Consider the following 118,447-nt stretch of genomic DNA (forward strand, 5'->3'; position numbering starts at 1 on the left):
ATCGTCACGATAAACCCATACATTTAACCATGTATCAACCGTCATAATAATAACACAACACCGTTTCATAATACCACACGCATCTCTCCTTTGCTTGCGCGATTGTTTTGCTGTGGAGCTTGGTTTTTCTTGCTTGGGTGCTTTCTTTCTCCTCTTTGCCGCAAGAAGGCGAAGAGCTCGACTAGATTTCCCACGCCTCCAGCAGCCCACCGGACAAAGTCCGGCCCGACCTGGGGACATCCTGGCTCGGGCGTTTTCCTTTGGAGGCGGCGCCTCCAAATGGGACTCGTGGGTAATTTGCAAGAGGGGGCTGCCGCGCTTGTGGAGGTACTCGGCGAGCGCCTCTACCAGGCCACCGTGGCGGCCTCCACAAATTCCTTAAATCCAAAGAAGCACACACCACCTTTCGCGAGGTGGTCACTTTTCTTAATTTCTACGAGTCTGAATTTGAAGAAAACGCTCTGCTCGTGAGTGAAACTTGACTTTTCGTTTTCTTCAAAGAGCGAAGAAAGGTAGTCCTGAAAGACGACAAAGTAAATTCCAAGCAACTCCATAACTCCAAGATGGAATTACAGTGTAAAGGAGAATGAAATCCATGCAAGGTTGTGCAGCATAGGCTTTCAAACCTGGTGCTGCGAAGCTTCAGACACAAGCGGCGGCCTCGGCGCCAACAAGTCCTCCCATCGCAGGTGAGCTCCCGATCTCTATTTCTCTCGCTCGATCGAGAATGCATGCGCGATTTCTTCTCACTCCATGTCTTGCAGCTCGCCTTGTCTGGTTCCAATGGCTGTCATCGCCAACGTTTGCGCGACTCCCATGAGGAGCGCTCTCATTCCCAGCCAGGAGATCCATCTCGCCAAGCCAATCAAGGTCTCTACTTCGGTGAGGAGCGGGAAGGTACCAGCGATTGCGATGACTGCTGCAGCTGAGTATCGATCGCTTTGTTTTCTTTTCTTCTTCCATGAAAGCTTGGATTCTTTTTCTCTCTTTGCATGCACAGGGAGACCGTCGCGAAGCAAGACAGCAGCAAGACTTCGCAGATCATGCACTCGCTCTCTCCCGAAAAGATCGAGATGTTTAAGTCGCTCGAGAGCTGGGCGGAGTAATCCATCCTTCCATTCCTCCGGCCGGTGGAAAATGTTGTGGTGTAAAAAGGGATCATTGTGTTCGACTCTTTTTACATGACTCAAGGGACATGACTCATGACCACGTGGACATGCCACGTCAGCTGATCGAGACTGACATCTCGACACTCCCACTCTGGCTGAGAGGATGGACTACCCCTCCCACTCAGCCGAAACAGATGGAGAGCAGACTCCCAGTGCAGCGCGATGGCGTTCAAAGGAGTCTCGAGCCAAAGCCTTCGTGAGTATATCAGCCACCATTGCCTCTGTGGGGCAATATTCCAGCAACAACTTTCCATTTTGGACTTGTTCCCACGTAGTGGAAACGAATCTCGATGTGTTTCGTCCGAGAATGGAAGCGTGGATTGGCGACCAGTGCAAGAGCACTTTGGTTGTCCGAGAACAGCACCATAGGGCCGGTGCAAGCAGGCATCTGGGGCAGGTCACGGCAGAACTGGGTCAACCAAATCGCTTCTTTGCTGGCAGCGGTTAGGGCAATGTACTCTGCCTCTGTCGAGGACAGAGCCACCAGCGGCTGGCGCTTACTGCTCCAGGACACAGCAGCCCCATGGAACAAGAACGTATACCCGGAGGTAGAGCGCCTTGAGTCCTGGTCGCCCGCCCAGTCCGCATCCAAGTACCCATGAAGTTCCTGTGACACAGCAGCGCCATAGTGAAGCTGCAAATGCAAGGTACCTCGAACGTAGCGGAAAATCCGCTTCACAGCTTGCCCGGGGTTCTCGAGGAACTGGGAGACCATCCCAACAGCATAGGTGACATCTGGTCGCATTCCCAGCATCAAATAAACAAGACTTCCCACAGCTTGACGATATGGCACTGTGGCCATGTACTCTTGTTCTTCCTCCGTGACAGGGGCCATGTCACGGCTGAGTTTGTGATTGACCTCAAGAGGTGTGGCCACGGAAGAGCAGTCCAGCATATTGAAGCGTTCCAAGATCTCCCTTGCATAATGAGCTTGTGTCAAACTCAAGGTGCGTGCTCCTCGATTGCATATAATTTGGATGCCAAGGAAATGGCAAAGCTCGCCCAGGTCAGACATCTCAAATTCTTCACTCAGCTTCTTTTTCATCTCGTCCAGCAGGTGGCGGGTTTTTGCACCGAGAATGCAATCGTCAACGTACACAGCAACCACCTGGATTCGTCAAACCTGGTGAGGAACATCTTGTTTGCAAGCTGAATCGCACCCTGTATGGGCTTAAACAATCCCCGTGGGTTTGGTTTGAACGCATTGATGCGTTCTTCAAGAGCCTGGGGTGTGTTCCTCTTGCAGTGGAAGGAAACGTGTACCTGTACAAGTGTGGTGACGATTTTCTCCTGGTTGCTGTGTACGTTGATGACTGCATTCTCGGTGCAAAAACCCGCCACCTGCTGGACGAGATGAAAAAGAAGCTGAGTGAAGAATTTGAGATGTCTGACCTGGGCGAGCTTTGCCATTTCCTTGGCATCCAAATTATACGCAATTGAGGAGCACGCACCTTGAGTTTGACACAAGCTCATTATGCAAGGGAGATCTTGGAACGCTTCAATATGCTGGACTAGGTCAATCACAAACTCAGCCGTGACATGGCCCCTGTCACAGAGGAAGAACGAGAGTACATGGCCACAGTGCCATATCATCAAGCTGTGAGAAGTCTTGTTTATTTGATGCTGGGAACGCGACCAGATCTCGCCTATGCTGTTGGGATGGTCTCCCAGTTCCTCGAGAACCCCGGATCTGCACATTGGCAAGCTCGAATGCACATTCGATACACATTCAGCCATTAGCCCTCGAATCCGTCCCACGTACACAGCAATGGTTTCACCCGTTTCCATGTGAAGCGCCAAGAATTGTTGATTCAGCAGCATGGAAGAATTTGCGGCTTGGGCCACGAAGATCGTGCGAAGCGACGTCCAGATTTCAGCAGCGGTCTTGGTGAGATCAATCAGCGGCAAGAATTCATCGCTCAATCCCAAGCCAATGACAGTGATGGCTTGCTGATTGCGAAAATCCCAATCTGATTGTAGCGTCTGCTCAGTGGGACGAGGCTCAGTCCCATCAACGATGTTCCACGCTCGTTTCGCAGAGAGGATTCTTGTCGCCCATGTGAAGAAATTCGTGGCACTGAATTTCTCCACCTTTTCTGTGGAAGCCACAAGAACTTGAGCAGCAACCGGCGGCGGCGGCAGCAGCGGCGGTGGTGGTGGGGGCGGCGGAGGTGGTGGTGGGGTTGAAGCGACCATGACAGCAACGTCAAATCAACCAACCAGGATCGTCCCGAAATCCGATACCATGTTGTGGTGTAAAAAGGGATGGACATAACACTCATGAGCTCGTTCATTGTGTTCGACTCGACTCAAGGGACATGACTCATACCACGTGGACATGCCACGTCAGCTGATCGAGACTGACATCTCGACAGAAAAATGCTGGCAGCCCCAGGACTATCTCCCGGAGCCATCCTCGGAGAGCTTCTATGACGAGGTCCGTGAGCTGAGGGAGCGAGCCGAGAGCTTGCGCTTCTGCCTCGTCGGGGACATGACCACCAAGGAAGCGCTGCCAACTTACTTGACGATGCTCAACACTCTCGATGGCACCCGCGACGAGACTGGTGCGAGCCCGAGTCCGTGGACAGTGTGGGGGCGTGCCTGGACTGCCGAGGAGAATCGCCATGGTGATTTGCTCAACAAGTATCTCTACCGCACTGGACGAGTTGACATGAAGCAAATCGAGAAGACGATCCAGTACTTGATCGGTTCTGGAATGGTAAAGAGCCAGAGTTTCTTCTTTCTCAGGAACTCCAAAGTTCGCGTTTCCATCCTTGCAGGATCCTCAGACCGAGAACAATCCATATCTCGGGTTCGTCTACACGTCCTTCCAGGAGCGAGCCACCACCATCTCTCACGGCAACACTGCTCGCCACGCCAAGGAGCACGGAGACCACAAGCTCGCGTGTTTGCGGCCTCATCGCAGCCGACGAGAAGTGGCACGAGAATGCTTATACCAGGATCGTGGAGAAGCTGTTTGAGATCGATCCCGAGGGCGCAATGCTGGGGCTGGAGGACATGATGAGGAAGATCTCCATGCCAGCTCATCTCATGTACGACGGCCAGGACAAGAACCTGTTCGAGCACTTCTCTTTGGTGGCACAGAGGACGGGGGTGTACACTACCAAAGATTACGCAGGAATTCTGGTCAAGAGATGGAACGTCGAGTCCATCACTGGATTGTCTGCTCGCGCGCTAAAGACCCAGGATTTCGTGTGTGGTCTCCCTCCTCGGATCTTGAGACTGGACGAGCGAGCTCAGAGCAGGGTGAAGAAGGGCCCCAAGACTAACTGGATTTTCAATAGGGAAAGTCGTTCTCTAGGCGTAAAAGGTAAAAGGTGTACATTATGAGTTAATGTTCCAATAATTTGCTTTAAGGCTTTGCAAGAATCATTTTTGAATCTTTTTTGCAAATTTGAATTTAGGGCATGTGCAATCATTTGCACTGCTGAGGAGCAAAGGCTAGGTGGCTCTTCTGCAAATCAAATCCAATCCGGAAGCTCTGCTGCTGGATGTTGCCGATGATCCCGAGCTCCATGGACGTGGGAGCAAACGCCAGGCAGAAACTCCCGGCGGTGTTGATCGGGATCAAGTAATTCGTAGGAGGGAGCTGGAGATCCGCCCCATTCTCGAAGTGGAGTACCAGCGCAGGCACATCCACGCTCGCCTTCCCGGAGAAATTGTAGCACGTATCGAAGAGCGAGTAGCGTGGAGCCGACGGGAGGTTGGTCGTGGCATTCCGGAACGCGTCGCGGATGGTGGCGTAGACCGAGGTGGGGAACCGAGTGACCGAGGTCCCAGAGTCGATGATCACGCCCCCGCTGCCACTCTGCGAGAGCTGGAGGGATTTGAGCGAGATGGGGAGCTGGGCGCCGCCAACGCTCACCCCGATCATGGCCGCGTAGTAGAAGGTGTCCAACTTTGGGTTCTTGAGCAGCGGCGAAAGCGCGGCGGTGGACGGGATCGCGGCGGCACCGAATATCAGGCTGCTGGACGAGCGCGTCATTGGGTTGCTGCGATCCACGAGGCAGTAGGAGAAGGAATTCGCGGTGGAGGAGTTCGTCGAGGACGCGAATATCTGAGATGGGAAGGAGAGCTTTCCAGCGCCAAGGCCGAGGAGGCCAGCGGCGCCAGCGAAGAGCCCCTCGTTGTCAAACCCGCAGCCAAACGCGACGCTCATCGCTTTGCTGCCCGTGCCGAGCGTGAAGAGATCGCTGGAGAAATCGCCCACCGAGAAGGATCCATCGCCATACGCGACTTGGTACGAGCAGCGGCTGGTGGCACCGCGGCTGCCACTGCAGCTGTGGATCTCGAGAGCCTTGCAGAGCGGCGAGAGGCAAGGGATCCGCTGGAAGGAGCTCGAGTTCCTTGGATCGAAGATGGGGTCGGCTTGCTTGTAGCAGCTCTTGCATGGCTGGCATTGGAGCCAGGGGAGATCGCTGCCGGTGTCCACCACCATGAAGAGCGATCGAGCCGGAGTTCCAACGCCGAGGCGAACGAAGTACTCGCCACTTCCATACAGCAGGCCGGAGGTGACGGGTCCATTGAGATCGGTCGAAGAAGCCTCGTCCTTCTTCTTCCCTGCGAGCTGGGCCTTGCTTTCGATCCATCTCACTCGCTGCTCGTCCCTCTGGAGCGTCTCGAGCAGCAGCTGCTCGTGAGTGTGGAGCTTCTCCTTTGCTTCCCGGAGGAGTGAGTTCCTGTGGATGAGTTCCAACGACAAGGTACCACCATCTCGCGGGGAAAGCTGTAGCTTGTTCTTGACGGGGTGGCGGAGCTCTCGCAAAAGAGTGGCGACATCGAGCGTGTTCCAGTGGCGGGGAGTCGGATCTGCGGAGACGAGCAGCGCAATTGTGAGCGAGGCCAACACAAATCCAAACGCGCGCATTGAAGAACACCACATTGACACCAGAGAACCAAAGCCACTGGATGGAAGAACGAACGAATCACGGGCCCAGGAAACAAAAGGCTGCCAATCCAATCCGGTCAAGCAATCATCAAAAGCTAGAGCTCTCACGCGACGAGAATTCCGGACACAGAGGAGAAAAAAGAGCTTCTTAAAAGCTCCACTCACCAGGGAACAAAGAAGGAGAAGAGCTCCTCTCCTCGCTTTCTCGCTTTCGTCCTCCTCCTTGTCAATGGCAGTCGCACAGAAACAAAATTTGCCGGAACAAGAGCCGGGGCTTTCCCCGTGACTGAACAGCGCCGCTCGTGACGAGCCTATCAGATCCTCATCCCTGCCGCTGAACGCCGCCCCCGCCTCGCCCCATTCCCGTGAGCTCCTGGGGGAAGAACCCTAGGACAGCGCTACAGAACAAAATGCCCAGGAACCCTAGAAGTACTTCCGACTTGGCAGCATTGCATTTTGCCACGTGCTTAAGCTTTCGTACTTCCACGTGGCATCATTTCATTTTGCCACGTGTACCAGACTCTAACCTTTTTACTTACGTGTGCGTTAAAGGCTTTTGGACAGTATATAGCGAAGCCCTTGTGATTATTTGCAAGCTATGGAGAAGAAAGCTAAGCAAACCCTTCCAGAAAAGGCGGTGGCATTTGATTCGAATGGAAATTACTACTACTATCCAACATGGGAGGACATCGCAAAGCGCACGCCTGGGGATTCGCTCCAGACCGTGAGAGCCAGGTTTGAGGATGGTTACTTTCGCATGGTGGTAAAACCCACGTTTACCATGAGAGATGCTCGGGCTGGCATCAGCCCAAGGATCGCTGGAGTGGTAAAATTCGCGAAGGCATTGCAGGATTTCCCCGGGGAGGATTTGCATGGATGGATCGATCCCGACGTGAATGCCGTGCTTTTCAAGGGAGTGAAGAGAGGGGTGCTAAACGAGGAGCGCGGGCGAGGGATTTGCAGGGATGTTCTTGGGCGAGAGGTTGTCAAGGATGCCAAAGGAGAAATCGTGTTAAGGAGAAATCCACGGCGCAAAAGGAAAGAACATATAAAAGCTTATTAAACGGAATTGCTGTTTTTAGGGTTCTTTGAAACGAATTAAAGGGGTGCTCTGGTTTTAGCGTTCTATGTTTTAGGGTTTATCAATCTAAAGAATCTTTCTCTACCACTGCAAGGGGACCTCAAAAAGATAAGGTACATAACCTAGTTCTTTAGGACCGCAATGTCTAAAAGACAGGTGCACCTTTAGCCAGCTTCGTGTATAAGTTCGCCGGAGCTGAAAACATTCCAACTATACGTACTTTAAGGTAGATTCCAGATTTTGTTCACGTGATATGGGGCCAGCCAATTAACGCTTTCCTCCGAGTCCGAAGAGATTCATTCACAATGCACCAGCACCAACTTGATCAACACGTCCCGTTTGGCTTGATGGCAACTGCAAATCAAAAGACTACCTTCATCTCTGCAAGGGACTGCCAAACAAACAAAATAACAAATTATTTTTTATAAAATACTGTTAAAATTGACTGACCAAAGAGCAACTCGAGGAACCTTTCCTGCTCATACGAAATGGTTGCGACCATTTGGCACAGGAGCTCGAAGACTTGACTTGTTGGATGGACACCTGAGACAAACAAGAAAACGAACCAGAGGCGATGAACCATTCTTGAGTTTCACGGGCTCCACTCTCCTTAGATTTCTACAGCCAAGCAATACATTCTAGTGATCGCTCTAAACGAATTTCCTGGAGACAGAGAAGAAGAAGTACCTTGATCCTATCGCTGCAAAACCACACAGGGATAGCCCTCTTGGAGAACTTTAGTTTCATCCTCGAGGACCTTGAGTCCAGCACAGCTCACAACTTCGGGAGTCCGCCGGAATAGAAGTTCATCGAAAAATAGAGAGAAACCTTAGTAACAATGTAAACAAAAGTTTGCTACCAGACACAAACGCTTTCAGCGTCAAGAAACGTCCAAAGCCTTTTAAGATCGACACAGGCAGCTTTCTTGCGCTTCTAGAAAGGAGCTTCTGAGGAGCAAGGCCGCATCGCCCCTGATAAAAAAACTCGTTAGTTCCAACTCTTCTTGCTTACCATTCACAATAAGGTCGGACGACTTTGGAAAGAGGCCAAAGCTTATCGATGTTATGCTGGAGCGCAACGATCCTCCAAACCCGATCAAAAGGCACAGTACTACTGCCAGATTGCATGCCAATCCAATTCCATGCCGGCTTGCTCTTGGAAGCAAATGGGATTCGTACCTCGATCGCGAGCCATGATCTTGACAGGCTTGCCAGATCCCATCGATCCCCCACACGGCGCTCATCACTAGCGGCAAGATTAGTGGCGACGAGCTGGACCCGGCTCTGCCGTGCTGGGGAAAGAGTGATCCGATTTTGGGCGCGCACTTGATCCGCCCGGCAAGGCGCCCACCCAGAAAGAAAACGAAAAAACAAGAGCTTTATTCTTTTGATTCCACAACGTCAACCAATCGCAGCTGTTTCCTCTAAAACCCTCTTCCTCTTCAGCATTGACAATGTCAGTAAGAGCTTTGAGCTTCAAGTCAGTATCTTGGGGCTTCCTTCTTTTGAAAAGAAGGCATTTGGCGCTCAATGATGGACGTAAGAAGTGTAGTCTTTTGCCTTTTATTGAAAATAATGGCTTTCCAGTAAATTTGTTCTTTTTGCCATGTTGAACTTTATGTGGCAAAATAGAATAAAAAAAGTGGCAAGCATTGCAAAAATTATAAGTGTAAAATTTTTGGCTCCTGTGGCTTGGTTAGTTTTAAGTCATGCTTGTTTCGTGTGACCTAGGGCCATTGCAAATAAAATTTTGTTTTGTTAATTTTTATTTGATGTCTAAAAATTAACTTCACCTCACTTCTTATTAATTTCAATATACTAGAATTCCAAGTAATTTAAATGATTTCAAAAGTTTACAATTATGATTATATGTATTTTCTCTAAAATTTTCATCCAAAAGGCTATAACTTTTAACCTTTTAAAATTATCATTTGAATCATTTAGTAAGTTTCACATAAAATTTTTTGCTTTAGGCTAAAATTTTATTTTTACTTTTTCATATGAACAGAAAATACCTTTAAAAAAAAGGAAACATGCCTTTCAAATTTAGGCCTTACTCATGCTAAACATACTAAAATGCTAAAAATTCTAACACTTTAGCATTAAAAATGATACTATTTAACCTCATGTTAAATTTTATCCTCTTTTGCCACATTGAAACTTTAGTGGTAAATAAGACAAAAAAATATGGCAAGTGGGAACAAATAATATAGCTAAGGGTTTATACGTGTTAGCCACACCCACAACTTTCAAATAAAAAACAAAAAATAAAAAATTTAAATATTATTTATTTAAGCAATACATCACTATATTTTCTATTTTTTATATTCAGTTATATATCAAATGGTTTATTTCAATCGACAACCTCACGTGCATTTTCATATAAAGACATTAATGTATCTAAAGTCTTTAAATGAAAGTTTATACATATCTTAAACTTTACATTATTTTATAACAAAAATTTATATTTGCAAGGGGTTGTATTTATTTGGATAACTACACAAAGTTGTTATTATCCATACAATTTTAATTTTGTTATTTCTTTTGATGAATTATTATAACTTATGTTCTTACCAAATGATCATTTGTTTGAGTATGAAAAACTAAAAAAATTTATTTACTTGGAAAGTTATAAAATCTTCTTTTATGAATATTTGATATTATAACTTCAAAACAATATTTGCATTTGATAACTAAATACCTTGGAAAACAAAAATTTCTTAAATGTACAAAAAAATAAAATTATATACCATCAAATGTTTTTTGAAAATCAACTTATAGATGGTGTAAAATTCATTTTAAATATCTCAAAGAGTTTGAAAAACTATTGTAAGAAAGTATATCTTTTTTTTTCTAGTAGCCTCAATACCAAAATATGTTTGAAGTTTAAGGCTATCATATTTTGTAAGCCTTTTCTTTTCATTTTAACAACAACAATAAAAATCTATTCACTAAAATATTATTTTACTAATAATATAATGGAAAAAAACAATTTACCTTTAGTCACTTTATTTATTTCCTTCCATTGTTGTTGCACCACTAAACATTTATAATATTTAAGAAATATCTTTTTATATATATATATATATATATATATATATATATATATATTCTATAAAATAATATATGAAATTATGTATTTTACTTTCTTTGTTGAAAAGTACTTTTCCAAAAATTAAATTTCATTTACAATGTAAATTCAAATTTTACTTTATTTTAAAATGTAAAATTATGATTTAAAATTAAATCCATTGGCAGATTTATGCTTTGCACTTATATTCTTTTATAAAAATGATTAAAATAGTGAAGTTATTGATTGGAATAGAGCATTTGATGTATGGATTAATATGAAAAATAAAAAAAATGGTGATGCATTACTTAACTAAATAATAAAAAAGCTTTTTTGTTTTTATATCTTTCATTCGAAAAAAAAAAATTATTTCCACATTTTCAATTAAAATGTTTTTTTTCAAAAAGAAACATACATTCCAAATTTATGCCTTGATTAGTAAAGTAAAACTATAAATATATTTAGTTATATATGTAAGTTTTTATTTTCATTTTGTTTAAAATCGTTAAAAAATGATGAAAAAATCATAAGGATTTATGTCAATCTGTACTTATCAATAAATATCAAAATTTAAATAGTAGGGGAAGGTCGAAGTATTTTTGCAATCTGTAATATTAATATAGGGACTTTAGTAATGTATAACATTATTTTTATCTTTTTTAAAAAGATGGATAAAAACATTCCCTTGCCTCTCCTTCAATATTTGGGTGATATTAATCAACTCCATGACGGTACAACTTGGGAATACACTACTTTTTTAGGTTTTTTAACTATGATAATGATAATGTTAAATATACTAAACACATGTGGTAGACTAATGTGTTTGTGAATATAAGTTTTTTCACTTTCAATTTTTCATTTTACACTTTAGCTTTAACAAATTTTTTTTTATCTCTAAAGTTATAAACTTATTTTTTGGGCGGTATACATTTTTTATTAATCATTTTTATAACATACATACTTACGTGATGTATTTAGTGAACTTCACTAATTTTTTTGTGAAGACAATGAAGACTATTTTGTTAAAAGAGAAATTTTTATGGTATATATTAACTTAGTTGTGCCTAGGTATAAATTTGCCAATGGATTTAATTTTAAACTATATTTTGCTTTCAAAAAAATTAAAATTTCAATTTACATTATAAATTAAATGTAATATTTAGAAAAATGCCTTTTCACAAAAGAATTAAATTTTTTATATGTCTTTCATATAAAATACAAAAGTAAAATACATAATTTTATATATTATATAATATTTCATATATTATTTTTTCCTTTGATTGGATACTACAACTTGTATTGCTATCAAATAATCTTTTTTTTTGAATATGAGAAATCAACAAATTCATTTAGTATATTATGGAATCTTCTTTTGTAAATGTATTTAACTTTTTAGCTTCTAAATAATTTTTGCATTTAATAATTAAGTATTTTAGAAGATAAAATTTTCTTAAATTTATAAAGAAATGAAATTACATATTATTATAATTTCTTTGAAAATCAATTTATCAATGTTGTGAAGTACATATGAATTTTAAATATCCTAAAAAGTTTAAAGAACTGTTGGAAGAAATTATATTTTCTTTTGGTTTAGTAGCTTTAACACTAAAAGAATGTAAATTTTTACTATCTTGTAAAATTTTTTCTTCTTTTTTTTTCTTTTCAAAAGCAACAGTAATAACTTTTTCTTTAAAACACCATTTTATTAATAGCATAATGGACAAAGAAAACTCACTTTTTTCCCTTTCCCCATTATAAACAATCTTACAACGTGAAGTGAGTGGGAAATTCAAAAGTAAAATCATCTCATAGCACAGGACCAGGATTGGCCCAACACCGTCGGATGCACTTGCCCAGCACCGTCCGATGCAGGTAATAACCATAGAAATCAGTCAACGAAAACCAGTCTGCCTGCCTGTTCTCAGCGTACGCATGTAACCATCGTCGTTGTCTGCACTCAAAAACCATCCGAGAGCTTCGTGAAGGTCCTGCGCAAAATTGGACTGAGCCATCCCTTCTCACTTTCGCAGCTAGTGTCCGATCGTTTAACTCTTTCATGCAAGACACAGCGGGAGAAATTCTGTAGAAAGCTAGCAAACAAGTGCAGCTCGAGAAAACGAACTTACTTCCAAGGACGCCTTTTTGGCAAGCTTCGCGTTGGTTGCTGTGGTCTCTTCGCCTGTTGCAACGGTGATGCAAACCTTTTGAAACAGTCACCTTACGTTCGAGCGTCAGCTTTCCATCTGTGAAAACAGAGACTACATCCAAATTTTGCAGCCTGTAAGAAACCCTTTCAGCATCTAGACTGCCAATCAAGCTGTTACCGGAGTCGAGGTTACGAAGTTGAGGCTTGAAAGCAACAACAAAGTTTGCTCAAAATTCCCACACGATCCAACCGGTTCATGCTCCACTTGTCTGACGATTGGCGATTTGTTTCTCCAGTGAGACAATGAGAAAAAGGCCTCGATGGTAACGAAGCATGGAGCTGCACGAAAATTAACGAGAAAAAAAAGAGGTTTTTTTTCTACCACGACTCCACGAAATCACACAAAAGCGCTTGCTCAAGAGAATCACTTTGATTCTTGTCGGGATGCCCCCACACGCCGGCGCAGCGGCCCTGCCACAAAAAAAATCGTGTTTTAGAAGCAATGAAACGAACCAGAGGATGAATTCAATGAAACGCATTTGCGGCTGAAGTATGTATGTGTTGCGGGGTGATGGGGAGGTGGACAGGCGGAGACAGTCGCAAATGCGACTGAGGGGCATGCTTGGAAGAGGAAGAGAGCCTCTCAAAGGGAACAACAACCTCTATCTCAGGCTAGCAAGGCAAGAAGAAGAAGATCACCCTCCGGAGGAAGAGAGTTGCCTGGTAGCACTCGATCCGGCGCTGTGGAAGGGCCTGCCGGCGCTGCTGCTGCTCAAGATCCTTGTCGACCATCTCCCCTTGGATCGCCTCTTCCGCCTTGCCGACGGCGACTGGGAGCTCACCGCCGCCATTCTCGCGCAGCCCTTGAAGCGCGACAAGTATGCGCTGCTGCTCCCGAATCAAAGCCTCGTCTTGCACAACTTTGGTGGAGTCGAGGAGAGCTCTGCTTCTACTCCTCGAGATCTGCCGCCCAGGTGGAAGAGGTTCCGAATCAGACTCGATGAGAGGGATGGTCAGAGCTCGTCGCAGAGGCGCCTCCTCGCCGTGTCTCCGCGCGGGCTGTTGGTTCTCTACTGCACCACAGGTGAAGGCGACGCGGGAAATCGTCACTCCCTGCTCTGCTACAGCCTAGATCCGGAGCAGCCGCAGCACCAAGCTTCCGTTTTGCTTCCAGCAGAGTATGATCATGACGGCGGTGGCGTCCAAGCTTGCCAAGTCGTGCATCCCGGCTGCAAGGATGATCAGTGGTGGTATCAGATCGTCATCTTGTATGCGGCAGGGAGCAAAGCTCTGGTTTTTGACTCGCGCTCCCTCTCCTGGAACACGGTGCGCACGGCGAGCGCCGCGGAAAGGGACGTCTTTATCACTAGCAGCTGCGAGGCCATCCATCTCCCCACCAAGTCAATCGCGCATGTTGTGCTGCCTCTGGGGCTCCATTGCCAGCTCCCTGAGGCGATCCAGACCCAAGACTCCACCTATTTGTTTCTTGTTGCAGCAATCGGCAAAGCCACAGGTAAAAAACACTTTTTTTTCTTTTCTGTTCTGATGAAGCTGCCAAATCTCTGCAGCCGACTATCGCTGGGCGAGAACCCCAGCTTTGGATGCTGCAAATGGTGTGAGCTACTCTCTAGTTTTCATATCTTCTTTCTCACAATGTGTATGAGCAGGCATCCATGAGAATTCCCCAGTGGTGCTCGGTGGCTTGAGGATGGATGGGGAGACTGGAGACTGGGAACTCCTCCCAGGTCCTAGGGACGAAGTGTGCCGAGCTTTGGTGCTGCCGGAGCTGTGGTGCCTGGGAGTCGCGGGTTGCGTGGGCGTTTTTGTCGACTCCAAGAAGCGCTTGCTCTCGTGCTTGGTCGATCCGTGGAGCTGGTATATCAGCAGCTCCGTCAAGAGCTGGAACCTGGATGGCAAAATCATCCAGATAGTCTCTCCATGATCTTTTCTATTGTAAAGTGGACCAAGAGCCACAACAGGAATTTTACTCACAGATATAAGTATTTTGTTCCTTCTAGAAACGATTTGAATTCAAGTACTCCACTTCTTGGTGCTGTGTGCTACACGAAATCTCAAAAGAATTGGTTGTATAATGTGGCCTCGGCCACGAAAACAAAAACATACCTTGGAAGAAAGTTGGACGAGGCGGCCGTTTCATCGAAAGAGAAGCAGCAAAGGAAAACTCACAGGAAATTCTTCGTGTGTAGAATCTTCCCCAGAGCCCATGAGGCCTGCCGCCGATCCTCTCGGTCGAGTTTTCCAAGTACTCGTTGCTACAGGTAGTAAATCGTCTTGAAGCTGGCCTCGAATTGGTCAGCTCCAAGCAAGATAAGCTCCAGCAGCCGGACGCTGCTGGCAATTAGCTACGTCGTTGGTGACTTCGTGTATTAAAGGCTTTTGGACAGTTTATAGCGAAGCCCTTGTAATTCTTTCCAAGCTATGAGGAAAACCCTTCCAGAAAAGGTGATGGCCTTTGATTCCAAGAAATCTATTACTACTACTATCCAACGTGGGGTGACATAGAAAAGCGCACGCCCAGGGATTCGCTCCGGACGGACCGTGAGTCGCTGGAGTGGTAAAATTCGCGAAGGAGTTGCAGGGCAAGATTTGCATGGATGGATCGATCCCGACGTGAATGCCGAGGAGCGGGATTTGTAGGAATGTTCTTGGGCTCAAGGATGTCAAAGGAGAAATCGTGTGAAGGAGAAATCCATGGCGCAAAAGGAAAGAACAGATAAAACCTTATTAAAAGGAATTAATAAAAGGAACTGCTAGTTTTAGGGCTTTTCGAAACGAATTAAGGGGGGAAGATAAAAGTGCTCTGTTTTTAGGGTTCTTTGTTTTAAGGTTATCAATCTAAAGAAGAAATGGGGGTTCTTTCTCTGCCTTGCATTGCGTGTGTCGCGTCTAGGTCACAAGGCACGGCCCTTGCGCCTCACAATCGCGTGGCGGGATGCAGGAAAGAGAGGCGTGGCGCGCTCACTGTCGTCGCTTCGTCTCCGGGAAGTGATGGACACTCGGCTCGTCGCGAAATTTCAGCTCGGGAGGGATATTTCAGGCTTTTCTCCAATGTCAACGAAGCTACGTTGAAGCACGAGCCAGGTTTGTGGACGATTTCTCTGAGAATTTCGTGTTTTCTACATAGCTGCTGTAGGGAGCCTAGTGAGTGCCATTTTTCTCGTTGCGGGGACAACAGTAAGAAATATTGTCACAGCCTATTCAAGGCTGATTTTTTTTTCTTTTCTGTGATTGCTGTCAAAGATTGGAGCTGGAGTTTTGGCTATTCCTGCCGTAACAGAGGAGTCTGGGTTCGCAGCATCATCTCTAACTTGCAGCATTTGCTGGCTATACATGGTATGGAAGATTTCCATTATTATTCGACTGGTTGAGTGGAAGATTAGTTCTCAGGTTGCTACGGGATTGCTAGTAGCAGAAGTTAACGTGAGCACTATGTGTGAACTTGGCTCCGGTGGCGTATCGATTGTAAGCTGTTTTCCAGTTCTAGGACATGTCTGCTGATTGCCGATTGCTTTCAACAGGTTTCCATGGCTGAGAGAACTTTAGGAGCGATTGGAGTTCGGTTTGCCAGGTTTCTATCCTTTAATACGCACCATTCTTTGAGCTCACCTTGTGTTACTGGCAGCTTGGCATACCTTTTCATTCACTATGCTTTGCTGGTGGCTTATGTGGCTCGATCTGCTGATATCATATCAAACGCCAGTGGTGCTCCTCTGTGTGTCACTGTCCGTAACTCTTCTTTTTTCTTGTCTTTGACTCTTGTGCTTGACTGCTACTTTCTTTCAGATGGGCTAGTGCGCTACTCTTCACTGGAATATTTGGCGGGCTATGCTACAGTGGGAGGTGAAAGAAGCTCGTCATTATAACATTGCTCCAACCCGGTCCCTAATTGCAGCCAGCGTATAATCGGGGCGTTTAATGGAGCTTTGGTACTTGGAATAATTGCAAGTTTTATCTCCCTTGTGGTAAGGTCTCATATATGGTATGGTTTACTAACGCTTATACAAAGACAATTGTGGCATAGGCTGTTTCAACAGGATATATAGAGCCTGAATTACTCCTGCGAGCCAATTTTGCTGCAGTGCCTAGAAGCGTTCCTGTGATTGCATTGGCATTTGTCTACCAGGTACTGTTTTGTCTTAAACTTGGTTGCTATCATATTTTTACGTGACAGAATGTAGTTCCTGTTATTTGTACCAATCTTGAAGGGGACCTCAAAAAGATAAGGTACACGGGGCTTTACTTTCTTATGCATTATAGAACTTAGTTCCTAAGTCTTTAGGACCGCCATTGTGGCCGGGACTGCCATTCCCTTGGCAATGTTTATTGTATGGGATGCCGTTATTCTTGGCAGCGTATACCCGGGAGCCGGAAACTCATCTCTTTCAGATCCATTGATGCAATTGCGATCACAAAGCGGCATCATAAGCGTACGTTTGTGCTGTTTCTCAATCGTTGTAAATAATTTCGTTTTTGTAACAGCCTCTGGTGGAAGTATTCTCGCTGCTGGCCATCACGACGTCTTATATCGGTTTTGTGCTTGGTCTGTCGGACTTTGTCGCCGATTGTAAGTGCTGATTGATTTCCCGAAAGCTTATGGTAGCTTCTTGTTAGTGCTCAAGCTCCCGGGTGGCGGATCCAGAAAACCTTTACCATATGCCGTGACTCTGCTTCCTCCAGCAGCACTCGCGTTACTATCTCCGGACATATTTTTCAAAGCTTTGGATTTTGCTGGTGCCTACGGCGGTAAGCTGTTGGACAAAAACAAGATGCTTCGCCTTATCACTTTTTTGTTTCTCTTTTTCACTGCAGTGCTAGTCTTGTTTGGTATTTTGCCGGCATCTATGGCCTGGTCACAAAGATACTCGACATCTTCTTTACCTGCTGTTCCTCCTATGGTTCCTGGAGGTCGTTTGGCACTGGGTGTGATGATAACAGGAGCTGGCTTCATCATTACTACACAGTTTTTGAGCACATTCTCGTGAGCAAAATGCTTTATGATCGATCAAAGTATCAGCTTTCCAAGCTCTATCAGATTACTTTACGATAAGTCTATCTTGAGAGTGAGTGTTTGAATTCGATGCAAATTGCTAGCTGAATAAACTATGACATAAAAACTTTCATTCGAAATTTAGGGTCTTCTTCCTTGCACTGCTGGGATGGAGCGCACTCGTTCATGTCCCGGAAGCGATGGAGGGGCTCTCCAAATCCTATCGTAATTTTTCAGTTCGCCAAGCTACATTCCCGGTTTGTGGACAATTTTGTAGAAAACTTTCGGATTTTCTGTATGGCTGTTGTTTAGTTTAGCCACAGGAATGGTGCGGAAGGTATTACTACTGTGGAGCTGGAAGTATGCGGACTGTCAGCTTGGCATACCTTTCACAGTCAGGGGGTATTTGATGGAACTTGGAAATAGCTAAAAGTTCTATCGCTCTTGTGGTGAGAAGTTCCGCTATGTATTATTTCACACTTATCGCATGGACTGTTTCAGCAGGATTTGTCACTCTTGCGAAGCCAATTGTGCTGCTGCGTCCCTGCGATTGCATTCTACCAGGTAATTTTCATTGTAAAACTCTCATATCCAGGTGCTGGTCATCATACAATGAGCTTCTTTTTTCAGTGCTCTCAAGCAAAAGCTTTCTCATATCCCGTGACACTCAAGAGCACTCTCTAGATTTATTTTTTTGGGAGCACTGCTGTAAGTTCTTGTCATGAAAAACCAGATGTTTGTCTCGTGATTCTACTCTTTACTACAGTGTTAGTAATTTTGCCTGGGGCCTCTTTGAATTGCTAAACAACGACCAAAATTTGTTGTGGGCTTGGAAGTATCAGATCTTCATCAAAGCCGAGTTCTCTCAAATCAAGAGCTTATTCAAAAATGTCTCAATGTCAGTAGGCTGGATTTTCCTATTGCTGTTATTCTGCATAAAAGGTAACGAGTCAGATTGCTTATGATCGGTAGTCACAATTGTTACTTACCCTTGGTTTTGCTACTAAAGCAGCTCGAAAGCTATTCTCTGTCACTGCCGAGTCTATAGACGTGACCGACAATCCTAAGCTCCACAGGTAGTTGAGCAGCTGAAGCATAACGTCCTGACGCTGTGGTCTTCTTCTATATATCCGGATGGCAAAAGTTCCTTCAACGTCGAGAGCATTCACAGACAACTCATCTCGATCGTCACTGGTTGTAAGTTCTGTCTTGATTGCCCCGATCTCTGCTCCTGGGCCGGCCGTTTCTTCTGTTGTTGCCTTGCTGTTCTCTAACTGTGCTACCCTTGTTTGTAGGTATTGCCTGTGATCTATTGCTCCTTGCAGCACAGATAACTTATCCTGCGAGCAAAGAATGTAAGAGCTTTCATCGATCTCGGATTGATCTTACTTACCTTCGTTTTGAATGGGATCAACGACCTCAACCTCGAAATGCTGTCCTTGTGCCTCCTCCTTCGGTTTCGCTCGGCGTCTATGTGTATAGTTCGGGTACGTGCATCTTCTCCTCCTGACATAGTTTGTGTTGGTCCTTGTGCTAAGCCACGTGCTCGTTTTCTTACTTCTTCTATTTGAGCTAGTGCTAGCAGCATCCTCTTGATCATTGCCTGCGAGGTAGTGGGAATTGCCATGCTCTTCTGCTGGAGCGGATCCCATTTTCTAAATGCCGTGGCTGAACTAGTGTCGAATTGCGTTCCTAGGCTTGAAGTTGCTTGATAGATTGTCGTCCAGTCTGACGTCGTGTAACTTTGATGATGCAGGCCAGGGATGTCCAGCGATGCCTCGGAAGGAGATTGTGAGAAAATGGATGACGTCGAGGTTGAGGGATGTTCCGTGGATACTGGCAATGCAACAGGAGCAGCATACAGGAATGTTCTTATAGTCTGGAGCAAGGAGTCGGTCTCAAGAATCTACAAGGTGAACAAGATTAGAAACGACTCTAAGCTTGGATTGTCTTACAGTTTCCGTGGAACCAATTTCCAGGACGCCATCCAGCAGCGGGATGCACAGGAGGCTCTGGATGATTGTGGCCTAAAATGCAGGTAAGGAAAGGAAACAAAGCTTGCTTCAGTTTTGTCAAAGTCAAGGACTTACTTGCAGGAAATCTCTTTGCTCGAGCACTGAGGTGTTCGTGACATTCACGCCTGTGACCCATACGTGCTCGCGTCTGATCGCTGCTATACCGGCATGCCTGAAAGGTGAAAAAAGCCTTTTTTTATTCAAACTTCGCGCTGAAAACTCTCAATACCCATGTCCGAATGGAAACTGGCAGGACTTGTAAGCTGTGTAGAACAGCGCTTGCTGGAAACTGCAAATCAAAGGAACGCCTTCATCTCCGCAAGCGACTGCCAAACAAACAGAATAGCGAATGATTTTTTATAAGATACTGTAGAAACTGACTAGCAACTCGAGGAACCTTTCCTGTTCATACGAAATGGTCGCGACCATTCGTCACAGGAGCTCGAAGACCTGACTTGTTGGATGGACACCTGAGACAAACAAGAAAACGAACCAGAGGCGATGAACCATTCTTGAGTTTCATCCCTTGTGCCTGCGGGCGCCACTCTCCTTAAATCTCTACAGCCAAGCAATACATTCTAGTGATCGCTCTAAACGAATTTCCAGGAGACAGAGAAGAAGAAGTACCTTCGTCCTATCGCTGCAAAACCACACAAGGATAGCCCTCTTGGAGAACTTTAGTTTCATCCTCGAGGACCTTGAGTCCAGCACAGCTCACAACTTCGGCAGTCGGCCGGAAAAGATGTTCATGGAAAAAATAGAGAGAAACCTTAGTAACAGTGTAAACAAAAGTTTGCTACCAGACACAAACGCTTTCGGCGTCAAGAAACGTCCAAGGCCTTTTAAGATCGACTCGGGCAACTTTCTTGCGCTTCTAAAAAGGAGCTTCGGAGGAGCAAGGCCGCATCACCCCTGATAAAAAAAACTCGTTAGTTCCAACACTTCTTACTTATCTCTGCTTACCATTCACAATAAGGTACTTTGGAAAGAGGCCAAAGCTATGCCGCAGCGCATCCAGGCTTCCAAACCCGATCAAAAGGCACAGTAGTGCTGCCAGATTACATGCCAATCCAATATTCGATGCCGGCTGTTCCACAGAATCGAAAACAAATGCGACATGAGGAAAGCAAACAAGTTGAGGAGCTACGCCCTCATTCGATCGATCAGATCAGATGGGCGGTCCCTCTTGAAAACAAATGGGATTCGAAAGAAAACCCAACGAAAGAACAAAGAACTTTATTTTTTTTATTCCACAAGCAACAGAGCAGCGTCAACCCTGTGATTCGCGCATGCGAGCTCGCACAATCGCGGCTGTTTCATCGCAAGGGCAAATCTTGTCCGCTACTTCGAGGTAGAACTCCCACAGGCCCAATTCTAGGGCCAAGATCCCGAGCATAGGATACACCACACCTCTAAGCCCTTCTTTTTCGGCGGCATTCACAATCGCAGTAAGCGCTTCGAACTTCCGATCGGTATCTTCGGGTGTTCTCTCCTCTTTCTTTTCAAAAGAAGAAGCGTGGGACTCCAAGAGATTAGTGATAGTTGTGGGAAGCGTGTCTTCCTCCTTGCATCGAGAACAGTAGCAGCTTTTGATTCCAAATGGTCGGAGCTCCTGGTGGCGCTGGAACGCTGGCGCGAGCACGTTGATATATGCAATTGAGATTTCGTCTCCAGCGGAAACAGGCTTCGTCGTCCTCACGCAAAGGACGGTGGAGTTCGCTAGGTAGGCCACGTAGGCGTTAGGGCTGCAGGAATGATTGATGAGAGATGTGTACCGCCCGAGGACATGGGTTTGTGACGCTGAAAAAAACGAGAAGTATGATAAGACTGTAAGAAGGGGAAAAAAAAAAAAAAAAAAACCTGCATTCACAAATACATTCGTGTCCCACACGCGTTTAGCATGTTCCGGATCGATATCCGCGATTGCAGCTGAGAAATCCGGAGGAGTAGAGTATGCACGGGTGGTACCGTCATGAAGTTGACTCACATCCCCCAAGCATTGAAGAACGTGGATAGGACTGTCTTTTCCTATTTCTTTTGCGGAGAGAAGAGCACTCTCGAGCAGTACTAGAGTCCCTGGATCTATATCGCAGATCGCACAGATACCGCGACCTTCCCCCACTGCTTGGATTTGGACATCTTCCGACAGGTACGGACTAAAAGAGATGCCTATCATTCTTTCCTCTCTTTCTAAAACCCTAGCAAAGTTTTCCATGACAGAATGAAAGCAAAGGAGCACGGATTCAACCAAATGTATTTATAAGTTTGCTCCGCAAATCAGAGCGCAAGACTAGGATGGCAATCTTAGCCGTTAAATTTCCCTCAAGCCAACGCCAATCACAGCGCAGGACGAGGATGGGCAATCTTAGCCGCTGAATTTCCCGCTCAACTTTAAGCCGACGCGACGTTGCGCCAATCACAGCGCAGGACCCGGATCAACTCTCAGCCAATCACAGCACAGGACCGGGATGGGCAATCTTAACCGTCGAATTTCCCGCTCCGACGTTGAGCCAATCACAGCGCAGGACCAAAGGCTTAACCATTGAATTTCCCGGACGCGAGGTTGCGCCAATCACAGCGCAGGACCGGGATCGGCCCCAGCTACCGTCCGATCGTTTAACTCTTTCGTGCAAGACACAGCGGGAGAAATTCTGTAAAAAAGCTAGCACACAAGTGCTGCTCGAGAAAACCAACTTACTTCCAAGGACGCCTTTTTGGCAAGCTTCGCGTTGGTTGCTGTGGTCTCTTCGCCTGTTACGAGGGTGATGCGAGCCTTTTGAAACAGCCACCTTACGTTGAGTGTCAGCTTTCCATCTGTGAGAACAAGCTGAGAGGCCGCCATTTTGAGCACTGAGACTACATCCAGATTTTGCAGCCTGTAAGAAACCCTTTCAGCATCTAGACTGCCAATCAAGCTGTTACCAGAGTCGAGGTTGCAAAGTTGAGCCTTGAAAGCAACAACAAAGTTTGCTCAAAATTCCCACACGATCCAACCGGTTCATGCTCCACTTGTCTGACGATTGGCGATTTGTTTCTCCAGTGAGACAATGAGAAAAAGGCCTCGATGGTAACGAAGCATGGAGCTGCACGAAAATTAACGAGAAAAAAAAGAGGTTTTTTTTCTACCACGACTCCACCACGAAATCACACAAAAGCGCTTGCTCAAGAGAATCACTTTGATTCTTGTCGGGATGCCCCCCACACGCCGGCGCAGCGGCCCTGCCACAAAAAAAATCGTGTTTTAGAAGCAATGAAACGAACCAGAGGATGAATTCAATGAAACGCATCAGGACCAGAGGATGGAAGATCGAAAAAGAAACCGACGGCAGGATTTGGGTGCTGCTCCCTGTTCTAGGGTTCTTCCATCTAAGGTTGTGAGGGCCTTGGCAATACTGAAGTATGTATGTGTTGCGGGGTGATGGGGAGGTGGACAGGCGGAGACAGTCGCAAATGCGACTGAGGGGCATGCTTGGAAGAGGAAGAGAGCCTCTCAAAGGGAACAACAACCTCTATCTCAGGCTAGCAAGGCAAGAAGAAGAAGATCACCCTCCGGAGGAAGAGAGTTGCCTGGTAGCACTCGATCCGGCGCTGTGGAAGGGCCTGCCGGCGCTGCTGCTGCTCAAGATCCTTGTCGACCATCTCCCCTTGGATCGCCTCTTCCGCCTTGCCGACGGCGACTGGGAGCTCACCGCCGCCATTCTCGCGCAGCCCTTGAAGCGCGACAAGTATGCGCTGCTGCTCCCGAATCAAAGCCTCGTCTTGCACAACTTTGGTGGAGTCGAGGAGAGCTCTGCTTCTACTCCTCGAGATCTGCCGCCCAGGTGGAAGAGGTTCCGAATCAGACTCGATGAGAGGGATGGTCAGAGCTCGTCGCAGAGGCGCCTCCTCGCCGTGTCTCCGCGCGGGCTGTTGGTTCTCTACTGCACCACAGGTGAAGGCGACGCGGGAAATCGTCACTCCCTGCTCTGCTACAGCCTAGATCCGGAGCAGCCGCAGCACCAAGCTTCCGTTTTGCTTCCAGCAGAGTATGATCATGACGGCGGTGGCGTCCAAGCTTGCCAAGTCGTGCATCCCGGCTGCAAGGATGATCAGTGGTGGTATCAGATCGTCATCTTGTATGCGGCAGGGAGCAAAGCTCTGGTTTTTGACTCGCGCTCCCTCTCCTGGAACACGGTGCGCAAGGCGAGCGCCGCGGAAAGGGACGTCTTTATCACTAGCAGCTGCGAGGCCATCCATCTCCCCACCAAGTCAATCTCGCATGTTGTGCTGCCTCTGGGGCTCCATTGCCAGCACCCTGAGGCGATCCAGACCCAAGACTCCACCTATTTGTTTCTTGTTGCAGCAATCGGCAAAGCCACAGGTAAAAAACACTTTTTTTTCTTTTCTGTTCTGATGAAGCTGCCAAATCTCTGCAGCCGACTATCGCTGGGCGAGAACCCCAGCTTTGGATGCTGCAAATGGTGTGAGCTACACTCTAGTTTTCATATCTTCTTTCTCACAATGTGTATGAGCAGGCATCCATGAGAATTCCCCAGTGGTGCTCGGTGGCTTGAGGATGGATGGGGAGACTGGAGACTGGGAACTCCTCCCAGGTCCTAGGGACGAAGTGTGCCGAGCTTTGGTGCTGCCGGAGCTGTGGTGCCTGGGAGTCGCGGGTTGCGTGGGCGTTTTTGTCGACTCCAAGAAGCGCTTGCTCTCGTGCTTGGTCGATCCGTGGAGCTGGTATATCAGCAGCTCCGTCAAGAGCTGGAACCTGGATGGCAAAATCATCCAGATAGTCTCTCCATGATCTTTTCTATTGTAAAGTGGACCAAGAGCCACAACAGGAATTTTACTCACAGATATAAGTATTTTGTTCCTTCTAGAAACGATTTGAATTCAAGTACTCCACTTCTTGGTGCTGTGTGCTACACGAAATCTCAAAAGAATTGGTTGTATAATGTGGCCTCGGCCACGAAAACAAAAACATACCTTGGAAGAAAGTTGGACGAGGCGGCCGTTTCATCGAAAGAGAAGCACCAAAGGAAAACTCACAGCAAATTCTTCGTGTGTAGAATCTTCCCCAGAGCCCATGAGGCCTGGCGCCGATCCTCTCGTTCGAGTTTTCCAAGTACTCGTTGCTACAGGTAGTAAATCGTCTTGAAGCTGACCTCGAATTGGTCAGCTCCAAGCAAGATAAGCTCCAGCAGCCCGAGCCCCGAAGCACAGGGACGCCGCTGGCAATTAGCTACGTCGTTGGTGACTTCGTGTATTAAAGGCTTTTGGACAGTTTATAGCGAAGCCCTTGTAATTCTTTCCAAGCTATGAGGAAAACCCTTCCAGAAAAGGTGATGGCCTTTGATTCCAAGAAATCTATTACTACTACTATCCGTGACATAGAAAAGCGCACGCCCAGGGATTCGCTCCGGACGGACCGTGAGTCGCTGGAGTGGTAAAATTCGCGAAGGAGTTGCAGGGCAAGATTTGCATGGATGGATCGATCCCGACGTGAATACCGAGGAGCGGGATTTGTAGGAATGTTCTTGGGCTCAAGGATGTCAAAGGAGAAATCGTGTGAAGGAGAAATCCATGGCGCAAAAGGAAAGAACAGATAAAACCTTATTAAAAGGAATTAATAAAAGGAACTGCTAGTTTTAGGGCTTTTCGAAACGAATTAAGGGGGGAAGATAAAAGTGCTCTGTTTTTAGGGTTCTTTGTTTTAAGGTTATCAATCTAAAGAAGAAATGGGGGTTCTTTCTCTGCCTTGCATTGCGTGTGTCGCGTCTAGGTCACAAGGCACGGCCCTTGCGCCTCACAATCGCGTGGCGGGATGCAGGAAAGAGAGGCGTGGCGCGCTCACTGTCGTCGCTTCGTCTCCGGGAAGTGATGGACGCTCGGCTCGTCGCGAAATTTCAGCTCGGGAGGGATATTTCAGGCTTTTCTCCAATGTCAACGAAGCTACGTTGAAGCACGAGCCAGGTTTGTGGACGATTTCTCTGAGAATTTCGTGTTTTCTACATAGCTGCTGTAGGGAGCCTAGTGAGTGCCATTTTTCTCGTCGCGGGGACAACAGTAAGAAATATTGTCACAGCCTATTCAAGGCTGATTTTTTTTTCTTTTCTGTGATTGGTGTCAAAGATTGGAGCTGGAGTTTTGGCTATTCCTGCCGTAACAGAGGAGTCTGGGTTCGCAGCATCATCTCTAACTTGCAGCATTTGCTGGCTATACATGGTATGGAAGATTTCCATTATTATTCGACTGGTTGAGTGGAAGATTAGTTCTCAGGTTGCTACGGGATTGCTAGTAGCAGAAGTTAACGTGAGCACTATGTGTGAACTTGGCTCCGGTGGCGTATCGATTGTAAGCTGTTTTCCAGTTCTAGGACATGTCTGCTGATTGCCGATTGCTTTCAACAGGTTTCCATGGCTGAGAGAACTTTAGGAGCGATTGGAGTTCGGTTTGCCAGGTTTCTATCCTTTAATACGCACCATTCTTTGAGCTCACCTTGTGTTACTGGCAGCTTGGCATACCTTTTCATTCACTATGCTTTGCTGGTGGCTTATGTGGCTCGATCTGCTGATATCATATCAAACGCCAGTGGTGCTCCTCTGTGTGTCACTGTCCGTAACTCTTCTTTTTTCTTGTCTTTGACTCTTGTGCTTGACTGCTACTTTCTTTCAGATGGGCTAGTGCGCTACTCTTCACTGGAATATTTGGCGGGCTATGCTACAGTGGAAGGTGAAAGAAGCTCGTCATTATAACATTGCTCCAACCCGGTCCCTAATTGCAGCCAGCGTATAATCGGGGCGTTTAATGGAGCTTTGGTACTTGGAATAATTGCAAGTTTTATCTCCCTTGTGGTAAGGTCTCATATATGGTATGGTTTACTAACGCTTATACAAAGACAATTGTGGCATAGGCTGTTTCAACAGGATATATAGAGCCTGAATTACTCCTGCGAGCCAATTTTGCTGCAGTGCCTAGAAGCGTTCCTGTGATTGCATTGGCATTTGTCTACCAGGTACTGTTTTGTCTTAAACTTGGTTGCTATCATATTTTTACGTGACAGAATGTAGTTCCTGTTATTTGTACCAATCTTGAAGGGGACCTCAAAAAGATAAGGTACACGGGGCTTTACTTTCTTATGCATTATAGAACTTAGTTCCTAAGTCTTTAGGACCGCCATTGTGGCCGGGACTGCCATTCCCTTGGCAATGTTTATTGTATGGGATGCCGTTATTCTTGGCAGCGTATACCCGGGAGCCGGAAACTCATCTCTTTCAGATCCATTGATGCAATTGCGATCACAAAGCGGCATCATAAGCGTACGTTTGTGCTGTTTCTCAATCGTTGTAAATAATTTCGTTTTTGTAACAGCCTCTGGTGGAAGTATTCTCGCTGCTGGCCATCACGACGTCTTATATCGGTTTTGTGCTTGGTCTGTCGGACTTTGTCGCCGATTGTAAGTGCTGATTGATTTCCTGAAAGCTTATGGTAGCTTCTTGTTAGTGCTCAAGCTCCCGGGTGGCGGATCCAGAAAACCTTTACCATATGCTGTGACTCTGCTTCCTCCAACAGCACTCGCGTTACTATCTCCAGACATATTTTTCAAAGCTTTGGATTTTGCTGGTGCCTACGGCGGTAAGCTGTTGGACAAAAACAAGATGCTTCGCCTTATCACTTTTTTTTCTCTCTTTTTCACCGCAGTGCTAGTCTTGTTTGGTATTTTGCCGGCATCTATGGCCTGGTCACAAAGATACTCGACATCTTCTTTACCCGCTGTTCCTCCTATGGTTCCTGGAGGTCGTTTGGCACTGGGTGTGATGATAACAGGAGCTGGCTTCATCATTACTACACAGTTTTTGAGCACACTCTCGTGAGCAAAATGCTTTATGATCGATCAAAGTATCAGGCTTTCCAAGCTCTATCAGATTACTTTACGATAAGTCTATCTTGAGAGTGAGTGTTTGAATTCGATGCAAATTGCTAGCTGAATAAACTATGACATAAAAACTTTCATTCGAAATTTAGAGTCTTCTTCCTTGCACTGCTGGGATGGAGCGCACTCGTTCATGTCCCGGAAGCGATGGAGGGGCTCTCCAAATCCTATCGTAATTTTTCAGTTCGCCAAGCTACATTCCCGGTTTGTGGACAATTTTGTAGAAAACTTTCAGATTTTCTTTATGGCTGTTGTTTAGTTTAGCCACAGCGGAAGGTATTACTACTGTGGAGCTTGCGGACTGTCAGCTTGGCATACCTTTCACAGTCAGGGGGTATTTGATGGAACTTGGAAATAGCTAAAAGTTCTATCGCTCTTGTGGTGAGAAGTTCCGCTATGTATTATTTCACACTTATCGCATGGACTGTTTGAGCAGGATTTGTCACTCCTGCGAAGCCAATTGTGCTGCTGCGTCCCTGCGATTGCATTCTACCAGGTAATTTTCATTGTAAGACTCTCATATCCAGGTGCTGGTCATCATACAATGAGCTTCTTTTTTCAGTGCTCTCAAGCAAAAGCTTTCTCATATCCCATGACACTCAAGAGCACTCTCTAAATTTATTTTTTTGGGAGCACTGCTGTAAGTTCTTGTCATGAAAAACCAGATGTTTGTCTCACGATTCTACTCTTTACTACAGTGTTAGTTATTTTGCCTGGGGCACAGTCGGGACCTCTTTGAATTGCTAAACAACGACCAAAATTTGTTGTGGGCTTGGAAGTATCAGATCTTCATCAAAGCCGAGTTCTCTCAAATCAAGAGCTTATTCAAAAATGTCTCAATGTCAGTAGGCTGGATTTTCCTATTGCTGTTATTCTGCATAAAAGGTAACGAGTCAGATTGCTTATGATCGGTAGTCACAATTGTTACTTACCCTTAGTTTTGCTACTAAAGCAGCTCGAAAGCTATTCTCTGTCACTGCCGAGTCTATAGACGTGACCGACAATCCTAAGCTCCACAGGTAGTTGAGCAGCTGAAGCATAACGTCCTGACGCTGTGGTCTTCTTCTATGTATCCGGATGGCAAAAGTTCCTTCATCGTCGAGAGCATTCACAGACAACTCATCTCGATCGTCACTGGTTGTAAGTTCTGTCTTGATTGCCCCGATCTCTGCTCCTGGGCCGGCCGTTTCTTCTGTTGTTGCCTTGCTGTTCTCTAACTGTGCTACCCTTCTTTGTAGGTATTGCATGTGATCTATTGCTCCTTGCAGCACAGATAACTTATCCTGCGAGCAAAGAATGTAAGAGCTTTCATCGATCTCGGATTGATCTTACTTACCTTCGTTTTGAATGGGATCAACGACCTCAACCTCGAAATGCTGTCCTTGTGCCTCCTTCTTCTGTTTCGCTCGGCGTCTATGTGTACAGTTCGGGTACGTGCATCTTCTCCTCCTGACATAGTTTGTGTTGGTCCTTGTGCTAAGCCACGAGCTCGTTTTCTTACTTCTTCTATTTGAGCTAGTGCTAGCAGCATCCTCTTGATCATTGCCTGCGAGGTAGTGGGAATTGCCATGCTCTTCTGCTGGAGCGGATCCCATTTTCTAAATGCCGTGGCTGAACTAGTGTCGAATTGCGTTCCTAGGCTTGAAGTTGCTTGATAGATTGTCGTCCAGTCTGACGTCGTGTAACTTTGATGATGCAGGCCAGGGATGTCCAGCGATGCCTCGGAAGGAGATTGTGAGAAAATGGATGACGTCGAGGTTGAGGGATGTTCCGTGGATACTGGCAATGCAACAGGAGCAGCATACAGGAATGTTCTTATAGTCTGGAGCAAGGAGTCGGTCTCAAGAATCTACAAGGTGAACAAGATTAGAAACGACTCTAAGCTTGGATTGTCTTACAGTTTCCGTGGAACCAATTTCCAGGACGCCATCCAGCAGCGGGATGCACAGGAGGCTCTGGATGATTGTGGCCTAAAATGCAGGTAAGGAAAGGAAACAAAGCTTGCTTCAGTTTTGTCAAAGTCAAGGACTTACTTGCAGGAAATCTCTTTGCTCGAGCACTGAGGTGTTCGTGACATTCACGCCTGTGACCCATACGTGCTCGCGTCTGATCGCTGCTATACCGGCATGCCTGAAAGGTGAAAAAAGCATTCAAACTTCGCGCTGAAAACTCTCAATACCCATGTCCGAATGGAAACTGGCAGGACTTGTAAGCTGTGTAGAACAGCGCTTGCTGGAAACTGGAGCCTGCTGGCCATAAGCCTTGTTGCCACACGAGATCACTGCAGTCGACGAAAAGCGAGGTATTTGGTTCGTGAATTACTTGATAGTATCAGAAGTGCAAGGCCTCATTTCATAATATACACAAAGAAGATCATCAACGTGCACTCCAGAAACGAGATAAAGAGATTGGAAATCTCAGCTCTCCCTTCTGGAGAGAAAGGGATAGAGAGAGGGAGGAAGAAAAGCTCAAACGAGATACGATTCTCCAAAACTCACCGTTGTGGCAGCGACCAGACGACGATGTAAGACCAGCCAATGTAATTCACGAGCGCTGCCAGTCGCTGCTCGGAGACGCTCAGCACGGAGAGAGGGAGGATCATCATCCTGCTCGCTTATCCATCGAAAGTCGAGCAAGTGAACACCCACCCTCTCTGGTGGTGTTCAAGTTTGATTGGAAACATAACACTTTCCAAATGGACAGGGCAAAAATAAAGGTAGATCTTAGTCAACACCACGGACATTCTCGAAAGACAGTTAGCTGTGCAGATCTAGAAAGACTGCTGCCGCGCGAAGAAGTTTTCAAACTTGGGAATATGCATGGGAATATGCCGCATGCTTTAAACATCAAAGAGTGAAGAGGACTTGGACAACATGCATGGGAATTCAACAGGTAGACATTTTGGAAACTTTTCTTGTGTCTTCAGGTACTTGAAGAGAGCCATTCTTCACCGAGTCACCCCAATCTAATGTCAGTGGTTACTTCTTTGAAGATACTGGAGATAGTTCTTGCGACCGCCCAACATTTTTGACTTCGCTGTTAATCTACCTTCGAACAAACAGAAAAATTCAAGCCCTGAGCTCCACATTTCAGCTGGGACAGGACCACGAGCTCAAACTCAGCAATAGTCAAACTCAACTATCATCTATCTTCGAACAAACAGAAAAATTCAAGCCCTGAGCTCCACATTTCAGCTGGGACAGGACCACGAGCTCAAACTCAGCAATAGTCAAACTCAACTATCATCTCTCTCTCTCTCTCTCTCTCTCTCTCTCTCTCTCTCTCTCTCTCTCTCTCTCTCCCTCTCTCCCTCCCCCCCCCACCCCATATTTCCGATCTCAAACATAAAATCTCAGCCATCAACTGCAGGATAAAAAAGAAAATAAAAATTATAAATCTAGAATCTAAACTGGACTTCCATTGACTATTGAGCTCAACTCAACTCATGAGTTGAGCTCAATTTCTTGGGACAAGCTAATCACACTTCTGATTCTAGCAACTTCAGTTTGATAAGGTGGACCCTGAGCTTTTGATTTAACCGTCACTCACTTCCATAGCTTTCTCAAAGATGTGTTCTTCTTGGTCTCCTTCTTCATCACTTTGGCCACTGCCATGTTGAAGTATTCCTGGGTGACGTGAACGCGCCTCTCTCGCAGAGCAAACATTCCAGCCTCCTTGCAGCACAGATAACTTATCCTGCGAGCAAAGAATGTAAGAGCTTTCATCGATCTCGGATTGATCTTACTTACCTTCGTTTTGAATGGGATCAACGACCTCAACCTCGAAATGCTGTCTCCGTCTTCGGTTTCGCTCGGCGTCTATGTGTATAGTTCAGGTACGTGCATCTTCTCCTCCTGACGTAGTTTGTGTTGGTCCTTGTGCTAAACCACGAGCTCGTTTTCTTACTTCTTCTATTTGAGCTAGTGCTCGCAGCACCCTCTTGATCATTGCCTGCAAGGTAGTGGGAATTGCCATGCTCTTCTGTTGGAGCGGATCCCATTTTCTAAATGCCGAGGCTGAACTAGAGTCGGATTGCTCTCCTGCTACAAGAGTTCCTAGGCTTGAAGTTGCTTGATAGATTGTCGTCCAGTCTGATGTCATGTAACTTTGATGATGCAGGCCAGGGATGTCCAGCGATGCCTCGGAAGGAGATTGTGAGAAAATGGATGACGTCGAGGTTGACGGATGTTCCGTTGGTACTGGCAATGAAACAGGAGCAGCATACAGGAATGTTCTTATAGTCTGGAGCAAGGAGTCGATCTCAAGAATCTACATGGAACAACTCTAAGCTTGGATTGTCTTACAGTGTCCGTGGAACCAATTTCCAGGACGCCATCCAGCAGCGGGATGCACAGGAGGCTCTGGATGATTGTAGCCTAAATGCAGGTAAGGAAACAAAGCTTGCTTCAGTTTTGTCAAAGTCAAGGACTTACTTGCAGGAAATCTCTTTGCTCAAACACTGAGGTGTTCGTGACATCCACGCCTGTGACCCATACGTGCTCGCGTCTGATCACTGCTATACCAGCATGCCTGAAAGGTGAAAAAAGCCTTCTTTTATTCAAACTTCGCGCTGAAAACTCTCAATACCCATGTCCGAATGGAAACTGGCAGGACTTGTAAGCTGTGTAGAACAGCGTTTGCTGGAAACTGGACCCTGCCGGCCATAGTTGCCACACGAGAGCACTGCAGTCGACGAAAAACCGGGGTATTTATTACTTGATAGTATCAAGAGCACCCATGCAAGGCCTCATTTCATAATATACACAAAGAAGATCATCATCGTGCTCTCCAGAAACGAGGATAAGAGATTGGAAATCTCAGCTCTCCCTTCTGGAGAGAAATAGATAGAGAGAGGGAGGAAACGAGATACAATTCTCCAAAACTCACCGTTGTGGCAGCGACCAGACGACGACGTAAGACCAGCCAATGTAATTCACGAGCGCTGCCAGTTGCTGCTCGGAGACGCTCAGCACGGAGAGAGAGAGGATCGTCATCCTGCTCGCTCGCTCGTTCACTGATCCATCAAAAATCGAGAGAGTGAATAGGCTCTCCGGTGATGTTCAAGTTCGAATGGAAATATAAAAATTTTCAGATGGAAAGGGCAGAAAGACCCAGATCTGAATCAACACCACGGACATTCTCGAGACAATTTGCTTTGCAGATCTAGAAATTCTGCTGCCGCGCGAAGAAGTTTTCAAACGTTAGAATATGCATGGGAATATGCCGCATGTTTTAAATATTAGGTCCTTTGAAGATACTGCCGACATTTTTTACTCCCAACTGTAATTAGAGCATCATTTGTGTCTTGTAATCTGTCTTTGACCAAACAAAACATTTTTACTAAAAGTCAATGGGAGGCAAAAAAAATCAATTACAAAGTCAATATAGTGAATGAAAGTCCTCGAAAACTGACTACCATCGACTTCAAGGATTGACTTTTGAGCTCAAGAGTTGAGCTCAGTTTTTTGGTCTATTAAACTAATCATTCCGTCCAAACGTATAAAGAGCTCCATTTTAGTAAGAGATTTTGATTTAACTCACTTCCATAGCTTTCTCAAAGACATGTTCTTCTCGGTCTCCTTCTTCATCACTTTGGCCACCGCCATGTCGAAATCTTCCTGGGTGACATGAACGCGCCTCTCTCGCAGAGCAAACATTCCAGCCTCCGTGCACACCGCCTGGAGAGCAAAAAAAAAAAAAAACACACTCCGTCGTCAAGGACCAACTAAAGCGCGAGCATCACAAACCTTTAGCTCCGCTCCCGAGGCACCGTTCATCTTCTCGGCGATCTTCTTCAGGTCGATCCCCCGCATTAGATTCATCTTGCGCGAATGGATCTTGAGGATATCCAGACGGGACTGGAAAAACGAGCGCGTGAGGAAAGAACAGAAAAAAGGACCAGGAAATACCTCTTCAGTTGGGTTTGGAAACTCGATCTTGCGGTCTATTCGTCCGGGCCGGAGGAGAGCGGGATCAAGGATGTCGATCCTGTTTGTAGCCATGAGAACTTTGATCTTGTTGGAGGCCTCGAAACCATCCAGTTGATTGAGCAGCTCCAGCATTGTTCTCTGCACTTCACTGTCCCCGTTGCCATTGCCAGACTCCATACGGGACGAGCCAATGCTGTCAATCTCGTCCATAAAGATAATGGATGGAGCATGCTCTCTAAGAAAACACAGAAAAACGTAACTATACTAGGATAGAATATGGATATTACGATACCTTGCCATGACGAAAAGCTCTCGCACCATTCTCGACCCTTCTCCGATGTATTTCTGGACTAGCTCGGACCCCGAAACTCTTATGAATGTACAGTCCGTATGGTGAGCCACGGCCCGAGCCAGCAAAGTTTTTCCAGTTCCAGGAGGACCATACAGTAGCACTCCCTGCGCAGCAGAAGACAAGAATAGATGCTGGTACCAAAAGCCAAACTTTTGTTAGCAAAATTTTACCTTCGGCTGTGCAATACCCAGGCTCTCAAAAAGCTCAGGATGCTTGATCGGAAGCTCAATAACCTGAGAAAGAAATGAAATAAGAAACTCAACTTCGAAGGGAAAAGCATAGCCAAAACTGACCTCTTTGATCTCTTTGATTTGCTGGTCAAGCCCACCGATCATATCGTACGTGGAGTCCGGGACCTTCTCAACCTTCATCAAATTCACGAGAGGATCCACTTTGCTGGGAAGGATCAAGTGCAGCACATAGCTATCGTTTCGAAGAGCAACTCGAGTGGTGGGAGTGATCTTGCTCATGTCGATGCTCTTGTCAACATCTACGACATACTTTCCTTCTGGGTGCACCTAAAGTTCCACCAAGAAGAAAAAAATACTCTAAAGTGCCAGAAAGGAGGAGAAAAAAAATTACATACCTTCACAAGAACTTTGCTCTTTCCCATCACTTTGACGACCTCACCAACATAAGATCCCGGCTCTTGCAATAGCTGTAGCTCCTCTCGAAGCATTCTAACTGGAAGAAGGAAATAAAAACCTATGGATCACGCTTCTCGCGAGATTTTCGATTCGGTACCTTTGGAGTTGAGATCGTTTCGCTGCGCTTCCAGGCGCGCGAGATTGTTGCCCTTGATGCGCAGCTGCTGCGAGGCATCGTGGATCCGAGATGTGTAGTAGTCATGGAATCCCTCGCCACACCGCCCCATTCCTTGAAAACCCTAGCCTCGAGAGAGCACAAATAAAATACTATAGTACCTCGATTTAGGGTTCTAGAGCTCTGCTGCGCGATGGGTGAGTGGAAGCGCCATTCTCATGAATGCCGCCAGATTACGAGCTCGATCTTTCTGCAGGTGAGAAGAATCGGCCCAGCAAGAAGCAAAAGCGCGGCAAGGTATGGCAAAGGCGCCATCGATATCGCGCGATGAAATTTTCGTTTCTTGCTCTCTAGGAACCGGAGTCCTCGGCTCCCCCCCAAATTCCTGCCGATGACGACATGGAAGAAGACATCGTCGAGGTCTATGAGGAAGAGGATGAAGGTTCGTCTCTCTACACTTCTTTTTTTCTTTCTAGTTCTTTCTAAGGATGGGATTTGTTGTGTATGTAGTCGACGAGCATGAAACCGCGGGGAAAATGGATTTTAGCAAGCTCGAGCTAAAGCCAGACCACGAGAAGAGACCACTCTGGGTTGGACCTGATGGCCATATCTTTCTCGAGACGTTTTCTCCGCTATACAAGCAAGCATACGACTTTCTCATTGCCATTGCCGAGCCTGTGTGTCGGTAAGCGTCAGGTCTCGCTGATATGAGAAGTTGTTACACTCAAGTATTTTTCTTTGAAACGTTGTTCCAGGCCAGAACATATGCACGAGTACAATCTCACGCCACATTCTTTGTACGCGGCTGTCTCCGTTGGTCTTGAGACTCAGACAGTCATTACGGTGCTGGAACGGCTGTCGAAAGCAAGGCTCCCGCAGGAGATTGTGAATTTCATCAAAGAGTCGACTCTCAACTATGGCAAAGTAAAACTAGTTCTGCAGAAGAATCGTTATTTTGTAGAATCTTCTTATCCGGAGGTATGGTGCAACTTTGATTGGTGAAACTTACTTTCTGTCGTGCAGATTCTGGAGAGGGTTTTAAAGGACGATGTCATCTCTCGAGCCAGAATTTTTTCGGAGGCATGTGAAAGTTTTTCTTTCAAATCCTGTCTAGCTTTCTCACGGCAAAATCTTCTAGGCAAGTGCGGAGCACGGTTTTACGGTCAACAAGTCGTTGTCCAATGCTACCACAGAACAAGACTTGCTTGCCGGGGATGAAGTTGCTGCTGGAGAAGAGAAGGATGTGATGTCTTTTGAAATTGATCCTGCTCAAGTAACTATTCTTGTATTGGTTAAGTCGGTTTGGCTCACACAGGAACTTGTCAGGTAGAACATGTGAAGCAGAGGTGCCTGCCAAGTGCTTTAAACTATCCGATGCTCGAGGAATACGACTTTAGAAACGATTCGGTAATGTCTTTTGTGCACAATATTTTTTTATCTGTTTTTCGTGTTTTCCTTATCATGCAGGTCAATCCTGACTTAAGCATTGAATTGAAACCTCAAGCTCAACCTCGACCTTATCAAGAAAAGAGCTTGAGCAAAATGTTTGGAAATGGTGTGTATAACAACCACGTTTTGCAAGTTTTTGAGTACTGACCTGTACTCCAGGACGTGCGAGGTCTGGAATTATCGTATTACCTTGTGGAGCTGGTAAATCCTTAGTGGGAGTTTCAGCCGCCTGCCGCATTCGCAAAAGCTGCCTTTGCTTAGCCACCAATGCAGTGTCGGTCGACCAGTGGGCCTTTCAGTTTAAACTCTGGTCTACTATCCGTGACGATCAGATTTCTCGTTTCACATCAGACAGTAAAGACAAGTTCAAATCAAACGTCGGTGTCGTTGTGACCACCTACAACATGGTTGCTTTCAAAGGCAAACGATCAGAAGAATCCGAAAAAGTCATTGAATTGATAAAAAGCCGCGAGTGGGGCTTACTTCTTATGGATGAGGTAATACGACTATCTTCAAAATAGTACTACTGACCGTCTTTTTTCCTTGTAGGTGCATGTTGTGCCTGCTCATATGTTTCGTAAAGTTATTAGTATCACCAAGTCTCACTGCAAACTTGGACTCACTGGTAAGCAGCTATTAAATATACGGCTGGGACTTACACACCCTGTGAGTTTCTTGCAGCCACACTTGTCAGAGAAGACGAACGTATTACCGATCTGAATTTTCTAATTGGTCCAAAGCTGTACGAGGCGAACTGGCTGGATCTTGTGAAAGGCGGCTACATTGCCAATGTTCAATGTGCTGAAGTCTGGTGCCCAATGACTAAAGAATTTTACGCCGAATACCTGAAGAAGGAGAACAGAAAGCAACAGGTAAATTCCTACTTATTCATTTCCGTAATATTTACCACCGCTTGACGTTCCTGTGCAGGCATTATACGTAATGAACCCCAATAAATTTCGGGCTTGTGAGTTTCTCATCCGTTTTCACGAACAACAGCGAGGAGACAAGATTATTGTCTTTTCTGATAATCTTTTCGCCCTGAGAGAGTATGCCACAAAATTGAAAAGGCCTTTCATTTACGGTCCGACCAGGTAAAAGAGACTTCTTAGACATTTGGCGTTGAAACTTTGTTTGTTGCAGCCACCATGAAAGAACAAAGATATTGTACGCTTTTAAACACAGTCCCGATGTCAACACAGTTTTCTTGTCAAAGGTATTTGTGTCAAAGGTACTTTTCTCATGTCTTATTCTTGTGCACCTGCTTCTCTCAGGTCGGTGACAATTCCATTGATATACCCGAGGCAAATGTTATCATCCAAATCTCTTCACATGCTGGTTCCCGGCGTCAAGAAGCACAACGACTCGGTCGAATATTGAGAGCAAAGGTTCTTAAGAGTTTCTATGGAGACCAAGAGAGACACTAATTAGAGATCCTCTGATTCCAGGGAAAACCCAAAGATCGTGTAAAAGGTGGCACCGAGGAATTCAATGCCTTCTTCTACTCGCTGGTCTCCACGGACACTCAGGTTCTTTGCTGGCCAAATAAGAGTATCACTTCACTTCATTTAAATCTTTCATTGTGTAGGAAATGTATTACTCTTCCAAGCGGCAGCAGTTTTTGATCGATCAGGGATACAGTTTCAAGGTTAGGAGCTGGAACGAGCTTCTTTTTCTTTTTCCGTTCTAAAAACTCTACTTCTCCAGGTTCTTACGAGCTTGCCGCCGGCTGACAGCGGCGCGGACCTGAGCTTTCACAGGCTGGAAGATCAACTGGACTTGCTGTCCAAGGTATTTCAATCTCTATTCTCGATTTCTGGAAGATTTAGATGGCGTCCAGGTTCTCAATGCCGGCGAGGACGCTGCTGGTGTCGAGCAGCTAGAACACGACGCTGATGATATCACAAACTTAAGAGCTCGCCGGATCGCTGGCTCGATGAGTGCTCTCTCGGGTGGCAAAGGGCGATCTTACATGGAATTTAGGTACTCTTTTCTTCTCTACGTTTTTTCCTGATCGATGATCTTTGTGAATTTCGATTCTTTAGTATTGGCGGACGAGGACGGGGCCAACAAGCGAAGCCACGCGATCCAAACAAGCGGCATAATCTATTCAAGAACAGATATAGATAGATAGAGGCCATTCATTTGAGACTATACAAAAATTTGTAAACAATGGATAGTAGAACTGATAGAGACCATTTGAGACTATACAAAGATTTGTAGACAATATGATAGCGCCACGTGTCTGTCGTGAGGGTTTACGGCACAAATGGGCAAGGACGCTGCCAAGGATGAGGCGCTCGAGCAGCGGTAGGCTATCGATCCAATCCCTGGAGCTCCAAATTCTCCGAGATTTCGATCGATTTCTTCCATGGCAGGCACAATATGTTGTCGCCGTTCACGGCGGGATGGCAGATGGTGAAGGTGGAGCCTCTCATCATCGAGAAATCGGAGGTATGCGCTTGGATTGAGCCGATCTAATGAGATTTCGGTTTGATTGTCTCGTGTTCTTCGAATTTCTTAGGGGATTTATGTGTATGATACGAATGGAAACAAGTACCTGGACGCCCTTGCTGGCCTCTGGAACAATGCGCTTGGTATGAGATCTTCTTCTTCTTTTTGTTTCATGCTTGCATGCATTAAATTGTTTTAGGAGGAAACGAACCTCGCCTTGTGGAGGCCGCGAAGAAGCAGCTCGATGTTCTCCCGTACTACCACTCTTTCTGGAACCGTACTACTCCAGTCACGCTGGTACTCTTTTGCTTTGGATATCTCATGAATCGCCGTTACGTATGTTTTGTTACTGGCAGGAACTTGCCAAAGAGCTTGTGGAGATGTTCACGCAGGTTAAAATGAGCCGCGTGTTGTTCACGAACAGTGGCTCCGAGTCGAACGATTCCCAAGTGCGTGTCTAGCTTTTTTCCTTCTTTTTTCTACATTTTTCTTGCGATGCAGGTGAGATTGGTTTGGTACTACTACAATGCCATCGGGAAGCCCCACAAAAAGAAGTTTATAGCACGAGAAAAAGCGTGAGAATCTTACTATGATTGTATCTTTTTGTATATTTTCTCACGCTGCTTCTAATGTAGCTACCACGGATCTACGTATGCTTCAGCCAGTCTCTCCGGGTACTTCTCTAATTCTCTTGCTCTTTCTATCGGAACTTAACAAGAGTTACACTTGTTGTCCAGTTTGCCGAACCTTCATAAAGGTTTTGACGCACCAGCATCTTTTGTTGTTCATACTGACTGTCCGCATTATTGGCGAAATCACTTGCCTGGTAAGCTGTATAGTTTTTCTTCTGCTCCTAATTTTTTTTTAAAAAATAAGGTGAGAGTGAGGAGGATTTTGCCACGAGATTGGCTGATAATCTGGAAAAGCTCATCCTAAAGGAAGGACCCGAAAATGTAAGCAACCAGGTTCAGAATTTTTTTCGCAAGTAAGCCTGTTTATTGAAGATTGCTGCCTTCATTGGAGAGCCTCTCATGGCTGCTGGCGGTGTCATGCCTCCTCCAGCTACATACTGGGACAAGGTATAGGAGCCAAACGCTTGTTTTCCTGTTTCTAACTTCTAAGTTGCAGATTCAACCCATTCTTAAAAAATACGACATCCTCCTTATTGCTGATGAGGTTCAGGAATTTGTTTTTAAATCTGAAAGTTGTTTCTGATTCAATTTTGTTTCAATCAAGGTTGTTTGTGCATTTGGAAGGCTTGGAACAATGTTCGGTTGCGACTATTACAATATAAAGCCCGATCTTGTTAGCATGGCAAAGGTATGTATTTCGAGACTAGTTAGAAGGAAGCGCTGATCCTGTAATTTTCTTCTCTTTTTAAGGCCTTATCTTCCGCTTATATGCCCATTGGAGCTGTTCTTGTAAGTGAAAAAATATCAGATGCTATCTTGAAGTTCAGTGACCAGCATGGTGAGAAGTTTCCACTTTGTATTTCATTTGCTTTATAAAGGTGGTTTTATGTGTTCTAGGCTCTCTTGGCCATGGATTTACATATTCTGGACATCCCGTTCCTTGTGCGGTTGCCTTGGAAGCATTGCACATTTACAAGTAAGCAAGCTCAATGCAACTCTGTCATCCACTTTTCCATTTCGACGTTTGATTTTTTCAAGGGAGAGAGACATTCCCGGACATGTTGCAAAAGTATCTCCCCACTTTCAGAAAGGACTGCATAAACTATCCAGCAGTCCAGTCATCGGAGAGGTTTGTTGTGATTTGCGCGGCTTGCGGGCTTTCTAACTCTGCAATCAGATTCGTGGGACTGGTTTGATCATTGGAGTCGAATTCAAAGACGGGAAGCGTCCGGAAAACACCTTTCCAGCAGACTGGGGTAATGACAGATCCGAGTTTCTTATCCCGAATGCTAGACATAACTTTCACTTTGTTCATCCAGGAGTGTCATCATATTTCGCAGATAAGTGCAAAGAGGAAGGAATGCTGGTGCGCATCTCGGGAGACGCCATCTTCATGTCTCCAACGTTGACAATCACAATCGAAGAGATTGACGAGGTAAGCTTCCTCTTTCAAGTCGCACTTAGGCAGAGACAAAAACTTTTGGAAACTTCTTTTACTACAGCTCATCACCATGTTCGAGAAGGCACTCAAAGCCACCGAGAAATACGTCGAGTCCAAGAAAAAAAGTGGATAAACATCAGCGGCCTCTGGAATAAAATGGCGTTTGTTTCATTCTTTTCTTCTTTCGGTAAAGTGCTTTTTCTTTCTTTTTTTCTTCTTCTTTGAAGTATCAATATATATATATATATATATATATATATATATATATATATTACATTAGAGCTTTTATACACGTAGTGTTTGAAGGCTGCTCGCTCTTATACAAGACCAAGTTCCTATCATCTTGGAGCCGCGAGAATTGTGGAAACGAACTGGTGACAAAGGTGTTGGTCGCCCCATCAAAATCTTAGAATTTCTACAATTTGGAGAGGGCGAGTCCTCAATTTCCAGGGCTAGCTACCGATTCTCAGCCATGATTTTCAAACGCGTCGTTTAACGCTCCAGAGAATAGCGATCAAACAAGATCAAACCTGTTTTTGATCTGATGAAAGATCTTGTGCATGCAAGAACAAAGCTTCATACAAACGCAAAGCTTCTCACCTGGAAATTTGTAGATTTTTCATCATCTAACAGCAGTGTTTGAAGCCCACGCGGGGACCTGCTCGTCGCTCTTATACAAAACCAAGTTCCTATCATCTTGGAGCGCCAGAATCGTGGAAACAAAACGATCACCGGGGACAAAGGTGTTGGTCGCCCACACACAAACCTCATGATTGACAACCACCAGGTTCCCATCCTGCTGGACCAGCAAGAAGCAGCCGTCCGCCCTGTCCCTGGTCGGGGTGGCCCAAACCCGGTCGCCATCGTACAGTACAGCCTCGCAATGCCGCTCCATGGCCAGCTTGTACCGCTGGTTGGGCGACCAGATCGCCTGATTGGGCAGGAGCCGCGAGTAGACGCGCGCCCTTGGGCCACTTTGGACCATATTGGCGTACGGAAAGCAATCATCCGACAACGAATATACGACCCTCCGGGTGGAATCTAGGGCTCTTAGCTGCGCGGGATTTACTTCCTCCGCCATGCTGTACATGCCCTCCTCCATGCTGTACTCCATGCCATATCGCCCGTCGATCACAGTGATGTAGCTGTAGCCCCAGCGGAATAGATCGGTGGCGAGGCGGTCGTGGAGCTCGCGGAAGGCGGCGACGAGGATGAATCCGGGCAAGGAGTCAGAGGGATCGGGCGTGGCGTGGCAGTCGTCGCTGAAGAACCAGAGGCGGATGAAGATGCGGCCGGTCCCGAGGAAGATCGTGTCGGAGATTGAGCGTGGCGAGTAGCGATCTGACACGGAGATTGTGTTCACTAGCGTCGCGAGAGCGGCGCTCACAAATCCGCGGGCTTCATTGCTTGCGAGTAAGAATGGGACGCCGCGATCTACGACCTGCTGGGCGCTTGCGATTGCGAGGAGCGCGAGGAGGAAGAGGAAGTAGTAGAGAGCTATGGCATTGCTGATCTCGATCTTCGCGGGCAATGCCATGGGAGATGGAATGAGTTTCAATCTCCATAGCTTTTAAAAGGGGACATCCAATAATTTTTGGCGGGTCAGCGCTTTGGATATCTCGCAAGGATATTCCTTACAAATTAATTACTTTAATTGGCATTATTATTAAGACAACTGTACGGCTTCTTCCAACTTGTACGGATTGCCTTAGGGTTTATCATGGCTGGGCAATTTCGAGCCCGACGCTACGAGCTCGAGGGAGCCGCGGCGTCCCTGGATCGGCATCCGGCAGCTGCGCATCCGCTGCTGGATCATGAATGCGGCGCTGCGGCCGCCTCAATTCACTGCGCGGTTCTTCGGGTCAGTGGTGATGAATGCGTGGATTTTCTCTCTGACAGGGTTTCAGGACGAGAAGGAGCCGCTCTTGGCGGAGGTCGTCTTTGATGATCCGCTGAGGTCGGGTGGTTTTGCTGAGAAGGATTTGGCTTCTCCTCCGGCAATGTGGCACAAGTCCAAGACTTCCAGACGGGTGGTTTCCAAGAGTGTCATGGACGAGCAAGTGGAAAATGCCGCGGCGGATTGGGATGCTTATAAGCTCACACTTTCTCAGAGATTTGGATCGTCTGGCACCATGACGATGTCCTCGGTGAGCTTCGGCCTTTTTCTAGTGCATGGTTGAGAATTATGATTTCTTTCGTGTTCTCATTGCAGGCTTTTGATGTTCTTGCGAAAGATCACAAAGGTAACGTACGCACGTAGAATGACTGTCCAACAGATCATATCGTGTTCTGTTCAGCCGCCGGAACGAGCACACATCTCCAGCAGCTGGAAGATCCCGAGAGAAAGGCCTTCGAGGATGTCAAGATTCTCACGCAGCAAGAATGTGTGACGAGACTGAAGGATCTTAACGAAGAGATTGCTGAAGCTTGGAGGAGCGAAGAACGCGTTTCTGCTTTGAGACTTACCATCAAGGTGTGAGACGGTACCTGCTCGTGGCTCACTTACAAGTTTTCTCTCTTTTCTTTTTCGCAGGTAGCCAGGCTTTTGATGGACACTTCCGTGGCACACTTCTATCCCGTGTTGTTCGTGCTCGTAACTGATGTCCTGGATAATGTCGGCGATTTAGTGTGGATGCGTATCAAGAAAAAGGCCGAGACCGATGAAAACGGGAATGCCATTGAACTGCCAGGTCTTTCTGCGTGCATGGATTTTTTTCTGTGGGATTCATTCTTGTGTTGCAGTGGATTTTTCATCTAGCGACATCTCTCAGGAGGCGAAGGATACATGTAACAACTGGTTTTTAAAAATTGGGTCCATCAAAGAGCTCTTGCCTCGGATGTAAGTCCTGACGTTTACTATAGCCTTGCGGTGCTAAATTGCATCTCCTTTCTAGATACCTCGAAATTGCTATCCTGCGGTGCTTGCAATTTCTAGAGCGAGATCCTATCTCGACCATTCAGAGGTTGTCTTCGATGGTCAGAGGGTTGGGAAGTCCTTTGACGTCTGCCTATGCTTACATATACTTATCGCGTAAAGGGCTTGCACTTTTGCCGATGGAAAGAGGTAATAAAAATGCTGGGACTACTGTTACACTGACTATTACATTCTCTCAGGTTATCTGGTTAGTGGTATCCATGATTTTACAATGCTGTTATACAGATTAATTGCTGGGGAGTTCAATCAGAATCTTTTAGAGCTGCACATTCAGAAACAAACGTATGTGAGACTGGTCGAACCAATGTTCGAGTGGGTGCTCCACTGCATATTCAAGCTTCTAAAGCAGGTATTGTTTTTTTTAATTTTCGACTAATCTTCTATGTGATCATTTTGGCAGGAGGAAACACAAGAAGTTGTGGTTGCTCTTTGTGGCAAACGAGAGAAAGATGGAATGAAGCCTTTGTCAATATTGGTGCATTACTTGCTCAAGCAGCTTCCTGCCACATTCGTGGCTAACCATGCCATTGAGATCTCCAGATTGGTGAAAAGCTCTACCGACATTTCAATGCCGCAGGTTTCGCTTATTGCATTTGCAAGATTGGCATTCACTCACTTCAGTTTGTCATTTCTAGAGTGCCAGTTTTGTCACACTCGGAAGAAAAATGTGCGACTGTCCACCTCCTCGTGAATTTCGACTTCAAGTTCTCAGTGATGTATGGAAGGTATGCCACTGACTTCTCAAGTTGTGGATATGACATTGTAAGTTTCAGGCGACTACAAAGTACACGTCTTTAATAGACTATGTAGCTGTCGCCAACGCGTTTGTCGAATACATTCTTCAGTGTTGCTCAGTAAGCTATTCGAGTTAATTGTCCATGAATTTATAAACAGTGCGCTTTTCTTTTCAGGAAACAGAGCTTATCGTAGTGCTTCGTGATTTAAAGCAGCACTTAAGCGACGGGGAGATTGATCATGAAGTTATGGAGTTCCTTGAGTTCATTGCTCTAAAGCTGATTGACCATTACGCAGACTTTAAACACCTACTTGGTCTGGTGAGTTTTCAACTTGTCTCCAGGGACAAAATTCGAGAGTTTTACACTTTTTAATTGTAATAAACAACATCAGGAGACATTCATGGACATTCTTGATATGTTTCATGGGGATTTCCGGCTTAATGTCTACAAGTGTATTTTGAATTCGGTCTCCAGGTAGTGTCTTTTTATTTCTTTATTTATGCACAACTGATTCTGAATGTCAGGAATAACATGCCTGTGCTTGATCCAGTCTGCAAAAACTTTTTGTTTGAATCAACTAAAGTGCTCCATGATTCCTTAGACAGTTTTAGTAGTGATGACGATCGAAGGCAAATAGCTCGTCTGGTGGTCAGATTTATTCAACTGGTGCGTGTAAATCTGCTTTTGCTATTGGTCAGCTGGCTATGTTTTGCAGGCTGATTACGGGAAGAATCTCGAGACCCAGCTAGATTTTCTTGTTGAGTGTCGTGCGGCTTTTCCGAGGATGGACGCTGTTAGAGTGAGTTGAGAGGTATTTGAAATGTTTTTGATCTCAAAGACTGCCCTTACTTTTTTTCTTGTATTCCAGGAGGAAGTTGTCCGTGCTAGCCATGGCATAGCTATGTCGACATTTAAACTCTGGAAAGGCTGTCATTCCGAAGCGAGCATGGATTTTGTGAAGTCGTGTATAGCATTCAACGAGATCACTATACCGTCAATCACCGATGTTACTGTGCGCGTTCAGCTTTATATCACGACTGGTGAGGTAAGTCCTGGAATTATTTCCATTGCCAAATGCATTTTCTTCTCAGGTTGCTCTGATGAACGGCCTGCTATCTTATGTTCTGAATCTCTTGAAATCCGGAATACTTTGCTTACAAGAACTTCGTTCCGAAGGTAGCAGCCATGCATACGCTATCTTGTAACGGTTTCACAGTTTTCTGTTCAGATTCCAATAACGAAGATGAGCTACGACCTTTACTACTGAAGCTTTGTTCGTTTCTGGTAGTGGTGCCAGGTAATGGAAACTCTGGATCAATTAAAAAGATTTGAGGTTCTCTTGGTTTTTTCAGGGGATCCGGAACTCGGTGTGTTGTATTTTCCAAGAGGCCTTGTGAACTTGCTCGATGCCAAACCCTGGTAGGAACAAGCAGAGTATGGATAAATTTACTCTCTGAATTCTATTACAGGTTACTGAAAGGAAGGAAGAGACTGCAAGTCCTCCTCGGTATTCTCTCTACAGTCTCGACATTGTCTCAAGACGATCTTCCATACCATGTAGCAAATGAACAGGTCTTTTTCTTAAAAGTCACTCCGTGCCTTGCTGAAAAGTGGATGCAGGTAGATAGCAACGATACGTTGTACTTTGGAGAGTCGGGATATCAAGAAGAACTGCAGAGCTTTGGTGCTATGGTTCTGGAAAAAATTGTCGCTGTCGTCAAGCAAGAAAAGAATGCGGTGAGTGCAGATTTGTTCTTTCGGAAGGTTAAGCTCCTCTCTCTTTGTAGTTGCAACGCGGGTACATGCTACTGGATACTTGTAACACTCTTTTAATGGCGTTCGAGGTCAGTGATTTTTTTTTTTTCTTATTCTCAGCTGGCTGCTTTTGTAGAACGCTGATGAAATGGGAGCTCAAATGCTTGAAAGAGCGCGATCGCTGTTGCCAAAAGAACTAGGCTATTTGGAAGCAACAAAGCAGCGAGTTCTGAGAAGTAACGAGCTAAAACTTTATAGATTGTCTCTCTCGGCTAACTCCCTTCTATCAATCCAGGCTTTGGAGCATGAATCCAGTACGCTCGTCCATGTCACGGCATTTGGCTGGAGAGGCATTCCTCTCACGACCGCCAAACCTTCATCCAACCGGTGGAGCCTTCCAAACAGGTCCACAACACAGTTATAGTGCTCAATACCAGGAACGATTCCATACTCTTGCACCATTTTCTTGAAAATTCGTGACGCTTTATCGGTTGATCCAGCACGGGTGCAAGTAGCTAGAAGTGATACAAAGGTGATCCCATCGGCTGCTACAAATTCGGCCTCCATTGCTTGAAAGAGATGGAAGACGAGCTTTGTGTTTCCTTGGTGACTGTATCCTGCTATCAGGGCATTCCATGCAAGAATGGTGGTAGTTCCAGATGATAAGGAATCGAAAATAAGTTGGCTACTTCTCATACTTCCATTTCTTCCATAGAAATCCTGCAAAGAAACGACTATAGGCTCGAGAACTTCAATCCCACGCCGGCAAATCTCCTTGTGGATTTCTCTCCCGGTTTCCAAGTCCGCGAGATTGCTACAAGCTTTCAATGCGGCAACAAAGGTCCAAGAGTTGGGCTCGCCACCTTTTCGTTTGAAGCAAAAGAAGATTCTCAGTGCTGACTCGTTATACCCATTCTCGGCATATCCCAAGATCAGTGAGTTCCAAGTCACGCTATCACGAAACTCCATTCGAGTGAAAACTCTTTGAGCGTCAACCACGCTTCCACACTTGAGAAACATATCTATGAGTGAATTTGACACGAAAGTGCTGGAATGGGAGGATTTTTCTATGGCTCGAGCATAGATCGCCATTCCCTTCTCGAGGGATTCCATGGGAACGAGATTTTCATTGAAGTCCTGGCAAGATTCTTGTGTGGCGAGGATGGCGCAAGCTTTCGCGGCTGCTACGAAGGCCCAGGGATCGCCAGCCATGGCGTGACGATCGTGTTCGAGCTGGAGGAGCTCGAACAGATTGAGAGCCTCCCGCGCGAGTCCATTGTCGGCGTACCCATGCATGAGCGAGCTCCACGCCACGGCATTGCTCTGGATCATCGAGGAGAAAACTCGCTCGGCCTCGCGCAAGCAGCCACACTTGCAGTACATAAAAACCAAGCTGCTGGCCACGAAATCGTTGGAGTCGCAGCCCTCTCTCGCGGCCAAGCGATGAACAGCCATGCCCTTCTCCAGCGCCTTGATCTTGACAAATCGCCCATGATCGACCTCTCTCTCGGCAATGCAAGCGCAAGCTTTGATCGCCGCAAGGATTGTTCGCTCGTTGAGGGATTGGATTCCAGAGAACAACTCCAGAGCAAGCTCGGGCTCTCCATTCTCGGCATACCCGAGGATCAAAGCGTTCCATAGCGCGAGATCGCGGTGGTGGAGAGAATCAAACACTCTCCGAGCTTCCACCATAGAGCCACGCTTGGCATGCTTTCTCACGAGCTTGCTCGCTGCATAGAGATCTAAAGTGCTCGTCCCTGCCAACCAAGAACTTGTTTGCTCGATCATACTTCTTGTTTTCTCGATCATATTCCAAAGACCAAATACAAATGCTAGAAGTGTTATGGAGGAGTCTCGAACTTAACTCCATAGCTAACAGCTATGGGACTTCTAACCGTGTGCCTGTGATCCTTCCAAGTCATGGAGCCAAAGATGAACCCATGGACATGGAGGTCCGGGGTTCTAACTTTCCTCTCGAGCTCAAACCTCACCTCAAACGATTTCGTCTGTCGCTTGCGGGTGAACTCCAGCACCGACGGGGTGACGGTCACAGCAATTCCCGGAGGAGCTTCCACGCTCACTCGGTAGATCGATCGGTGGTCACCGACATTGGTCACGGTCCTCTTCACGGTGTAGCTTTCAAAGAGCTCCGGCACCGAAATGGACGGATAGTTGAGCTCGCTGACCGCTGAAAACGTGTCGCAATAACCAACAATGCCACAGATACGAAAGCGCTCGACGTACTCCTTCGGATCCAAATCGTAGACGAGACCCGGATGGGCTGCAGCATACGGGTTAAGGTGGCCGGCTCCATAGTCGAAAGGTGTGGCATTCACAAATCCGGGGCTCATGTAAGCTGAAAGATGGGGAAGCAAGGGTTAAAGACAAGTTGGCGAGAAGTTCTTACCTGTTGTTACCAACGCCGAATGGATTGCAGCGGGACTCCAGTCGGGGTGGTATGATTTCAGGAGAGCAACCACACCAGTAACGTGAGGGCAAGCCATTGAAGTTCCTGAAACTATATTGTAACTTCTGGAACCACCTATCCATGCTGCTATAATTTTAACTCCAGGTGCTGTGATATCAGGCTGCCAACCATCATAGTGTTATAACATGGTTTTAAGAACTTTTGTATGATGCGTACCTTGATCACTGAAGGGAACACCATGCTTGGACCTCGAGATGAAAATGCTGCAACCGCTGGTGGTCTACCCGTAATATATTCAGTTCTTCCTGGATAGATATACGCCATTGGACAGCTGAGAAGAGGATCAAAATAAAACAAACGTTAGGATCTTGAGATCAGGACAAAATCTGTGCAACCTCGACGAGATTATGTAGGAGAGGATCGAGAGGCCATCACTGGATGAAACGTGCACGGCAGGCACGACATGCGGATCTTCCTCCAGCTCCATTTCTTGTGATGGGTCTTCGTACAAAATCATCCCGCTTCCACCCGCTGCTAACACTTCTGCACTCTTGTTGACCCGGGGGATGCCGCCGCCGCGCATACAGAGCACGATCTTCCCCTTGGTTTTCATGGGATCCAAAGTTCCTTCTTTGCAAAGCAAGCTGATCATAGTATAGTATTAGTATGGCTAAACAACAATAATCTATCAGTGTTCACCTGTCAGCACTGGTTGAGTTCTCTGCCTTCACTTGTGCACCGGAAACAATTGGGCAGAACTTGCGAGTTCCATGAGCAGTCAATGTCCTTCCCTGTAATACAAACAGTTTGATGAATGCAAAGATGTAAGCCTATATAACACCTTAAAAGTCTTGCCACTCGCCAGAGAAACTCGCCCAGTGTTATCTCTGTCTATACTGCTGGCTCCCACCGTGATAAACCACGGCGCGGTGTTGTGTATGGATGTAAAGTCGGTGTTTCCGGCTGCTGCCACCACAACAACACCCTTGGCAATGGCGTAGAGTGCTGCCTGGGCTGTCTCGTCATAAAACTCCTCGTCGCCACCCCCCAAAGACATTGATAGAATATCCACTCCATCAGCCACGGCATCATCTATACCCGCAACAATATCAGCACCGGAGCACTGGTTCTCGTTGCCCCAACACACTTTGTAGACTGCAAGCCTCGCCTTTGGAGCTCCTCCGGCAGCGGTTCCACGCGCCAATCCATTGATGGATACATCTTTTACGTAGCGGCCGACTGCGGTTGATGCGGTGTGCGTTCCATGCCCTGTTTCGTCCCTTGCTGACAATGTTAAAAATTGTGTAGAATTATCTATGGTATCCAGGTATCCTTTATAGTAGTACCGCGCTCCAATCAACTTCCTTGAGTACATACAACATTAGTTGTTAGTTGTTACTAATTCTTATTAGTACCTGTTGCAATTGGAAGTGTTGAACAATTGCCCCGGCTGACATGTTCCCTTCCATCGTTTGGGAGCTTTGTTCATGCCGTGGTCTCGAAAGCTCTCAGATTCCGGCCAGATTCCAGAATCTATCAGCCCAACGATGACATCTTTGCCGTGCTTGCCCTGTTCCCATAAGGAGTGATTCGAGGGTATGAATGGATGCTTTGATTTGTCTCCGCTCACTCCCATGTAGTCCCAGCTTCTGGTCGTGAGGAGTTTGTATGTTCTGCTAGGATTGATCCTTACAACACCGGGATAATCTGCTCAAAGAAACGAAAAGACGAGGAAAAGTTATAAGGTAAGAGAGGACTTTGGAAACTTACTGGATATCTTTTCGGCTTGTTCGACGGTGAGTTTGGCAGCAAAGCCATTCAACGCGTGCTTGTAGCTATAGACAATATGATCCTTGGTTTCATGCCTTGACCTGAGTTGCAAAGATTCAGCTACAAACCTCCAAGATTTAGAATTAGTGGTTATACTTTCCCAAGGCTTCTCCAAGGATTGAATGGTGTGTCTCAGTCACCACATCGGGGTGTAGAGATTCGTCCCGAGCTTCCAGATGCACAATGTAAAGCTTGGATTCATTCTGCTATAGATCAAAGTGCGCTAGATCGTCGAAAAAAGATTAATTGATACTACTTACTGCAAAAGCTATAGAACAAGAGAGCAGCAAAACTAGAAGAACAAAATGCTCCATGGTCGTCGTCCTAATTTGAAAACTTTTATACTATAGACATCAAAATTCTAATATGGTTTGAAGGAATATATGGTTAATATTTAATAATAACAAATCAAATAAATAAATTAAGTATCTAAAGCGGGGCATTCCGAGAATCGAACTCGGGACCTCTCGCACCCGAAGCGAGAATCATACCACTAGACCAAATGCCCTATTTGTGATAGGTGACAGCCTCTTAACCCTTTACACCGGTAGTACTGTTCCAGCGTGGAACTCCACGTCCGCGCCACGTGGCAAACGGCGGCAGCCGCCAGCGGCGAATATTCTTTCAAGTGGTGGGCATGCCTCCGAGCATAGGGTTTTAAACCTGGTCCTAGCTCCAGGACACAAGCATCGGCCTCGGCGGCGACGAATCCTCCCTCTCCTCGCAGGTGAGCTCTCGATCTCGCTGCTCGATCTATCGGCATTTCTCTCGCTCGATCGAGAATGCATGCCCTTGCATGCGCGATTTCTTCTCAATCTCACTCCATTTCTTGCAGCTCGCCTTGTCTGGTTCCAATGGCTGCCATCGCCAACGTTTGCGGGACTCCCATGAGGAGCGCTCTCATTCCCAGCCATGAGATCCATCTCGCCAAGCCAATCAAGGTCTCTACTTCGGTGAGGAGCGGCAAGCTACCAGCGATTGCGATGACTGCCGCAGCTACAGCAACGTGAGTATCGATCGCTTTGTTTTCTTTTCTTCTTTCATGAAAGCTTGGATTTTTCTTTCTCTCTTTGCATGCACAGGGAGAGCGTCGCGAAGCAAGACAGCAGCAAGTCTTCGCAGATCATGCACTCGCTCTCTCCTGAGAAGATCGAGATGTTTAAGTCGCTCGAGAGTTGGGCGGAGGAATCCATCCTCCCATTCCTCCGGCCGGTGGAGAAATGCTGGCAGCCCCAGGACTATCTCCCGGAGCCATCCTCGGAGAGCTTCTACGATGAGGTCCGCGAGCTGAGGAAGCGAGCCGAGTGCTTGCCCGACGACTACTTCGTCTGCCTCGTCGGGGACATGATCACCGAGGAAGCGCTGCCAACTTACTTGACGATGCTCAACACTCTCGACGGCACTCGCGACGAGACCGGTGCGAGCCCGAGTCCGTGGGCAGTGTGGGGGCGTGCCTGGACCGCCGAGGAGAATCGCCATGGTGATTTACTCAACAAGTATCTCTACCTCACTGGACGAGTCGACATGAAGCAAATCGAGAAGACGATCCAGTACTTGATCGGTTCTGGAATGGTAAGAGCCCAGAGTTTCTTCTTTCTCGGGAACTCAAAAGTTCGGTTTTTCCATTCTTCCAGGATCCCCAGACCGAGAACAATCCATATCTCGGGTTCATCTACACGTCCTTCCAGGAGCGAGCCACCGCCATCTCTCATGGCAACACTGCTCGCCACGCCAAGGAGCACGGAGACCACAAGCTCGCGACTGTTTGCGGTCTCATCGCAGCCGACGAGAAGCGGCACGAGAATGCTTACACCAGGATCGTGGAGAAGCTGTTTGAGATCGATCCGGAAGGCGCGATGCTGGGGCTGGAGGACATGATGAGGAAGAAGATCTCCATGCCGGCTCATCTCATGTACGATGGCCAGGACAAGAACCTGTTTGAGCACTTCTCTTTGGTGGCACAAAGGACGGGGGTGTACACTGCCAAGGATTACGCAGGAATTCTGGAGCACTTGGTCAAGAGATGGAACGTCGAGTCCATCACTGGATTGTCTGCTCGCGCGCAAAAGGCCCAGGATTTCGTGTGTGGTCTCCCTCCTCGGATCTTGAGACTAGAGGAGCGAGCTCAGAGCAGGGTGAAGAAGGGCCCCAAGACTGGAGCGTTTAGCTGGATTTTCAACAGGGAAGTTGCACTCTAGATGAACAAGGCTTTGGAAGCTACCCGAGATAAAAGGTGTACATTACGAGTTTAGTGTTCTAGTGATTTTCAAATAAGTACGGGGTTTTTATTTTTTTTATTAATTTGTTTTGTGCTTCAAGTCCACACAAGTTTCTAGAGCTCTCTACAAACAGGTTGGAGCACAAAAAGGATTTATGGATGTTCGAATCAACATGATCAACACTAGCAAGACAATATTCATATTAGGATACGATATTAATATCAATATTCATATTATTTATTTTGTTAAACTATATCGAAGTCTAGAAAAATGCAAAAGCTTTGTCCTATTTTTTCTTTTTGGCTTTGGGCTTGCCAGGATTTTTCCCAGTATATTGCTCTTGTGCTTCTTCCTTTGGCTGGCCATTCCACAGGAACTGCGTGACATCGTCCACTTGAGAAAGCATGAGCAAAAGTGGTGTCAATCTCTCAAGCTCTGCATCATCTGCTTCTCCTCTGAATGGTTTGATCTCGATGCCATTGTGCGGGCACAGCCTGAAGTGGAACCTCTCATTGTCCACCCACACTAGCCTCTTCAACTCGTGCCTGACCTTTACCTTGCGCACATCCTTGATGAAACCGGTCCTCGTCCTGGTGCAATCCTCAATGCCATAAACGTCGGTTATAAGCTTTGCACTCGCCCCAAACCCTGCCACCGATTGATCCAGGTGCCTGGAATCCGAGACACTGAAGATGACAAGGGAGTAGGCCATTGCCATCCTGCTCAAGAACGCCTCCAGCCCAGGTCTGTTCACAATTGTGCTCGCGTCCTTCTTCCATACCAGCGTCTCGTTTAGGTCTAGCACCAAAACGGGTTTGCCTTCTTCCGCCATCTTTTTTAGGGCACACAAGTTGTGAACAAATTAGAAAGTAAGGTGTGGTGTTCTCATTTCCCTTTCTTCTTGGGCTTGGCCTTGCCAAGATTCTTAGTAGACTGCTCTTGTGCTTCCAACACCTTTGGCTGGCCATTCCACAGGAACTGCGTCACATCCTCCACCTTGGACAGCTTGAGCAAAAGAGGTGTCAATTTCTCAAGCTCCCTATCATCTGCTTCTCCTTTGAATGGCCTGATCTCGATGCCATTGTGCGGGCACAGCCTGAAATTGAGGCGAACATCATCCACCCAGACTAGCCTCTTCATGCTGCACGTAGCAAACTGTGACACATCCTTGACAAATCCCTGTCGGCACCTGGTGCAATCCTTGATGCTGTATACCTCACTGATCAGATGCGCAAATGCCCCAAACCCAGCCACACACTGCTTTGAGTCTGACGCACTGAAGATTATGAGCTTGTATACCTGCACCATCTTGCTGAGGAACTCTTCTAGGCCGGGCCTCTTGACGATAGTCGAGTTCTTTCTGCAAATCAGCGTGTCGTCTAGATCCAGCACCAGCACCCCTCTGTCCATTTCTTCCCGCAGCCCTAATCAGGATTAGCATCAAGTCTTTTTCAAACCGTTTATGACAATCATTATTAAATTACTTAATAAACTTCCATTTTCTCAAATCGCCAGTGCATGTGAAAGTTCTCACCATACTTGCATCCGAACATTCGAACGCAACCGGATTAGAACGGGTATCGAACGTTTAATACCCGTTTAGCTTTTTTTCGAACGGGTATAATGGTTTTCAGTTTTTCTCGAACCCTAATTTTACAGTTTTTTTGAACCCTGATTTTACATGAACCCTAATCCTAAGTAAAAGAAAGCATATTCTTTAGGGTTTTTAAAAATATTCTTGGTGTTTAAACGCCGTTTTAAACGCCGTATTATACGCGCGTTTTAAACGGCGTTTTTTATTAATCGTACCCGTTCGAATGCAAGTATGGTTCTCACAAAGCCTCTGTGCGGGCGCTCCAGATCACCACTATCAAAGAATTTATGGACCAGTATCAAACACAGCCTTGGAGTTCTACAAGACGAAGAGGTTTGGTCCAAGAGACCGCTGTTTGCCCGATCCAAGCAATCCAGGACTTAGAGAAGAGAGACCTTGTAAGAACAACAAAAGAGCATGCTTCTTTAGATTTTAGGACATTTGTGGAGGCCGCCACGGTAGCCTGGTAGAGGCGCTCGCCGAGTACCTCCACCAGCGCGGCAGCCTCCTCTTGCAAATTACCCACGAGTCCCATTTGGAGGTGCCGCCTCCAAAGGAAAACGCCCGAGCCAGGATGTCCCCAGGTCGGGCAGGACTTTGTCCGGTGGGCTGCTGGAGGCGTGGGAAATCTAGTCGAGCTCTTCGCCTTCTTGCGGCAAAGAGGAGAAAGAAAGCACCCAAGAAAAACCAAGCTCCACAGCAAAACAATCAAGCAAGCAAAGGAGAGATGCGATCACTCACCATGAGCGCCATCCAGATCCAGCTCCATCTACGCCACAAGCGAGAGAAATCGTTAGAAGGAAGAAGCGGGCACACAGGCAAGCAATCCTCCCGAGCTCAACCGCCAGAGGCCCCCAAAGAAAAGCCCTAGCGCCGCAGGTCTTGCATTTATATACTCCACGGACTGCGAATATTCTATTCGGCCCGGATTAGAATATACCAGTTAAAAACCATAGAATAATCTGCATTGCTTATTTGGATAATTTGTAATATACCTCTTAGTTTATCAGATTTTTTATGATTAAATAATTACAATAAGCGAATATTCTAATCGGCCGGATAATGTTTAGGGCAGTTTTAGCAAAACACGTTGACCACGGTCAAAAAAATCGACCGACGGAAATAAAAAGTTCGTTGACCAAGGCCAACGACCACTTTTCTTTTCCCCTCCTCAACTTATGATACACTCGCGCGGACTTCCGAGGCTATCGTCCGAGCTGTCCTCGTCCGAGTTCTCCGTGGATATGAGATTGTAGTAGCCTTCTTCTTCGTTGTGCTCCTGCGCGTCGTCTTGGTTCTGCGCCTCCGGGTCGACGAATCGGGCGCTCTGGAGATGGAGAACTCGCATGATGATCTCGGGCGTGAACGGGACGTTCGACAGATCCTCGCGGCTTCGCTTGTTCCTCTCCATGATCTGCACGAAGTTAAAGACAATGGTGGAGAGAAGACTCACTCGAAAACAGGAGAACTTACCTTGTCAGCATTTGGAGGAAATGGTTCTCGATCCACGCTGGTTGGAGCCCAGAGCTTGATCGTCTTGTCCATTCCGCTTGTCGCCAGGAACGCAGTGTGAGGATGAGGCTCGAGGCAATTCACGACCCGCCTGTCTCCCTTGAGCATCGTCACAAGAGCTCCTCCACGCTTCTTCCAGATGAAAATGTGACCACAGTCGGAGCCGCTCATCACGTACTCGCTGTTCGGCCCGTAGAAGTTGACGCCCTTCACCGTTTGTGCGTTCCTGTGGCCCCTGTAAACTTGCGGAGATCTTCCATCGTCGGCGGCGCTCGACTTCTCCTTGTCGTCGTCCATGTCGCCACTTTGATCTTCGTCTTCCGCGTCGTCGTCTCCATCCTTCTTCCTGATGCTTGTGTCGATCTCGTCGTCGCAGTCGGGGGTGTCGGAGTTTACTTCTTCGTCCGACGCCGAGTCGTCGTCGGGCCTCGTCTGATCCTGGACTTCCATGTCCCTCTGGAAGAGGTAGATGTGCTCGTCGCTATATGAGACGAGGAGCTCCTCTTGGTGAGAGTAAGCGACGCAGGTGATGTGTATGTGCGGGAAGCCGATGAGGTGTTTTGGAGTGTAGAGGCTGACTGGTGTGTCGTCACCGATCTTTCTCAGGTCGTAAACTCGGGCGTAGACGTCGTCGCCACCGACAGCGAGATAGTTTGGATTCCGGGGATTGATGACGATTGAATTCAGGCGGACAAGCGGGCCCCTGGATTTGAAGCGGTTCTGACAGCTTACAAGCTTTGTCCGCCTGTTGTCTCGCAGATCAAACTAGAAAACAAACACTACGTATCAAAACCAGGGAAAGACTCTAAGGATTCGCTTACATGTAGGACAATACCATCTTCTCCACAGCTGAAGAACGTTCGAGGACTTCCTGGCTCGACTGCAAGCTTGTGAGCAGGACCTCTGTGCTTGGCTAGTTTCTTAGTCTCAACTCTTCCATCCTCGGAGATCAAAGCATGACGCACCTACAAAAAGTTGGAAAGATTAGATTTTTTGTTCTAGGTGGTAGTTTGGTTGACGAAACACGATCAGGGAGAGAACTTAACGAAAATGGATGGAATGAACGACTTACTTGTCCATCAGCAGCACAGCTGACAACACTGCGATCATCCGAGAAAGGCATAATTCTCGCTTGGAAAACATTCTGCTCGTGACCCGAGTGATAGATGAGCTTCTTTCGTCCGGCCATCCAGTCCCAGAAGATGATCTGCTTGTCATCCGAGCCGGACACCAGTCGATCGCCGGAGGGATTGAAGTGAACAGTGTTAACGCATCCTCGATGCCCAGAAAGTCTGCGAAACTCCTTAAGTCGTTGTACCATGTCCTGGGAAAAGGAGAAGTGAAAAACGAAAAGTCAAGTTCCGACCAAAAAAATTTGATCATTCCCCAAGAGCGCAAAAAAGAATGAAGAAAAGAAATCCTGGAAAGATGAAGAAGAGGAAGAAATTTAAATCCAAGGAACTCCATATCTCCAAAAACGAAGAGCATTGTAAGAAAGCAGGAAAAAGAGAATGGGAATCCATGCAAGGAGGAAGCGACCAGACCTAAGAAGATGAAAACCCAGGCGATCGCTACACGCACCTCACAGCCGCCGATTCGATGCGCGTAGAGCGAAGGCCGCAAGCTGCCGATCTCGCGCTTGTAGAGCTCGAAGTGCCTACATTTATAGAGCTCCAGAGCTGGAGTGGAGCTCCGCGAAGACGAAGCGCCCTCGCAGTCCATCGCAGCGCGCTCGCTCGCAGCTCTCGTCTCCCGGCTAGGGATTTTCACGGGACGTCTCCCATGATACCGCGATTCTACTTAGGTCACAAAAGATTCACTGGGTTTCAAATCCCACGAGGAAGAGGAAGAGTAAATTAGGGCTTATAGGGATGGATGGGGGCGATGGCGACGACGATTTCCCGCTACTCTCTGGATCCGACGAGGACGAGCCCGTGAGGAATCCAGACGAAGACGCCGAGGCGCAGGGAGAGGCGGAGGATGGAGAGGCGGAGGGCGAGGCGGCGGCGGAGGTGGAGGCCGAGGAGGATGAAGATCAGCAGCAGCAGATCGAAGTCGAGAAGCAGCCGCGGCAGCAGCCGATCGTGGACACGGATAGAATCCAGTGAGTAGATCGAAATATCTCTCCTCCAGTTCTAAATTCTTCTCTTTTGTGTGTCCTAGGGAAGCTATGGGAAGATTTACTGCAGATCAGCTAGATCGGTATGAGCACTACCGGCGGTCGGGCTTTCCCAAGACGCAAATGCGTAGAGTGAGTGGTTCCTTTGCTTCTCTTCGTGATTTCGCTGAATTTTTCTTTCTTTTGATCTTTCTCAGCTTGTCCAAAACGTAGCAGGGTGTTCTATATCAGTGCCAATGTCGATCGTTATGTCTGGTCTCGCGAAGATGTTCGTGGGTGATGTTATCGAAACGGGTAAAAGTCCAAGAGCGCGTTCTTTTTTTTTCTAACTTCGTGGTCTCGCAGCTCGAATCATAATGTCCGAGCAACAGGAGGAGGGACCGATCCGCCCCCGTCATCTCCGCCAAGCGTACCGGCGACTGAAGCTAGAGGGGAAGCTTCCTGTTCGATCCAGACCAAGCCTTTTTCGGTAGAACAAGAAATCTCGAGGTGTCAGCTGCAAAGGCTCTACGAAACTTGGTATGTCTAAGTCGCTTTCGATTTCTCTCTAGGTACTTTTTCGCCGTAGAGGTTTGACAAAAGAACGTGTGATGTTGAATTCTCAGGGTCTCCATCGTACAAATGCGAAGCCGCCACTTTCGCTCGCTGGAAATCTCGATGAGTTTTACACCCCGCGAGAAGAGCTCCCCAGGTGATCTCGTCAGGGACAAAGGGCATTTGGTTTATGAGCTCCTCGGCCCTGTCAAGCTGCCCAGCTCTCGCGAGAAGATCCACCATGCAAGAGAAGTGTTCTATCCCGGGTCTAAGCAAGGGATCCTCGCTCATCAGCAAGAAGTAAGACCATCCTTGTTCCAATCGGCCTCCATGGCAACAGGCTATCAAAACTCCGAGGTATGAGATCTCGTTTGGTTTGCAGGAGTCCAGGAACATCAGCCCAAAACACTCGATCGCTTCTTTGTCATGTCCAGATTGAGCGTTTGCTACGATCAAAGTCGTGAAAGTTATAGTGTTTCTCTCAGGAGATTGATAGAACATCTTTCTTGCTTTGGCTGTAAGACCTTTGTGAGCATATGCTCCAATGATAATGTTGTAAGAGACAACGTTCCTCTTGGGCATATTCTCGAACGTAAGCCTCGCATCTAGAAGATGCCCGTTCTGGGTATATGCCGTTAGTAGGCTTGTCCACGTTACAATGTCGTGAAGAGGCATCTTATCAAACGTTGCTTTAACCTCGTTTAGCTGGGCGTGTTCACCAAGGATAAGAATCACTGCGGTACACGTGACAACATTATACTCGGGCATCTTTCCAAAGATGCTCATTACAGCCTCTAGATTCCCATCCTCGGCATATGCCTGTAGAAGCGTATTCCACGCGACCAAAGTCTTCTCACGCATTCTATCAAATACCTCTTTCGCACCGCGTAGATTCCTGTTCACAGCGTAAGCTTGCAGCATCGCAGTCCAAGCTACCGTATTATGCTCCGGCATATTCGCAAACATTCTTCTTGCTACCACAAGATCCCCTTCTTGGGCATATGCCGAGAGCATAGCTGTCATAGATACCACGTCGTGCTCTGGAATCTTTTCTCGTAAATACTCAACCCCGGAGAACTCACCACTCTCGGAATATGCCTGCAGCATCGTAGAGTACGTGACCACATTACGCTCGAGCATCTCGTCAAACATTCTCTTGACCACGTCCAGATACCCTTCCCGGGCATATGCCATAAGCAGGGTATTCCACGTCACGAGATTCCACTCGGGCATCCGGTCAAACACCGACTTGGCACCGGCGAGATTCCGATGCTGGGCATATGCCTGCACCATCGCCGTCCACGTCACGATATTCCGGTCGGGCATCCGGTCAAAGATTCCTTTCGCCTCGTCTAGATTCCCGCGGCGGCCGTACGCCGTGAGCATCAGCGTCCACAGCACGACATCCGGGCCGTCCATTCTGTCAAAGAGCTCCCGCGCTTGATCCAGATGCCCGTTCTGGGCAAATGCTGTCACCATGATGTTCCACGAGAAATAGTTTGGATCTTTGAGGTTATCAAAGATTTGCTTGGCGTGGAACACTTGCCCGCACCTTCCGTACATCTCGATCAAGAGATTCAAGAGCAGCGTGTTCTGGCCGTGCTGCCCTTTACGAATCGCTTCGTGTAGCTCGCGGCCCCGGGCGAGATTTCTAGATTCGCCACTGGATCGGACGAGCGAAGCTAGAGATTTCACGTCCATTCCATCAAGATGTTTAGAGAAAACCAAAAAATAGTTCGACTATTAAGGAGAACACTCCACGCATTTGTACTGCCCTGTACAAAAAGCCCAAGCTTGATCTTCATTGGAATCCCCCGGCGCCGCCGCGGAGCGCGAGAACGAGATGGAGCACGGATCCGCCCTCGATGTTGTAATCGCGCGCGGTCTTGTCGTCGTTCATCTGCTTCCCGGCAAAGATCAGCCTGCAAGAACAAAGAGTCATTCCATCTCTCCCAGAAGACACAAGAGATTTCTTTCGCTTGCCTCTGCTGGACGGGAGGAATCCCTTCCTTCTCCTCGACGCGCTCCTTGATGCGCTCGATCGTGTCATTGGGCTCGATGTCGATCTCGATTTCCTTGCCTGTGAGTGTCTTCACCTTGATCATGGTGCCGCCCAGCAGCCGGAAGAAGCCATGCTTGCCCATCGGAGCTCCCCCCAGTCCAGGAGCCCTAACCCTAGGCCTTTAAAACTGTACGGAATTTTTTTAGGACTGCATGGGACACGTGGCATCCAACGGCTCAGATTGGTCAGATTAGGGTTTAGGGTTACGGAAGGTTACTTGTTCTTCTCTCTCTCTCTGTGTCTCTCTCGTTATCTGGCTGTTTGATCGATCGATCGATCGATTCGAGCGATTTGTGAGGACGCAGCGCTCAATCCATGGTACATTTTATCACTGATCCAGCAGGGGAGGAAGAGGATAGCAAGAATTCAAACATGCAGGAAAGATCTAGTTTAAAAATGTATGGATCGGAGGAGGAGGAGGACGATCCAGTGGCATCCCAGGCAGGGCCGCTGCTCGGCGAGGAGGGATACCACGATCACAGCGTTTCTTCGTCCAAGCTCGGGTCTGGATCGCCGGTTTTCTCATCGCGGGTGGGGAGATTGCTCCGCGAGAGGCAGCTCCGGAGGGGCGAGAGCGGCGCCGGCGATATCGATGGGATTGGGGGCTCGGAGGGGATCATCAAGGACGAGCAGAGGCAAAGGCTGCTCGTCGTGGCGAATCGCTTGCCAGTGTCGGCTATCCGGCGTGGTGAGAATGCTTGGGCCTTGGAGCTCAGTGCTGGTGGGCTTGTTAGTGCGCTACTTGGTACGTGTTTTTTCCTCTTCGTTTTTCTTTTCTTCCCGGAGCTCTAGCTTGTTTTCTTTGATCTTGCATCTTTGATCCTCGCAGGAGTGAAGCAATTCGAAACGACGTGGATCGGCTGGGCTGGTGTCAATGTCCAGGACGACGTAGGAAAAGAATCTCTTTCGAGAGCTCTCGGGGAGGAGGTAAAAGCGTGATTTGTTCGAGTGCTCCTTTTGTTCTTGAGCTCATCGTTTGTGAATTTTTTGCCTTTTTCTTCCAGGGGTTTGTGCCGGTCTTTCTCGACGAACAGACTGTTGATCTCTACTACAATGGCTACTGTAACAACGTTCTCTGGCCGCTTTTCCATTACATTGGACTCACTCAGGACGATAGGCTGGCTGCGACTCGTGGTCTCGAGGCCCAGTTTAATGCGTACAAGCGCGCAAACTCGATTTTTGCGCAGGTTGTTCTCTCGCATTATCAGAAAGGGGACGTCGTCTGGTGTCACGACTACCATCTAATGTTTCTGCCGAGGTTTCTCAAAGAAGCCAAGAGTGAGATGAAAGTTGGATGGTTCTTGCATACGCCGTTTCCGTCGTCGGAGATTTACAGGACTTTGCCGCAGCGGTCGGAGCTGTTGCAAGCCGTGTTGAAAGCCGATTTGATCGGGTATGTGTTTATGTTATCCAGGACTAGGGGTAGCTGATGGTTCTAGTTTTTTCGCAGGTTTCATACATATGACTATGCGAGACACTTTGTCAGTGCATGCACACGTATTTTGGGCTTGGAAGGGACGCCAGATGGTGTTGAAGATCAAGGAAAGCTCACTAGAGTCGCAGCTGTACGTATGAAGTTCGGCTTTTGGTCTTTGGTGTGTATTGAGCTGTAGTTTTGAGCAGTTTCCAATCGGGATTGATGCGGAGCGCTTTGTGAGGGCCTTGCATACGTCTACTGTTAGAAATCATATTCAGGAGCTCTCTAGGCGATTCTCGGGACGAAAGGTACGAGGCTTTGAATGGATTGGCTTTGTGTTTCACACGTATTGTTTTGTCAGGTTATGCTGGGCGTTGATAGATTGGATATGATCAAAGGAATTCCGCAGAAGCTACTAGCGTTTGAAAAGTTTCTCGAGGACAATCCGATTTGGCACGACAAAGTCGTCATGGTTCAGATCGCGGTGCCTACTCGAACAGATGTTCATGAATGTAGAGCGGCTTTATCTCTCTTGTGCATTTTAACTTCGAAACTTTTGTAGATCAGAAGCTATCGAGCCAAGTTCACGAGATTGTTGGACGAATTAATGGTCGATTTGGAACCTTGACAACAGTTCCCATCCATCACCTGGTAGACGAAGTAATTTTATTCTTATTTGGCTTTGTCAAGTTTCAAAATAGGACCGATCACTGGAGTTTTATGAGCTATGTGCTCTGTATGCGATTACTGGTAAGCTTTAAAACTTCGTAAGTTTCTGGTTATACTTATGTCACTATTAGACGTGTTGCTGGTAACATCTCTGCGGGACGGCATGAATCTTGTGAGCTACGAGTATGTCGCATGCCAGGACCAGAAGAAGGGTGTTCTTGTCTTGAGCGAGGTGCTGAATTAAATTTCTTCAGATTGGAGCTTTTAAGTGATTCATGCTTGTAGTTTGCAGGTGCAGCACAATCGCTGGGTGCTGGAGCGATACTTATCAATCCTTGGAACATTGTCGAGGCGGCTTGTGCCATAGCAGATGCGTTGAACATGAGCGAGACTGAACGGCAAGAAAGACACCGTCACAACTTCATCCATGTTACATCCCATACGGCTCAGCTCTGGGCAGACACATTTGTAAGGTAGACTCGTACTAGGTTCTTCGTATCTCAAACGCTCTCATTGCTTTCGTTCCAGTGAACTAAACGATACGGTTGTGGAGGCAGAGTTGCGCATTCTGCGTGTACCCCCACCACTGCCGGTCGAGAAAGCAATTAGCAGTTATGCTACGTCGAAGAACTGCTTGCTGATTCTAGTAAACTTGTTATGGTTTTCCATCCTGTAATTGTGACTTACTTCCATGTTTTACTCTACTTCAGGGATTTAATGCGGCTCTCACTGCACAAGCAGACGCTCCTCGCCTTGATCGTGTTAGAGAAACTTTGCATCCTGCTTTGCATGAAACTCTTCGACATTTATGTGCGGATCCAAAGGCAACGGTTGTGATACTCAGTGGTAGCGAGCGCTCTCTTCTTGACGAGGTTACTTCTGATTGTTTCTCGAGAATTTCTGATTTCTGTCGGTAGAGTTTCAGGCTTTTGGCGATTTTAAGTTATGGCTTGCTGCGGAAAATGGCATGTTTCTCAGACACACGTCTGGTGACTGGATGACAACAATGCCCGAGCACCTCAATTTGGACTGGGTTGAGAGCGTGCAGGTACCATCAGAAGCTGGTTTTTTTTGTAGTACCGCAATGGTTTTAACAAGCGCTCCAACAGCTGGTGTTCGATTATTTCAGCGAGCGCACACCGAGATCATATGTCGAAGCTCGTCAAACTTCTCTAGTGTGGAACTTCAAGTATGCAGGTTGGTACCTTTTGTGTGTCTCTTAGCTGCTTATATTTTACTTTTCTTCTGCGCAGATCTTGAGTTTGGAAGGGTTCAAGCGTGGGATATGTTGCAGCACTTGTGGACAGGACCAATCTCAAATGCCGCCGTGGATGTCGTCCAAGGGAGCAAATCGGTGGAAGTTCGTCCTGTTGGAGTTTCGAAGGTAAGAAAACCATCGATATCCTTTTCTTTTTCCTCTCGTAACAGAGAAAATCCTACAGGGTGCCGCAATCGACCGCATTCTTGGAGAAGTTGTCCACAGCAAGAATATGAGCGTGCCAATAGACTACGTGATGTGCATTGGACATTTCCTCAGCAAGGTTTGCTACAATCAGCAAAGATACGATAAAAGTTTTGAGCGTCGTCTTTCCAGGACGAAGACATCTACACGTTTTTCGAGCCGGACTTGCCTTACCAGAGAGTGAATATAGAACCCAAAGCAGCGTCTCCCCCGAGATCCAAAGCAGCACCATCAACAACAAAAACAGCGCGCTCGCGGGATCATCCGATTGCTCCCCAGGAATCGTCAATGATCCAAGGTGCGTCGGTTCTGGATCTCAACGGGGAGAACTATTTCTCGTGCACTGTTGGAAGGCAGCGATCTCTCGCGAGATACTCTCTTACAGGCAGCGAAGAAGTTGTAGCGTTTCTTAGCTCTTTGGCGAAGCCAAGCAACTGATAAACCTTGAATCTACGCCGTCGGAGTGGCTAACATCCGACGGCTGTGAACAAGCTTACTTGGATAGTAAATGTGACATATTCTAATTTCTAGCTCTAGGGTTTTTGCGCTCCATGGCCGCGTCTACCTGGCTCACCAAGTTCCAGAGCTTCAAGATCTCCTCCGAGAGCTTGATCATCGCAAGTAAGTCGCATTTTCCATCCCTCAGATCTGATAATACGCTCCCGCCAGTCGATGATGTGAGCGATTTGTGGCCGCTCGTCAAGGATTCCTTCGAGGCTCGTACTCCGCTCAAGAAGACGCTGCTCAACAACAAGGCTCGCAATCCCGTCGTCGTGGAGAAGCTGCCGGTGGAATTTGTGCTCACTACAGATCCGCGCCTTCGGTCTCGATTTCCGTTGGAGCAATCGCCCTTTCTCTTCCGGCTCCCCTACGCGACCATTGTTTTGGTGACATGCGAGGTACTGTAGCTCCATTTCTTTCTAGAGTTTTTCTCCTTTTGTGTTGTTTCCTTTCTAGTTGCTACAAAGCAATGTGGGTGGCTTGCGCAGGACATTGACGATTACAAGGCCATTTTGAAGCCGCGAATCAAAAGCATGGTACAAAACGATGAGCGAGAATGGTTTATCGTTTTTGTATCCAAGGCCAATCCCAATGATCCGACCGGGAAGCAGGCGAAGCGCATCTATAGCAAGCTGGAAGTTGATTTCAGCAGCAAGAGACGCGAAAGGTTTTTCTTTTTTATTTTTCTTTTGCTCGTGTTATTTCTATGAGCTGTGAGAACTTATGCCAGACGAGTTTTTGTAGATGTTGCAAGCTGGATTTAAGTGCCTCGGACGCAGCCTCGTGGGAGGAAATTGATGCTCGCACTAGCGAATGCATCCGCAATACGCTAGAGCGTCGGGTACAGTCTTATGATGAGGTCAAGCGGCTAAACGAAAATCGTTCGATGCCGGGATGGAGCTTCTCCAACCTTTTCACCGTTATGGTATGCTTTCCTTTCGGATTTATGGCTCTTGCCAACGTTCAAATCTATTCCAATGCAGGAGGGTCTGGCCTTTATGTTTGAGCTTGCATATCTCTTTGAGGACGCTCTTCGAGAATATGATGATATTGAGCAAATATATCTGGAAATAGGTGAGGTAGTGTTTCAAGCTGCATTTTGTATGTCCATATGCTAGACCATGGCCTGCTAAAGCAATTCATTTCTGATTTGCAGTAACTGGTCATGGCAGTTAATATTCCTTCCTCGAAGATGAGGGACTTTGGCGGAATGGACCCTGGGGACGACCGTGCAGCACTTCTCGAAGTGTCACGGAAGCAAGTCACACAGTTTACTGTCGACGATTATTTCCGTGAATTTGACTTCCGCCAGTACCTTTTTGCACGTCAGGCTTCGGTAGTTTTTCTAACCATTACTGTTGTTCCTTGCTAAAGATTAGTCTCTGCAGTTGCTGTTCAAGTTAAACCGTACAATTGATGTTGCTGGAAGAGGATTGTATTTCATTTACTCGTTCTCAAAAATTTTATCTATGCACGAGGTAATCTTTCTCCTTCTCTCTTGGAAATGATGGGATGTTTAATACAGCTTGTATTAAACAGAAAAACCTGCCATTTTGTATGCGGGAAATATGGGTAGTTTCAGCCTGCCTGTCACTAATAAAAGCGACAGTGGAATGTTTTACTCCTCGATCAGTGACGCCAGACGCTGAAAAGGAATTCTATCGCCTTCAAGCAGACTTGAACTCGCTTGCTAGAACAAAGGTAACATTTAAATGGTTTTGCGATGGCTTTTTTGGTAACCTTGAAGTTTAGTTGATGAGGCTATCCGAGATTCTTGGATACGGACCACTACATTCAACTTCGCCGCGCAGAAGTTTGTATTCAAGTGGTAGCCCCGCAAGCCCATCGGCAGCCGCTGCTGAGAAGCCAAAGAAACTAGATGACGCACATACTGATGCAGTGGCTGAAATACTAAAAATTGTCACCCACGAAGGCCTCAAAAAAGCATTATCATCACCTGAGGGATATGAGGTATGAATAATGTTTCCTTACCTGTACTCTGTTTTAAAGTGACACGCAGGCAATGTATCTTGAACTTACACGAGCAGCAGCTGACAACTACCATCGCTCTCGCAAAAGGCATGGTGTTGTCCTGGATGGTGAAGTAGCGGCATTACACCTTCGGACAGGGAATTTTGATTCTGCGGCGAAACTATACGAGAAAGTTTGTGCTCTCTATTCCGGTGAGAGATGGCATGCTTTGGTAGCTGAGGTCCTCCCACGTCTTGCCGAATGCCAGAAACAACTGGGCGACCTTGGGGGATATCTTTCTTCCTGCATAAAGCTCCTGTCACTGGATCGCGGATTGGTACCTGTTGAGCAAAGGAAGGCCCTTCAGTCCGAAGTTGTGAGACTCGCACACAGTGGACTGAAAGTTCCTCTTCCCGTGGACGTGTCAGCTTTGATCACGTTCTGCGGACAACCTGGACCACCATTGGAGCTCTTTGAAGGGGATCCAGGGACGCTGCCGGTTACAGTATGGAGTGGATTCACCGACGAGATTTCACTCCAATCCCTGAGCATGACGCTGTCTGCAACTTTCAGTCTTGATGAAAGTTCCAAGGTTTGAAATGCGTCATTCATGTGGTATTCTGATATGTGTTTCTGCAGACCATCAAGAGTGCAGATGGCCCTGTTCTGTCACCAGGAAAGAATACTATTGTGATGGTGGTGCAACCTCAAAAACCAGGATCATATGTTCTTGGAGCATTAACTGGACAACTTGGTCAAGTGGCGATACGTTCACATTCATGTTGCACCATCAGCGCCATTGGCTCGCTTGAAAATGATGACTATTTGAGCTCGGAGAGGCCCGTAAGACCCGTACTCCAGGTATGGCTTTTAAAAACATGTACAGGATCAAATTAAATTCCTGTGTGTCCTTGACAGGTTTCGGTTCCTCGACCCCTTGTCGAAATGAAGCCAGAAACGTCACGTACAGAACCAGAATTGTCAGGTCTTACGGAGCCGTTTCGTCTCAGCACTCGGGTCGTCGCAAACGAAAATGCGGGAGTCTTTCTGCTGCAGGTATTCCTCCATATCCCGCGTTTCATTCACTTGACAAGTTCTGCAGGTTACTTTGCTATCCCAAGTTAACGTCGGAGTTACAATCTTAGATGCCGCACTTAGCTTGCAAGGTGGCTTTCATCATGCCACTAGTAGCTCCGATCCGTTGTGGATGCTTCCGATCGCGATTTCTGGATATGCCGAATGCGCTCTCGTCTTCCTAATCAAATTAGACGACCACGAAAACGGCGGTGAGTAAAATCAATACTACTGCCATGCTCAAAACTTTTCTCTCAGATCTTCCCAATGGTGGTGGCTACGAAGAGGAACCAAGAGAAAGAAGCGCTCTGTCCGTTAGCTACAAGATATCTGGAAGCCAAGCATCCTCAACCTCAGGGGAAGGCAAGATCGACGAGCAAGACGTCCTGACTTTCAAAGGCTTCTTCCAGCTACAAGTGCCGGTCTCGGACCATCAAGTAGCAGTCGGGATGCTGCCACTACCAGGCCCGTGTCCACGAGTCGGCCAGCAAGTTATCCTCCAGTGGAGAATCGAGAGACTCAAGAAAGCGCAGTCGAGCGAGGTAAAGCTCAGCCATTTACCTTCTCTTTTCATTCATGGTTCTTTTGTAGATCGAGCAGCTTGCGTACGAAGTCAAGGCGAGCCCGGAGTCCTGGATGGTCGCGGGGAGGCGGAAAGGTTTTGTGTCACTGGCGATCCAATCCGGTACGAAGCTAGTCGTGTCGATTGCTTGCCTGCCTTTGGTTGCCGGGCATGTCCGCCCCCCATTGCTGGAACTTTGCGGGATTGATCACTCGCAAGTCAGCCATTGTCAGCCAGCTTCTCATCTCGTGTACATTCTGCCGCCTTCACCCTGTTATGCGTTTTGCCTCGAGGAGAAGCCACAGTCTTGAATGAAAAGCTTGCAACGATTTCATCGTTGTGCTTGTTTAGTTTCATTGCAACTCTAGAAATACAAATGTAAACAGATGCTCTGTGAGGTACTCTTTCGTGAAGCTTGTCAAATCCCATCCTTTGTTTGCGGGACAGGGGATTTGGGCAAATTCACGTAGGTACACAGAGGTTATGTTAACTAATGAGTGGTCAGTAGAACCCTAAAAGTTGAAGAAGCCGTTGACTTCCTCCTCGCTGTTGACGTAGTCAATGGGAGCCTTTTGACTAGGGCATGACGACTGCTCTTGACTGATTTCCTCGAGGAAATTCTCCAAGTCCGGCAGGGAGTCGTCTATCACCGATATGTCAAACCCGGAAAAGTCAAAGCCCTCGTCATCATCTGCAGTGCCGTCATCGTCATGCTCGCCACCCTCTTGCTCTTCCTCGTCACCCTCTTGCCCTTCCTCGCCACCTTCTTGCTCGTTGTCGCAGCTACCATAGCCATAGTCGCAGGTACCGTCAAACACGTAGACGTAGACGGCGCCCAAGAACGTAGCCCGTATTCTCACCCGCGTGCGCGTGAGGACATTGAGCTCGTATGACTTCTTCAGCAAATTGTCCATTTTCTTTTTGAAGGCGTGCCGCCGCTTGGAGAGATTGATGATAAACGCCAGCTTGAGCTTCTGTCTCCCCATTTAATCTCTCCCAAAGTATGGGAGCCTCTGGACCAAAGTTTTATATGCAATCTTTTTGGATAGGATTTCCTTTAACCTTAACAGCCACGTGGACGCTTATCTAATTTTAGACGTTTTAGGGTTTTCTAATTCAACTTAAATAACAATTAGCTATGGTTAATGTATTTTACAGTGCTCTGTTTTTAGGGTTCCTCCAATTTTAGGGTTTGTGTGCTCCCATGGGCGGGGAGCATGGCGCTGGGTCTTGGTACCTCTGCTACTTCTTGCACAGGCTGCTCGACTACCGCATTCCAGAGGTTGAGTCGCTAGCCAAGCTCTTTGGGTGCTCCGGGAAGCTGCAATGGAGGCAAGCGCCGAACCATCATCCCGACTCGCCATTCTACTTCGTGCGCCTCCCGTCGGAGGATATGGCGCGCAGCATCGCCAAGCGAAGTGCGTATCTTCTCTTGCTTTGGGCTTGCATTGCATCTCCCGATGGATTGAAACCGGTTGTTTTGCGCTAGGCGTGCTCGTGAAGGCCATTTTCGAGATTTGGGGCGAGGGGAGCACGTACGAGGAGCTCCGTGCGGCCGTGGAGGCGTTCCCCGAGGAGAAGAAGCGCCCCTACTTGGGAACCGAGGTGACTTTCAAGATCATTGTCGACACTTTCGGGAAGGTCATCAGCTCCGAGGAACAGATCAAGCTCATCAACAGCTTCGATTTCATTCCTTTCCAGGTACATTCTTTCCTCCAGTTTCATTCCATCGAACTTGTATCCATCGAACTTCTTCCAGGGTCGCGTCCAGCTGAGAGATCCTAAAGAGAAGTTCTGGTTCATGGAAACGGATGGCCGAGTTATCAACAATGGGATGCCAGCGCCGCTGGAGCCATCGGTGGATGGCACAAGGCTCTTCTTTGGACGTGAGATTGGGGGAGCTGACAGGAGCCTCGTTACCAAGTACGCATTGAGCACTCGAAAGTATCTTGGTCCTACAGCTATGGATGCTGAGATTGCGTGTCTCATGTCTAACCAGGCTCTAGTAGACACGGGCAAGTTTGTGTATGATCCCTTCGTCGGGACGGGCAGCATCCTCGTCGCGGCTGCTCACTATGGTGCCTTGACAATGGTAAAAAAGCCTATTTTTTCTCCTTCTCTTCTTCTTTTTCGCTTCTCATACTTTGATCTCTCGCAGGGTGCCGATATTGATCTACGAGTTATTCGCGATGGTCGTGGCCCGGATTGCAACGTTTGGAGTAACTTTAAACAGGTAAACACTGCGAGAGCTCAAGGACTTGCGTTCTTGTTTTGATCCTCGTTGCTTTCTTCAGTATGATTTGCCTCCGCCAGTGGGCTTGGTTCGAGCAGACAACAACGCAAGGCCATGGCGACCAAACTTGAGAGAGGTTTGTACACACTTCCTTCCTATCCCTCAAACTTCACTCAAACTCTCTTGTGATCTTTCCGCTCTTCCAGGTTTTCGACGCTATCATCTGCGACCCCCCGTATGGAATCCGAGCCGGGGGAAGAAAATCCGGAGGGAGGAAGCTCCTCAAAGGCATCATAGATCCATACATCATCCCGGACGACAAGCGCAAGGAGCACATCCCCTCCACCGCAGCCTACATCTTGGAGGAGTGCGTCCACGACTTACTCGATATGGCGGCGCAGCTCCTCGTCACCGGCGGCCGCTTGGTCTTCTTCTATCCCCTCTCGCGGGAGGAGGGCGCGGACAACAAGCTCCCGGATCATCCATGCTTCCAGCTCCTTTCTTCCAGCGAGCAAATCCTCAGCACGAAGTATAGCCGCTGCCTTCTCACAATGGAGAAGACGAGCGAGTACACGGACGATCTGGCTGCCCGGGCGCAGGAAACACACCTCGAGTTCAAGAAGAACCACGCAAAGCTGCTCGACGCCAAAGACAAGCTTCGTTCTTTGGTATTCACACCCAGCGGCGAAGTTTTGCAGAGAGTTATTCCCAAATACAGGGGAAAGTACGTATGATAGAAAGGTGGCAAGAGTTTAATGTATGATAGGCAATAGAAAGGTGATAGCAGAGTATATGCAAGCGAATCTACGCGGACGTTGTTTGCATTCGTAGCGATGTAACCGAGGAGAAGGTGCTTAAAGAGAGAGCGATCCAAGCGAGCGTGGATGCGATGGATACCTCTTGGTTTGACGGTAAGCTCCTCATGGGCAGCTCCCAGCTCCAGAAGATGGACACTCCACACTCTCGATCGTCTCCCTATAGATCCAATAACTTGTAAAGCTTTGTATCCAAACTGGAGATGAAGTGCTCGTACCTCTCATCGTCGTCGACTCCGTGCTGGATGGACAAAGGTAGCAACGCCTGGATGATGGTGGCAGCCATTCTCGCGGGACTGGCAACCATGCCCGGGCTCCTACTTCTCTACAGCGGCATCGCGAGGAAGAAGTGGGCCGTCAACACCGCCTTCCTGACCCTCTACGCCTTCACTGCCTCTCTCATCTGCTGGGTGACGATCTGCCACAACTTAGCCTTTGGATCACACCTCCTTCCCTTCTGGGGGACCCCTGGACCTGTTCTCTACACCAAGTTCCTTCTCAGCCGTAGCCACCACCCGGCTACTCACCAGGACCTCGACTTCCCTTCGGCAACCATGGTGGCCTTCCAGTTTGGCTTCGCGGCTAACTCCGTGGCCATTGTATCCTCTGCGGTCTCGGCTAGAATCACCTTTCAGGCCTGGGCGGTCTTTGTCCCACTGTGGCTCATTTTCTCCTACACTGTTGGAGCGTCCAGCATCTGGAGCGGTGGTTTTCTCTCGCGGTGGGGAGTCTTGGACTTTGCAGGAGGCTACGTTGTCCATCTCTCGGCAGGCGTAAGCGGCGCTGTTCTTGCTCACTGGGTATGTCAAACAGTACGTGGTTTAGTCGAAGACTCGAGAGAACTTGTACCTGCAGGTTGGTCCTCGGCATCCAGTCGATCGAGCACGGTATCCGCCAAATAATGTGATGCTCGTGCTCGGTGGAGCTGGCCTGGTCTGGATGGGATGGATCGGATTCGCTGGTGGAAGTGCCTTCCTTTCTCCACAACAGGCTTCGTTGGCTGTTGTAAATACCAATATCGCCGCTGCTACAAGCCTCTTAGTGTGGACTTCTCTCGACGTTCTCTACCACGGCCAGCCTTCGGTTCTTGGCGCTGTTCAAGGACTCATGACTGGTCTCGTTGCAATCTCTCCAGCGGCTGGTAAGCCAAAGATTTTCCACCTTTTAGTTTGCAACTGTTCTTTTTCTTTCTCTCGAAGGACTTGTCGAAGCATGGGCGTCGATGTGCATAGGATTGTGCTCTGGAAGTCTGCCTTGGCTGACTCGGCTGTGCCACCAGAAAACTACCGCCAAGTTTTGCGAAGAAGTGGATGATACTGCCGGTGCTGTTCATACTCACGGAATAGCAGCTCTGATAGGAGGCCTCCTTACCGGATTTTTTGCTCATCCCCGTCTAACAGCTTTGGTTTCCTCGGTATCCGGCTCGAAAGGCGTCATCTTTGGAAATTTCCAGCTAGTACTCAAGCAGCTTGCTGCAGCTTTGCTAGTAATTCTGTGGAACGTTGCTGTGACCACCCTCATCTGCGTCGTTGTGAAAAGACTGATGAAGCTAAGAATGTCTGATGACCAACTGCGCATTGGCGACGATGCTGTTCACGGAGAAGAGGCTTACGCTGTTTGGGAGGACGGTGAGAAAACAACACTTTGAACATAAGACTGTAAATAAATAATATTTGCACAAGAATCAGAAAGTTCTTACCTGGACTGGACACACACCCTAGCCGGCTGCTTTCTCATTCAAGCTGCAGCTTGCTTCGATATAAGCACAGTGGGGGCTCTCACTGCCATTTGCATGTCCTCAAACGAAAGGGCCAGCACGGGTTTGCTCGATAATATCTCAAGCATGTCAGCATCCAAATGGTCACTGCCAGGGATGTGCTCTGGAGCACTTATTGATGCTGGCTTTGAAGCAGCCACCCTGGAGGAATGATATTCTGTCTTCATCAAACAAACAAAAGCAAAGCACAAAACGAACCTGCAACTCAACTCGCAAGAGTATTTTAGAATATTTGGCTGCTGCCTGGTGTTGCCACTGAGAAACACTGTGAGAACTCACTGAAAAACTTACGTACAACACACCTGAAGCTGGGAAGGCAAAAGTTCAATGGCGGACCTTTCCTGGTCGCTTCATTCATTACTGAACAGAAAAGAAGAAAAGCATGTAAGGCCAAACAAAATAAATTGCAATGCTTCTTACAGCTGTGAGCCATAGATATATGACACCATGGATTAAAGCTTCCACGTGAAACAGCAAGCCCGTATGCTTCTTCCTCCTTGATGTCAGAATTAAAAAAGTTGAAACGATTCTGATGAGTTCCACCTTTGTTCCTCACAGAAATCACAGGCTGGGAAGAAGAAAATGAACAAACAAAAACCGGCACGAGAAAACGAAGAACGCTTACATGTGAAAAGCTTGCAAGCTGGCTGGGGAGTCCCACTTCCTACAAAGAATTCTGTAAGGAATCATGGCAACAAGCGCCCCAAATTCACTCACCATTCTTCCGTGCCTGCAGGCTCCCTTGTCGTTCACTAAAACTCTCGCTGCCCAGCTAAAAGCCATGACACAGTTTAAAACCCAAAGAGAAAGCATATGGTACTTACGCACAAGAAGTTGGCGGGTTCCAGACAATTCCAGCAATCACAACGAGCTGCAAGCGTTCCAAACGATCAGCGTCTTTCCAACACCCAAAGTTTTCTTCGCAGGAGAACTATATTTCTAATACCTGCTCAATCTCTGGATCGTCGACATTCCACTACCAGATTATATAGAAACGAAAACGATGGTTCACACAATGAGCACAGGAGTCAAGAATATCACCTCATCGAAAGGCCCGACTGGACTATCGTTGTAGTGCGCAAGGAAGAATCCACCCAGCGTGTATCTTCACAAAGACCAGATAAACAGATTTGGCGAAAAAAACAAAGAATTCGCACCCAAAAGCTTCCACAAGCTTCAATTCTCCGGGAATGTGCCTCCGCGCGGTCTCGGCCTTGACTAAATGCATCTGATACAGCGCCCTACGCACACAAACACACACAAATCCGTGAAAAGAAAGAAACACACCAGAATTCCTTCACCTTCCTGCGAAGCGCCATGGAGATCCGGCAGCGTAGCCGAGAATCGTCTTCTTCTCCTCAGCCGCCATTGCGAGGGAGGAGCGCCAGGCTCGCTGACGGCAAAATATAAACCCCACACACTATCCCAAAATCCAAAACAAACAGTATATTCTCTTAGCCGGTATATTCTGTCTCAATTTGAAAAGAAGCACATTCTGCTAGGATTTAGCGTATTCCGTTAATATAAGGGATATTCGCCTTCTTCTTCTTCTCGTCGTTTACTTCTCAAGCGAGGAGCCTCTTGAGATTGTAGGGCTCCGCGGCGCGGAGATCGCCAAACCAGAAGTAGCGAAAGAGGAAGAGATTTGCGGCCTCGGTGAGATGCACCGAGTCCCAGAAGAGATGTGTCGATGGAACCGGGCAAACGAACGATGAATTGTTGCAACCGCCAGCATGGAACAGTCCATCGCCACAGCAAGCCTCCCTCGAGTTCGTGAATCCTTGAAAATCATTCTCGTGAGCTCGCGACCATGAAGCGAAGATCAAAATCGAAACTTACCATTCTCTAGAGGGGAACGTACCGCATCCATGAGGAGGCCGTAAGGTTTGAGGAAAACCATGGCCAGCTCCGGGAGCTGGAAGAGCATCTTGTTCACAAGGTTGCGCAAGCTTTTGTTGAAGAACGCCGCCATCTCGTTGAGCGCTTGCAAGCAGCCAATCTTCTGGCGACGGGTGATCAATCCCACCTTGGCAACGTAGTAGCGAGCCGCCGGTGTACAGCCGATCGGTCCCACTCCAACCAGCACGATCTTCCTCGCTCCCTGGTTGTACAAAGTCTAGCAAGCGCAAAACCAAGAGCGAGGACAGATCAAAGCAATGCGAAAGCTTCTCTCGAAGAACTTTGGAGAAGAGAGTTTTTAGAGTGGGCTTACTTTGACAGTGGCCTCGTACTCTTCCATCATCATGCCCACGTAGTAGCGCCACGAGGATCCGATCCGGCGAAAGCTCGAGTTCGTGGGGAAGTAGAGGGCCTCCAGGTCGTTGCTCCCAATCGCCACTATAAACACCGAATCGCGCAGGATTGTCTTGGCTCGATCGTCTCCATATCGCTCCCGGAGAAGACCCACGCGCTCCGTGAACTGATCGATCTGCGTCTTGAAGCTCACGGCTCCCTGGAGAAGCACATATAAGCTCGATCCAAAGAGAGAGTTCTATACTACGACATCCAGCGATGGAAAACGAGATTCTGGAAGAACGTATACCGCGTACTCGCCGATCAAACGGCTCCCCGCGGACGCAAAGTTTGCTCCAATCTCAAGAACAGCGTCGGGATCCATGTAAGACCGGGTGAAAGGGAGGTTGATCCACTGCGCGAGGAAATCCGCGAGCGTCCTTCCATCCGAGAATCGCCCCGTGGAGACCTTGAAGTAAGTCTCTCCATACGGCGGGGAGAGCGCCGCGACCGAGGAATTGGGGGGGAGAAACTTTGCGCTACCAGCGTCGAGGATGGAGTCTCCAAACACGAACATGGCGGACGCCGGCTTCGTGGGCAACATGGGGGCGCCGGAGGCGATGCGAGCGTGGGACGCGAAGACGAGGAGCTCGAGCAAGATGGGCAGCACTGGCACGAAGCTATGCATCGTGGCTGAGATTTGGAGTCGAGGAGCCGGCGAATGCTCTCTATAAATTTGAGAGTTCTTGAGCATCGTCCCCATGCAGTCGTGATGACGAGTTTTTTTGCGAGGCTTTTTTGGTCCAGAGTCACGCTTCCGGTTTTTTATGTAAGATCGAAACACTCGCTTCATGCCAATCTTCTAGAAACATTCCATTCTATTGCAACTTCAAAAGGTGGTAAAAGCAATGGAAAGCTAAGTAAATAGGTGTATTGTTGAGAAGTTCTAGCAAAGTCCACTCCATGTTTCTTCCTATTGCCAGTGCCCATTATAGATATTATTATAAGACAGAATTGCTTACCATTTTTTGAGTTGGGTTTTAAATAACATAAAAATAATAAAAAGGATAATAAGTCATGACAAATAACCAATAAAAAAGAAATCATGGTGTATATATCTCAAGAAATGGTGAAGACAGAGCTCTATCTATCCCAAAAAGTTTTATTTCTTGCTGGATTTGTTAAAAAAATTAGTAAAATGTTAACATCTTAGCCATGGATTATTAGGATTATTAAAACCATTAAAGAATAATATTTAAAAATATTATTAAACACATAACATAAAAAATATTTTCAGTTATATTTTTAAAGGTACACATTAAATCATATAAATTAATCTTCAAATTTGAGAAATGGAACTGATGGCTATACTTCCCTTCTATTGCCAAAGGAATAAACAAGAAATAACTCTAATAAAGTGAGGAATGAGCATTGTTAGGTAATAAAAGGATAATATCTAAAGCAACATGTAATTTTGATACCTATTCACATATATTTTTATAAATGTGTCTCTTTACTAGCAAAATCTTTGCTTTATATTATTCTATTGAAAATAATCTACTTCGATTTTTTATAATGAGTATCAAAGTAAATAAAATATAAAATATCAAAATCTTTTTGTAAATTTTACAAACCATCTAAATAAAAATTAAAATAAAATAAAAATCACAAAACTAAAAATACTAATATAAAAGTATTTAATTTAGCCTATTAGGACATCAAAATATTGAATCCAGAATAAATCTATTCAATATAAAGTTATTATATAAAACTGAGTTTATAAATTTATATGAAAAGTATTGAAGTTTTTTCTTCTTTTTATACAATATAATACCCTACTAACTATGATAAACTTAACTATGAATTTACTAGTAATCTAGAAACAATATATGTTGAAAATACTTGTGCAATCCAACTACCACTCTCCGCGTCCAAATACACGAAACCAACAATGAGGCTTTTAAGGTCAATGTTTTCGCCAATCCTTCCGTCAAGCATGCCAATCACCTGCAAAATCAAAATCGTCAGCTTAAATATTCACATCCTTTTCTCTGAGATGAGGGACATATCCATTCTTGCAATGCTATATTTGTTAAAGCTAGCATAATAAGCTGCATCTTCGTACGAGGGTGGTTGCTCAAAGCTCAAGGGAAGACTCTTCCAAGTTGCCAAAGTTTGGAGGGTGGCACACGTTGAACGATTTGAGCCTTGTCACATTGCCTGGTGAAACGGTTAAGAGGTACAAGTGATCGTCCTGGAGCAGCATGCAGTTATTGGAATCGTTTATGGCCAATCTCGTCGCCCGCCTGGACTGGCACAGGAAAGTCCACACAAGAGATCCACGCCCCAGCCCAGGTGAACCAGCAAGCTGATCTTTAGGGTCACGACTACAACAAACCATGATCCAGAGGGCGCCGACTGAATAGCAGCAAAGACCATTTCGTGAATCGTGATCACCCTTCACCACTGGACAGCCCAGTTCTCGCCTGATCTGTAGCAGTGGATTCAGCACCACAAAGTACATAGAAAACGAGTTGTAGCTCAGAACCAAGCCTGCCGAGCAAATGCTCATACTGGCTTCCTTTGGAAGGGGGAGAGTGAACTCCTTCCAGGAGATGGCGTTGGGTGAGATGAGAAACTTGCCGATGTACCACTGCTGCGGCGGGCGCTGCTGCTGGATCGCTACATGCCAATCCCTGGAAATGGAGCGGAAGCGGCAGAGCGTGTCTTGTCTATCAAACCATCCCACAACAAATCTTGTTATGAACCTTATACTTATACGCAAAAGGTGGTTAAGAAGTTTATAAAGCAGCCTTTCAGCTGAAGTGCCAGCTGGCAAAGTGCAAGGTGCAAGCAACCAATGGGATAATATTGACGTATGGTTAATTCCCAGATCGAGGAGCTTGCAACTTCAAGACAGCACGCAATAAAATTTCCAACTTCTAGTATGTTTCACAGCAGAACTAGCTCTCTCATGTTTTTCTTCTTGACAACCTTGAAAACTCTGCCTCAATCCAATCCGGAAGCCGAGTTTTGTCCACTCACCCATTTCTTGTTCTTGGCATTGGGCTTGCGAGGATTCTTCCCAGAGAAATGCTCTTGTGCTTCCGACACCTTTGGCTGGCCATTCCACAGGAACTGCGTAACATCCTCCACCTTGGACAGCTTGAGCAACAGGGGTGTCAATCTCTCAAGCTCCTTGTCATCTGCTTCTCCTCTGAATGGCTTGATCTCGATGCCATTGTGCGGGCACAGCCTGAAGTGGAACCTCTCATTGTCCACCCACACTAGCCTCTTCAACTCATGCCTGACCTTTATCTTGCGCACATCCTTGATGAAACCCGCCCTCGTCCTGGTGCAATCCTCAATGCCGTAAACGTCGGTTATAAGCTTTGCACTCGTCCCAAACCCTGCCACCGATTGATCCAGGTGCCTGGAATCCGAGACGCTGAAGATGACAACGCAGTAGGCCATTGCCATCCTGCTCAAGAACGCCTCCAGCCCAGGCCTGTTCACAATAGTGCTCGCGTTCTTCCATACCAGCGTCTCGTTTAGGTCCAGCACCAAAACGGGTTTGCGCGCTTCCGCCATGCCCTGAAAGCCCTGTTTTTTAGGGCGTCGTTAAAAAAAAAAGCCCTCTTCCAAGAGAAATGGCATGAAGATTGTCCGCTACCGCTTTTTTTTTGCCCTTGGCCTTGACAAGATTCTTGGCAGACTGCACCTGTGCTTCCGCCACCTTTGGCTGGCCATTCCACAGGAACTGCGTCACGTCCTCCACCTTGGACAGCTCGAGCAAAAGAGGTGTCAATTTCTCAAGCTCCCTATCATCTGCTTCTCCTTTGAATGGCCTGATCTCGATGCCATTGTGCGGGCACAGCCTGAAGTTGAGGCGAATATCATCCACCCAGACTAGCCTCTTCATGTTGCACCTAGCAAGCTTGGACACATCCTTGACAAATCCCTGTCGGCACCTGGTGCAATCCTTGATGCTGTATACCTCGCTGATGAGATGCGCAAATGCCCCAAACCCAGCCACACACTCGTTAACATGCTTTGAGTCTGACGCGCTGAAGATTATGAGCTTGTATACCTGCGCCATCTTGCTGAGGAACGCTTCTAGGCCAGGCCTCTTGACGATCGTTGAGTTCTTCCTGCAAATCAGCGTGTCGTCTAGATCCAGCACCAGCACCCCCCTCTCCATTCCTTCCCGCAGCCCTAATCAGGAATCCTTCGGATCGCCACCGTCCGTGGCTTTACGCTTTAACTAAAACAATCCTATTGTCTTGCTGACGTGTTTTATATGTGCCACATCCTCAACCCGCCCATCTTGCGCTCTCTTTCTTGCGCCCAGGGCTTGTGCCACACGCGCCTAGGGCTTGTTCCAGGTCTCCAAGCTTTCCAGCCGATCGTCCTTCATTGCGATCAAAGCTCCGCAATGGCGCGGCGATGCAGCTCCTAGAGGACAAGATTTACCATCTCCATCTGTTTGGCGATTGTCCGTGTCAAGTTCTTCCTTCTCGCACCTAAGAAAAACTTTGGTACGTACTGTTGAATGCCGAACGATCGCAATGCAGGACGACAGGCAATACAAAACAAAGTAGTTGTTGCAAGATCAATAAATACCAACTCAATCATGGTTTCTGTTTCAGTCACAAAATTACTTGCTTAACACAGGCTTAATTTTATATAATTCAAAAGTTTAAAACACAATTAAAACTAGGTGATATTTAGAATATAACTAAATAATTTAACTAACATATGATGAAATCTTGTGTATCACAATAACCACATTAACTAATTTGCTAAGTTAAATGCTCATTTAGATTATATCCTCAACTCTCAAAGAAAAATTTTGAGTTTCTGATGTTTAAATTTCCTAAGCGGCCAGAGTTTCAATAAGAGGAGCGATTGTGAAAAGTTCGTAAACTGGTATTGCATACGAACTGAGATTGCAATCCTCATGTAGATTCCGCGGCTCGCCGCGCACTGGATCGATCGAGACCTCAAATCAATTCATGATAGTTTTTCATGTTACAAAATAACGCTCAGTTAAGTTTTCTAGGTTTCCAGATCAATGCAGCCAGTAAAGATTGTTTCCGCGCAGCTCGTTCGGCCATCACACCCATCACGCGTCACCACCAAAAGGTTTGAGCTCACAGGTTTCGACCGAATCATGCAATACGTCCCCTACCAGAAGCGAATACTCTTCTACAAATCTTTCGAGGAGGAGCAAGAAGATCTCGCTGTGGCGCTCCAGCAAAGCCTGGCCGAGGTATTGCTACCATTCTACCCATTAGCGGGACGATTGAGAAGCGGGAATGGAGTTTCAGAGCCGGCATTGGAGCTGGATTGCACAGATTTGGGCGTGAGATTCACCCAAGCCGTGACGAGCTCGCGTCTCAGCGAGCTGGGGGATTTCCAGCCTTGCGAATTTTGTGAATCCCTCTGTGCCGTGGAGTGTTCCCCAGAGTTTCCATGGACACCAGATACTCCACTTCTTTTTCTCCAGGCAAGGTTTTCTTTGGAGTTCTTTAGATTCTTTGCTGATATATATTTCTTCTTTCCACTCTACCTAGGTGACTAAGTTCGGATGTGGAGGCCTTAGCATTGGTATTTCTGGCAGCCACCAGATCATGGACGGTGTAAGTTTCTGGCATTTCTTAAACTCCTGGGCCGAGTTCTCAAGAACAGGGAAGATCGCGCACGCGCCCCAGGTGACTTTCGGCTACGAGGAGCGAGATCCAACTCAAGCCATCAAAGAAGTCCCGAGAAAGCCAAGCAAAAGCAGCGAGAGATCCCAGGAGCTGGGACTCAAGCACTACAAGATGGACAAGGATATGATCGAGAAGCTCAAGCGTGAAGCACCAGGCACTACAACTTTCGAGGTTGTGTGCGCTCACTTCTGGAAGAAAGTGGTGGTGGCCAAGGGGCTGGAAGGATCGAGCAGCTGCGACTTCATGGTTCTTGTGGATTGCCGCGGCCGGATCAAGTCACTCCCCTCCAAGTTCTACTTTGGAAACGCGATCTGGTCCTCGGTTGCGACTGCCACCGTCGACGATCTCGCAAGAAATCCCGTGTCGCATGCCGCGGCTCTTCTACACGATGCGATCACTAGATTCGACGCACACAAGGCAGAAGAGAAGTTCTATCAGCGTCGACGTCCACAAGCTCAGCAAGGATCGCAAGTGCTTGGATCCAAGCCTTGCTTCACTCTGGTGGCGGTGGAGTCGCCCAAGCAACCGGTTTTCGAGTGTGACTTTGGGTTTGGAAGGCCGGTGGGGATGAGCTTTGGAGCGAATGATCTTCATGACGGCAAGATCTATCTCTTTCCTCTGGCGCCCGGGTCGGGCAGTGGTGTTTCAGTCACTGTTGTTCTTGACAAGGAGTCTCTTGGAAGAATGCTCTGATTCATACGAGTTCTCTGCGATCTTTCATGAACCCGGCAGCTACTGAGTTGAGCCTCCAGACGCATATCAATCAGCTCAAGAAATCCAGCGAAAGTTTGCAACCTGCGAGGTACGCTTCTCTTCTTCAAAAGTGTGCCGAGCAAAAGTCCGCTGCTGCTGGCAAACTCGTCCACCAGCACATCCTTTCCTCTGGGTGTGGAGTGAATAGATATCTTCAAAACCATCTCATATTCATGTATGCAAAGTGTGGCTGCCTGCAAGATGCCGTGGAGGTTTTTGAATTGCTTCCATGTCCAAATGTTTTCTCGTGGACAGCGCTGATCACCGCTTATGCCAAGGAAGGGCATTTGCGGGAGGTGCTTGGGTTTTTCAGGAAGATGCAGCTAGATGGTACTAAGCCAGATGCTTTTGTTTTCAGCACAGTTCTTACAGCATGCTCTAGTGCTGGAGCTCTAAACGAAGGAAAAGCCATTCACGACTGTGTTGTTTTGGCTGGGATGGAAACACAAGTTGTGGGAAATGCAATCGTCAACTTATACGGGAAATGCGGGAGAGTGCATGAAGCTAAGGCTGTGTTTGAAAGGTTGCCAGAAAGAAACCTTGTGTCCTGGAATGCTCTCATTGCAGCAAATGCACAAAACGGGCATTGCAAGGATGCGATGCAAGTTTTCCAGTTGATGGATCTGGATGGTTCTGTGAGACCAAACGATGCTACCTTTGTCAGTGTTGTGGATGCCTGCTCGAACCTTTTGGATCTTCCCCGAGGAAAGTCCACCCACGAACGGATAATTCGTACGGGCTTTGATTCCTATCTCTTTGTCGGGAATTCGCTTGTGAACATGTACGGGAAGTGTGGGAGTGTTGACCATGCTAGGCTAGTATTTGAAAAGATGAGGTTGCGGGATGTTTTATCGTGGACTTCGTTGATCGCTGCGTATGCCTTAAACGGGCATCGCAGTGCTGCACTGGAATGGAACCAGAAGATGGACTTGGAGGGTATTCCTCCCAACGACATCACATTTGTAAGCATTTTATTTGCTTGCGGCCACTCGGGACTCGTCTATCAGGGGCGAGATTTTTTCGTGTCGATGGTGGAAGACCATTCCATTTTGCCAACAATGGAACACTATGGTTGCATGATCGATCTTCTTGCTCGTGCTGGGTGGCTGGAAGAGGCCACGCAGCTTATTAATTTGAGCCCATTTGGTCACAAATCGTTTGAGTGGCTAACACTTTTAGGAGCTTGCAAGATGCATGGAAACCAAGGCTTGGCTTCCCAAGTTGCAAAACGAGTGTTTGTGAAAGATCCCATGTCTGCATCGCCATATATGTTGCTCCTTCGAACTAAAACTTGCTGAATGGAAAAATAACTACCATTTTTATTATTAAGATCTAAACAAAGAGTGATGTTTCTTAAAGCAAATATTTGTAACTAGCTATACCTCAGAAACAAATCCCCTCGATTCATATAAAATGGTGGGTCATAATAATTTGTACACTTAACCAAAACTATACCAAGTAAACCAATGAGGTATAAGCAAGCTTAAGCTTAAGCCTGCTAAATAAAATCAGAAAATCGAGTAGCAAGAACATAATAATTAACAAAATCTTTTGGTCACCAATTCCACTATAAAATTTCAACATAGGAAAAATTGGACCATATTATTCTTTCTGCTAGCAAATGAGAGTAACAAGAGTATCAATACTATTAAATTATAAGAATTTCAACAAAAATCAGATCATATTCTTGATATATTTCCCTTAATGCTTCTAAAGCATTTTACTTTAGATTTGATTATATGAAGTTTATGAGAGTGAGGAGGCTGTGTACTTCATGTGACGTTGCAACCCACATTCGAAAGTGCGGAAGGCTGCGTGACTTTGAAGGAGGCAAGCACATCCACGACAATCTCATAGCTTCTTCAAGGCCAATTGATAGCTATCTCTCAAATCTTCTGATAGAAATGTATAGTAGATGTGGCAGTGTTACACAGGCATGGCTAGTCTTCAAACAAATCCATGACAAGAGCGTCTACTCCTGGACTGTTATCATCGCAGCATTTGCCCACAATGGGCATTTGCTTGAGGCATTTGTTCTCTTCTACAAAATGGACTTGGAGGGCGTTTTGCCGAACAAAGTCACCTTCGTCACAGTCCTGCGAGCATGCACCACCCTCGCACAGTGCGAGAAAATCTTCGCCCGGGTGAAACATCTCGGCTTGGAGCTAGACACCACCCTTGGAACCGCCTTTGTGAGCACATTCGCAAAGCTCGGGGACTTGGCCGCGGCTAGAGACGTTTTCGAGAATCTCGGCAGCTCCAGGAATGTGGTGTCGTGGACCGTGATGATCTGGGCTTACGCGCAGCAGGGTTTCATTCGAGCGGCCTTCGATCTCTACAAGAGAATGGACTGCGAGCCAAACGCTGTAACTTTCATGGCCGTGATGGATTCCTGTTTGCGTCCAGAGGACTTACCGCGAGCGGAGCAAATCCACGCACACATGGTTGCCTCCGGTTTTGAATCCGATGTTGTCTTGCAAGTTTGTCTCGTCACCATGTATGGGAAGTGTGGGAGCGTCGACAGCGCTTGGAGCATCTTCGAAAACTTGAAGGAGAGAAGCGTGGTTGCATGGAACTCCATGCTATCTGCGTTCGCCAGCAACGGGTGTTACGAGAGGAGCTTGAAACTCTACGAAAGAATGCTGCTAGAGGGGACAAAACCCGACAAGATCACTTACTTGGCTGTGCTTGATGCCTGCCAGAGCGTTTCCGAGGCCCGGAGGTACGCCGCTACCTTCGAGCTGGAGCTAGATATTGCTGCAAGAAATGCCGCGGTCAGTGCGTACGCGAGGTGTGGAAGCTTGAAAGAAGCCAAGGCTGCGTTTGATGCAATCCAATGGAAGAACAACGCTGTGACATGGAACGCCATGATCTCCGGCCTTGCACAGCACGGAGAGAGCAAGCAAGCTCTCGAGTGCTTTTGGAAAATGGAACTGGAAGGAGTGAGAGCAAACTCGGTCACTTACCTCGCAAGTCTAGAGGCATGCTCGAGCTTGAAAGATTTGACGAGAGGGAGACAACTCCACGCCAGGATCCTCCTGGAAAACATACACGAGGCAAACCTCAGCAATGCCGTGATCAACATGTATGGCAAGTGTGGAAGTCTAGACGAAGCAATGGACGAGTTTGTGAAAATGCCCGAGAGAGATGTGATCTCCTGGAACACAATGATAGCAACATACGCTCAACACGGCAGTGGAAGACAAGCACTAGAGTTTTTCAAGCAAATGGACCTGGAAGGATGGACTCCGGACAGAGCAACGTACCTAGGAGCGATCGACGCGTGCGGCAGCGTTCCATCTCTAGCTCTCGGAAAAACCATCCACTCCATCGTCGCCACTGCTGCTCCATGCCTGGAACAAGATCCGGGAGTCGCCACAGCGCTCGTCACCATGTACGCTCGGTGTGGAAGCCTGCACGACGCAAAGTCAGTGTTCTGGAGATCTCACTCGCGGAACCTCGTTACCTGGTCGAACTTGATCGCTGCGTGTGCTCAGCACGGCCGAGAGAACGAGGCCCTGGATCTCTTCCGCGAGATGCAGCTCCAGGGAACCAAGCCCGACGCTCTAACTTTCAGCACGCTCGTCGCGGCTTGCAGCCGGCGAGGAGTCGTGAAAGATGGCGTCTTCTACTTTGTGTCCATGGTGGAGGACTACAACATCCCGGCGAGCGAGGACCACTTTGGAGGGATGGTCGATTTGCTGGGACGAGCAGGCTGGCTGGAAGAGGCCGAGCAAGTGATGCGAAAAAATCCTTGCGCTTTGGCTCACGCTGTTTTGCTGGGAGCTTGTCACGTCCACGGCGATGTCGAGCGAGGGATTCGCGTCGCACAGAGCGCTCTCGAGTTGGATTGGAAGAACTCGGCATCGTATGTCACCATGTCTCACATGTACGCTGGCGCTGGATCACGGCAAGAGTTTCACGAGTTAGAGACCAGCTTATCAGAAGAACTTGGACCACTCACCTCTTGAAGAATCTTGTGCGCTGATAGTCGAAGAGATCGCAAGAACTCGAGAAGAAATGAGGATGAATGATCAATCAGCCATTCAAGGAAAAGAGATTTTCTACATCAGAGGAGAGCGACCTGATCGAGTCGAGCGGTGAATTTCTACTAGCTAGCGGCTACGTTTCCTTGCCTTCGCTTACGCGATGTCGGTGTCGTCGAAATCATCCTCGAAGCTGTTGAAGAAGTCGAGATCGCAGGGCTTGTTGTCGACGATGGCGTCGCCCAGCATCTCGATGCCGTCGCCGTCGATGTCCATGTCCATCGCGACGCTGCCGCCCACGCCCTGATCCTCGACATCGCCCGCCACATACACTGGGAATGGCTTCATCGTCCCTCCTAACCCTAGAACAAGATGGGATATTCCCACCGATAAGACGAATATACCCTTAGGGCAACGACCACTGGGATATTCCTCGCATAACATTTTTTAGGGCAACAAAGTTTGACTTGACCATTGACTAGGACTGTACAGGGCTATTGTCAATGGCTTTCTTTTGGCCCCTGGGAGTACGCTCGTGTTTCTCGAGCAAGAGTTCTGGCAAGCCTCGAATGGCGGTGATTTTCCTGGAGAGAAAACCAAGTGAGAAACACCACGATCGAGAAGATCTCTTACTTGGTCGCGTAGACTTCTCGCGCCTCGGCCTTCCACACCTTCAATCGCGCGGCGTTCTCTCTCCACCGCTTCACTCGCAAAACTTCGCGGCGAGCAGTGCGAGCCCGGTAGAACTCGATAAACTTCTTTCGATCGGCCTGGAAGTGCGCGCGCAACGATCAAATTCACGGAAGAGAAATCTAGTGAGCTTACATTGACATATCTCGTCTTTTGCAATCCACGCCACTGCCTGTTGAGATTTCTACGCGGCCTTGGCGGCGGCCGGGGCTTGATCACCGGATCGTTGGCCTCGAGCTTGGTCACTCCAGTGTAGAGTGTTGGAACTCTAAAAGGATCTGCCAGTGAAAGTCTCCATAAGAATGCCCAAGAGATCACCAGCAAGACATACCCACGTATTTGTTTCTTCGCTTGTCGCGGAACAAATGCCGCACCCACAGGCACGAGAATCGCAATGCCGGTGGATCAGCGCAGCCGGATCTCCCCGTGATCGCGGATGATCGCTGGAGTAGCGGCTTGAGGGCGCCCACGCACGCCCTGGCCATCGGTGCCCAAGAACCCTAAACCCTAAGAAACAAATGCGCCTCTCCTCGCGATGGCGCCTCTTGTTTCGCAGCGGCGCGAGGCGATTGAGCACGCAGGCGAGGGCGCCGATCGTTTTCAAGGTGAGCGAACCCGTGCCCGTGATCTATCCATCGCTCAGGAACCGCTGGAAGCCGCTGGAAGTGGTGGCTCCATTCGAGCTTCCCGAAGAGGCGCAATTCTCTGGCGATGGAAGCGATGAAGAAGATGAAGATGAGGAAGAAGAGGAGGAGCAGCATAGATCTAGGCGAGGGAGACAGGCAAAGGATCAAAGGCAAATGCAGGGAAGGGTAAAGCATCACAAAAGAGAAGAAGAGTTTCACGAAGAGGAGGAAGAAGGCGATACGCAAGAGGAAGAAGAAGATCAAGGGATCGTAGAAATAGAAGAAGATCACGACGAAGAAGAACGTAGCGACGAAGACGACGATGATCTCGTCATGAATTCCGAGGAGGAAGCCGACTACCAAGAGCTCGCTCGAATGGTTGACGAGGAGGATCGAGAAGAGGCCGGGGCCGCGCAGGCAGCCAAAGCTAGAGCTCGCGATCGTCACCGCAGTCGAGAGGAACCACAGGATCAAGCTCTCGTTCTCCAAAAACCTCCCACGAGATCACCGGTGGTGGAAGATCAAGAACAGGAGCAGAAGAGAGAGCAAAGTTCCAGCAGGGAATCGAGTGACCACCATAGCGGTTCCAAGAGACTCGAGCAGATCATCCGGGAGCTCGAGCAACAGGACGTGAAGTTCGACTCGGCGGCGTATGGATCGCTCCTCCAGTGGTGCGGAAACTCCAAATCCCTCGATCTGGGATCCCGCGTCTTGGATCACATGATCAAGACGAAGCAAACGCTGGACAGATACCTCCTCAACATGCTCGTCGAGATGTACGGCAAATGCGGCGCCGTCGGACAGGCCCGACAGACATTCGACCGGATATCGCGGAAGAATGTCTTCTCGTGGACAATCATGATCACGGCCTATGCCCAGAACGGGCACAGCGCCGAGGCGATCAAGCTCCTGGCGGCCATGGATCTCGACGGCGAGCCTCCAAACGTGGTGACGTTCGTCAACGCGCTCGCCGCTTGCTCGAGCTCGCGATCGCTCCACGCCGGCCGGATCATCCACGAGAGCTTGGCGGCGAGAAATCTCGACTCCAATCTCATCGCCCAGACCGCGCTGCTCGACATGTATAGCAAGTGCTCGAGCTTGCAAGAGGCGATCCGGGTGTTCTCCGCGATCAAGAACAAGGACACGGTGTCGTACAACGCCATGATCTCCGCGCTCTCTCGCCAGGGGTACGGCAAGGAATCGCTGGAATTGTTCCAGAGAATGGAGCTCGAGGGGTTCCGGCCGGACGAGGTGACGTACGGCAGCGTCCTCAACGCTTGCGAGCGGCTTGGCGCGCTATCGTACGGAGGCTCCGTACACCGCCGGATTCGTGGGACCGCGCTGGAGTCGGACGTGGTGGTGGCCACCGCGCTGGTCGGGCTGTACGGCCGGTGTGGCCAGCTGGATTCTGCGCGGGGAATGTTCGAGGCGATGGGGCAGAAGGGGGTGGTGGCGTGGACGCTCATGATCTCTTCCCTGGCCCAGAATGGGCGAGGCGATGAGGCGCTGGATCTCTTCCGGAGGATGGAATGCGCCGGGGTGGCCCCCGACGAGGTGACGCTGGCGAGCGCCTTGCTGGCGTGTGGTGGCCGCCGCGTGGAGGAGGGGCGGCGGATATTCGACGCCCTGGGGAGGGTATATCCGGTGTCCGCCTCGGCGGAACACTACGGTTGCATGGTGGAGGTTCTAGGGCGGGCGGGGAAGCTCGAGGAGGCCGAGGGTTTGATCCAGGGAATGCCGCGCAAGGCCAGCGGCGCGATCTGGATGGCGCTGCTGGCGGCTTGCAATCGGCGCGGCGATCTGGAGCGGGGGATTCGTGCTGCGAATCGAGCACAGCAGCTCGATCCCGGGAGCTTTGCGGCGTCCATGGCGATGCTCGCGGAGCTGTATGGAGCGGCGGGGCGGTGGGAGGATGCTGCCAGGGTCAGGAAGGCTGTGGAATCGAGGAATGCGAGGAGGGAGCCCGGCGGGCGGAGCTGGATCGAGGTGAACAACAGGGTGCACGAGTTTGGGGAGGATGATGATCGTCTGCAAGGCCCTCGGCTGGACAAGATCCGGGGCGAGCTCCAGCGATTGAGCTCGCTAGCCGTCGAGGAAGGGGGGATTTGCAAGGACGAGAATGCCAGGGCTCACATTCTTGGCTGCTGCCACAGCGAGAAGGTGGCGATTGGGTTTGGGATTGTGTCCACGCCTGCTGGGCAATTGATAAGGATCGTCAAGAATCTAAGGGCTTGCCATGATTGCCATGCGTTTGCCAAGTTTGTGTCTAGAAGGATACAGAGGGAAATAAGTGTGCGGGATCCGTATGGCTTGCATTGCTTCCACACTAATGGCTCTTGCTCTTGTGAAATTTGATAGAAGAAGAAACGAGCAGTCTTGTGATCTCGTTTTGATGGAAAACTCACAATGCCTGGGCCAAAAACCTAATAACAAGCCCTACTATGCTAAAAAGGTGGACATTAATGGAATTACCACACATTACTCATGTATTTGGGCAATGTGTGAGACAGGCACACCGAATTATGTGATTGGAGATGACAGAGTTATCTCCCGAGCTCCTGGGCCAAGCTCTGCTGATTTGCTTGCTCCAAATGAAGTAGCAACACTACACGCTAGAGAAACAAGATAGGAATTGTGAAAAGTTTGTCCTGTGAATTTTTTAATTTGGAGTTCTAACATTGAACGTAATTTACAATCACTATGACATGAATCATGAATGTAAGACACAATGCATGAATTTTAAAATTGGGTTTCTGGGTGATTTGTACCATTGGATTAACTCAAATTTTAAGAATTGCATTGAACAATAAAAAACCGTTGGATTGAATTATTTATAACAATTATTATATATCTGCATGCTACTTGCTTGCTTTGTTGGCTGTGCTGTTACTCACTGCACCTGAGCTTTGAGTTTATAAATTGCCACTTTTGCTAGTGAGCTACAATCATTTTCAAAGTCCTATTCTACTCCTTGTAGCATCTTTGGCAAATTTGGCTTTGTTTGCCAGGCTCAACCATTGGATTGAATGATTTATAACAATCATAAATTGCCAGACATCAGTTTGCTGATGTTTGATTAAGTGTTTGGAGTAGTCCCTGAAATGCTCATTTAACAGGTTGCTCCATTTGCTTTTTAAAACTTTATTATGAACCAAAAACTGGGCAAAGTTAAAGATGAGCCTCACCTTCTTGGTTAAATTCCCCTAGCCTACTCTATTAAGCTTGTGAGAGTTTATTAAAAGATCAGAATTCATAAGCATCTAATTAAAGAGATAAAACAAAATGACAATTAAATTGAAAAATCCAGTCACAATATAGATGATTTTCTCAAGAGAAAACTCGTCTCTTGAAATAGCCATGCTCCAAGGCAGCTCTGGTAGTGATGAGATCAAAACAGCCAAAGAAATTATCTGAAGAAATACAAAACAAATAACACAAAAAGTGGAAAAGAAGAAAAAAAAAACCAAAGTCGTATGTATCACAGACGCTTAAGCATCACTTCTGATCAAATCCAGATAAACCATATTTGATGCTCACCTGACAAAAGGATGTTGGTGGCTGCCACAATCAATCCCTTTGAGAAAAAAATGCCTGGAAAGAGCACTAGGGCAGAGGACCACAATGCTTTGCAAGAAAGCAGAAGGCCTAAAAGGGTTAATTTAACATACTACTTTAGTGAATATATTAGCCATGAGAATGTAGCTTGTAGCTTTCTTCTCATCTACCCTCAGCAGAGATTCAAAAGCAAACCTCCCAATTTCCACATTCTGCCACTTGTGACATGCAGCCAAAAGAGAAGTCCACGTAACCACGGTTGGCTCCAATGGCATAGACTTCACCATTGCCACGGCAGCATCCAGCTCATTTGCCCTCCCCAGCATATCCACCATACAATGGTAGTGCTCTCTCCCAGCCTTGATCCCATACCTCGCCACCATTTCCTGGAAATATTTCCTTCCACTGGCCACCTCGCCCGCATGGCTACACGCTGTGAGAACCGAGAGCAACGTAACACCGTCTGGCTCCACTCCACTCTCACGCATCCTCTCCAAATTCTCCACAACACGACCTGTGAATCCCTGTGACGCATAGCCAGCGATCAAAGCGCTCCAAATCTTGACAGAGCTACTGCCGCCGCTGCTGCTAGTGACGATCGAATCGAAAACTTCCTGAGCAGCGGCCAAGTTCCCGGACTTCGCGTAGAAATCCACTAGCGAGTTTGCGAGGAACTTGTCACTCTCGAGGCCCTGCCTGCAAATCCGTGCGTGGATTTCTCTGCCGGTCTCGAGCGATGCTAGCTTCCCGCAAGCTACCAGCGCAGCTCCAAGTGTTCTTCCGGGGATTGGATTTAACTCTAGCAGCTCTTGGAGGGCTGCAAAGAGCTCCAGTGCGAGCTCGGCTTCTCCATTTCCTGCGTAGCCATGTAGCAGTGAGTTCCACGAGATCAAGCTATGGCTTACCATCTTGTCAAACACCGCTCGAGCATCAACCATGCTTCCACACTTTGCGTACATATCCATCAAAGCGCCGGCTACAAAACCATCACGCTCGAATCCACTGCTTGCAACGTGAGAGTGAATCTCCATACCTCTTTCCAGGCACTTGACTTTGACGATCTTTCCAAAAGCTTCAACGCCATCTTCGTCGGCAGCCAAGCTCGCGCAGGCCATCGATGCAGCGGCGTAAGTTCGAGCGTCTCGCGAGCACTTCATTCGCGAGTAGAGCTCCAAAGCGCGCTCGCTTTCGCCGTTCTCCGTGTAGCCGAGGATCATACTCGTCCAGGACACGGCGTCTTGCTGGTTCATGCTGTCAAACACTGCCTTAGCATCCACCAAGCTTCCACAAGTGGAGTACATACCGATCATAGCGTTTGATACGTAGATGTTTGAGTCGTGTAAGTTCTTGGCTGCCTCGCTGTGGAGCAATCTTCCTCGCTCGAGCCACTGGAGCTTTTTATCCGATTCTTCTCTCGCTGCTAAACTCGTAGCTGCCGTGATCGCCGCGACGAATGCTCTGGCATCAGGATCAAAGCCTCTGAGAGCTACCATTCTCGCGAACAGATCTAGCCCGAGCTCGGCCTCTTCATTTTCCACACAGCCAAGTATGAGCGACGTCCAGGAGACCACTGAGTGCTGCTTCATTCTGTCAAACACCGCCCTCGAGTCCCGTAAACTTCCACACCTGGCATAGAAGTCGACCAGGCTGTTCTCGACAAAGATGTCGTTGTCGTCGTCTTCATCGCAGTTGCTGCTTCTCAAGAACTTCGAGTGTATTTCCATCCCTTTTATCAGGCAACCGAGCTTGACAAACTTATCGTCGACTTCCAGGCCTTGCTCCTTGCTTGCCGAACTAGCCAAAGCCATGATCACCGCGAGAAAAGTCCGAGAATCTGGAACGCAGCCTTGCTGATCGAGCATACTGCCGAAGAGCTCCAAAACCATTTTTTCCTCTCCGTGAGTGGCATAGCCGAGTAGCAAAGCGTTCCAACAAGCTGTGCTACGAAGACAAGAACTCGTCCCCGTCCCTTCAAACACTTCTCGAGCGTCATCCAAACTCCCACACTTGGAGTACATACTGATCAAGCTGCTGGCAACGTAAGCGTTGGAGGCAAGCCCACTCTCGATCGCCTCCAAATGGAGCTCCTTACCAGTCACTACATCCCTGGAAGCGCTGCAAGATCTTAGCGAGGATAGCAACCTGGAAATGCGACGTTCTTCCTGTTCTTGAGAGCTAAAACTCGTCGTGATCGCGAAACTGTGCTGTGCCAGGGAGTTTTCGCCGAGCCTGGATTGAACCCATCGAGGGCAGTAGAGCGATCCAATCCACAAACTCTCCCCAGTCTCCACATTCTTGAAATCTGGAAGATTTTGCCACTAAAAACTAGGCATTGCGATGGAGCAAGAAGAACAGGTCTTACATCTTTCTTAGCTCTGTTGTCCCGCCACACTCCTGGATTCCGGAAGAGATCGAGCCACTTGCGCTCCTCTTGCAAGATGCGATCTCCATCGCCAGGAAAACAGCAATGGTTGCGCCAAGCGATCCTCCGGTAGAGCATCAAAGACAAGCCCGCCCTAATTTCCAAAATACCGGTATATTCTAAACAGAATATGCTTAGCGAATAGAGCGGTATATTCTAAATCTAGACGGAATATCCTTATTTACAAAAAAAGAAAGTTTCGTATATTCGATCTAAAAGCCTAGTAAAATTTCTTGACCCTTGGTTTCATATAGAAACTTGGTCTTGTAATGCACAGACATGTCGAGGCTCCACATCATGATCCCGGGCAATCTTCCACTCGTTTCATTGACGATCCTGTGAACTCCCGCAAAGAAATCATCCCCCTGGATGCCTCGATCGCGCACCTGGAGACTCACCAGCGTCTTGTCCACGCCGAAGATCTCCGCTTTCCGGTTGTAGTTGGCCACGAACTTGTCCACCGAGGGCGCATTCCTGGTCGTATAGAACTGATAGTTGACATAATCGATCGTGGAGTTGTAGCTCTGGAAGAGTTCGATGTACTGCGGATCGATGTTCTCGAATGGAGCGATGGTGGCGATGGTGATGATCTTGTCAGCTTTGAGCCTGGTGATAAGCTCGCCAATGCAATACGCGAAGGTGGTGTTCTCGCTGTGGAAGCTCTCATAATCGATGTCGATCCCATCAAGCGAGTAAGTGCGGACGATCTTGGCGATGGAGTTGTGGGCATTTTTTATCCAGGCTTCCGGATCTTTCGGATCATACCAGAAGAGGATTTTATCTTTCCCGGCCCGGGTATAGACACTCCAGCCCCCCAAACTCATGAGAACTTTGACGTTGCTTCGCGAGGATTTGATCTCCCGGACAGACTCTGGAGTGAGATCTTCGGACCACACCTGGCTGAAGATCCCGTTTCGCGGCTTGCCATCTTCGTCGGCATCGACGGCGAAGCTGAGGATGAAGTAGAAATCTACAGCCGCCTCGATTGGAACCTCGGCGAATGTCACAGAGTATCCCTCGGCTCCAAGGTACTCTGCGAAGATCTTTCTCTTGGCTTGCGGTGGAACCGTCGAATTATCTGCAAAGGTCGAACGTTTCTATCCACTTTCCATTTCTACGAATCGATTTCTTACCTTGAATTGAAGCTGAGGATCCAAGAACAAGCAAAAGCAAAGCGCCCACAACATAAGAAATCGTCATCGCCATGGCTACTGCTCAAACAAATCTGGGATTTTCTTCTTCTCCTCGGGGAATTTCGAGTTCTTCGTCACTGGTTCTAAGTACTCTGCCACGAAAGCGTGTGGCAATGTTTCTATGCGAGCCGACCAACGCTAAAACCAAAGCGCGGAACTATTTGGATGAACTTGCTCGATCCGGGCGAATCCCAGCCGTCAGCAAACTTTTAAACAGGGCCGTTGGATCTTACAAGTTTCAAATGGTTTCAGCCCTAACGAATATCTCCCAGCTGCACGTAGCATATTCCTAATCTACGGTCTCCTCACAACCCCAATTTTTATTGGCGATGGCTTCCTCCACAGATGGCGCTGCCGGGCGCGGCGATGGCGATGGAGACGATTCTAAGAGCAGCGCTGCCGTTCTTCCCGATCATTTCGTCCCGGAGAGCACGAATCTCCCAGCTTACTCTTGCGTGATCAAGGGGGTGGGCGATGCGATGTCGGGCGCCGTCATGGGCAGCGTCTTTGGTTTTGGTATGTTCTTGCGGTTTCTTTCCAGCTTGCTCGAGAATGTGAGCGATCGAGGATGTCTTGTGGCAGGCACTGGGCTGTTCCAGAAGAAGGGTTTCAAGGGAGCTCTCCACTCTGGTGCTTCATCCGCCAAGGTACCATAAACTCTTCTCTTTCCGGAAGACAATTCCAATGCTTCTCGCTTCTCCAGACCTTCGCGATTCTATCCGGCATACATGGATTTGTGACGACTCTCCTGATCCAAATCCGTGGAAAGAAAGATGGTATGCTGCTCTTTTCTCGGAATTTTTTTTCTAAACTTTCTTGCAGCGATCAATGCTGGAATCGCTGGTTGTGCCACCGGCATTGCTCTCAGCGCTCCAGGTTCGCATTTCTATCAAACATAGATCTTATAGAACTTAAAACTTCTTTGCTCCATCGCCAGGGAATCCAGCAGCGCTCTTGCAAGGCTGCGCAACGTTTGGGGTGTTCTCCTACTTTGTGGAAAGGATGAACACCACCCAGCCAGCGATCGCAGCGACGCTAACCGGCAAGAAAAAATCCAGGGACAAAAATCGCGGCAACGAGCTCCATGGATTCCCGGTGCTGCCGCCATTCACTCTCGCTCCAGCTTTCATGGACGGCTACGACGCTCTAAATCTCCCCAAATTGCAGCTACTGGGCTTCGGCAACGAGCGCAGCAGCGCAAAGTTTTTGTAAAACTCTCGAGTGTAAAGATGAGCTCTTTTAAGATTTTGCTTCAATCGCAGCCGTTGAATCTAAAACCAATCTCGGCCGCTGATCTAAGCCAATCGCAGTCGTTCGTTTGTTAGTATGATTTTAGGGCTCTTGACGGCTTCGCCATTTAGGGCTTGTCAGTAGGGTTTTTGAGGCGGAGGAGAAATCTCGGCGCCATGGGGCACACCGCTGTGTGGAACTCGCATCCGAAGAAGTATGGACCTGGATCTAGGCAGTGGTAAGGATTCTCTCGATCTTCTTCTTCTCTAGCGCGAAGGAATTTGATCGATGTTTTGCCCTGGATTTCCAGCCGGGTCTGTGGGAATGGCCACGGCCTCATTCGCAAATACGGGATAATGTGCTGCAGACAGTGCTTCAAGACTTACGCCAAGGACATTGGCTTCATCAAGGTGCGTGGCGAATTTCTCTCTCGTTTTGCTCTTGCCGGGACTAAAATCTTTGCGCCTTTCGTGTTCTTCCAGTACCGGTAGAGTGAAATCGAGCTCCAGGAAGTTCTCAATCTAGGAAAAATGGATCCGCGAGAGAGGCGATCGAAATTTTGACAAGAAAAAAAAAACCATGTAGCTTGAGTTCTTCCCGGAATGAAATTGTTCTCTGTTTTTCCTTGATCGAACCGAGTGTTTTAAAGTTTTTACTGCGTTGGGAAGGTCACATTCTACTGTCTCGTCACGAGATTTAATCTCTGTTACAGTTTAAACGCGTGGCAGAGCTGGCACCGTCGAGATGAGCTGTGATCGACGGTGAGTGGTAGATGGGGCTATGGCTGCTCGTGGATGAATAGCACTCCGCGAGATCGATCGATCGATTTAGCAACTTAGCTCCCGATCGAGGCGATCGCCGGGAAAAAGCGAAGAATGGAGGCATCCGCGACAGTAATGGTTCATACAAAGGCTCGGGAATTCAGATGCTAGGCGCCATCGCGACACAGGATTCCTCTTCCTCCTCCTCCTCCTCCTCCTCCTTGATTCTTCCTTCTAGATGTAGGACGCGATATTTCGATCCATCCATCCATGAAGAGCGCATTTATGGTGAGCCAGCACCGATTGATCACGCTGTGCGTCGCGATAATCTGCCTCCTCCTCACGGCGCTCTACGGCTCGCTCCCGATCCAGATCACGCTAGGCAGGATCGCCAAGAGCATACGCTCCGAGTCTAGGCTGGGGATCTCCAGGACGAGCGGCAAGAACGCCAAGCTCAAGGTTTTCATGTACGAGCTCCCCAGGAAGTACAATTTCGGGCTCTTCAACAGGGATGGCCCGGCGCAAGAGATCCCGTGGAAGAATCTCAGCAATCTCCCCGGGCCGCACACCCAGGGATTGAAGAAGCAGCACAGCGTCGAGTACTGGATGACGCTGGATTTGCTCGACGAGGGGGGGCGAGAATTCCGAGCCGCGCAGCGAGTGAGCGATCCCGGCGAGGCGGATGTGTTCTTCGTGCCATATTTCGCGTCGCTGAGCTTCAATGTGTTTGGGGTGAGCATGAGGGATCCAGAGACCGAGCACGACAAGAAGTTACAGGTAAGATCTCTCGCGCTTTGGATTTTTCTTCCCTTCCTTGTCTTGACCGATCTACCAAAAGCTTTAGAACTTCTTAGAGTTTTGGAACTTCTCAGTGGTTTTCTTCGCCCAAAGTTTCTCTAGAGCGATTGATCGAGCGATGGTTTGATTCACAGGTGGGGATGATCGAGTATCTGAGCAAATCACCGTGGTACCAGAGGTCGGGGGGCCGAGATCACGTACTCGTACTCCACCACCCAAACGCGTTCCGGTTCCTCAAGGACCGCCTCAACTTGTCGCTCTTGGTGGTGGCGGACTTTGGGCGATTTCCCAAGGGTGTCGCGGCGCTTCACAAGGACGTCGTGGCGCCTTACAGCCATATGGTCCCGACTTACAATGGCGATGATGGGACCGATCCATTCGAGGAGAGAACAACGCTGCTCTTCTTCCAAGGACGAGTCAAGCGCAAGGATGTGAGTGAATTCCTTTCTTTTTTCGCAGCGCCCGCTTAGAATATGATTCTTTCCTCCTTTTGGTCAGGATGGTGTCGTGAGGACTCAGCTGGCGGCCATTCTGGAGAACCAGCCGCGCGTCCACTTCGAGGAAGGAATCGCCACGAACTTCACTGTAGAACAAGTAAGAAGAAAAACTCGAGAGATTTCTTTCAATAAGCTGGAAGGAAGGAGGAACTCTTACTTTGCTTTGCTTTTGTTTGCGCAGGCCATGCAAGGCATGCGGAGCTCCAGGTTTTGTTTGCACCCAGCCGGCGACACGCCTTCCTCGTGCAGGCTCTTTGATGCGATTGTAAGTCACTGCGTCCCTGTGATCGTCAGCGACAAAATAGAGTTACCATTCGAGGACGAGCTCGACTACTCCGAGTTTAGCCTCTTCTTCTCGGTGGACGAGGCGGTCAGGCCGGGATTCCTCCTCGGGGCCCTGGAAAAGTTCTCGAAGAGAAGGTGGATGAAAATGTGGAGGCGGCTCAAGCAAGTCACCAGGCACTTTGAGTATCAACACCCCTCTCAAAGGGACGATGCTGTCAACATGCTGTGGAGCCAGATCCACAAGAAAGTTCCGGCGATGAAGCTAGCAATGCACAGAGCCAAACGACTTAAGATCCAAGACTGGTGGAAGTGTAAAAGGTTATAATACCAACCAGAGAAACTTACACAGAACGTCGTAAGGACAGGAACTACAGATTCTACAAGCTCATGGCTGAAAGCTTGGAAGTCACGTCCATGCTTCCTGGATCCGAGACAGGGCTCTCCCCGAGTGAAGGGGAACAAAGAACGAGGCCTGCAAAGGAAGAACTTGTATCAAACCGAGCGAGCTATAAGCGTACCTGAAGTTCGAAAGGGACTGAGTGGAGGAAGGGCGATTGGAGAGTGGATCTCTCGATCGCTGGAGCTTTCCGGGGGCCGCAGAAGCTTGCACGTCTTCGGAGGAGAGAGAGTTGTGGACGAAGACCTGGACGCATTGGAGAAGAGTCGGGGATACTTGTTGAGAATGTCCGCCGGCTGGGGCGTTGCGAGCTCCACCGACGATGGACTCTGGGCCGATCGAAGAAGAAACGATGGCGTCGATAGGCAGGACGAGGAGCTGCTCACACTTGGTCGACGAAGACGGACTGATCGGGGTGGCGAAGGCATGGCCGGAGTGATTGTCTCGGGGGTGTTCGCGAACGAGACTCGCTTGGTGCTGTTGGAAGTGGATGGCGTCGCTGCTTGAGATCCAAAACGGACCTTCTTCAAGTTGGAAGAGCTCGGGTTTCGCTTGCTCGCGGACGAGAGCTCGGGGGTGAAGTGCAAAACTTTCCTGGAATCATCTCGAGCTCCGGGAACCAGCGGCGAATCGCTCAGGCCGAGCATTTTCTCGACGGTGGGAACGATGGGAATGAGATCGTCGTTGGTCACGTCTTCTCGGCCGAGTCTACTCTCCACGGTTCTCTCTGGACGCTTTGCCACCTCCAAGAAAAATCGGTGCCAGTCCTACATTTAAAGAGAAACCTTGTGAAATTTTCTTCTTTTTCTTGGGGAATTTGCGTACCTGGAGCGTGTCCTCGACGCTAGACATCGCTCGCGTGAAATTATCGATCTCCTCCACGGACAGCTTCTCGGAGAGCTTCTTCTTGTGGATTCCAGTAACCAGCGAGTCGATCTGCCAGAAATTTCGAGCTCCAAGACTGAATGGAATGGGGGAATTCTTGCTTACCCTCTCGATCAGCCGAGCCACGGAGCTGTGGACGACATGGAGCCGCCTCAAAGGGCTGGACGATTTCTTGCCTCCCGCATCCGGCTGCTTGTTGGTGATGACATCGAGAGGATTGCGCTTCTTTGGATGTGGAGTCCCCTTGTACTGCGATCGCTTCATAGCTCGCCCCTTCGCCGCGAAATCTCTGCGCGTAGCGCCCAAGAGCCCTAGAAAAATGCTAGAGAGGTCGGACACGGACCGTCGATCTTAGCGGGCCATTGCAACGTCTACTTTCAGTGGTTTAAAAGTAGCGCCGTACGCTCCATCCGTACTGTGGTGCCGATCTAACGGACAAGGAAGCTCCGGCGGGAATCCCGTTGGGTTCGTTGAATCTAGGGTTTGGGCGATGGAGGGATTAGGGCTCGGGGATCGTGTCTCGCGCGATCCAGATCGGCCGCGCTGATGCCGCTGGAGGCGCGCTAAATGGAGCAGCGGCGCGGATCCGTGATCGATATGGCGCGCTCCGTCTCGGCGTCGTGGACGGGAATGCCGCCCCTGTTTCTGCTGCGATCGGAGGATATGTCGCTCGTCCGGATGGTGATTCCAGTAGAATCGGCGCACGACACTGTTGCCTACCTCGGGCAGCTCGGCATGCTCCAATTTCGCGATGTGAGTGAACAGATTTCGTTTTCCTCGATCTAGTATTCGATCTTTTCTTCTTCGCAGTTAAATCCTGGAAAAAGTCCCACTCAACGGATCTACGCAAACCAGGTACTATAGATTTTTTTCTGTGTGTAGAAAGGAGATATTTTTGGAGCTCATTGAAAGCTCTCCAGGTAAAACGATGCGGTGAAATGGGTCGGCAGCTCAGATATTTCAAGAGTCAAATAGAGAGCGCAGGCATTCTAATAGCGGCAAGGTCAACGATTGAGAAGGACGTCGATCTGGATGAATTGGAGGTAAGCTTTCCAGCTGCATTTTCTACGACTTTTATCATTCTTGCTGTTTTCATGCAGGTGAAACTTTCAGAGTATGAAACTGAGCTCAAGGAAATAGCATCAAACAGCGCGAGGCTATTTCGGAGTCATGCGGAGCTGACAGAGTTTCAACTGGTTTTGTTGAAGGTAGTAACTTTGCTGGCGCTTTGGAAACAGTTCGTTTCTTATGCTTGTTTCATTTCACAAGGCTGGTAGATTTTTTACCTCCGGACGTGCAGAGGCAGCATTTGCACAACGGGAGTACGACGATTTCGAGGGGTCTATGGATAGTCCCCTCCTCCTTATAGAGCAAGAGATGCAAACCGATCCGACGAAAGGGCAGCTTGGATACGTAACTGGATTGATACCCAAACTTAAGACTATACAGTTCGAACGCATTTTGTTCCGAGCAACCAGAGGCAACATGGTCTTCAAGTCGTCAGTCGTCGAAAGGCCTGTGACCGATCCTGCAACCGGTGAGAAGGTAACGGAAAACTTTTTTCTACTCGGTGTTAAAGATAGTATTCATCTACAGGTTGAAAAGTCTGTGTTCGTCGTGTTCTTTTCTGGAGAAAGAACACAGGCTAAGATCGTTAAAATCTGCGATGCATTTGGTGCTAGCCGCTATCCTTATCCCGAGGAGCCTAGTTTACAGAGACAAATGAGATCGGAGGTGTATCCTTTTCCAGTTTTTGGTGTTTGTGAATGTAATGAGGGAGTGTCTTACAGGTCGCAGGAAGATTGTCTGAGCTGAAGTCCACATTGGATGCGGGTACCAGTCATCGCGATACAGTTTTAGCAGGGATTAGCTACCAACTAGACTTTTGGATTTTGATGGTGAGGTTCGTCCATCTCAATTTGCTTCTCTAATTCGTTTTCTGTGGTAGGTTCAAAGAGAGAAGGCTGTGTATCATATCATGAATAAGTTTAACATGGACGTTACTAGAAAGTGTTTAGTAGCTGAAGCATGGTGTCCAACCGAGAATAAAACTCAGGTATGTTGAACTTGTGGGCTTTATAAGCTGACTTTATATGTGAAAAGCAGGTTCAAGAAGCATTAATGCGCGCAACAGTCGACAGCAACTCACAAGTCGGCACCATTTTTCAGGAGATTAGAACAAAGGATTTACCGCCAACATTCTTCAAGACTAACAAAATTACAGGGGCTTTCCAAGGAATCGTCGATGCTTATGGGTAACAGCAAGCTCTTTCTGGCTTTCACGTTTCGTTCTTACTGTGTTAACTGTCAGTGTAGGGTGGCGAGATACAAGGAAGCAAATCCTGCTGTGTATACAATAGTTACTTTTCCGTTTCTTTTCGCTGTGATGTTTGGGGATTGGGGGCACGGGATTGTTCTTCTCTTGGCAACGCTTTACCTCATTCTGAATGAAGGGAAACTTGGCAGCCAGGTACCTTGACGCTTTGTTTTCATTTACTAGTAAAGCTGGGAGAACTTTGAAAGTTTTCACTGCTAGTAAAATTTATCATTCGCATTGATCCCTTCCAGCATGGTGCATACAGAAATTGGGCGACATAATGGGAATGGCGTTTGGAGGCAGATATGTGATCTTGCTGATGTCGATCTTCTCGATATATACGGGGTTTATCTACAACGAGTTTTTCTCGGTGCCGTTTCGAATATTTGGAGAGTCTGCGTACGTTTGCAGGGATCCTTCGTGCAAGTAAGTCTCTATTTGCATTTGGTAAAGGTTTTGTGTTTTTGGATTAACTGAATTGTTGCGTAGGGACTCACGTACAGCGGGTTTGATAAAACGACCTGGCTATACATATCCGTTTGGATTCGATCCCGTATGGCATGGCTCTAGATCGGAACTACCATTTTTGAACTCCGTGAAGATGAAGATGTCCATTCTTCTCGGTGTTGTGCATATGAACTTGGGTCTGGCTTTGAGCTATTACAACGCCAGCTACTTTAACGAGCCACTTGATATCTGGTAAGTGTGCCATTCATTTCCATACTGCATTACCGAAACGATCAAGTAACTCAACCTTTCCAGGTATCAGTTTGTTCCGCAGATCCTGTTCCTTGGCTCCTTATTTGGATACCTGTCGCTGCTTATTATAATCAAGTGGTGCTCTGGTTCCCAAGCGGACTTGTACCACGTGATGATTTATATGTTCTTAAGCCCAACGGATGATCTTGGGCCAAACCAGCTTTTTTCTGGACAAACGGAGGTTCAGGTAAGGTTCTTTTTAATTATTTTTCGAGTTTAACATCTCTTTTTATTCAAGTGCTTTCTGCTATTAATTGCTGTCGTGGCGGTTCCAACAATGCTTTTGCCGAAGCCATTGGCTTTGAAAAAACGACATGAAGAGGTATTGCACTCTTTCTTGAGTGATGACTTTACAATATGGTTTTACAGAGAACGCACGGGCGTTCTTATGGCATATTGAATGCTGGCTCGGATGGTGAATCCGTTGACAACGAGCACGACCACCACCACGGCGAGGAAGAATTCGACTTTGGTGAGACCTTCGTCCACCAAATGATAGAAACCATTGAGTTCGTGCTAGGTGCTGTGTCGAACACAGCTTCCTATCTCCGGCTGTGGGCTCTCAGGTAAACCAACTTTGTTTTCGTTTGTTTCGTGCTCCTGACGTGTTTAGCTTTCCACAGCCTCGCTCATGCCCAACTCTCGGCCGTGTTTTACGATAAAGTCTTGATCCTGGCATGGAGGTATGTGGTCTTTCTCCACTTTTTTTGCTTTTATGAAGCGAACTCTTTTGAATTGATGCAGTTACCACAACACCATGATTCTCATCATCGGTGGCTTCGTCTTCATCTGTGCAACCGTGGGGGTGTTGCTAATCATGGAGACGCTCAGCGCATTCCTCCATGCGCTTCGTCTTCACTGGGTAGAGTTCCAAGGCAAGTTTTACGGGGGCGATGGCTACCAGTTTGAGCCATTTTCATTTGCAACACTCGAAGAAGACGATCAAGGTTGAAATCAAACATATCAAACGTTTTTGTAGCTACATTGTTAGATATAGATGGCTATATACATTGTGTAAATGCGAACTCTTTCTTCTAAGACTGGTTGAGGAACACTGCTGTGTCAAAATCGCTGTCCATTTGCATGTTGTTAGTATCGTTTTGTTGCGCAACAAAGCCTCCATTGCTATACAAACTTCCACCTCCATTTTCATCTCCATTGCTATACCCATTTCCATCTCCATGTACACGGTGGCTATACAAACCATGGAAGATTTGCTGGTGGTCATTCCTGGGAGGAAACATCGAATCTAGCTGACCATTCGGGTGATCGTCCAAGTGACCATGATCATTGTGGTGATTCCCTGCGTGACCATTTACATAATTGCCTAAGTGACCATTCGCGTGATCGCCCAGGTTTAAGAGCTGGAAGTGATCAGGAAGAACTTCAGCACTGGACGTGAAAAATCCACCACTACTTGCATCGTCCGTGAAGAACATCCCATCTTGATCTTGGCCTTCAGCTTCTGCAAACATCCTGTCAACTTCATCGTCACCAAAGCTATCCTCGCTGCTGCTGCTGTTCGAGGCAATCACTGACTCCACCGTGATCTTTGGTGGGAGTTTTTGTGGAGCGCTGGGATCGGACGAGTAGAAGAAGTGCTTCTTACCAGAGTCATAGATGACCGTGACTTCCACCTTAGCGCCACACAAGACCTGAAGCTCGATTGCCTTCTTGAACAAACCTTCGGTTCTCTTGCGGAATGTTTGTGTCCGCGGGTTGTTCTTCACAAGATACTTGATATCAATCTTTCTCCTGCCCATCCCTCTTCTCTGCATTTACCAACTTTTCTTTTCTTTTTAAAAACCTTATAAGAATAAGCCGGATATGTCTCTTTTGTTATGTATGGTCAATTATTTTATTTGATTTTATACTGCATTACAAAATCATTAGTTATATTTTTGCCATTCAATATAGCCTAGGATTTTCATAGCTTTTGGTCTTTGTTGATGGGATTTAGTTGTTTGGTTCCGCAACTACCATCTCTTTCTCCCATGCTAGACAACACTTTGCATTGCTTGGCAAACAAACTCTTGTTGTTCCACATATAACCAAGGGTCACAGAAGGCATTTATTCATTTCCCTCCTAACAATTTCAAACACTTTTTAACTCTTTTTTCAAAGTTTTTAAATTCATTGTTTTCTTGATAGCTTCGTCCACCATGGCCATCTCAGCTGTGACCAACGCAAAACTTAGTCGGGAAGTCGACCAATTAACATTATTATGATTTAAAGTAAATGTTAACCTTATTTCGGGTTGGTTAGGGTTCTTAGCTACAGCAATGGGGGATTACGAGGAAAAGGCCCAGGAATACGAGAAGAAGGCCGAGAAGAAGCTCAAGGGCTGGAATCTCTTGGGTGGCAAGTATGACGACGCTGCCGAGTATCTGGAGAAGGCCGCCAATAACTACAAGCTTGCCAAATCATGTAAGAAGTTTTTTTTGTTCTTCTTGTCACTGTGATTCCTCGATCAGGGGATAGAGGAGCCGAATGCTACCTCAGGCTTGCAGAAGTTAGCATGAAGGTAGAATAAAGTTTAAGTTCGTTCCAGGGAGCTGCGATAAAAGATAAGTTTTTTTTTGAACTAGATGGAGAGCAAGCCCGAAGCAGCACAATCTTATGTGGAAGCTGCGAAATGCTACATGAAGAAAAGACCAAAAGGTAACCTCAGAAAAAAAAAGAGGAAGAAGAGCATGTCGTTTTTTTTTCTTGAGAGCTTCTTGCGTTAACTTAGAGGCCGTGAAGATGCTCAATATGGCAACCAAGCTTTTCATGGAGCTTGGAAGATTGTCCGTGGCGGCCAAGCATTTCAAGGTTAATCGCTGACATTCTTCTCATGAGAACGTAAGGAAAGAGCTCGGGTTTGATCTTCTCTATTGACACTGGCCTTGTAAAAACTTTAAAAACCAGGACATTGCGGAGATATATGAGAAGCAAGAGGATTTGGAGTTTGCAGTCCAATTTTACGAGAGAGCAGCGGATTTATACCAGGGCGAGGAGGTGAACACCACAAGCAACCAATGCAAATTGAGAATTGCAGAGCTCTCAGCTCAACTGGAGCAGTAAGAACTTCACAAAATTTCTTTTATCGTTTCTTTGCTCCCTCTAACTATGTCTCTTTCAGATATCCAAGAGCTATCGAAATCTTTGAGGCCATTGCCAAAAGCTCCATGGATAACAATTTGACAAAGTACAGCGTCAAAGGCTACTTGCTCAATGCGGGGCTGTGTCAAATGTGTGGTGCTGACCCGATTGCCGTGAGCAATGCTCTCGAGAGATACCAGGTATGTATGTTCATTTAATCCTTCTCTCATTTCGCCATGGAACACAACGTTCCTTCGATATCCAGGACTTGGATCCAACGTTTCAAGACACACGGGAGTGCAAGTTCCTCAAGGTTTGTGAAGATTCAACGAATCCTCCATAGCTTTTTTTTTGTTGGATTATTTGCAGGAGCTGGCCGAGACGATCGAGCAAGAAGATGCGACCAAGTTCACGGACGCTGTCAAGGAGTATGACAGCATTAGCCGGCTGGTAAGAGCTCTCTCTCTCTCTCTCTCTCTCTCATATTTTGTGCCATATCATAGGATCCATGGAAAACAACGATGCTCTTACGTGCAAAGAAAGCGTTGAAAGCAAAAGAGGAAGAGGAAGAAGAGTTAACATAGAACTATTTTCCTTGTTAAACAGTTAGGACTTTTTAGCCCTAATACTTGCTCCAAAGCCAAGGCGCACATTCAGCAAGATATACCAACCTGCGCCTTCATCTTGCAGCTTCGCATTGTCAATAGTAGTAGAAGAAGTTCTTTTCTCCTGTGTTGATGTTAACAAGTCGCAATTTGAATACTGTACAATTGGTGGTCCATGACATTGATGATATGGACAACACAACAAATGTTTCATGGTCAACATCACAACTAGTGGAAGAACGGAATTGGACCTATTCCTCACCGTTTAAAGTGGCTGCCTTATAAGTACCCTGATGCTTGCGGGGTTCCACAAAGGTTGAATGCCTGGAGCTATGTACGTGCCGACAGGGAGTTTGAGATGCACGACAAGAACAAAGACAGCCTCATATCTCTTCTTTACCGAGGCTCTCAGTAAGTGCTTGCTGTCTTTGCGGACGATGCAAGTAGTGGTGACAGCATTTTCAGCATAGATCATTTTAGCAAATTGCTTCACCTAGGCTTTGAAAACTAGTCTCGTATGCCTCTAAAACTGGGTGGTGTAAAACTCGTGCAATCGGGGGGGGGGGGGCTGGCTCTGGCGAACTTGATGCACGTCAATTGGAGAGCTAGTGGGCAGAATGCGTTAGGTTTTACCATCCTCAAAACTTGGAAGGCAACAGAGAACTCTGGCGTTAGACCCTAAGCCCTAGGGCTCGGAAATCTGCACCGTTGGATTTTAATCACTTGAAATTCCGAGCTTCGGTGAGCTAGGGTTTTGGTCTGACGCAGATCTAAGGGGGTTTATAGGGTTTTAGCAGCGATGGAGTGGGTATCTGGAGGTCCAGGGAGCCGAGGGCGATGGAGCTCGGCCACAGTGTGGAGCATTTCATCACTCGCAGGCGCTCTTCGCGGCTGCGGTCGGGCAACACATCACTGGTGAGATTTCCGAGGTGAATTCTCCGAATTGACGCGAGGACTTCGCGTGATCCGGAAATTTCAGTAAGAATGTGAGAGGGTTGGCTGATGGTGGTGAATTTTCTTGCAGAGTTCGATGCTCTCACGGGCTGTAAGCTCTCAATATGAGCTTCAATATTGGAGCTTCCGTCGTGCGTATGGCATATAGTCCTGCTGGCGGGCATGTAATTGTCGCAGTTCTAGAGGTATGATACAGCTCTTGGCATAGATCTTTTGCATGAATTGGATTCTTTTTTTTTTCCTCCCAGGATTGGAGCATTGAGTTGTGGGTGGGATCTAGATACCGAGCACACGCATTTTCTTTATTCTCCAGCCAAGAAAACAGACAGGATCCCAGAAAAGATGGACATATACATTACTCTGGCACCACTTCGACCGTGGCTGTTCTTTGGAACGTATGTAGTCTTTGTCTTGTATCAAGATAAACTTTTGATGCGTCACGTTTGATTGTAGTTGTTTACCTGTTTGCTTCTGGATGCTAAATGTTCATTAAACTTGGCAGCACTCCAGAGGGATCAAATCCAGTATCAGCTCTTCCCTGGCATTCTATGTTGCGGTTACTTGTGACTCTTTCAAAGGATGCCGTGGTGCAGGTGTGGAGGATGCGTGCGAACTTCTTCAAGTCTGCAAGTAACATAATACTGGTTATTCAATATACGGGTAGGCGTTGAAAGTTTGGATGTTGCTAAGGTTCTGGCTCAATGTAGTGGTGACACTACATACCCTGTCCCGAGGATCACTGATTTTCCGAAGCTGAATAGCAACAATATTGTTTACGGTACGCTATATAATGGATTTCTTATGTGAAGCCGAATTTTCTTATAATAGAGCAACAGTAGGGAAGAGGAAGCGAAAAGAAGAGCATCAGCTCTGTCGGGAAGCAGTTATCTCTGTGCTACAGAGTGGGGCTCTCCAGGTTGGATTTAGCATTTGTAGGCATCCAGTAAAGCTCTTGACCTCCTCCTGGTCAGTTGCGAGAGAAGCGGATTTGCTCGAGTGCTCGACTTGCCAAGTATGCGTCCACTCCTAGCTTATCTTCCGGGGTGATTTGTTTCCCTCCTGGACATCGTTTTGGCTATCTCATTGCCTGCCAGGCGATGGCTTCTCCTTCTCTGTCTGGATCAGAAGCTAGAACCATCCCCTGTCCCTTGAGTGCTGTTTTGATCGGCTGGCGAGTACTTCCAACACCTCACATTTCTGGCCTTCAACCCTCCAGCTTGCAGCTCCTGTGTATGCATAATATGCGTCTTCGCAATTGACAACTTCCACCTGAGCGAGAGAAGAGAAGCGTTGTTTTTTCTCCCTGTGCGAATGGAAAACATCTAACGAGGAAGATCTTACCTGTGATGTCAGTAGCTTAGCAATGCCGTCATCCTTGGAGGCGGCCATTGCTTGGAGTGCAGTACGTCGTCCTCCCGTCAAAGGTTTCCTCCTATCAGCTTTGCCATCGTTGCTGACTGCAAGACTTTGTTAACTTCCACCTGGAGCTGTGCATGCAAACGAGTGACACAAGTGTTGATTCCCAAGCAGCGTTTCTCACCTCTAGAAGTGATCGCACCTTCGTGAAAACGCACAGAAATCATCTGCCATCACGGTGTCTAGTTTTGGCCACCACGCCTCAAACACGCTCTCGGCTTTGGAGCCCGTCTGGTAGAGCTGCGTCCTTTGCCAGGTGTGGAACAACGTCTGGCAGTTTCTTCTTTTAGAGCTATCATAGCCCCCCTGCAGGAAAACTGATCAGAAACGACGGAAGATCCAAACGAAACAAGCTTGCTCACCCCAGGTATAATCTGTCCTTTGAAATGTCCAGATAGAAGTTGGACAGATCAAGCACCGCATACCGTTGCACCAACTGCATTCAAGTGGAGACACACAGAGTTAATAACTTGAACGGAAAGCTTGTATAGCAACCTGGAAGAATTTTCCAAACTGGTACTCGTCTAGGCTGTCCTTGAGGGTATCCATTACGCTTGCGAGCTGGAAGAGAGCGTACTTATCTATCATCATACTCGACCTGTGCTAACTTGAGCTTGGTCTCGTATGTCACCATAGCTCACCACGTAGTTCTGTTCTAGGTACTTCTCTATTGTTTTGGCCTTGGCAGGAGACTCCACCACGGCCACCACCTTTCCCATGAGAGCAGCCTGTTTTCTTGTTCTATCTTCTCTTTGGAAGAATTGATGGCAGTTGCAGCATTACTTCAGCCTTTTTCTTGTGTCTCCAGGATTTTGCTCAGCCTCGGATGTCTGCTGGCTTTTGGTTTTGACATCCACTCCTTTCCTTCCAAACTGGTGCTTGATCAGCCGCTAGCATCTCAAACCAAAGCTGGATCTCAAGTGCATATCTGGAGGGCAGTCAGACGGAACAAGAAACGAGCAAAATATACTCGTTGATCGTTTGTGATCCATTGAAGGATAAATCTCTTGGAGTAAAGCTTGAGGATAATTGATCTCAAGGTATTGAAGGCCCTCCAAGTAGTATCACAATGTCATGGGAACGGAATGGAGTTCATCAAAGGAATCCCACCAAACATTTTCAAAACCGATATTACATTTAGAAGAACTTACTTGGTGGTGGAAATCTCCAGCAGCCTTTAAAAACTACGTCGCACGGAAGATGAGCTGCTTTGCATTATTGGAAACGTATGTTCATCGTCTTGCTTGAGCATGCCTGAGGAGAATCAGAGGAGAAAAACAGTCCAACATGTAAAGAAAAGAAAAATTGCAAAAGCACACACCTTCTGCAATCCTGCTGTGCCCAAAGGTAGAGCAAGTTGTGGAGCTCTTCCGTGAGTCACCTGTCCCTCACCAGTTTCCCTGCTTCGAAGTTCTCGGCACCGATGCAACCTTCAATGTGAGAACGTCCATCGCTCGTCATGTTTTGTAATCACCTGATTCATCTGTGATCTTTTGAGAACTCCCAAGTATATGAACACTAGGTCGATCCAGTTCTTGCATTCTGGAGCTGCAACTTTCGTTGCTTTCCATTTTCTTTCATTCCTGCTTTGCGGCATTGGTAGTGTCATCACAGTGCCTTCTGCTTGGATCTGGCATTTTTTTTATATTTCTCTGGTATAGGTCTCCCCCTAGAGATTCGTCACATTCTTAGCCTCATTTTCTACTCCTAGCAGAAGAATAAGCACGTTTTTGCCATCGCTCCTGGCCCGAAAATCCCACACAATATCCAACCTGAGCCAATGGAAGCCAGAAATGTTGCCAAGGACGAGCTTGAGAGCTCCCATTCTACTCGTTACTAGTCGATGATTTGGATTTGATGCGGAGTTTTACCAATTCACCCAAACTTGGAGGAATCACTCCTGTCAATTGGTTAGATGACAGATCAAGGAAGGCATTTGATGGATCTAAATATCAAAATTGTAGTTCTCTTCCTTTGACCATAAGCATTAATGGTGACCGAACCATAATTAATCTTTCCTGGTCATATCTTAATATTCCTGTCCATTGAAGAATATCATCATCATGTTTAAATGCATCTAATTGGTTTATAGACCCTGAAAGACATCCTTCAAACTTGTTGCGGGAAAGGTCAAGGATGCGAAGGTGGGTCATATTCCACAACCAATTAGGTATTGGTCCATGGAATCTGTTTCCACCAATGCTTAGCACTGTGATATCTTTGAAATGTGAAAGAAATGAAGGAATTTTCCCAGAAAAATTGTTATCACTGATGATGATGTACTTTATTTCTTGTGATAGACTTTTTGGTAGCTCACCTTCAAATTTGTTATGTGAGAGTGAAACAAATCGAAGACTTGTCATGTTTTTTAACACATCTGCTGCAAGCTTTCCACTCAAAGAGTTGAAAAAGAAATAGATTAGTGCAGTTCTTGAGCCAATTTGGTAGACCCCCAACTAATCTGTTACCGCTCACATCCAAGGCTTCCAAATTACATGAAGATCCAGGACTAATTCTTGGTATTTCCCCAGTGAGCATGTTTTTTGACAATTCTAGAATTTGCAGGTCCCTTGAAATGGGTGGCATATGTCCGTTGAATTTGTTCTGTGATAGATCTAAAATTTTAATTGAAGTTGTTGTCAAGAAATTTGTTAAGGTGCCATTTAAGCTGTTGTTATGCAAGTCAAGATGTTCCAGATTCGATAGATTCGATGTATAGCACCAGTCAAAAAGTTGTTACCCAAATAAAGGAAACGTAAATTTGATATATGCCCCAAGGTCGTTGGTATATTACCTGTGAACCTGTTATTGCGGCTCGTTAGTCCTCCCATTTGTCCTAAGCTGACTGGTATGCTGCCACAGAACCAGTTGCACTTGAGATTTAAACTCTGGAGATTACTTGAATATGATGGAATATCACCTGATAGAAAGTTGTTGGACAAATCCAGAACTCTAAATAGAACACCAAGTTGTGGTGGTAATGAGCCTGTCAAGGAGCAATGGCTTAGAGTAAGCTTCTCCAAATGAGTCAAGTTCCATATTTCTTTTGGGATAGTACCATTCAAACCACTCAAAGACAAAAATTTGAGAAGAGGTAGAAGCGTGAGTGACAATGGTATAAAACCTTTAATAATGTTATCAGTGTCAGTGTCGATGTATATCTCCTCCAAATTTCAACGTGACGTAGGGTTTTTAGCTGCCCAATTGACCTGGGTATTCCTCCAATAGCAATGTCAGCCAAAATAAATTCAAGCGATGAGAAATTGCCAATAAATTCTGGAATTTCGGTTGACAAATGCAATTCTTTCAGTTTCTTCAGCATTCCAAACTCTTTTGGTAGAGGGCCAATCAGCTTATTCATAGAGAGGTCAAGCACCTCCAGATTTTTCAACCTGGATACTTCCGGCTTGATTATTCCTTCCAGATTGAGATGGAGCAAATTGAGCATTATAACGTGACCAGTAACCTCACTGCAGGTCACTCCTTCACTGTGATTTGATAAACCTCCTTTAAACGCAAGCAAAGCCTGGAGCTCATACATTTCCCATGCCTGTATACAAGCTGAAATGCAGAGCATTACATAAGCACCAAGAACAAGAGCCCCTCCCATGCCTGCAATGAACTAAATCTCTTCTCTCTTCTTTTCCCCAAAGCTCTGCTCGAAATGCTTTCCATTTTATGTCGAGCAACCTTGGCGTGTCAAAAACGCATGGGCAGGAAAGTGCTCGTGCAGTCTTCGTCTAGCGGCAGTCTTCGTGGTCGAAAATCCATGCTCGTGAGGAACAAAGCCCACTTGGATATAGGGATAGGACTTTCAAACTATTGTGAAAAAACTGGCTTTGGAAACATTAGTGATTCGCAAAGCCATTTGTTTTACATCATGTGAGAGGAGGAAGAAAAAAATGACGTTCTCTCAGGTGACTTACTCACCTTGCGACGATCTTCCTTCATTTCACAAAAATGTGCAGCACTCCAACTTTTGATCCTTTGGGACATAAATCGAGTAGCCTTCTTCCAGATGTAACACCCAAACCTCCCAATCCCGATCACCACTGGCTTTCCTTCCGGATCCACTCCCCTTGGGATACTTCCATCAGCTGCATCGCGGTCTCCAATGTAATGGCGTCATAGTTTATGCTCTCGGGTACTCTCACTCGCTTTGGCTTGAGTTTCCCTTTGGCGTTCTCGCAGATTTGCAGTCTCCATACGGGCCATCCTTGTACAAGACTGAAGTCCCATGGTGGAATCGAAAACTTTGCTCCTGGATTTCACCACCGGCGAGCCGCACTCTTCCTCTTCCTCGTCATTGTTGTAGTGGCACGAAGGATAGCGATTGCAGCGTGAGCTTGAGGTAGCGAGGTTGTCTGAGAATAGGCTGTTGAGTCGGAACTTTGGCCGTGGACGTTACTTTGTCGTGGAAGTTTGGCCAGAACTGCTGCAACACTTCTTTCCACTTCATGCTCCCGGACGAAAAAGCGTCTAGTTGCCCCTCCTGCTTGACCGTGAAGCCGTAGTCCAAAAACTTGGTGAAGCCGCCACCATCCAGCCTCGAACGCGTGCGCTGCTTCTCAATTTGCATGTACTGCATCAGCTGGAGAGTTTTGAGGACGTGAGCGCACGTCAACGGCCTCCCAATCCCAAGCTCTTCCACCTTCTTTCTTCACAAGGCTTCCTTCGGTGTATCGAGCTGGCAGCTTGGTAAAGTGCTGCTTGTGCTTGATGTCCATGGCCGAGACGCAGCTGCCAGCTTTGAGCGATGGGAGGTTCTTGTTCATGCCTGATTCTTCGTCATCTTTGCCCCTTAGACGATCTCATAGCCTGGAAACTCCATGCTTGATGCTGTCGATCGCAGCCTCATAACGCCTTTTGGGTCCACAACGTCCAGAGAGACGTGATTAAACAGGCTTGCTCCAGCTGACACGCCATCGTTCTCCTCCAAATGAAAGCATACAGCCGCAACGCATCCTGCTCTACAACATTTGCCAGTTCTGATGGAAAACTCGATGCCTGTCGGTCTTATTGCCTCGTGAGCTTCCTGGGCGTTCTTCACTTTGGATGAAAACTTGCCGTATCTCTTGTCTGTCCGTCCTCATGTAGAATAGTGTTGTCCGAAGGAATGCTCCGGGGCCATACATCACGTCCTCTCTACAGCAAGACGCATCAAGCAAGCTTGGCTTCGGTGCTTCGAAAACGATGTTGCTGGCACAGAAGCTTTACGAAGGTGTTAAGCTTGTCGGTCTTATAACGTTCATGCCGTCGACTTTGAGGGAGCTCTTCGAAATGTAGTTGGCAGCAGCCTCAGCGTCGCCAGCAGTGAGCGAGAACTGGTCCAGTTTGACGCCGTCGTAGCTCACAGGCTGTGTGCTTGTCTTACAACTTGTCCCTTACTGTCTGCTGGAGAATTCTCTGCTCAGTACTCTCGAGGAGCTCTCAATCTCCTTCTCCAAGCCAGCAGCAGACTGGACTCTTCCAGCGTACTTAAGTCCCTTCTTCATGATGCCTTCCAGCTTAATCATCTCGAGAATGTGCCAGGCAATGGCTTCTACTACTTCAGCCTTCTTCTTGCTTCTTCAGGACTTACTTTGAATCTCCACGATCTTTTCCTCCCTTGGGAGGCGCTTCAGCTTTGTTGCTTTTGCGACAGCTTTCACCTTTCCTGCATCATCTTCTTTGGTAGCATTCGATTCGTTCTTCTTCTTCTTCGCGGCATTTGCAGTGTCGCTGGGATTTTGTTCCACACCCACCGGTTGCTGCTTGGATCTGGCATTTTTCTTTGACGAAGAAGCCTCCTGCAGGAAAATTACACTGACAGCAAAGCTGCAAGAAGAGAACCAGGATCCGCCAGCTTTCAGCAGTCGAGGCTTTCAAAGCCACTCCTTTCGTCCCTTTCCTTCGAAACCATCTTCTACTGCTAGCAGAAGAGCACGGATATGTAGCCTGACTGTTAGCAGAAGAGTACGGATTTTAGGCTTGACTGTGCAATCCAATCCCCCTGGCTGGAAAATCCCACCTGGGGCCATGGAAGGCAGCAATGCTGAGCGTACCAGACTGCCATGGTTGGTCCAGACCGTGTTTGGAATCCTGACTGCCGCCGAACGCTGTTGGCCGAATGCGGTTGGACAGCTCCATTCGGTGATTCCGTTCGGTGATAATAATGGCAATTGCGCTTGCAGGGGTTAAATTTCCGATGCTGCTGCGGTTATCGCCATCGCCACTGCATCTCCATCGCTTTGCTGTTCTCCTGCTGCTATGGACATCCATCCACGAATGCCCAGCCCAGCAAGCCTACATCGAATCCGACCAAGAGGGCTATAGCCTATAGGAGCTGTGTGCGTACCAAGCTTTACAGGGTGACACTCTCCAGTGGGTCAGCCTCCACTTTAAATTGAGCGTGGAGTAGCTCACTAAGGCCTCGCAAATTGCCCAGTCCGCAACATTTGAATTGTAATTTTTGCCCTAAAATGGAAATTAGGATTCCAGTGATTTCAGATATTTGATTCTAGCAATTCTAGTGATTCTGGCACAATTGAGCAATGGCGCTTAATTGGGCATGGTCCCATGTTACCAAGCTCACTCCTTATGCTTCTGGCAAAGGAGTTGGGTGTTAGAAATGTAATTATTGTGGAAAAATGTATGGCAATCTATCGAAATGAATTAAAGTGCATCTTGCTAAAATTTCTGGGCATGATATTGAAACATGATTTCAAACATTCTTCTTCTTGTTCAGAACCAAGCTTGCTAAATGTTTATGGAACAAATTGCAAATGCCCCTTTCTCTTTACCTTTTACAAAGAAAATGAGTAATAGTTGGTTTAATTTGGTCTAATGCTTTAGTTTGGTTTAATGCTTTAGTTTTTCTACTTTTATTAGTGTGGTTTTACTAAAAATGTTTTTTTTATCAAATTTTTTTTTGTGAACCATTTGTCCATTTAGCATTTTCACAGCTGGTCAATAACCACGGTCAGCTGGTTGACCAGTTCGCATTCAGTATTTGGAATGGTTGGGACCAACTTTGATACCAGCTGCGAGAACAGGGCACTAATGCATTAGGATGCAAGATTCGCTCGTCGAGGGAAAGATTCATTCCCCCTATGATAAACCCTGGGCTTGGTTCGATTTTGATCACTTAATTACTTTGGTTTAATTGCTTTATTTGCCTTTGTTTTTTTTTTTTCCTTTTCTTGTTCTCTTTCTTTAATTTATGAATTTCTTTTCAGAAATTCTCCATCTCTATATTTTGAGTAATGTGTTGTGGAAGAGCATTTAGCCTAAAATCTTCCTCTTTTGACTCAATTTTAGCTTTTTTTATAACATTTTTAGTAAGAGTTTCATCCTCTTGATTTGCTCACCTAGAGGTTTTAACATTATCAACACGGTTTTTATTTGCTATCTCACTAATTGCATGCATATCTTTATCAATAAACAAACATGCATAAAACATTCTTATTGAATGGTGCAATTTAGTTAATCTTATATAAGTCAATTTAGATCTTCTAGCAAAGTCTTTACATGTACAATTAGAATTAGAAATTCTGATAAAAGTTGGATAAGAATCACTAAGATAATTCCTTTGATACCAAATGTAATACATCTTAATTTGGAGTTGAACTCCAAACTTGTTTGCTATGAAATAAAAGTCTAATATACACTCAAATCCCCTATGAGCACCAACTCCTCATATCTAACTTTTACATGCAAAACAGTGTCTTGGCATGATTTTAGTATATCAGTGGTTTAATGCGAGGAGGTGGGTACCTCACCAATTAGAGCAATATGGAACTTAAACTTAAACCCAAGTTAAATGCAAAACAAAGTAACTTTCCATTCTTTTGACCACTATCTCTATTATATATTTAGAGTTTCCCATATATGTGTAGTGCATATGAATTTGGAGCTAAACTCCAAGCCCGTTGCACTACGAAATGAGGGTCCAATACAATCCCACGAGCACCAACTCCCCATATCCAGCACCTACAATGCAAAATGATGTCAGATAGAGTCTGGCACAATTTTGGCATACCAGTGGCCTAATGCAAGGAGAAGGGCACCCCATCAACTAGAGCAACGTGGAGCTTGGGCTTAGACCCAAGGCAGCCACAGAACAAGGAGCGACATAGCCAAACGAAAGCTAAACTAATGTTTCAGGTGGTCGAATATACATTCCAACCACTATCTCTACTATATATTTGGAACCCCCTATACCCCCCCCTCCTTGAGGAACACACGCTTTGGGCTTTCACTCTAAGCCACTCTTAGTACCAGGAGTTAGTCTCTAGGACAAACTCGAAACTTACTAAATATGGAATGTCCTTAGATTACAAATTTAGACACGGGATGAACACCATTGTGTTCAAGCCAATCTCTACATTTCGTAGATATGCCAAATGAGCAAATCTAGACACTTTCCATAAATAGTATTTGGGATTAAAATAAGACTAACACAAAGGGTATGATAGCGAGGGTATTTAGTAGACACAGTAAGCTATCATCTAGTGATATTGAGGGACTAGTCTCAATACGCGAGGGTTTTTGTCACTAACCAGTGTAAGACATAAGGAAACGGGAACTCCTTACTGGGCTAAGTATGCTTAGCTAATAGCACGTAAGAATTCCGTCCTTATGCTCGTCCGGTCTAAGTACACTAAAAATGCCCAATTAACTCCACTAGCTGTCACAAATGTGACTTCGGGTATCAAAAGTTACTTGTCAGCCAGTCCTTACGGACACTCTTTCCTTACTATCACGATGGCAGGAGGTCGGTATTGCTAGTTCCCTTTATTAGCCCCTCTTGTTCAAGTGTTAGTAAACTGAACTTTGCATCTGTACTTGCCCAGACGAGCATAAGGAAGGAATTCTTAACTGTCTATTTAGCCAAGCATGGCTTGTTAGTTCTTTTTTGCTCTGTTTTGCACTGGCTTGACAAGAACCCTCATGTATTAAGATTGGTCCCTCAATATCGTTGGATGATAGCTTACCGTGTCTACCAAACACCTTTGCTATCATGCCCTTTCTGTTAATCTCATTTCGGTCCCAAATACTATTTATGGAAAGTGTCTAGATTCGCTCATTTGGCACATCTACGGAATGTTGAACACAATGGTGTTTGTCCCATGTCCAAATTCACAATTTAGCATTTAGGGGGGGGGGGGGCTGTAGTGGGTAGGTTGGGCATGGCCGACCAACTTGAGGCAGAGGGTAACTCCCACTTATGTGCTTGTCCTTGTTCTGCGTCTGGCTTGGGTCTAAGCCCAAGTTCCATTTCATGCTAGCTGGTGGAGTACCCATATCCTCACGTTAGGCCACTAGTATGCTGAAATAGCGCCAAACTTCGTTTGGCTCTGTTTTGCATGCTAGTCCTAGCATTAGGATGTTGGATGCTCTAGGAATGTTCCAAGTCATTCCGTGCTTCTATTCCTTCGCTCCTTGGGCTATATGCTCGGGAGTTGTTTTGTGCCCCAATGCCATCGCCTCTTAGCTCCATGCTTGGGAGTTTGGCACTGTTTCTTTGTTCAGTGGCCTAAGGCCCTGAAACTCGGGTTCCACACCACGTTCCTTTGGACACATGGCATCTGTCACGTGGCACAAAGAGGGTTTAGGTTCCGCTTCGTGGTGTTATTCTATGGTAAATTACCATAGGATAAAGGGTAAAAACCACGTGTGCTACATTTGGTATCAGAGGGTGAGGCTTGGTGAGTACTATCCAATGAGATTGGGCAATTAGTCTCATTGCATACGCAGAGATGAAAACGATGATCCGAGTGGGTACACGTTTGGGTGCAAAGACTTCGCAATTGTTCCTTAGACTCATAGGATGGTTTGAGATGTTCTGTTTGCACAAGTTTGTGCTTGGGCTCATGAGTGAGGCGCATTAGCAACTCAAGGTTACACTTTGAGTTGGCAGGATTAATGTTAGCCTATTGGTGGTTCCATGAGTTGTTCCAGTGGATCTGTGAGTTGTTCCATGTACCATGGGTGAAAGTAAACCTTCCCTGGGTTTGCTATGAGTGGCAAATAGGCTGGTCCGTAGTTGTTTAGCATGGCACTAGTGGATCCTTCCTAGGCATGATTACAAGTGGATCAATCAAGACTATAGGGATGAGTCTATTGATTCAAGTAATCATTGCCGTGCTCTCTTATAAACTTTTCTTGGATTGAACTGAAGGCAGTGCGAACGCAAGCTTGAGGTTTAGTCAAAGATGAGACCAAAAAGAGAGTAATCGGGGACAAAGGATCAAACACGTAAATCATCTTTTCTTCATGGAGAAATGATTTGCAACGAGGTGTTGACTCATTGCTCGTGTTCACATTATGCAATCAAAAGTCCTTACCTTGATGCATGTTGAAAATGATAGTCTTACAAATGGTGAATCATGGGATGGATAGTAGTGAAATGCTATACCATTTTGTCTAGACTTGCTATTGGAAGACTGGAGTTGCAATGCTCAATTCTTTTCCGAGGAATCTTGTTATTGCTCCTTGAATAGCTTGGTGTTGGATTAATGTTGAGTTTAGTCGGAAAGAGAGTGGCATAAACTTGACCGTGTTGTGAACAAAAGTTAGTGGTGTTCGGTGTTGTAAGTCTCTATAGTTGGAGTGTGGCATTTATGTTGCATTTTGTCGAATCGAATTGACACTTGATACTCACATAAACTTTTGAAGTAATGACATTGGCATTGCTCGTGGTGTTGCTTAATTGATGATCAAGTCATTGTGATTTCTATATCATATCCATGTGATAATGAGCAAA

General features: G+C 47.2%; 41 protein-coding genes, 5 long non-coding RNA genes, 1 other non-coding gene and 1 pseudogene across 59 annotated transcripts; 25 read left to right on the forward strand and 23 right to left on the reverse strand.

The window, feature by feature from the left end:
- The first annotated feature begins 992 nt into the window (after window positions 1-992).
- LOC9646659 lies at window positions 993-4,592 on the forward strand (annotated as a pseudogene).
- Window positions 4,593-4,605: 13 nt separating this feature from the next.
- On the reverse strand, window positions 4,606-5,349 carry LOC9646660 (aspartyl protease family protein 2). Its single transcript, XM_002970458.2, has one exon. The coding sequence runs from the start codon at window positions 5,347-5,349 to the stop codon at window positions 4,606-4,608; it is 744 nt and encodes a 247-aa protein (XP_002970504.2).
- A 431-nt stretch (window positions 5,350-5,780) lies between these two features.
- On the reverse strand, window positions 5,781-6,533 carry LOC112346333. The gene is made up of 3 exons (XM_024675066.1): window positions 6,519-6,533; window positions 6,244-6,465; window positions 5,781-5,999 (listed from the first exon to the last, which is right to left on the reverse strand). Exons 1-3 carry the CDS (start codon window positions 6,531-6,533, stop codon window positions 5,781-5,783), a joined length of 456 nt encoding a protein of 151 aa, XP_024530834.1.
- Window positions 6,534-7,263: 730 nt separating this feature from the next.
- On the reverse strand, window positions 7,264-8,295 carry LOC112346368. Its single transcript, XR_002992393.1, has 3 exons — window positions 7,847-8,295; window positions 7,610-7,777; window positions 7,264-7,550 (listed from the first exon to the last, which is right to left on the reverse strand). It is a non-coding gene; the product is annotated as an uncharacterized LOC112346368 (long non-coding RNA).
- A 3,990-nt stretch (window positions 8,296-12,285) lies between these two features.
- LOC112346369 lies at window positions 12,286-12,913 on the reverse strand. 2 transcript variants are annotated; one of them, XR_002992395.1, is made up of 4 exons: window positions 12,888-12,913; window positions 12,553-12,845; window positions 12,355-12,506; window positions 12,286-12,308 (listed from the first exon to the last, which is right to left on the reverse strand). It is a non-coding gene; the product is annotated as an uncharacterized LOC112346369 (long non-coding RNA). The 2 variants fall into 2 exon arrangements; XR_002992394.1 differs by having other exon boundaries at window positions 12,553-12,906.
- Window position 12,914: 1 nt separating this feature from the next.
- On the forward strand, window positions 12,915-14,395 carry LOC9646661. Its single transcript, XM_002970234.2, has 3 exons — window positions 12,915-13,887; window positions 13,943-13,987; window positions 14,042-14,395. Exons 1-3 carry the CDS (start codon window positions 12,927-12,929, stop codon window positions 14,314-14,316), a joined length of 1,281 nt encoding a protein of 426 aa, XP_002970280.1. The 5' UTR covers window positions 12,915-12,926; the 3' UTR covers window positions 14,317-14,395.
- Window positions 14,305-14,543, reverse strand: LOC112346367. Its single transcript, XR_002992392.1, has 2 exons — window positions 14,499-14,543; window positions 14,305-14,434 (listed from the first exon to the last, which is right to left on the reverse strand). It is a non-coding gene; the product is annotated as an uncharacterized LOC112346367 (long non-coding RNA).
- Window positions 14,544-15,229: 686 nt separating this feature from the next.
- On the forward strand, window positions 15,230-19,930 carry LOC9646662 (tyrosine-specific transport protein). Of its 3 annotated transcripts, XR_002992390.1 has the most exons (26): window positions 15,230-15,476; window positions 15,529-15,569; window positions 15,636-15,728; window positions 15,783-15,857; window positions 15,914-15,963; window positions 16,018-16,107; window positions 16,179-16,235; window positions 16,288-16,357; window positions 16,417-16,518; window positions 16,567-16,619; window positions 16,675-16,822; window positions 16,875-16,959; window positions 17,007-17,138; window positions 17,205-17,455; window positions 17,528-17,639; window positions 17,695-17,831; window positions 17,887-17,946; window positions 18,013-18,090; window positions 18,149-18,324; window positions 18,395-18,579; window positions 18,678-18,737; window positions 18,865-18,869; window positions 19,139-19,295; window positions 19,340-19,420; window positions 19,479-19,576; window positions 19,651-19,930. XR_002992390.1 is itself a non-coding variant. In XM_024675168.1 (14 exons), the coding sequence occupies exons 1-14, from the start codon at window positions 15,242-15,244 to the stop codon at window positions 17,375-17,377; spliced, it is 1,404 nt and encodes a 467-aa protein (XP_024530936.1). In that variant the 5' UTR covers window positions 15,230-15,241; the 3' UTR covers window positions 17,378-17,526. The 3 variants fall into 3 exon arrangements, 1 of the variants encoding a protein (XP_024530936.1); XR_002992389.1 differs by having other exon boundaries at window positions 17,528-17,831; window positions 17,884-17,946; XM_024675168.1 differs by lacking the exons at window positions 17,528-17,639; window positions 17,695-17,831; window positions 17,887-17,946; ... (7 more) ...; window positions 19,479-19,576; window positions 19,651-19,930 and having other exon boundaries at window positions 17,205-17,526.
- Window positions 19,931-20,614: 684 nt separating this feature from the next.
- On the reverse strand, window positions 20,615-22,512 carry LOC9646663. Of its 2 annotated transcripts, none has more exons than XM_024675173.1 (4): window positions 22,320-22,512; window positions 22,096-22,273; window positions 21,258-22,019; window positions 20,615-21,197 (listed from the first exon to the last, which is right to left on the reverse strand). In XM_024675173.1, exons 3-4 carry the CDS (start codon window positions 21,610-21,612, stop codon window positions 20,668-20,670), a joined length of 885 nt encoding a protein of 294 aa, XP_024530941.1. In that variant the 5' UTR covers window positions 21,613-22,019; window positions 22,096-22,273; window positions 22,320-22,512; the 3' UTR covers window positions 20,615-20,667. The 2 variants fall into 2 exon arrangements, with proteins under 2 accessions (XP_024530941.1, XP_024530940.1); XM_024675172.1 differs by having other exon boundaries at window positions 21,258-22,048.
- Window positions 22,513-22,743: 231 nt separating this feature from the next.
- LOC9632208 lies at window positions 22,744-24,265 on the forward strand. The gene is made up of 3 exons (XM_002970236.2): window positions 22,744-23,757; window positions 23,813-23,857; window positions 23,912-24,265. Exons 1-3 carry the CDS (start codon window positions 22,797-22,799, stop codon window positions 24,184-24,186), a joined length of 1,281 nt encoding a protein of 426 aa, XP_002970282.1. The 5' UTR covers window positions 22,744-22,796; the 3' UTR covers window positions 24,187-24,265.
- Window positions 24,175-24,458, reverse strand: LOC112346366. Its single transcript, XR_002992391.1, has 2 exons — window positions 24,369-24,458; window positions 24,175-24,304 (listed from the first exon to the last, which is right to left on the reverse strand). It is a non-coding gene; the product is annotated as an uncharacterized LOC112346366 (long non-coding RNA).
- A 645-nt stretch (window positions 24,459-25,103) lies between these two features.
- On the forward strand, window positions 25,104-27,402 carry LOC9646664 (tyrosine-specific transport protein). The gene is made up of 14 exons (XM_024675169.1): window positions 25,104-25,355; window positions 25,408-25,448; window positions 25,515-25,607; window positions 25,662-25,736; window positions 25,793-25,842; window positions 25,897-25,986; window positions 26,058-26,114; window positions 26,167-26,236; window positions 26,296-26,397; window positions 26,446-26,498; window positions 26,554-26,701; window positions 26,754-26,838; window positions 26,886-27,017; window positions 27,084-27,402. The coding sequence occupies exons 1-14, from the start codon at window positions 25,121-25,123 to the stop codon at window positions 27,254-27,256; spliced, it is 1,404 nt and encodes a 467-aa protein (XP_024530937.1). The 5' UTR covers window positions 25,104-25,120; the 3' UTR covers window positions 27,257-27,402.
- Window positions 27,403-27,908: 506 nt separating this feature from the next.
- On the reverse strand, window positions 27,909-28,885 carry LOC9646665 (transcription factor TT8). The gene is made up of 3 exons (XM_024675067.1): window positions 28,652-28,885; window positions 28,248-28,598; window positions 27,909-28,189 (listed from the first exon to the last, which is right to left on the reverse strand). The coding sequence occupies exons 1-3, from the start codon at window positions 28,883-28,885 to the stop codon at window positions 28,124-28,126; spliced, it is 651 nt and encodes a 216-aa protein (XP_024530835.1). The 3' UTR covers window positions 27,909-28,123.
- Window positions 28,594-30,046, forward strand: LOC112346365. 2 transcript variants are annotated; one of them, XM_024675174.1, is made up of 5 exons: window positions 28,594-28,745; window positions 29,015-29,171; window positions 29,238-29,296; window positions 29,337-29,452; window positions 29,519-30,046. In XM_024675174.1, exons 1-5 carry the CDS (start codon window positions 28,663-28,665, stop codon window positions 29,572-29,574), a joined length of 471 nt encoding a protein of 156 aa, XP_024530942.1. In that variant the 5' UTR covers window positions 28,594-28,662; the 3' UTR covers window positions 29,575-30,046. The 2 variants fall into 2 exon arrangements, with proteins under 2 accessions (XP_024530942.1, XP_024530943.1); XM_024675175.1 differs by having other exon boundaries at window positions 29,355-29,452.
- A 2,700-nt stretch (window positions 30,047-32,746) lies between these two features.
- On the reverse strand, window positions 32,747-34,512 carry LOC9632210 (26S proteasome regulatory subunit 8 homolog A). The gene is made up of 8 exons (XM_002970462.2): window positions 34,342-34,512; window positions 34,184-34,281; window positions 33,891-34,115; window positions 33,768-33,830; window positions 33,538-33,701; window positions 33,225-33,480; window positions 33,063-33,173; window positions 32,747-32,993 (listed from the first exon to the last, which is right to left on the reverse strand). The coding sequence occupies exons 1-8, from the start codon at window positions 34,469-34,471 to the stop codon at window positions 32,853-32,855; spliced, it is 1,188 nt and encodes a 395-aa protein (XP_002970508.1). The 5' UTR covers window positions 34,472-34,512; the 3' UTR covers window positions 32,747-32,852.
- Window positions 34,513-34,566: 54 nt separating this feature from the next.
- On the forward strand, window positions 34,567-38,018 carry LOC9632211 (general transcription and DNA repair factor IIH helicase subunit XPB1). The gene is made up of 19 exons (XM_002970238.2): window positions 34,567-34,656; window positions 34,714-34,801; window positions 34,870-35,044; window positions 35,115-35,337; window positions 35,383-35,439; window positions 35,498-35,632; window positions 35,686-35,766; window positions 35,827-35,914; window positions 35,968-36,305; window positions 36,358-36,433; window positions 36,490-36,680; window positions 36,739-36,902; window positions 36,952-37,024; window positions 37,083-37,196; window positions 37,257-37,337; window positions 37,397-37,456; window positions 37,516-37,599; window positions 37,649-37,791; window positions 37,854-38,018. Exons 1-19 carry the CDS (start codon window positions 34,582-34,584, stop codon window positions 37,936-37,938), a joined length of 2,331 nt encoding a protein of 776 aa, XP_002970284.2. The 5' UTR covers window positions 34,567-34,581; the 3' UTR covers window positions 37,939-38,018.
- A 28-nt stretch (window positions 38,019-38,046) lies between these two features.
- LOC9646666 (gamma aminobutyrate transaminase 1, mitochondrial) lies at window positions 38,047-40,542 on the forward strand. The gene is made up of 18 exons (XM_002970239.2): window positions 38,047-38,118; window positions 38,187-38,262; window positions 38,333-38,405; window positions 38,462-38,559; window positions 38,619-38,711; window positions 38,764-38,837; window positions 38,898-38,936; window positions 39,000-39,088; window positions 39,139-39,215; window positions 39,267-39,341; window positions 39,391-39,438; window positions 39,499-39,582; window positions 39,645-39,732; window positions 39,792-39,870; window positions 39,933-40,023; window positions 40,072-40,150; window positions 40,214-40,329; window positions 40,397-40,542. Exons 1-18 carry the CDS (start codon window positions 38,078-38,080, stop codon window positions 40,466-40,468), a joined length of 1,392 nt encoding a protein of 463 aa, XP_002970285.1. The 5' UTR covers window positions 38,047-38,077; the 3' UTR covers window positions 40,469-40,542.
- Window positions 40,543-42,053: 1,511 nt separating this feature from the next.
- LOC9632212 (UPF0505 protein) lies at window positions 42,054-46,459 on the forward strand. Its single transcript, XM_024675167.1, has 24 exons — window positions 42,054-42,196; window positions 42,243-42,482; window positions 42,548-42,578; window positions 42,633-42,808; window positions 42,869-43,025; window positions 43,078-43,174; window positions 43,230-43,399; window positions 43,450-43,619; window positions 43,671-43,847; window positions 43,906-43,995; window positions 44,044-44,124; window positions 44,182-44,325; window positions 44,399-44,481; window positions 44,532-44,673; window positions 44,723-44,806; window positions 44,876-45,052; window positions 45,099-45,183; window positions 45,236-45,304; window positions 45,360-45,426; window positions 45,477-45,579; window positions 45,628-45,744; window positions 45,795-45,851; window positions 45,899-45,998; window positions 46,058-46,459. The coding sequence occupies exons 1-24, from the start codon at window positions 42,056-42,058 to the stop codon at window positions 46,069-46,071; spliced, it is 2,772 nt and encodes a 923-aa protein (XP_024530935.1). The 5' UTR covers window positions 42,054-42,055; the 3' UTR covers window positions 46,072-46,459.
- Window positions 46,122-47,058, reverse strand: LOC112346334 (pentatricopeptide repeat-containing protein DOT4, chloroplastic-like). The gene is made up of 2 exons (XM_024675068.1): window positions 46,266-47,058; window positions 46,122-46,156 (listed from the first exon to the last, which is right to left on the reverse strand). The coding sequence occupies exons 1-2, from the start codon at window positions 47,056-47,058 to the stop codon at window positions 46,122-46,124; spliced, it is 828 nt and encodes a 275-aa protein (XP_024530836.1).
- A 545-nt stretch (window positions 47,059-47,603) lies between these two features.
- LOC9631726 (subtilisin-like protease SBT5.3) lies at window positions 47,604-48,803 on the reverse strand. Its single transcript, XM_024675069.1, has 4 exons — window positions 48,626-48,803; window positions 48,407-48,495; window positions 48,245-48,350; window positions 47,604-48,118 (listed from the first exon to the last, which is right to left on the reverse strand). Exons 1-4 carry the CDS (start codon window positions 48,801-48,803, stop codon window positions 47,604-47,606), a joined length of 888 nt encoding a protein of 295 aa, XP_024530837.1.
- An 82-nt stretch (window positions 48,804-48,885) lies between these two features.
- On the reverse strand, window positions 48,886-50,783 carry LOC112346335 (subtilisin-like protease SBT5.3). Its single transcript, XM_024675071.1, has 4 exons — window positions 50,564-50,783; window positions 49,646-49,897; window positions 49,101-49,474; window positions 48,886-48,981 (listed from the first exon to the last, which is right to left on the reverse strand). The coding sequence occupies exons 1-4, from the start codon at window positions 50,781-50,783 to the stop codon at window positions 48,886-48,888; spliced, it is 942 nt and encodes a 313-aa protein (XP_024530839.1).
- Window positions 50,457-50,528, reverse strand: TRNAP-CGG. The gene has a single exon. It is a non-coding gene; the product is annotated as a tRNA-Pro (tRNA).
- LOC9632213 (stearoyl-[acyl-carrier-protein] 9-desaturase 5, chloroplastic) lies at window positions 50,643-52,321 on the forward strand. The gene is made up of 4 exons (XM_002970241.2): window positions 50,643-50,747; window positions 50,856-51,026; window positions 51,103-51,592; window positions 51,655-52,321. The coding sequence occupies exons 2-4, from the start codon at window positions 50,875-50,877 to the stop codon at window positions 52,216-52,218; spliced, it is 1,206 nt and encodes a 401-aa protein (XP_002970287.2). The 5' UTR covers window positions 50,643-50,747; window positions 50,856-50,874; the 3' UTR covers window positions 52,219-52,321.
- Window positions 52,322-52,525: 204 nt separating this feature from the next.
- LOC9631727 (mitochondrial import inner membrane translocase subunit TIM50) lies at window positions 52,526-53,071 on the reverse strand. Its single transcript, XM_024675072.1, has one exon. The coding sequence runs from the start codon at window positions 53,069-53,071 to the stop codon at window positions 52,526-52,528; it is 546 nt and encodes a 181-aa protein (XP_024530840.1).
- A 53-nt stretch (window positions 53,072-53,124) lies between these two features.
- On the reverse strand, window positions 53,125-54,368 carry LOC112346336 (mitochondrial import inner membrane translocase subunit TIM50-like). Its single transcript, XM_024675073.1, has 2 exons — window positions 54,140-54,368; window positions 53,125-53,663 (listed from the first exon to the last, which is right to left on the reverse strand). The coding sequence occupies exons 1-2, from the start codon at window positions 54,366-54,368 to the stop codon at window positions 53,125-53,127; spliced, it is 768 nt and encodes a 255-aa protein (XP_024530841.1).
- Window positions 54,369-54,876: 508 nt separating this feature from the next.
- Window positions 54,877-57,100, reverse strand: LOC9632422 (DDB1- and CUL4-associated factor 8-like protein 2). Its single transcript, XM_024675058.1, has 5 exons — window positions 56,927-57,100; window positions 56,418-56,669; window positions 56,167-56,310; window positions 55,307-56,110; window positions 54,877-55,247 (listed from the first exon to the last, which is right to left on the reverse strand). The coding sequence occupies exons 1-5, from the start codon at window positions 57,065-57,067 to the stop codon at window positions 55,005-55,007; spliced, it is 1,584 nt and encodes a 527-aa protein (XP_024530826.1). The 5' UTR covers window positions 57,068-57,100; the 3' UTR covers window positions 54,877-55,004.
- A 40-nt stretch (window positions 57,101-57,140) lies between these two features.
- On the forward strand, window positions 57,141-58,477 carry LOC9632423 (transcription initiation factor TFIID subunit 11). The gene is made up of 5 exons (XM_002970242.2): window positions 57,141-57,449; window positions 57,509-57,596; window positions 57,662-57,758; window positions 57,810-57,983; window positions 58,070-58,477. Exons 1-4 carry the CDS (start codon window positions 57,217-57,219, stop codon window positions 57,935-57,937), a joined length of 546 nt encoding a protein of 181 aa, XP_002970288.2. The 5' UTR covers window positions 57,141-57,216; the 3' UTR covers window positions 57,938-57,983; window positions 58,070-58,477.
- On the reverse strand, window positions 57,990-59,699 carry LOC112346337 (pentatricopeptide repeat-containing protein At2g35030, mitochondrial-like). The gene is made up of 2 exons (XM_024675074.1): window positions 59,551-59,699; window positions 57,990-59,418 (listed from the first exon to the last, which is right to left on the reverse strand). The coding sequence occupies exons 1-2, from the start codon at window positions 59,697-59,699 to the stop codon at window positions 57,990-57,992; spliced, it is 1,578 nt and encodes a 525-aa protein (XP_024530842.1).
- An 18-nt stretch (window positions 59,700-59,717) lies between these two features.
- On the reverse strand, window positions 59,718-60,172 carry LOC9631728 (NEDD8). Its single transcript, XM_024675059.1, has 2 exons — window positions 59,982-60,172; window positions 59,718-59,920 (listed from the first exon to the last, which is right to left on the reverse strand). Exons 1-2 carry the CDS (start codon window positions 60,140-60,142, stop codon window positions 59,800-59,802), a joined length of 282 nt encoding a protein of 93 aa, XP_024530827.1. The 5' UTR covers window positions 60,143-60,172; the 3' UTR covers window positions 59,718-59,799.
- A 145-nt stretch (window positions 60,173-60,317) lies between these two features.
- On the forward strand, window positions 60,318-64,158 carry LOC9632424 (alpha,alpha-trehalose-phosphate synthase [UDP-forming] 1). Its single transcript, XM_002970243.2, has 17 exons — window positions 60,318-60,805; window positions 60,890-60,987; window positions 61,065-61,453; window positions 61,511-61,625; window positions 61,684-61,785; window positions 61,839-61,989; window positions 62,040-62,128; window positions 62,179-62,227; window positions 62,278-62,378; window positions 62,432-62,619; window positions 62,675-62,792; window positions 62,857-63,018; window positions 63,072-63,194; window positions 63,256-63,343; window positions 63,400-63,530; window positions 63,589-63,687; window positions 63,741-64,158. Exons 1-17 carry the CDS (start codon window positions 60,376-60,378, stop codon window positions 64,044-64,046), a joined length of 2,739 nt encoding a protein of 912 aa, XP_002970289.2. The 5' UTR covers window positions 60,318-60,375; the 3' UTR covers window positions 64,047-64,158.
- Window positions 64,154-68,120, forward strand: LOC9631729 (trafficking protein particle complex II-specific subunit 130 homolog). Of its 2 annotated transcripts, XM_024675057.1 has the most exons (15): window positions 64,154-64,229; window positions 64,278-64,507; window positions 64,598-64,776; window positions 64,854-65,034; window positions 65,093-65,183; window positions 65,282-65,445; window positions 65,498-65,587; window positions 65,649-65,810; window positions 65,862-66,080; window positions 66,130-66,672; window positions 66,720-66,941; window positions 66,999-67,136; window positions 67,183-67,366; window positions 67,413-67,696; window positions 67,746-68,120. In XM_024675057.1, the coding sequence occupies exons 1-15, from the start codon at window positions 64,160-64,162 to the stop codon at window positions 68,025-68,027; spliced, it is 3,039 nt and encodes a 1,012-aa protein (XP_024530825.1). In that variant the 5' UTR covers window positions 64,154-64,159; the 3' UTR covers window positions 68,028-68,120. The 2 variants fall into 2 exon arrangements, with proteins under 2 accessions (XP_024530825.1, XP_002970290.2); XM_002970244.2 differs by lacking the exon at window positions 64,154-64,229 and having other exon boundaries at window positions 64,427-64,507; window positions 64,566-64,776.
- A 784-nt stretch (window positions 68,121-68,904) lies between these two features.
- Window positions 68,905-70,775, forward strand: LOC9632425 (tRNA (guanine(10)-N2)-methyltransferase homolog). Of its 2 annotated transcripts, XM_002970245.2 has the most exons (6): window positions 68,905-69,134; window positions 69,206-69,417; window positions 69,476-69,808; window positions 69,875-69,949; window positions 70,011-70,085; window positions 70,156-70,775. In XM_002970245.2, exons 1-6 carry the CDS (start codon window positions 68,921-68,923, stop codon window positions 70,681-70,683), a joined length of 1,437 nt encoding a protein of 478 aa, XP_002970291.1. In that variant the 5' UTR covers window positions 68,905-68,920; the 3' UTR covers window positions 70,684-70,775. The 2 variants fall into 2 exon arrangements, with proteins under 2 accessions (XP_002970291.1, XP_024531015.1); XM_024675247.1 differs by having other exon boundaries at window positions 69,476-69,949.
- Window positions 70,591-73,952, reverse strand: LOC9631732 (protein NEOXANTHIN-DEFICIENT 1). 6 transcript variants are annotated; one of them, XM_024675251.1, is made up of 14 exons: window positions 73,843-73,952; window positions 73,699-73,782; window positions 73,583-73,646; window positions 73,488-73,517; window positions 73,366-73,412; window positions 73,259-73,313; window positions 73,167-73,205; window positions 72,962-73,109; window positions 72,844-72,901; window positions 72,740-72,796; window positions 72,464-72,682; window positions 71,614-72,406; window positions 70,983-71,560; window positions 70,591-70,924 (listed from the first exon to the last, which is right to left on the reverse strand). In XM_024675251.1, the coding sequence occupies exons 1-11, from the start codon at window positions 73,908-73,910 to the stop codon at window positions 72,502-72,504; spliced, it is 831 nt and encodes a 276-aa protein (XP_024531019.1). In that variant the 5' UTR covers window positions 73,911-73,952; the 3' UTR covers window positions 70,591-70,924; window positions 70,983-71,560; window positions 71,614-72,406; window positions 72,464-72,501. The 6 variants fall into 6 exon arrangements, with proteins under 6 accessions (XP_024531019.1, XP_024531021.1, XP_024531018.1 ...); XM_024675253.1 differs by having other exon boundaries at window positions 70,983-72,406; window positions 72,740-72,784; XM_024675250.1 differs by having other exon boundaries at window positions 70,983-72,377.
- LOC9631731 (ammonium transporter 2) lies at window positions 70,968-72,412 on the forward strand. Its single transcript, XM_024675075.1, has 3 exons — window positions 70,968-71,564; window positions 71,620-71,905; window positions 71,997-72,412. Exons 1-3 carry the CDS (start codon window positions 70,968-70,970, stop codon window positions 72,410-72,412), a joined length of 1,299 nt encoding a protein of 432 aa, XP_024530843.1.
- A 5,849-nt stretch (window positions 73,953-79,801) lies between the features above and the next one.
- LOC112346338 (putrescine hydroxycinnamoyltransferase 2-like) lies at window positions 79,802-80,357 on the forward strand. Its single transcript, XM_024675076.1, has 2 exons — window positions 79,802-79,918; window positions 79,968-80,357. The coding sequence occupies exons 1-2, from the start codon at window positions 79,802-79,804 to the stop codon at window positions 80,355-80,357; spliced, it is 507 nt and encodes a 168-aa protein (XP_024530844.1).
- Window positions 80,347-81,184, forward strand: LOC9632428 (shikimate O-hydroxycinnamoyltransferase). The gene has a single exon (XM_024675205.1). It carries the CDS (start codon window positions 80,407-80,409, stop codon window positions 81,178-81,180), a length of 774 nt encoding a protein of 257 aa, XP_024530973.1. The 5' UTR covers window positions 80,347-80,406; the 3' UTR covers window positions 81,181-81,184.
- A 22-nt stretch (window positions 81,185-81,206) lies between these two features.
- LOC112346339 (pentatricopeptide repeat-containing protein At3g46790, chloroplastic-like) lies at window positions 81,207-82,538 on the forward strand. Its single transcript, XM_024675077.1, has one exon. The coding sequence runs from the start codon at window positions 81,207-81,209 to the stop codon at window positions 82,536-82,538; it is 1,332 nt and encodes a 443-aa protein (XP_024530845.1).
- A 336-nt stretch (window positions 82,539-82,874) lies between these two features.
- On the forward strand, window positions 82,875-89,215 carry LOC9631733. Its single transcript, XM_024675078.1, has 4 exons — window positions 82,875-85,199; window positions 85,356-85,575; window positions 85,719-86,002; window positions 86,369-89,215. Exons 1-4 carry the CDS (start codon window positions 83,289-83,291, stop codon window positions 88,895-88,897), a joined length of 4,944 nt encoding a protein of 1,647 aa, XP_024530846.1. The 5' UTR covers window positions 82,875-83,288; the 3' UTR covers window positions 88,898-89,215.
- An 868-nt stretch (window positions 89,216-90,083) lies between these two features.
- On the reverse strand, window positions 90,084-92,601 carry LOC112346448 (pentatricopeptide repeat-containing protein At2g13600-like). The gene is made up of 3 exons (XM_024675473.1): window positions 92,460-92,601; window positions 91,131-92,415; window positions 90,084-91,073 (listed from the first exon to the last, which is right to left on the reverse strand). The coding sequence occupies exons 1-3, from the start codon at window positions 92,595-92,597 to the stop codon at window positions 90,202-90,204; spliced, it is 2,295 nt and encodes a 764-aa protein (XP_024531241.1). The 5' UTR covers window positions 92,598-92,601; the 3' UTR covers window positions 90,084-90,201.
- Window positions 92,602-92,731: 130 nt separating this feature from the next.
- Window positions 92,732-93,725, reverse strand: LOC9631734 (chitinase 2). The gene is made up of 2 exons (XM_002970472.1): window positions 93,653-93,725; window positions 92,732-93,597 (listed from the first exon to the last, which is right to left on the reverse strand). Exons 1-2 carry the CDS (start codon window positions 93,723-93,725, stop codon window positions 92,732-92,734), a joined length of 939 nt encoding a protein of 312 aa, XP_002970518.1.
- A 280-nt stretch (window positions 93,726-94,005) lies between these two features.
- Window positions 94,006-95,004, forward strand: LOC9632429 (mitochondrial import inner membrane translocase subunit TIM22-3). Its single transcript, XM_002970249.2, has 5 exons — window positions 94,006-94,228; window positions 94,295-94,359; window positions 94,416-94,488; window positions 94,535-94,588; window positions 94,650-95,004. Exons 1-5 carry the CDS (start codon window positions 94,042-94,044, stop codon window positions 94,922-94,924), a joined length of 654 nt encoding a protein of 217 aa, XP_002970295.2. The 5' UTR covers window positions 94,006-94,041; the 3' UTR covers window positions 94,925-95,004.
- Window positions 95,005-95,048: 44 nt separating this feature from the next.
- Window positions 95,049-95,576, forward strand: LOC9631735 (40S ribosomal protein S29). Its single transcript, XM_002970250.2, has 3 exons — window positions 95,049-95,180; window positions 95,253-95,352; window positions 95,425-95,576. The coding sequence occupies exons 1-3, from the start codon at window positions 95,119-95,121 to the stop codon at window positions 95,431-95,433; spliced, it is 171 nt and encodes a 56-aa protein (XP_002970296.1). The 5' UTR covers window positions 95,049-95,118; the 3' UTR covers window positions 95,434-95,576.
- An 89-nt stretch (window positions 95,577-95,665) lies between these two features.
- Window positions 95,666-97,651, forward strand: LOC9631736 (probable arabinosyltransferase ARAD1). The gene is made up of 4 exons (XM_024675144.1): window positions 95,666-96,480; window positions 96,636-96,932; window positions 97,000-97,095; window positions 97,180-97,651. The coding sequence occupies exons 1-4, from the start codon at window positions 95,974-95,976 to the stop codon at window positions 97,606-97,608; spliced, it is 1,329 nt and encodes a 442-aa protein (XP_024530912.1). The 5' UTR covers window positions 95,666-95,973; the 3' UTR covers window positions 97,609-97,651.
- LOC112346359 lies at window positions 97,585-98,964 on the reverse strand. The gene is made up of 4 exons (XM_024675145.1): window positions 98,671-98,964; window positions 98,506-98,616; window positions 97,802-98,447; window positions 97,585-97,755 (listed from the first exon to the last, which is right to left on the reverse strand). The coding sequence occupies exons 1-4, from the start codon at window positions 98,827-98,829 to the stop codon at window positions 97,661-97,663; spliced, it is 1,011 nt and encodes a 336-aa protein (XP_024530913.1). The 5' UTR covers window positions 98,830-98,964; the 3' UTR covers window positions 97,585-97,660.
- Window positions 98,965-99,040: 76 nt separating this feature from the next.
- LOC9631737 (V-type proton ATPase subunit a3) lies at window positions 99,041-102,695 on the forward strand. Its single transcript, XM_024675143.1, has 17 exons — window positions 99,041-99,318; window positions 99,376-99,420; window positions 99,486-99,608; window positions 99,666-99,773; window positions 99,835-100,110; window positions 100,162-100,299; window positions 100,356-100,463; window positions 100,514-100,621; window positions 100,672-100,820; window positions 100,882-101,035; window positions 101,148-101,308; window positions 101,372-101,581; window positions 101,645-101,828; window positions 101,880-101,963; window positions 102,011-102,207; window positions 102,265-102,324; window positions 102,386-102,695. The coding sequence occupies exons 1-17, from the start codon at window positions 99,133-99,135 to the stop codon at window positions 102,591-102,593; spliced, it is 2,499 nt and encodes an 832-aa protein (XP_024530911.1). The 5' UTR covers window positions 99,041-99,132; the 3' UTR covers window positions 102,594-102,695.
- LOC9631738 (serum factor response D) lies at window positions 102,676-103,404 on the reverse strand. The gene has a single exon (XM_002970473.1). It carries the CDS (start codon window positions 103,402-103,404, stop codon window positions 102,676-102,678), a length of 729 nt encoding a protein of 242 aa, XP_002970519.1.
- A 519-nt stretch (window positions 103,405-103,923) lies between these two features.
- On the forward strand, window positions 103,924-105,382 carry LOC9632430 (alpha-soluble NSF attachment protein 2). The gene is made up of 9 exons (XM_002970253.2): window positions 103,924-104,068; window positions 104,116-104,165; window positions 104,230-104,302; window positions 104,376-104,455; window positions 104,552-104,703; window positions 104,766-104,925; window positions 104,991-105,038; window positions 105,095-105,175; window positions 105,229-105,382. Exons 1-9 carry the CDS (start codon window positions 103,924-103,926, stop codon window positions 105,307-105,309), a joined length of 870 nt encoding a protein of 289 aa, XP_002970299.1. The 3' UTR covers window positions 105,310-105,382.
- Window positions 105,383-106,099: 717 nt separating this feature from the next.
- Window positions 106,100-106,724, forward strand: LOC112346391. The gene is made up of 3 exons (XR_002992407.1): window positions 106,100-106,245; window positions 106,355-106,469; window positions 106,533-106,724. It is a non-coding gene; the product is annotated as an uncharacterized LOC112346391 (long non-coding RNA).
- The last annotated feature ends 11,723 nt before the right edge of the window (window positions 106,725-118,447 follow it).

This window comes from Selaginella moellendorffii, unplaced genomic scaffold (genome assembly GCF_000143415.4).
Source record: "Selaginella moellendorffii unplaced genomic scaffold, v1.0 SELMOscaffold_14, whole genome shotgun sequence".
NCBI classification, from domain to species: Eukaryota; Viridiplantae; Streptophyta; class Lycopodiopsida; order Selaginellales; family Selaginellaceae; genus Selaginella; species Selaginella moellendorffii.

What these genes read in the sequence shown, in the direction of transcription:
- LOC9646660 (XM_002970458.2), bottom strand. Translation starts at nt 5,349, where the DNA reads ATGAGCGTCGCGTTTGGCTGCGGGTTTGACAACGAGGGGCTCTTCGCT.
- LOC112346333 (XM_024675066.1), bottom strand. An exon ending in TTCTCCTTCTTTGTTCCCTG is followed by an intron (nt 6,000 to 6,243) that starts GTGAGTGGAGCT and finishes TCGTCTCCGCAG; the next exon opens with ATCCGACTCCCCGCCACTGG.
- LOC9646661 (XM_002970234.2), top strand. Translation starts at nt 12,927, where the DNA reads ATGTATGTGTTGCGGGGTGATGGGGAGGTGGACAGGCGGAGACAGTCG. An exon ending in AGCAATCGGCAAAGCCACAG is followed by an intron (nt 13,888 to 13,942) that starts GTAAAAAACACT and finishes AAATCTCTGCAG; the next exon opens with CCGACTATCGCTGGGCGAGA. An exon ending in AGCTTTGGATGCTGCAAATG is followed by an intron (nt 13,988 to 14,041) that starts GTGTGAGCTACT and finishes GTGTATGAGCAG; the next exon opens with GCATCCATGAGAATTCCCCA.
- LOC9646662 (XM_024675168.1), top strand. Translation starts at nt 15,242, where the DNA reads ATGGGGGTTCTTTCTCTGCCTTGCATTGCGTGTGTCGCGTCTAGGTCA. An exon ending in TACGTTGAAGCACGAGCCAG is followed by an intron (nt 15,477 to 15,528) that starts GTTTGTGGACGA and finishes TAGCTGCTGTAG; the next exon opens with GGAGCCTAGTGAGTGCCATT. An exon ending in GCATTTGCTGGCTATACATG is followed by an intron (nt 15,729 to 15,782) that starts GTATGGAAGATT and finishes ATTAGTTCTCAG; the next exon opens with GTTGCTACGGGATTGCTAGT.
- LOC9646663 (XM_024675173.1), bottom strand. Translation starts at nt 21,612, where the DNA reads ATGGAAAACTTTGCTAGGGTTTTAGAAAGAGAGGAAAGAATGATAGGC. An exon ending in GAATGTATTTGTGAATGCAG is followed by an intron (nt 21,198 to 21,257) that starts GTTTTTTTTTTT and finishes CGTTTTTTTCAG; the next exon opens with CGTCACAAACCCATGTCCTC.
- LOC9632208 (XM_002970236.2), top strand. Translation starts at nt 22,797, where the DNA reads ATGTATGTGTTGCGGGGTGATGGGGAGGTGGACAGGCGGAGACAGTCG. An exon ending in AGCAATCGGCAAAGCCACAG is followed by an intron (nt 23,758 to 23,812) that starts GTAAAAAACACT and finishes AAATCTCTGCAG; the next exon opens with CCGACTATCGCTGGGCGAGA. An exon ending in AGCTTTGGATGCTGCAAATG is followed by an intron (nt 23,858 to 23,911) that starts GTGTGAGCTACA and finishes GTGTATGAGCAG; the next exon opens with GCATCCATGAGAATTCCCCA.
- LOC9646664 (XM_024675169.1), top strand. Translation starts at nt 25,121, where the DNA reads ATGGGGGTTCTTTCTCTGCCTTGCATTGCGTGTGTCGCGTCTAGGTCA. An exon ending in TACGTTGAAGCACGAGCCAG is followed by an intron (nt 25,356 to 25,407) that starts GTTTGTGGACGA and finishes TAGCTGCTGTAG; the next exon opens with GGAGCCTAGTGAGTGCCATT. An exon ending in TTTTGCTGGTGCCTACGGCG is followed by an intron (nt 27,018 to 27,083) that starts GTAAGCTGTTGG and finishes TTTTCACCGCAG; the next exon opens with TGCTAGTCTTGTTTGGTATT.
- LOC112346365 (XM_024675174.1), top strand. Translation starts at nt 28,663, where the DNA reads ATGGGATCAACGACCTCAACCTCGAAATGCTGTCCTTGTGCCTCCTTC. An exon ending in CGTCTATGTGTACAGTTCGG is followed by an intron (nt 28,746 to 29,014) that starts GTACGTGCATCT and finishes TTGATGATGCAG; the next exon opens with GCCAGGGATGTCCAGCGATG. An exon ending in TATACCGGCATGCCTGAAAG is followed by an intron (nt 29,453 to 29,518) that starts GTGAAAAAAGCA and finishes GGAAACTGGCAG; the next exon opens with GACTTGTAAGCTGTGTAGAA.
- LOC9646665 (XM_024675067.1), bottom strand. Translation starts at nt 28,885, where the DNA reads ATGGCAATTCCCACTACCTCGCAGGCAATGATCAAGAGGATGCTGCTA. An exon ending in TGATCCCATTCAAAACGAAG is followed by an intron (nt 28,599 to 28,651) that starts GTAAGTAAGATC and finishes CTTTGCTCGCAG; the next exon opens with GATAAGTTATCTGTGCTGCA. An exon ending in CTTTAGTAGCAAAACTAAGG is followed by an intron (nt 28,190 to 28,247) that starts GTAAGTAACAAT and finishes CCTTTTATGCAG; the next exon opens with AATAACAGCAATAGGAAAAT.
- LOC9632210 (XM_002970462.2), bottom strand. Translation starts at nt 34,471, where the DNA reads ATGGGGCGGTGTGGCGAGGGATTCCATGACTACTACACATCTCGGATC. An exon ending in AAACGATCTCAACTCCAAAG is followed by an intron (nt 34,282 to 34,341) that starts GTACCGAATCGA and finishes TCCTTCTTCCAG; the next exon opens with TTAGAATGCTTCGAGAGGAG. An exon ending in GAGCTTTTCGTCATGGCAAG is followed by an intron (nt 33,481 to 33,537) that starts GTATCGTAATAT and finishes GTGTTTTCTTAG; the next exon opens with AGAGCATGCTCCATCCATTA.
- LOC9632211 (XM_002970238.2), top strand. Translation starts at nt 34,582, where the DNA reads ATGCCGCCAGATTACGAGCTCGATCTTTCTGCAGGTGAGAAGAATCGG. An exon ending in ATTGCCGAGCCTGTGTGTCG is followed by an intron (nt 35,045 to 35,114) that starts GTAAGCGTCAGG and finishes ACGTTGTTCCAG; the next exon opens with GCCAGAACATATGCACGAGT. An exon ending in CTGCAAACTTGGACTCACTG is followed by an intron (nt 36,434 to 36,489) that starts GTAAGCAGCTAT and finishes AGTTTCTTGCAG; the next exon opens with CCACACTTGTCAGAGAAGAC.
- LOC9646666 (XM_002970239.2), top strand. Translation starts at nt 38,078, where the DNA reads ATGGGCAAGGACGCTGCCAAGGATGAGGCGCTCGAGCAGCG. An exon ending in CAGCTACATACTGGGACAAG is followed by an intron (nt 39,342 to 39,390) that starts GTATAGGAGCCA and finishes TCTAAGTTGCAG; the next exon opens with ATTCAACCCATTCTTAAAAA. An exon ending in GAAGTTCAGTGACCAGCATG is followed by an intron (nt 39,733 to 39,791) that starts GTGAGAAGTTTC and finishes TATGTGTTCTAG; the next exon opens with GCTCTCTTGGCCATGGATTT.
- LOC9632212 (XM_024675167.1), top strand. Translation starts at nt 42,056, where the DNA reads ATGGCTGGGCAATTTCGAGCCCGACGCTACGAGCTCGAGGGAGCCGCG. An exon ending in TTAAACACCTACTTGGTCTG is followed by an intron (nt 44,326 to 44,398) that starts GTGAGTTTTCAA and finishes AAACAACATCAG; the next exon opens with GAGACATTCATGGACATTCT. An exon ending in TTGCTCGATGCCAAACCCTG is followed by an intron (nt 45,427 to 45,476) that starts GTAGGAACAAGC and finishes ATTCTATTACAG; the next exon opens with GTTACTGAAAGGAAGGAAGA.
- LOC112346334 (XM_024675068.1), bottom strand. Translation starts at nt 47,058, where the DNA reads ATGCATGGGTACGCCGACAATGGACTCGCGCGGGAGGCTCTCAATCTG. An exon ending in ACTTCTAGCTACTTGCACCC is followed by an intron (nt 46,157 to 46,265) that starts GTGCTGGATCAA and finishes CCTGTTTGGAAG; the next exon opens with GCTCCACCGGTTGGATGAAG.
- LOC9631726 (XM_024675069.1), bottom strand. Translation starts at nt 48,803, where the DNA reads ATGAAAACCAAGGGGAAGATCGTGCTCTGTATGCGCGGCGGCGGCATC. An exon ending in TGCCGTGCACGTTTCATCCA is followed by an intron (nt 48,496 to 48,625) that starts GTGATGGCCTCT and finishes ATATCTATCCAG; the next exon opens with GAAGAACTGAATATATTACG. An exon ending in GGCTTGCCCTCACGTTACTG is followed by an intron (nt 48,119 to 48,244) that starts GTGTGGTTGCTC and finishes CCCATCTTTCAG; the next exon opens with CTTACATGAGCCCCGGATTT.
- LOC112346335 (XM_024675071.1), bottom strand. Translation starts at nt 50,783, where the DNA reads ATGCCGATAGATCGAGCAGCGAGATCGAGAGCTCACCTGCGAGGAGAG. An exon ending in CAAACGATGGAAGGGAACAT is followed by an intron (nt 49,475 to 49,645) that starts GTCAGCCGGGGC and finishes TAACATTGTCAG; the next exon opens with CAAGGGACGAAACAGGGCAT. An exon ending in CCGCGCCGTGGTTTATCACG is followed by an intron (nt 48,982 to 49,100) that starts GTGGGAGCCAGC and finishes TTTGTATTACAG; the next exon opens with GGAAGGACATTGACTGCTCA.
- LOC9632213 (XM_002970241.2), top strand. Translation starts at nt 50,875, where the DNA reads ATGGCTGCCATCGCCAACGTTTGCGGGACTCCCATGAGGAGCGCTCTC. An exon ending in ACTGCCGCAGCTACAGCAAC is followed by an intron (nt 51,027 to 51,102) that starts GTGAGTATCGAT and finishes TTGCATGCACAG; the next exon opens with GGAGAGCGTCGCGAAGCAAG. An exon ending in ACTTGATCGGTTCTGGAATG is followed by an intron (nt 51,593 to 51,654) that starts GTAAGAGCCCAG and finishes CCATTCTTCCAG; the next exon opens with GATCCCCAGACCGAGAACAA.
- LOC9631727 (XM_024675072.1), bottom strand. Translation starts at nt 53,071, where the DNA reads ATGGCGGAAGAAGGCAAACCCGTTTTGGTGCTAGACCTAAACGAGACG.
- LOC112346336 (XM_024675073.1), bottom strand. Translation starts at nt 54,368, where the DNA reads ATGGGACTCGTGGGTAATTTGCAAGAGGAGGCTGCCGCGCTGGTGGAG. An exon ending in TCTTGTAGAACTCCAAGGCT is followed by an intron (nt 53,664 to 54,139) that starts GTGTTTGATACT and finishes AATCCTGATTAG; the next exon opens with GGCTGCGGGAAGAAATGGAC.
- LOC9632422 (XM_024675058.1), bottom strand. Translation starts at nt 57,067, where the DNA reads ATGGACTGCGAGGGCGCTTCGTCTTCGCGGAGCTCCACTCCAGCTCTG. An exon ending in ATCGAATCGGCGGCTGTGAG is followed by an intron (nt 56,670 to 56,926) that starts GTGCGTGTAGCG and finishes TCCTTTTCCCAG; the next exon opens with GACATGGTACAACGACTTAA. An exon ending in TTCCTCCAAATGCTGACAAG is followed by an intron (nt 55,248 to 55,306) that starts GTAAGTTCTCCT and finishes AACTTCGTGCAG; the next exon opens with ATCATGGAGAGGAACAAGCG.
- LOC9632423 (XM_002970242.2), top strand. Translation starts at nt 57,217, where the DNA reads ATGGATGGGGGCGATGGCGACGACGATTTCCCGCTACTCTCTGGATCC. An exon ending in GTGGACACGGATAGAATCCA is followed by an intron (nt 57,450 to 57,508) that starts GTGAGTAGATCG and finishes TGTGTGTCCTAG; the next exon opens with GGAAGCTATGGGAAGATTTA. An exon ending in CCAAGACGCAAATGCGTAGA is followed by an intron (nt 57,597 to 57,661) that starts GTGAGTGGTTCC and finishes GATCTTTCTCAG; the next exon opens with CTTGTCCAAAACGTAGCAGG.
- LOC112346337 (XM_024675074.1), bottom strand. Translation starts at nt 59,699, where the DNA reads ATGGACGTGAAATCTCTAGCTTCGCTCGTCCGATCCAGTGGCGAATCT. An exon ending in TTGATCGAGATGTACGGAAG is followed by an intron (nt 59,419 to 59,550) that starts GTGCGGGCAAGT and finishes GCTCTTTGACAG; the next exon opens with AATGGACGGCCCGGATGTCG.
- LOC9631728 (XM_024675059.1), bottom strand. Translation starts at nt 60,142, where the DNA reads ATGGGCAAGCATGGCTTCTTCCGGCTGCTGGGCGGCACCATGATCAAG. An exon ending in ATTCCTCCCGTCCAGCAGAG is followed by an intron (nt 59,921 to 59,981) that starts GCAAGCGAAAGA and finishes TTGTTCTTGCAG; the next exon opens with GCTGATCTTTGCCGGGAAGC.
- LOC9632424 (XM_002970243.2), top strand. Translation starts at nt 60,376, where the DNA reads ATGGTACATTTTATCACTGATCCAGCAGGGGAGGAAGAGGATAGCAAG. An exon ending in CAGTTCCCATCCATCACCTG is followed by an intron (nt 62,129 to 62,178) that starts GTAGACGAAGTA and finishes GTTTCAAAATAG; the next exon opens with GACCGATCACTGGAGTTTTA. An exon ending in TGCTCTGTATGCGATTACTG is followed by an intron (nt 62,228 to 62,277) that starts GTAAGCTTTAAA and finishes TGTCACTATTAG; the next exon opens with ACGTGTTGCTGGTAACATCT.
- LOC9631729 (XM_024675057.1), top strand. Translation starts at nt 64,160, where the DNA reads ATGGCCGCGTCTACCTGGCTCACCAAGTTCCAGAGCTTCAAGATCTCC. An exon ending in ACTCGCTTGCTAGAACAAAG is followed by an intron (nt 65,811 to 65,861) that starts GTAACATTTAAA and finishes CTTGAAGTTTAG; the next exon opens with TTGATGAGGCTATCCGAGAT. An exon ending in CCGTAAGACCCGTACTCCAG is followed by an intron (nt 66,942 to 66,998) that starts GTATGGCTTTTA and finishes TGTCCTTGACAG; the next exon opens with GTTTCGGTTCCTCGACCCCT.
- LOC9632425 (XM_024675247.1), top strand. Translation starts at nt 68,921, where the DNA reads ATGGGCGGGGAGCATGGCGCTGGGTCTTGGTACCTCTGCTACTTCTTG. An exon ending in GCGCAGCATCGCCAAGCGAA is followed by an intron (nt 69,135 to 69,205) that starts GTGCGTATCTTC and finishes GTTTTGCGCTAG; the next exon opens with GCGTGCTCGTGAAGGCCATT. An exon ending in TTTGGAGTAACTTTAAACAG is followed by an intron (nt 69,950 to 70,010) that starts GTAAACACTGCG and finishes TGCTTTCTTCAG; the next exon opens with TATGATTTGCCTCCGCCAGT.
- LOC9631731 (XM_024675075.1), top strand. Translation starts at nt 70,968, where the DNA reads ATGAAGTGCTCGTACCTCTCATCGTCGTCGACTCCGTGCTGGATGGAC. An exon ending in GCGCTGTTCTTGCTCACTGG is followed by an intron (nt 71,565 to 71,619) that starts GTATGTCAAACA and finishes TTGTACCTGCAG; the next exon opens with GTTGGTCCTCGGCATCCAGT. An exon ending in TGCAATCTCTCCAGCGGCTG is followed by an intron (nt 71,906 to 71,996) that starts GTAAGCCAAAGA and finishes CGATGTGCATAG; the next exon opens with GATTGTGCTCTGGAAGTCTG.
- LOC9631732 (XM_024675250.1), bottom strand. Translation starts at nt 73,910, where the DNA reads ATGGCGGCTGAGGAGAAGAAGACGATTCTCGGCTACGCTGCCGGATCT. An exon ending in TATATCTATGGCTCACAGCT is followed by an intron (nt 72,902 to 72,961) that starts GTAAGAAGCATT and finishes TTTTCTGTTCAG; the next exon opens with TAATGAATGAAGCGACCAGG. An exon ending in TCTTGCGAGTTGAGTTGCAG is followed by an intron (nt 72,683 to 72,739) that starts GTTCGTTTTGTG and finishes TCATTCCTCCAG; the next exon opens with GGTGGCTGCTTCAAAGCCAG.
- LOC112346338 (XM_024675076.1), top strand. Translation starts at nt 79,802, where the DNA reads ATGTTACAAAATAACGCTCAGTTAAGTTTTCTAGGTTTCCAGATCAAT. An exon ending in TCACGCGTCACCACCAAAAG is followed by an intron (nt 79,919 to 79,967) that starts GTTTGAGCTCAC and finishes GTCCCCTACCAG; the next exon opens with AAGCGAATACTCTTCTACAA.
- LOC9632428 (XM_024675205.1), top strand. Translation starts at nt 80,407, where the DNA reads ATGGACGGTGTAAGTTTCTGGCATTTCTTAAACTCCTGGGCCGAGTTC.
- LOC112346339 (XM_024675077.1), top strand. Translation starts at nt 81,207, where the DNA reads ATGAACCCGGCAGCTACTGAGTTGAGCCTCCAGACGCATATCAATCAG.
- LOC9631733 (XM_024675078.1), top strand. Translation starts at nt 83,289, where the DNA reads ATGGACTTGGAGGGCGTTTTGCCGAACAAAGTCACCTTCGTCACAGTC. An exon ending in TATCAGAAGAACTTGGACCA is followed by an intron (nt 85,200 to 85,355) that starts CTCACCTCTTGA and finishes AATTTCTACTAG; the next exon opens with CTAGCGGCTACGTTTCCTTG. An exon ending in TTCTTTCGATCGGCCTGGAA is followed by an intron (nt 86,003 to 86,368) that starts GTGCGCGCGCAA and finishes TCGCTGGAGTAG; the next exon opens with CGGCTTGAGGGCGCCCACGC.
- LOC112346448 (XM_024675473.1), bottom strand. Translation starts at nt 92,597, where the DNA reads ATGCTCTACCGGAGGATCGCTTGGCGCAACCATTGCTGTTTTCCTGGC. An exon ending in ACAACAGAGCTAAGAAAGAT is followed by an intron (nt 92,416 to 92,459) that starts GTAAGACCTGTT and finishes CCTAGTTTTTAG; the next exon opens with TGGCAAAATCTTCCAGATTT. An exon ending in AGTCAAGTGCCTGGAAAGAG is followed by an intron (nt 91,074 to 91,130) that starts GTATGGAGATTC and finishes ATGGTTTTGTAG; the next exon opens with CCGGCGCTTTGATGGATATG.
- LOC9631734 (XM_002970472.1), bottom strand. Translation starts at nt 93,725, where the DNA reads ATGGCGATGACGATTTCTTATGTTGTGGGCGCTTTGCTTTTGCTTGTT. An exon ending in ATCCTCAGCTTCAATTCAAG is followed by an intron (nt 93,598 to 93,652) that starts GTAAGAAATCGA and finishes CGACCTTTGCAG; the next exon opens with ATAATTCGACGGTTCCACCG.
- LOC9632429 (XM_002970249.2), top strand. Translation starts at nt 94,042, where the DNA reads ATGGCTTCCTCCACAGATGGCGCTGCCGGGCGCGGCGATGGCGATGGA. An exon ending in GGGCAGCGTCTTTGGTTTTG is followed by an intron (nt 94,229 to 94,294) that starts GTATGTTCTTGC and finishes GTCTTGTGGCAG; the next exon opens with GCACTGGGCTGTTCCAGAAG. An exon ending in AATCCGTGGAAAGAAAGATG is followed by an intron (nt 94,489 to 94,534) that starts GTATGCTGCTCT and finishes ACTTTCTTGCAG; the next exon opens with CGATCAATGCTGGAATCGCT.
- LOC9631735 (XM_002970250.2), top strand. Translation starts at nt 95,119, where the DNA reads ATGGGGCACACCGCTGTGTGGAACTCGCATCCGAAGAAGTATGGACCT. An exon ending in GGACCTGGATCTAGGCAGTG is followed by an intron (nt 95,181 to 95,252) that starts GTAAGGATTCTC and finishes CTGGATTTCCAG; the next exon opens with CCGGGTCTGTGGGAATGGCC.
- LOC9631736 (XM_024675144.1), top strand. Translation starts at nt 95,974, where the DNA reads ATGAAGAGCGCATTTATGGTGAGCCAGCACCGATTGATCACGCTGTGC. An exon ending in AGCACGACAAGAAGTTACAG is followed by an intron (nt 96,481 to 96,635) that starts GTAAGATCTCTC and finishes TTTGATTCACAG; the next exon opens with GTGGGGATGATCGAGTATCT. An exon ending in GACGAGTCAAGCGCAAGGAT is followed by an intron (nt 96,933 to 96,999) that starts GTGAGTGAATTC and finishes CCTTTTGGTCAG; the next exon opens with GATGGTGTCGTGAGGACTCA.
- LOC112346359 (XM_024675145.1), bottom strand. Translation starts at nt 98,829, where the DNA reads ATGAAGCGATCGCAGTACAAGGGGACTCCACATCCAAAGAAGCGCAAT. An exon ending in GCGTCGAGGACACGCTCCAG is followed by an intron (nt 98,448 to 98,505) that starts GTACGCAAATTC and finishes CTTTAAATGTAG; the next exon opens with GACTGGCACCGATTTTTCTT. An exon ending in CAGTCCCTTTCGAACTTCAG is followed by an intron (nt 97,756 to 97,801) that starts GTACGCTTATAG and finishes CTTCCTTTGCAG; the next exon opens with GCCTCGTTCTTTGTTCCCCT.
- LOC9631737 (XM_024675143.1), top strand. Translation starts at nt 99,133, where the DNA reads ATGGAGCAGCGGCGCGGATCCGTGATCGATATGGCGCGCTCCGTCTCG. An exon ending in TCGATCTGGATGAATTGGAG is followed by an intron (nt 99,609 to 99,665) that starts GTAAGCTTTCCA and finishes GTTTTCATGCAG; the next exon opens with GTGAAACTTTCAGAGTATGA. An exon ending in TGAAAAAACGACATGAAGAG is followed by an intron (nt 101,964 to 102,010) that starts GTATTGCACTCT and finishes ATGGTTTTACAG; the next exon opens with AGAACGCACGGGCGTTCTTA.
- LOC9631738 (XM_002970473.1), bottom strand. Translation starts at nt 103,404, where the DNA reads ATGGGCAGGAGAAAGATTGATATCAAGTATCTTGTGAAGAACAACCCG.
- LOC9632430 (XM_002970253.2), top strand. Translation starts at nt 103,924, where the DNA reads ATGGGGGATTACGAGGAAAAGGCCCAGGAATACGAGAAGAAGGCCGAG. An exon ending in CTACAAGCTTGCCAAATCAT is followed by an intron (nt 104,069 to 104,115) that starts GTAAGAAGTTTT and finishes TTCCTCGATCAG; the next exon opens with GGGATAGAGGAGCCGAATGC. An exon ending in TGGCGGCCAAGCATTTCAAG is followed by an intron (nt 104,456 to 104,551) that starts GTTAATCGCTGA and finishes TTTAAAAACCAG; the next exon opens with GACATTGCGGAGATATATGA.